The sequence below is a fragment of the Pinus tabuliformis genome, chromosome 1_2, assembly GCF_031772625.1.
Source record: "Pinus tabuliformis cultivar Carrire ecotype Pingquan chromosome 1_2, CPIR1, whole genome shotgun sequence".
NCBI lineage: Eukaryota > Viridiplantae > Streptophyta > Pinopsida > Pinales > Pinaceae > Pinus > Pinus tabuliformis.
In genome coordinates, this window is record NC_142298.1 from 487,458,548 (window position 1) to 487,602,726 (window position 144,179).

Consider the following 144,179-nt stretch of genomic DNA (forward strand, 5'->3'; position numbering starts at 1 on the left):
ATTTGGTGTCCCTCAAGCCATGTTTACTGATCATGGTTCTCATTTCCAAAACCACATGATGGCAGAGCTCACCGCTAGGTTGGGTTTGCGTCACGACAACTCAACCCCTTATTATCCACTGGCCAATCGCCAAGTTGAAGCAATGAAAAGAGTCCTTGTTACTATGCTTCAACACACCATTGGGATGCATATATCAAATTGGAATCTTATGTTATTTTTGACTCTTTGGGCTTACCGAATTGCGGCTAAGACTACCACTGGATTCACACCCTTTCAGCTGGTGTATGGTCTAGAGGCAACTCTTCCAATTGAGTGTGAAATTCCTTCATTGAAACTAGCCGTCGAATTACTCCCGGATACCTCACCTGAAGAGGAACATTTACTTTACCTTGAATGGCTCGATGAAACCCGCCGTTTTGCAGAGTTAGTAATTGAAGCCAAGAAAAAACAGGTCAAGGCTCAATATGATAAAATTGTTTCTCCTCGTGTTTTTGTTGAAGGTGACTTAGTCTTAATTTATGATCAAGCCAATGATAAATTGGGAGCTAAGAAATTCGAACCAATGTGGCATGGACCTTACATTGTCAAGTGAGTTATAGAGAAAGGCACCTACGAGTTAGTGGACTATGAAGGAAATTCTTTGGTTGAGCCCTGAAACGCGCTTTATCTGAAGAAGTATTATGTGTGATCATCTGTATAGATACGTATGTACATTAATGTGTGTTTTCATTAGTGTGCAATGTGATTTTGGTGAGTTAGTGAATTTTCAAGGTATATGTTTAGGTCAGATGACTAATAACATTGGAAAATATAATGCGGTCATCGAACTTTTGTTAGAAGCCATCACTCTTGGCACTAGGGAGTTAATCGTAAAACTTGATTCGCAACTCATTGTACTACAACCTAATGGACAATATTCAGTTAGAAACCCTCAAATTTTGAGAATGTATTTGCGTGTTCATTTATTGGAATAAGAATTTGATTTTACTACTTATCATCACATTCCAAGGCACATGAACACATTAATAGATGCATTGGATAACTATGTGTTAGATAGATAGTTGTGAAACTTGTAAACCATAGAACATCACACATCATATATGGTAACAGGAAAACATGTATATATATATATATATATAGCGAGTGTTTGCAAAAGAGTTTTCTACATCAAAATAACAAAACTTGTGTTCCAAGACACATGGATTTACAAGCCTACATAGTGCAGAAAATAAACTAGAAGTTGGCTATTCGCCCACATGGTGCTCATGATAGCATGAGACAACCCTAATCACTTGGCTCAACAATCGATGCAGTCTGGAAAATACTCCTACTATGTGCCTCTGATAGCGCAATGACACCTCATCGATTGAGGCATACTCTGGAATTCCCATGGTTAATCTTTCCAGGTTCCGCTCAACGTCGACAATGGGATCCACTCCTACATATGGGGGACCATCCTCGATTTGGCGTGACACTCACCTAGCTATTGGAGAAACCCCTGGAGGCCTCTCTGGTCCCATATCTGCACAACATTACAAATCGAATCTTAGTACACAAAAAAAATGATATAAACTTAAAAAACTTCAAAAAATAGTTTTTACCTGAATCAGTCCATTGTTCCCCTAGAGGAAGTGGAAGATCTGGATCTCCTCAGAAATCCATCCGTGCATAGGCCCAATCATCGACCATGATTATCTGTTGAATCAGCGATTCGAAGAATGTTGTAGGGAAAGACATCTGTTGACTACCCCCATTTCATGGCATCAACTCTCCCCATTTGAGAAAACGTGGATCTCTAGGTGCTGGTGGTTCCACTTCCAGCCACTGGTAATGAAATAATGGCACACGTTCAAGGATGAACGTCACCAGAATAGATATGAAACCAAATTGTTTCAGATTTCTCCTCTTGCACTTGGTTAATTGGCATTTCAAGCATGCCAATAAACCTTCACACTAGTTGAATACCGTGGGATTTATGCATTTGATCGCGTACTAGAAGTGAGACTTTGATGCCTCATGCAATGCTTGTGCCCCTGCTATTCAGGCCATAGTGTGAAGGATGGTTCACAATGGAAGATTGTCGATGGTTGTTATGTTGATCTTCCTGCTATTTCCCTTTTTTGCTCCCAAACAATGTCTCGCAGTGAGCATGTTCGTACTCTCTCCTCCAGATCGTGACCCAGATAGTTGTACCTGCTATCACTTTCTGACCAACCTAATAATGAAATAGATGTCAGCGACCTCTATTTCCAACTCTTGGTACCTAAACATAAATAGTTTGCGATCTACGTCCCAGCAACTAATCAAATGATGCAATAATTCGGGTTGTGCTCTAATCCCGGGAATCATGAACAATTTTAGCAGACCACATGCTCAAAGGGATTTGATACAGTCATCATCCTGCATTGCCTGGTGGTCCTCAGCTTCATGACCCCTCTCTTTCCACTCAATCACCATTTTGGACCGTTTTTTCTGCAAAACATCAATAAACCAACATTTTATGAGCATCCATGGAGAGAAAATTCGAGATTAACTATTTTTCATGGAGGATTTCACTTCAAATCTTTTACCTCGGAGCCAGCGCATCTGTTTCATATTTTTTTCGCATTGCGAGAGCGAGTGCCTAATTGGCCTTAGGGTGAGCAACGCAACCCCAATGGGTGAAACCCGCGTTGATCACCCACAATGTACATTTTCAAAAAATCCTCCTTACAACCTATCCTATGGATGAAAATGCTTAAAATAACTGCCAAAATGAAGAGGAAGGATAGATCTATTACCTGTAACAAGCAACTCAACAAATGGTGTCCTGGATTGCTCGTGCTCCTTGCCTGAAATTCGAGGTAAAATGAGGTAAAAATGCTCCCACAAGTGCAAATTGGTAAAATGGTAAAAATGATTTACTTTTTGCCTTATTTATAGTTTCTAAATAATATTTTTACCAAATTAGAGCATATTTCTCTCATTTTTTCCTCAAAATCTGTAATGTGTGTTTCCTTGTGCAACAACAGGTCATATCTTCTAGACGACGAAGGTTAACTTTAACTGATTCAAACAATTGTATTTTATCACTTTTTCCAACTCGTAAAAAATAAACGAAAAAGCGACCCCCTGGAATCATTTTTAAGCTCTTTTCTGACTCTCAAAAGATGAAAATATTGCTAAGTACTTGTATTTTCGAACTCGTTAAATTAAATGAATTGATGTTGTATCAATGTATGTTTACTCCTTTTTTAGGCTAGGATTGACTATTTACGAAAAAGGAACACCTTGATCGACTTGGTCAAGAGGTTCTCTCGAATATTGTTTTCTACCTTTTCGGGTTCAAGAGACAAATTACGAAAAGGGACCTTTGGAGTTTTCTTTTCCGTTTATTTTTTAAACTCTCTAAACATGAAAACGATGTTGAGTTCCCCCCTCTGTCGGACTCGTAAAACTTAAACGACACTGGACTTATCACCATGACGAGACCAAGTTCTTCCTTCCTAGGGCTCGTAAAACTTACTAGGATGGATTCATCCAAAGGTTAAACTTATATGGCAAGCATATGCTATCCCCTTCAAGCTTGAGATAAAAAATATATGGGGTACTTGCCAAAAATGGTGGGGGAAAAAGTGAAAGTGTCCATCTTTTGTATCATGTAAAAGCAACATGTTGCTCTTGAGCATGACACTCATCTTTTATTCGTGTTGGGTTTGGGATATCCTCACTTCGTCACTTGCCTTCCCGAGTTTGGGAAATCCAATTTTCCTCTCATTTGATCATGTCATTATGTCATCATGACTTCTGATCCTATGTTCTGTCCAATTTTGCCAAACTCCAGATTCATGTTGTCGATATGTTTAAGAGAAATCCTATCTGCAGTTCTTTACTGCCTATACACTATCTAGATTTTTGCCACAGTCCTGAATTGTACTTGTTCACTCTACTACATCCTTTGTTTCGTGTCAATGGTGTGGGATTCATTATGGCCCTCATTCGACAGATCACTTCATGTCGACTTCAGCTCATTATCCAGGAAGATGATTTAGAAACTACCTTCTAGTGCCTTAGAGCTTGCATGCCTCAATCGCAAGTTCTTCGCATTCGACACATGTTTACGTTATTGGCCTTCAATCGAATGACTTCACTGATGTTCGACTTCAGTTCCATTATTCACATTCGTGGATTGTGTTGATTGTACCTTGAGAGCCATTGTCATTATTGGTGGTTTCTCTCGTGCCTGTTACTGGTTTACATCATTGACTGGTAATTAGGTGGTTTTCTATCATGTTCGACTTCTCACATCTATTCACATGTTAGAATTCGTACATTGATTGGGTCGAGACGAAGTGCAAGACCCTGAATTTTGTTTGATAAAATCTAGGTTGCGTGGAGTTATTAGTCATTCATGATTGTATACCTATTTTTGCTAGACGGATGGCTACGACCATACTGTGGGTCCGTATTTATGATCCTTTCTGTTTAGATGGATGCGACCATACCAAGGATCCTTACACATGATCCCTCTTATTCAGATGGTTGTGTCCATACCACGGATTCATGTATCATTAGATGCCTATTAATGTATTGTTAGGCATGATCATCAGAGATTTCAGATATGTATATGTATATGCTTGATTTGCAGGTCTCCTGACGGTGTTGTTCTTGTCCTTGCACTAACTTGTAAAGCATCTCAACCATCACTCCCTATTCTGCCTTCATGCTTTAGGGGGCATCTGTTACACAGTATTTTGTCATGTCTCCTGTTCACTTCCCATGCCATATATCAGAGTGCCAAAACATTGACTACTGTGCAAAATATCCACCATGATATACAGACCAAAACCTCCCTGAAGAATCAAAGGAAAACTGCCCTAAAATCATTTTGGAGAAAATTGCCTTAAAACTTAATTTCTGGCATCAACGCATTTTGCTCCACTGCCTGCCCATGCTGATGGCAGGTTGCTCAGTGGTTTTCATATGAAAAGTCACGCTGACCTCCTTCTAACGGGTTTTCCCAAACTGGAGGAGAAGCTTCGTGATCTAGAGGCTTCTAGAACGACAAGATGGATGTTGTTCATTGTGGATGTGGTCGAATTCTACGAATATTACCCTTTGATCTTATCCCTATGAGTTTCCTCCTTGAGATGTGGGATTTCCTCTATCTTTGGTGAGGTCCTAAATCCTCTCCCTTCCTATAAATTCACCCCCTTCCATTCCCAAATGGTTGGTCATTGATTGCTGCATCCCTATGTTGAGATTATGCTTACATGCTTCTCATTTCTAGCTTGGAGAAGGAGTGTTTGAAGAGTATTTTCTTAGACTTGGACATCCACCCAAAGGAAGGCCTCAACATCAAGGCATAGGTTGTATGCTTCCCTTTTCAGTTTCTTAATATATACAACTGCTCGTTCACTTTCCATAAATGTTTGTGTTGATGCTTCATTTATCTTAATGCTCCTTGATCTGTTAAGTGGATTACATTTGAATTATGCTGGTTGCACTTTTATGCTTTGTTGTGTTCTTGGTCTCTTGTGTAGGTATTCAAACGCCATGAGAAACGAGGATTGAGCCTGAGGGAGCAAGCGATTAATATCTTCAACAAAGGAATACATCATAGCATTAGAACAAGGTAGGTCTCCTTCCTCTTCTTTAATTTCGATTGTAGTCTAGGAAAGTGTCTTGTAGATTGTCTTGTTTGTTGCTAGACCCACTCATTGGGCTAGAAGGATCGTCTCTATCTGTATAGAAGATTTTCCTTCACAACAATATGAAAAACCATCGACCTCGAATAAGTTATTTCTTATGAATCTATTTCATATGAAGATTTCATAAGGTGGGTTTGTTGTTGATCATTTAAATTAATTTAACACGGTTACTAGTCAATTAAGTTTTGTAGGGGTAAATTTTGATGATGAAGTTAGGGCTTTGTTATTTCTATGTTCATTGCCAAAAATTTGGAATGTCCTGGTTATGGCTATTAGTAACTCTATCTCTGGATCTAGTATTTTAAAGTTTGATGATGTTGTTGGTGCCATCCTTGGCGAGGAAATGTGACGAAAAAGCTCCAGTGAGACATCAACTAATTCTTTGACTGCAAAGACTAGGGGAAGAAAAATGTAAAGAGGAAGGAGCCCAAGAAATCGTACTAAGTCAAGAAAACGCATATCCAAATCCAAATAAGGGATACTATGTTGGAAATGTGGGAAGAAAGGACACCTGAAGAAAGACTGTAAATCTCGGAAGGTAAAAGAAGGAGATGGACAACAAGAGAACAATCATGAAGCTAATGTGACAACTGATGTGTTGCAAGATGTTTTTATTCTTTCATTAGAGAATATTATTTATGCATGAGTGGTAGATTCAAGGGCCTTATTCCATGCCATACCTGATAGGAAACATTTTCATGACTATATTCAAGGAGATTTTGGACAAGTTCGTCTAGGTGATGATAAACCCTGTAAAATTGTTGGAATGGGTAAGGTTTTTATAAAGCAACAGAATGGAAACTAATGGATATTGAAGGAGGTAAGGCATGTTCCAGATCTGAAGAAAAATATAATTTCAACAGGGCAGTTGGGAGGTGAAGGCTGTGTAACTACTTTTACAGACAAAACCTAGAAGGTCACTAAAGGATCCCTCGTAATAGCAAAAGGAGAAAATGTTGGTACATTGTATTTATACAATAGTATTTCTAATTATGTTAATGCTTTAACCTCCACAAGGGCAGATAAGACACTCTATCATCATAGGCTCGGGCACATGGGTGAGAAGGGGATGCAAATTCTTCACTCAAGAAATTTGTTGCCATGTTTGAAGCATGTTGATTTGGATTTATGTGAAAATTGTGTTTGTGGAAAACATAAAAGAGTCAGATATGTGAGAGTTGAGAAGGAAAATAAGAGTGAAAAATTAGAGCTTGTGCATACAGAGGTATGGGGACCTTCTTAGGTATCATCTCTCGATGGCTCTCGCTATTATGTTACTTTTATTGATGATGTAACTAGGAAAACCTGGATTTATTGTATTCGAAATAAATCTGATGTATTTGAAGCTTTAAAGAAATGGAGAGCTTTGGTTGAGAATGAGACAGGAAATAAGTTGAAGTTTCCGAGATAATAGAATGGAGGTGAATACTGCAGCAAAGAGTTTGATAAATATTGTTCAAAGCATGAAATTCACAGAAATAAAACAGTTCCATTAACACCACAAGGAAATGGTGTGTTAGAAAGGATGAACATGAAAATCATGGAGTGTGCAAGGTGAATGAGATTGCATGCAATATGTCTCTTATAATTTTGGGCAAATGTTGTAGATATTTTATTTATCTAACAAACAAAGGACCTTCAAGTTCCTCGGATGGTGGTATTCCATAGGAGGCATGGACATGTAAAAAGGTAAACTACTCATTTTTAAAGGAGAAGCCTTTGTCCACATCAATAAAGAAAATAGAACAAAGCTTGAGGCAAAATCAAAGAAATGTACCTTTATTAGATATGGTGTAAATTATTTTGGTTATCGCTTATATGATTATGAAAATCACAAGATCATTAGGAGCAGAGATGTCATATTCAATGAAAAGGTCTTATATAAGGATCAAATGAAAGGAAAGAAACAAGAAAAAGAAAAAAAAGAATACATAGTCCTTGATGAGATCACAGAAAAAGTAAAGGTGTATGAAAATCATAATGATCAACAACCACAACAAGAACAAGTACCTTAAACACCTGAAAGTGGTGATAGAAGATCTATGAGGATAAGTAGACCCCCTAAACGATACTCTCATTCATTATATTAAGTATTGACTGATTCTAGTGAAATAGGAAGATATGAAGAATAAATGCGGGTAGAAACTAGGAAGAAGTAGGAGCAAGCCATGGTATGCATAACCAGACTTGGGACTTAGTCAAGTTGCTTGCATGTAAAACAACATTGCAGAATAAATGGGTTTACAAGTTGAAGGAAGAAGATGGAGGTAAACAAAGGTATAAGGCTAGACTTGTGGTGAAGGAGTTTGAACAAAAGAAAGGTATAAACTTTGATGAAATTTTTTCTCTTGTTGTTAAAATGACTTTAATCAGAACTATTTTAAATCTAGTGGTAGTAGAATATTTGCATCTTGAGCAGTTATATGTAAAGACAACATTTCTCCATGGGGATTTGAAGGAAGAAATATATATGCAACAACCACAAGGGTATGAGTTCAAAGGGAATGAGACGTTAATGTGCAAATTGAAGAAGAGCTTGTATGGCTTAAAACAAACTCCAAGGTAGTGGTATCTAAAATTTGACAGGTTTATGTTTGAACAAGGTTATACTAGATGTCACTCTGACCATTGTGTTTATCTTAAAAAGAAAAATGATGGCAACTATATTATGTTGTTATTGTATGTAGATGACATGCTTGTGGCAGGGTCTAACATGCAAGAAATAAATGTGCTCAAACAAAAATTGGCAAATTCATTTGTAATGAAGGATTTGGGTGATGCAAAGAAAATCCTTGGTATGAGAATAACTAGAGACCGGAAAAATCACAAATCAACATTGTCTCAGAGTGAGTACATAGAAGAGGTGTTGGGAAGACTTAATATGCAAAATGCAAAATGGCTAGTACACCTTTGGCTAGCCATTTCAAACTAAGGATATTTGTCCCAAGACTTAGCAAGAGATGGATTATATGTGTAAATTTCCATATGCATCAGCAGTTAGGAGCTTAATGTATGCAATGGTTTGCAAAAGGCTTGATATTGCACATGCAGTGGGAGTTGTAAGCAGTTATATGAACAATCCAGAAAAAGAGCATTAGATGGCAGTAAAGTGGATTCTCAGGAATTTAAGAGGTACCACAAATCAAACATTATGCTTTGGTGGTTCAAACATTGCTCTACATGGATATGTTGATGCAGATATGGCAGGTGATAGAGATAATAGGAGGAGCACCACATGGTATATGTTTACTGTAGGTGGAACAATTGTCAGTTGGGTTTCAATAATTGCAAAACATCGTTGCACTTCCAACAACAGAAGCATAGTATGTTGCTGCTACAGAGGCTAGTAAAGAAATGATTTGCTTACAAAGGTTTATGGATGAATTGGGCAAGAAGCAGGAGTTGGGTAGGTTATACAGTGACATCCAAAGTGCCATTCATCTTTCAAAGAACTCAACATTTCATTCAAATACTAAACATATACAACTCAAGTACCATTTCATACAGTCAGTGTTGGGAGATGGACAATTGAAGCTGGAAAAGATACACACTAGCCATAATCCTATAGGTATGTTAACAAAAGTTGTAACCAGGGAAAAACTAAGATTCTGCTCAGTTTCAATTGGTCTTCAAGTATGATGGTGGAGATGATAAATAATCAGCTCCAAGTGGAGTCATTGTCCAACAAGTGAAGCAATGATCGAGTTTATATAATCAGTCTCCAAGTGGGAGATTGTTGGGTGTGTAGCCTAGTTATCTTCTTAATTGTTTAGAGGTTTTTTGTTTTAGCTGGATTGGATCCCTTTTCCTAACGGGGCGGAAACGCCACCTATTTAATGGCTATCATGGGGATCTATGGGAATTTTATGAGCCCTCGCTGGTGGGGGTTCAGGGGCAGCACCCTCGAAGCAAAAAATATATGAAAAATTGCCTTGTAAAATATTGTAATTTCGTAGTCAATCTGGGCTGTTCATTAGGTGGATGATCTGATGGTAGAAGTTATGTTAATTTAGGGTTTTTTGCCCTATAAGGCAACCCGTAGTTTATATGAGGGAATTGTATTGCAGTTGCCTATGATTTTCTGAGTGAGAAAGAGAGAGGAAACTTTGTGAGAGCGAATAGAAGATTACAACGGATCTGCTGTAGGTTGTATCTCTTCATTTTGTTGGATAATATAAAAAGAAGGACTGGTTGTTTCTCCATGGATAAAGTCCAAATTGGGTGAATCACATATATCTGTGTCTCTCTTGTTTTATGCGTTTTTGTATTTGTGTTCCCACAATTTTTTATGTATTACTCCGTTAGTTAATTTCTAACACTGAGATGATAGATTGATGGATTTGTGGTTGTGACCAGAGTAACTTTCATGTGGATATGCATGTAGTCTTGGAGTATTTCTAACTTACTTATGAGCTTGGATAGACCAAGTGCAATTTGATTTAGACATATGGTATGTGTCTCTTTGAGTAGACTTAATAGGTAGAGATAGAGTTCGATACACTTTATTTGCATGATCTAACATTAGAGTTGGGTGAATTTGGTTATAGAGTCACATGATTGATGAGGTTGATTATTCCATGATCTGGAGAGTAGGTCAGGGGAAGTTTGTGGATAGTACCTTGGATTGGAGAGCCTTCTTGAGGAGGAGGACTTAGACTTCGTTTAAAGGTCTTTGCAAGTTGCAGGGCATGAGATGCCTTTGTTCAAGATGGATGCGTGGATGGACATATGTTCTGGAAGCATAACACTTGGACTATGTGGAGGATTTCATGATGGAGCCAAGAAAATTACGATAGTATTGTGGATGAGTATGTGACAAATTACTAGCATAAATGACCGATGACAATGTGAGGATGTGCTTTCTCATGAGGTAGGTGCTACGGTTGGAATGATCACCTAATCAGTTCAAGTTAAGAGGGATATCAATGTGTATGGCTACAGATTTCACAGGTGGCTCATTACATGGAGATTTCAGTGGTTAGCAATATGAAATTGTAGCTTAGTACATTACAGACAAAGTTAGGAGGGATAATCCTTCCATAATGACTTTGGATAGTGTGGGTACTTATGACATATTATCATTGATCACTTGATGACAGGAGATTTTGAGAGTTCATTGTGTATATCCTACTTTGAGAGAGAAAGCATGGACAAAGACCTATTTGGATGTCAAGGTTTCTAGGGGACTCCTAGGAGGAGGTGGTGGGATGGACGTGAGATTGGAGACTTGGAGATGGGTTTCCACATTGATGCTTCAATTGGAGATTTATTGGTTTGAGTTTGCTAGTTGGATTGTTGTTAAGGATGCCAATTTTTCTTGGTGGGGGAGAATGTTAAGCCCCCATGTTGTGGATGCGTGCAACATCATCTTATGTCTTAGAGAGAGAATGCAAGACATCTTAAAGAGTGATCACATCTTGTGTGTGAGGTATGGTTACGATGATATTTGAAACATTTTGATGAGTTTGATGGGTGAGCATGGACATGGAATTTCCTCGATGATGGCATGGGATCTTGGCATATGTGTGTCCCACTAACCCCAAGCTATGGTTTTGATTACATCACTTGGTATATTCATCCGCTTGAAAGGAAGTGGCATAGTTGGACATAAGGTGGACCGAGATCACATTAGGGTGGACGTGGTCAAGCGTGTTGGAGGACCTAGGGTTATATTAAGAGACATGGGACAACTATGTGTAACATGAGTAGACATGTGGCAGACTTACTTTGGACTACCATCCCATAAAGTGTGTGCATGAGTCGGTTAGGGTGGTATATGAAGGGTTGTGACCCTACACCTACCCTACCACCCACATAACCTCATATAAATGCACACAAAAGGATGATAGAAAGGAGAATAAGGAAGGGGAAACTTGGGTCTAATCCATGGGAAGTAATGCAGGACAAAAGAAAGGGAAACCAAACTGCATGAAAGTGGAGGAGTTTTCTTACCCATGAGGAAGGGGGAAGGTTGAGCCGAGGTGAAAATGGTGGTTTTTAGTGCGAATTTCAAGTGCTACAGTGTGGGAAAGTCAAGTATGAAGTGTAACAGGGTTGTGATCCAAAGGCAAGAGTTGCAGGCCTGAGAAAGGTTGAGAAATGACCCTCGGGTGGTTTTGCGACCCAGTAGGGCGTGGCAATCGGGTGGTAAGGATTCAAGTCACCTGTTTAGGGTCATTTTGGACCTGATTTGCATGTTGGTTTGGGGAAAGGATTTCAAGTGGGTACCATAATCACCTCACGAGTCTTGCACGTGTTTTTATGTTGTATTATTGGGTTGGGTTGTGAACCTATGTCCCACCGTAAGGGTACACTTTTTTCGAGATAGTACTCGCAAGTTGGTCTTACCATTGCTGAGGAAATATACTGGTGTTGCATGCTTAGAGGTCACAAAGCACCTTGACTTGTGGGAACGCTTTGGGGGCATGATAGAGAGGGATCAAATCCCTTAAAGTGAAAACCTTTACAAAGATTGGATCTCTCGGTAACACTACTCTATATCCATTTTAACCTTGAATCTCTCAAGCATCGTGAAGCATTAAATCCTTGGAAGTGCAAAACTTTCCTTAAATTTTTGCACTTAATGAAAGGTTTACACTTGTAGAAATTTTGTCCCTCTTACCACTTATTAGCTCCAAAGTTATGTTTCACTTCCAAAGACTGAGTCCCTCTTACAACATCACTCTAAAGGCATCTTACCCCAAAATGCATGAAGCACCAAGAGGAATTGATCCTCTATAAGTGTAAGCTTTTCCTCAAATTTTTGTACTTTAGAAAATGTTTGTAATTCTAAATATTTGATCCCTCTTCGTATTTAGAAGACCCAAACTAGCTTTTCCTCAATTTTTTGCACTTGAAAAAATGTTTATAGTTCTAAATATTTGATCCCCTGTAGTGTTATTGCACTTGAAGATGTATTGCATATCATACTTATCAAGATGATCTTTTGAACGATCAATCTATGCGATTTTTCTATATTGTAAATCAACAAATGTATGTGATATGTCATTGTTCATTATCACTAATCAATTAGATATGTCTTGTGGTATACTTTATAATGAATGAAAGACTAATTTATTGTGTACTGGAAATTCTTCCTAAGATAAATCATCACCGTCGTAGAAAAGTTTCATAAGCAACGAAACTACATTTTGATTCACAATGACTGCAAACAACATTTCAAAGAAAAAATCTTTCTTTTTGAGTTGTTGAAGCTTAGATGTCAAATATAATTGCATGCTTCCAAATATTTATATATACATGGTTTCTGAATATTAATATAGGTATGGTTTCTACTATTATTTCCAAATTCCAAAATTTTTAATTTTCTTTCCGCATAATATTTCAGTGCATTTCGTTGTGAATATTATGTTTCCATGAACAAGGAGCACCACACATGCTCAAAATATTGCAAAACTTTTCATTATATTAAAGTACATAAATATATGTATTAAGAATTGCTTATTGTATCTCAATAATTCTTGCAAACAACATAAATGATATAAGGAGTTATGCCACAGAATTGATTCTTCAAACTGAGAGTACAAAATAGAATAATGGGCACGATGATGCTTGGAGATCAATTTAATTGAGTGTGTGCCTCATTTCTTACTTGTTAAAGATGATGAACCATTTGTGGATTTTAGAGAGTTATCTCAATCAATATTGCAATCCTTTTGCAAATGACTATTGTATATAAATGACATATTAATCCAACAACCTTTTCACACAAATGCTAACATAAGCTTTCTTAAAAGGAACACTCGACTCAATTGTTACAATCACAGAGCTTTTCACAACACTCATTAATACAACAATTCTATCTGTAATTTGATTTTTGCTCATCTTCGCAACAACTTACTGATAAAAATCATTTTTCCCAAGTGCAAGTGATATCTTTAACTGATAGATACCTCATAATTTCGGCGTTCTGAATTTATTTCATGCCATTTAAAAAAAACCCAAAGAAATCAAACTCCTCTGCTATGTACCTTGTGCCTTCAAGACTTACCATTGTTCTCGGACATTTATGTTAATGTAACTTCTTCTTAAATTTAATCTCATACTATATTCTTTAGAATATATATAGAAATTCCGATTGCATTTTATTGTCCATATATTTTATTGACTCTTCATGATGGCATTCTTTTTGCACCTCTTCTTGTAAAATTGCTAGCATTAATGTTATAATCAATTTATCATTTTCTAAATAACTATTAATGCAAATGCACTTCTCAATTCTGTGAGAGTGATTAACTTTTATATAATTATATATATATATATATATATATATATATATATTTATATTTATATTTATATTTATCTGATTTTTAGAGTTCAGATGTAAATGAAGTGCACAATGTACTTTCAATTTAATGAATATAATTAAATTTTATTATATAAATTCACTTTTTATTAATTTAAATTTAGCTCTTATAAGTATTTATACATGGATTGGTCTTGGTGATCAATTCGTACGAACTATTTAAATGCAGTTATCTTCCATATGAGGTCTGCCTTTTAGTTTCAATGGTGCTCATGTTTGGATAAGGCAAGAGTTCAAAACACAGAAAGCTGACTGTTGAGGAAAATAAATAGAATTACAGAAGAAAATGGCTATGGCTGCTGTTGCTTCTCTATCTATAATCCCCACAACTCACTTTAAGGAATTCGATGGCCTATGTAGTCATCTTCCTCTCCTTTCCACTTCTTCTTCTCGTATTCGTTTCATCTCCTGCACAGGTAAGTTGAACCAAGCAGTCACCGTGACCTCTTCTCCAATTACCTAAACTCACAATTTATATACATGTCCCGCAATGTGCAGAGAAACCGGTAATGCATACATTGAAGATTGAGGCCGCGAAAAAGACCAGTAGAGAAAACAGGATTGCTCGCCATGTTCGTATTAGGAAGAAGGTATGATGGGTTTTGCAACCAAACAAAACGAGTTAGGTTTATTCTCTTCTACCTTTAGTTATTAATTACTAGTGTTGTATATATATTTAAACTTTGAAGGTTGAAGGCACAACAGAGAGGCCTCGGTTAGCGGTTTTCCGGTCTAACAAACACCTTTATTGCCAAGTGATTGATGATACCAAGATGCATACGCTTGCTTCTGCATCCACTATGCAAAAGCCGCTTTCTGAAGAGCTGAACCTGACCTCTGGACCCACTATTGTAAGTCTCTTACTCCATGCTTGTTGATGCGCTTTAGTATCTCCTGATTATGTTGGAATGAGTATGACCTTTTATCTATCTATATATCTTTATGGATTTTTGAGGTTATTTTCGTCTAGTGAACCACATTGAGCTGATTTTATCAATATCTAATGAAGTCAAAGGATCTCTGTAATCAGCTAAAGCACTAATCCAATGAAGGCTCTTTTTGACAAAAGTTACAATGCTTGCCTAAACGACTCAAGTATTGTTATGTACCTAATATCTAGATGGGAGAGTATGGTCCTGTGGATGTTTACACCAAATTCTGTTTTCACAGAAATACAACAAATGTAGAATATATATACAGAGTTTACGTTTCATCCAAATATTCACAATGCCATTGCATGACACAACCAGATGTCCACAGGAAATGTATACAATACTTTTATCAAGTGACGGACTAGAAAAAAGATTGGCAAGGGGATACTCGCTACCCAGTTATAGGCATACTTCCTCGTATGCCACCCCATGTCAAGTGTTATGGAAAATGATGGCAACATGTGTGAGAATATCAACAATAGACTCCCTGAAAACCCAAACCAGACAATTACAAAAGCAGGCCAAAGGCCATTTCGATGCACTCACACAACCCTCAATGATTCAAGTTTCAACTAGTGCCCTTCAGGACCATTGTGTACAGTCCAACGCTCAGACCCCTGGACTGCCGAACTCACACTATTCTTCCTTTTATACCAAAACAGAGAGTATTTTGGCTCTCGATATACCATCGTTCCAGCATTTGAATTCAGAATAACAGAATTTTGTGGAAATGGGAGGCAGCATTCACACAGTATTCCTCACTCACCCCCCCACTCCACCTCCCACCCTCCCATTTACAATGGCAGCAATAAAATTCCAGTCACGTTTCTGTCAGTGGATCCAATGTGGGGATGACTTATGATATGGAGTAAAGGTGCTATGATTATGCCATTAATATTCCATTGCTGGTGCAACAAAAGTCTGCTCACTTTCTATGTCATCTTCTTTGGTTGCCCGAATATGTAGGGATCTGTTACAATCTCGATCACTTTTAGAGGGATTGCAGGTTTGGTATCCCCTTACTGTCCACAACACTTGTATTCCAAGACTGCATCCTCCATTATTGAATGGTCATACAGTCGTGCAGCTGTAATGCATGAAACAATAATCCCAAATGATCTTCAACCAGATGATTTTTGATTGAATCAGGAAGACATGCAGATGCCCCTGGATCAAACTCCCTTGGTTCTTTGAGTGGAACATCCTCGTTCACGGGTACCTGCAATCTTCCACAGATTCCTCTTCTTCGTCCGAACTTGGAATCAATCTCAAGTCTTTCTAACTCATCTTGGATCCTTTACACTGTTTCTTGTTACTGCAGCAATTTTGACAACCAGGTTGAGGGAATATTGCACTCTGATGACTTTTCAACCATTATCATTTTTAAGTTTTTTGTAATCTGCTGTACATTACTGTTGTCAGTCACCTTTCTTTGTTTATTTATTTGACCTGCATGCACATCGCCTGCTTGTTCTTGTTCTTCCACATCATACCCGCTCGAGTCTTCTTCACCTTCAATACCTGCTGGTACACTGGGCTTGATATCTTCAAACTTTTCGACGGTAATAATTTGTTTTAGGGGATCTCCCTTATCCTAATGATCGAAAGGCCCACCATCACTGATCCGGATCTACTGAATAAAAAGCACAGCTAGGGTATCAACAGAATTCAGCGGAAAACAAACAATACCAATCTCAATCACAAAAATGACACAAGGATTCTGCCCAATAATAGTTCTTCATTAAACTTTTGAACTCACTTGGGCTCCCTTCCTAGGAAAATGGCTCAACGGAGGAAATACATACAACACTGCATCTGATCCAGCTGAGCAACCCTCCTTGGCTGATTTGGATCTCCTTGCTGCCCCTTCCTCAGACCCAACACACTTAGTGAAATTAAAACATAATCACTATTACTTTTCCTAAGTTAACTTTAACTCAATAAGCCAGCATAATAATTATGTCTTTTTCGTAAGTCTAACTTAGGCTAAGCTAGGCAACTTCTGCATGTCTAGATACATAGGCCTATGTAGAAGTATTTGCCCGAGCTACAAACATCTACACTCCTTAGCGAGGGAGGTACTTTTGCCACATGCGATTGACTTTGATCCTGCATTTGCTTCCTTGGCTGTTCCCTCTGAATTGGAAGCCTTTCCCGCCCTCTGGTTTGGAAATGTCTTAGAAATCTGATTGCCTTGGCCTGGTTCCTAGAAGCCTCCTTCTCGTGAACATCTTGTAAGGTCATCTCATACTAAGATGCCTTCTTAACAGATTTGGGGGAATTTCGTACTAAGAGGCCTCCACCCCTAAAGTTGAAGGCTGACTCCCTTTGAGCTGTTCAACTTTCGGAGCTGCTTGCTCGTTCTCTGCCACTGCTTTTCTTTGTGCCTTTGCTCGAATAGGCTGGCCCTTTAGCCTATATGTGTTTCTCTCTCTCTAACTCCTAAGACATGTCCCTCATAAGAGCTAGATCTGCTGGGTTTGATCAGTACCTGCCCATCCTAGAAAGTAACACAGAACACCTTCTTCTCCATCTTGGAGACTGAGAGCAAACTCCACTTTAGTTTTGGCACCCACAACATGTCCTTCACTTCCATCCTGTGCCCCAACTCAAGTTGGAACATCATTGATGTTCCAACTCCTTTAACTACATGTTAGGCATCATCACAAAACTCTAGATGTAGTTTTGAGTCCTACTCAGGTTGTTGAACTGAACCCACGCTCCTGTCATATGCCTTGTGGTTTTGAAGTTTGTGGTAGCTTTGAAAGTTCTTTTGCATAGGGTTGGTTTCTTAGCATGTAAAAGATGATTTATTGGCGAGAGGCTCAACCAGACTATAGCGCAAAGGAGGAAGAATGCAAGGGGATTCAAGAGCGTTTCCAAGAGGTTGAATCACTAGAGACTATAGGGTTGAATTGTTGAAGCGAAAAGGAGGTTGATTTGTTGGAGAGGCCGATTTGTCGGGGCTATATTTCCTAAGGCGCAGAGGCTGTTTGAAGGGAAGGTGCAAGGTTGAGTTGCTAGTGAAGAGGTGGGCTGAATTCTCCACGCCGAATTTCTTCAGAGGCTAATTTCTAGTGGACTGAAATTCCTAGGGCCGAATTCTTCCAGTGGGGCTGAGTCGCAAGTTCTAGTGAATGCATATTTCCTTGTAATTTCTTTGTGGGTTGAAACCCTGATTTTCTTGAGAATAATTAATGAAGGAGAATTGTTGTGGGTGTTTATCTATTGTAATATGTGATTGATCTTTCTCGGATTTTATTAGCTGCATATAAATTTCAAGAAGTTTAAATACAAACAAATTTCTTAATTCTTTTTAATTTTGCAGCTGGGGTTTTGTGGTCGAGTTACCAGGTCGATTTGTGAGATGGCATCAATGGGTAGTTTGCAATATGAAGATAGGTTGGATGGGGCTGTTAACTTCAGTCCTTGGAAGGAGCGGATCACCATAGTTTTTAAAATGAATGGTTTGTGGAATTTTGTGAACATAGATATTTAAGTTCCTTCAGATCCAAATCAATCAGCTGAGCACAATCAAAGGGATGTGAAAACATTGGGTATAATTTTGGTTAGTGTGAGGGATCACATAATTCCTCACATATCAGGGAAGGATACAACATGTCAGATGTGGGTAGCCCTAACTGTTCTGTTATCACTCAGAGAAAACCTTGGTTGTGAGGGAAAAACTCTAAGGTAACCTCTAACCGCTTTGTGGTTGAAGCTGGCCCCTCAATACAGAGGGGGATCTCTCCTCAAACTCAACTACCCTAGGTCACAACAGTAGCAGGCCTGTTAAATGCTCTATGGCCAGATTAATATAAAATTTGTTGGTGTGGTTGGAATATGGGAAGAAACCATTAGGCAATGGAGTCAAATAATCTGAGTTAAGAATCTTTGGAGCACTTGGTTTGTATGGATTCTGTGTTCCAAAGGCATGTATTTTAGCAATATGCTAGACATTAATCATCTATAGCAAGAAAGGAAGAAGAGGAATACACTTAGAGCTTTAAAAACAAAGCATCATAATAAGGAATTTTGTATTTAACTCATCAGTTGAAAGGTGAATAGTTGAAAAATGATCTTTGGCACAAAACCCTTGTACTTCTGTCCATAAGTTCTTCTATTTATCAAATGCACATGGTTACAATAGGTTTTCTCTTCAAAGTCCAACCTTGTACATTACAGAAATGATAGTCTTTATATACTACTTACAAACTATTCAAGATCCAAAAATAATGGATCTCAAACCTCTTCATCTATTTATAGCTTACTAAATCAAATAGTCAAGGAGCTAAGATCTAACCCCAGATCGGATTGATGAGGTGGTTCTCCAATTGATTGGGCATTTTTTTCTAAAAATAGAAAAAATAATTCTGGCGAATTCCTGAAAAATAGGCTTCAAAGATCCATTCGAAACTCTCAAATCGTGATCGTTGTGCAAAATCTGAGAGAGGTTTTCGTTAATGAACCCATTCCCAACAAAAACCTCTTTGGGTTTTCAAAAATTCATCCTCAGTTGTTCGGAAACTGATTTTTAAAATAGTGCTTAAAACAGGAAAAAACTGAATTGCAAAATCTTGAAAAATAGGATTCAAAGATCCCTTCGAATCTCTCAAACCATTACACCTGTGTAAAAACTGAAAGAGGTTTTTTTAAATGAGTTTGTTACTGACAAAAACTTCTTTTGGTTTTTAAAATTTCGTTTCCAACTGTTCGGAATATGCGTCCAAAGTTACTGTGTTTTACAAGAAAAAACAGTGTAAAAAACCAAGTTTTGTTAAGTGAAAACAAAACATGTTTTGGCACCCTTTCCCTTTGACTGTTGAGTTTGTGTCATTATGTTTGAGATAGTAACTTTGGTGAATAACCTAATAGAATTGATTAACCCTAACACGACTCTAAACTCTGCACAATATAACTTCCACCGTCCAAAATCACTTGAGGTTAAATGGGATAGTAAATCAATCATTCATAAAAATGATTAATTACACCACTAGTTTACCATGATGATTACCTTACGACGACAAAAATAATCCAATGTGAAATGATGACACAACGTGTCACCATTTGTTTAGCCAACGCTCACTTGAGCGAATGCCCGCTCCTTTGCTGATGTGGAATATGTCAGTGCTTTGCTTTTGACTTAAAAAAATTGAATTTTACATTTGGCGCTGATACTCCAACTGTGAGCGTTTAATTGGACGTCTTCACAGATTTGCACTGCTACTTTGGTTGTCAGCGCATTTTTATTTTCAAATCTACAATAGCGTTGATATTTTATCTCTCAGTGCTTTAACACTGTTTTTTACAAATCAACGCTGACATTGAAACTGTCAGCGCTTCAAAATTATTTTTTACAAATTGGCTCTGACACTAAAATTGTTAGTGCTTTAATTTTTTTTTTTTTACAAATCCACGCTGACACTGAAACTGTCAGCACTTTAAAATTATTTACTAAAATTGTGATAACGTGTTAAAATTGGCAACTAGGGCCAAACTCCACATGGGTCATCTTATTTATGACCGCTGATAATTTTCTTGGGTTTTTTTCTTCAAGAGGTGTAGGATTGATCAAAATATCATTTGATTCTGACATGTACAAATGAAGTTATGAATTTATTTTGATTATGGTCAAATTGTCAAGGTCGGCCAACAAACTTTGATTGTTGACTAGCGTTGATTGCAACTAGGGTTTTGACCAGACTCTGACTAGGACGAATTTGACTGTTTTGAGGGCTATTTTATCTTGCTATTTGGAGGCCAAAGTTGACCGATTTGTTGAGGGTCAAATCTACCCTGTTGACCAGCGTTGACTTTTCTAGTTAGGGCTCTTATGCTGCTGTTATAAATTATCATATTTTTAAATTGTACTATCTCTCTCTGCTGAACTATTGAAGACTAAAAGAAGAGATCAAGGGTTTCCCCACATTGGGTTTTGTCCCTGGTTGGTGCCACATCTTGTGTCCTTTTGTCTTGCGTTGTCTTCTACTGTTTATGTTTATGTTCTATTTGCATTTTACTATCACGTTGATGTGATTGCTAATCTGAATATTGATACTGGGCTAATAAAGAAATTGAAGTAAAATTGCTCTAAAGCATAGAACATACCATTGCTGCCTAAAATTAACATGGTATCAGAGTTGAGGTGAAGACAAAGCCCAAGCAAGAGTGAAAGAGAAATCACCAAAGACAGTTGGACAAGGACAAAAGGTTCAATGGGTTCCTCATCCTACTTCCTGGCTGAAGACAAGCTCCATGATAAATCTGACTATCATGGATGGAAGATGTCTCTTGATTTGTCCTTGGAAGAAAACAAAGTGATGGACTATGTGCAAGGTAAAATCCTTGAACCTCCTTCAAATGCATTGGTTGCTGCGAAGACCAAGTACAATAGGGCTGAAGTCAAAGCAAAGAAGATTATCAGGGATTCCATTGACAAGCATCTGGTGGCCTACATCTCCAAATTGAAGACCTCCAAGGAGATCTAAGGTAGGTTGGTTGGCATGTTCAAGGTTAGTTATGCTAATCAAATTCTATTTCTCAAGAATAAGTTGAAGGATATTAAGAAGGGCAAGGGCAAGGATATTCAATCCTATTTCTTGAGGATTATTGACATCAAGAATGATCTACTCTTGATTGGAGAAGTCATTCCTGACAGGGAACTTACTCTCACCACCCTTGGAGGACTCCCACCTGAGTGGTATGTATTTAGAACCACTGTCCTTAACACTAATCGAATTCCAGGGTTTGAAGAATTGATGTCGAGATGCATTCAAGAAGAAACAAGAATGGTGGAGCAAGAAATGCCTTCTAATAGAAGCAACCCCACTGCATTCTCTGCTCATGCCAAAAGGAGAAATAATGCAGGGTCTAAAGGTCATTTCCATGGAAAGGCTAGATCTAAGGGAGGAAGGAAGGGTAGGTACTTTGTTTGCAATTAGTTTGGCCACTATGCAAGGGAGTGTCCAAATAGAAGGGACACATTGCATGATGATGATCACAATCATTCCAGGGGCAACTTCAACAACAACGATCAAAGGAATGGTAGGTCCAATGGAAAAGGAAAAGGAATGCGGGACATCAAGGAAATGGTCGACCCTCCAAGAAATCAAGGAAATCCAGGTATGAAGAATCAAATGTTGTTAACAATAAGCAAAAAGAGTACTATCTTATATCGACCCTCTCCACTGCCTCTCCTCTGGACACTTTGGGAAATTGGCTGATTGATAGTGGTGCCTCAAGGCACTTCACTAGATACAAGGAAGCCCTCTCTAATCTGATAGAAAAGGAGACAAACTTGGAGATCATCCTTGGAGACGATGCCACCTATCCCGTGAAGGGAGTAGGGAATGTTACCCTTCAATTGAATCAAGGCAACATTATTCATTTGCAAGAAGTACTACATGTACCTGATCTCAAGAAGAATCTAGTGTCCATTTTAGCCACGGAGGACAAAGGATTCAAGGTGGCATTCATCGATGGAAAGGTATGTGTTTGGAAAAGAAATTTTAAAGATGCTTTTACTCTTGGGTTCAGGGTTGACACTTTGTATCAAGTTGGAGGAAGTCCATTGGGAGCCATGTCTTGCGACACATCTCTACAATCTGAACTATGGCACTAGAGGTTTTCCCATATTCATTATATGGCCCTACTCGATGTGAGACAGATGGTGACAGGTATGCCCGAGTTCAAAGTAGAGCATGGAGGTGTATGTCCGGGATGTGCCGAAGGAAAACTTACAAGGGGACCATTCCCCTCAAGTAATAGCAAGACCACAAATATATTGCAATTGATCCACTCTGACATATCTGGTATGATGCCCATAAACTCTTTGGGAGGATACTTATATTATCTCACTTTTATGGATGATTATTCTCGCAAGACCTGGATCTACTTCTTGAAGAAGAAGGATGAAGTGTTCACTTGGTTCCGACACTTCAAAGCCTTGATCGAAAACCAATATGACAAGAAAATCAAGATATTGAGGACTGATAATGGGACTCGGTACGAATCCAATGAATTCCAAGATTATTGCAGAGAAGCTGGCATTAAGAGGGAGACTACAATGCCATACACTCATGAGCAAAATGGTGTGGCTGAAAGGATGAATCGCTTTGTTGTAGACGCAGTTCGTGCCATGCTTCATGATCAAGACCTTCCAAAGTTCTTATGGGCTGAAGCTGCAAATACCGCCGTGTATGTTCAAACTGATGCCCTCATCAAGCATTGGACTCCAAGACTCCTGAAGAAATGTTCATTGGTAAGAAACCCGATGTCTCTCATTTTAGAATTTTTGGAAGTCCTGTATATTTTCATGTGTCGAAAGAGAAAAGAAGCAAATTGGGTGCATCTGGGAAGAAAGGAATCTTTGTGGGCTATAGTGAAAATTCTAAGGGATATAGAATTTATGTGGCTGGTCAAAAGGAAGTTGAGATAATTCATGATGTCACCTTTGACGAAGATATGGCCCTCAGGAAGATCAACAACCTTCCTATCCTAAGGAAGGACAAAGAAGCTGACACCGGAAATTAGGGTGCAAAATAATACGAAACGATGCTTGATGTTGATGAACCTATGGATCTTATTGATCCTCCTCCTCATGAGCCCTCCTCCTCCAAAAGGAGACCCTCATGGCTTAGGGAGACTCTCGAAGATGCCGAGAGACACATTGCACCAAGGGGGACTTTCCGTGAAAGCAAGAAGCCGAACAGGTATCAAGGATATTTGACTGCCATGAGTACTATCTTTCAAAATGAGCCTTCATCATTTGAAGAAACCGTGAAGCATCAAGTATGGAAGGATGCTATGAATGAAGAATACAAGTCAATTATGAAGAATGATGTCTGGGATGTGGTCCCTAGACCCTAGGACAAATCGGTTGTCACCTCTAAGTGGCTCTACAAAATCAAGCATGGAGTTGATGGAAGTGCAAAAAAGTTCAAGGCTCGCTTTGTTGCTCAAGGCTTCTCTCAAAAGGAAGGTGTAGATTATGATGAGATATTTGCACCTGTTGCTCGATACACAACCATCTGCTCGATCATAGCCCTTGTTGTCTCGTAAGGATGGAACCTACATCAGATGGATGTCAAGACCGCTTTCTTGCATGGTTCAATCAAAGAGGAAGTCTATGTGGAACAACTCGAGGGGTTTGAGGTTCATGATCAGGAATCTCATGTATGCAGGTTGAAGAAAGCTCTCTATGGATTGAAGCAAGCACCTCAGGCTTGGTATGAGAGGATCGATATCTATCTGATGAAGTTGGGATTCACTAGAAGTGAAGCCGATCTGAACCTTTACTTTAAGGTTGAAAATGATAAACCTCTCATTCTGGTACTTTATGTGGACGACCTCTTTCTAACAGGTGCAGACCCTCTCATTCGCAAATGTAAGAGGGAGTTGGCTTTTGAATTTGAGATGAAGGACTTAGGACTGATGCACTATTTCCTAGGGTTGGAGGATTGACAAAAGCTAGGTGAAATTTTCCTCTCTCAAGGAAAATATGTTGTGAAGATATTGGAAAGATTTGGGATGGTGAACTGCAAGCCTGTGACTATTCCGATGGAACTTAACTTTAAGAAGTTATGTGGTAGTGCTGCTGGACCTGAATTGGGAAATGCTTCTGAGTATCGTCAACTCATAGGAGCATTGATGTTCTTGGTGAAATCCCGTTCGGACATATGTTTTGTAGTTAACACATTGAGCCAAAATATGGTTGAGCCTCATCATATACATTGGATTGGTGCCAAGAATCTTCTGAGATATCTTCGGGGCACAATCACTCATGGATTGAGATGCACTGTTGGAGATGTGAGGCTGCATGGTTATTCTGATGCTGATTGGGCTGGCAGTGTGGTGGATTGCAAGAACACTTCTGGATGCTATTTTTCTTTGGGTTCTGCTTCGATATCTTGGATGAGCAGGAAGTAGAAATTGGTTGCCTTGAGCACCGCTGAGGCCAAATACGTAACTGCTAGTATGGCCTCCTGTGAAGCTGTCTAATTGACGAAGCTCTTCAGTGCGCTGTTTGGATATGTGCTGGATACCACCGTGATCCTCTGCTACAACCAGAGTGGGATCCAATTATTAGAGAATCTCGTGTTTCATGATCGCTCCAAGCATATAGATATCAGGAACCACTTTATTCGGGATATGGTACAGCAAGGAGCAATAAGGCTCCATCACATTGGGATTGATGAGCAGGTCGTCGATATTTTGAAAAAACCCCTGGGGAAGGTCAAGTTCTTGGCCTTCTGAGAACGACTTGGAGTCGTGGAGAGACCCTCTTATGAGGGTCTTGTATGAGATGGACATTGAGCTCTGGGAGCTCCGGGGGGCTTGGGGTACTTCTTGGAGCGATGAGAAACCACATGGTGAGTGGTTCAGCCTTCCCCTACAATACCCCTTTGGCGACATGTAGGCAGGATGAATGGTTCATCCTTGTCCTGCTGAGACATCCTACCCATACAGTCTGGGACTCATGGGAAGTACCTCTCATCTGGCCAATGAGTAGGGAAATGAGGATAGGGACCATAATACTATCGATGGACGCATCGCGTACCACTGTACTCCCTATGCTAGGATGACCGATATTGATCTGGGATCAATTGGAACTGACTTTGGGTCAGTAAGAGTGGTATGAGACACTCTCTTTTGATTGGAACTGACTTCGAGTCAGTAAGAGTGGTATGACACACTCTCCTTTGATTGGGACTAACTTCGGGTCAGTAGAGAATGGTATGATACATTCTCGATCACTTCTTCTTCTTCATAGTTCAGCAGAGCAGTGCATTGATGGCAGAGATAGTACAGATTGGCAAATGGATTAGCAGATGGAGTTCTCCCTAGTTGAGAGGGAGTGTTAAAATTGGCAACTAGGGCCAAACTCCACATGGGTCATCTTATTTATGACAACTGATATTTTTCTTGGATTCGTCTCTCCGAGAGGTGTAGGATTGATCCAAAGATCATCCGATTCTGACATGTAAAAATGAAGTTGTGAATTTATTTTGATTATGGTCAAATTGTCAAGGTCGACCAACAAATTTATGTAGGTTTAGAAGCCCAACAGTCACGTCTATTCATCCTCAACGTTGCATATAAATAAAAGGTGACTTAGCCTCATTTGGACACACTCATCTTCACACTTCTCTCTCTCTCCCCTCATTGATTGGGTATGGATTTATGGGTCTCTCTCTCTCCACACGTCCGAAATTTCAGGAGGTCGAAATTTCAAGAGAGCGAAATTTTAGGAGGTCGAAATTTCAGGAGACCGAATTTCTGGATAGTTTGACCAAGCATTGATCAGCATGTGTTGACCTCCTTTGACTGCGTTTTTGTGAGGGCTATCTCTGTTTGGGCAGGCTGCATTTTTGGGCATAGAATCGAGGCTAAACGTTCACTGTTGACCAGCGTTGACTGTAGCTAGGGCTGACCACAGGTGGGCTGTTTGACCAGACTTTGACTGGGCTGAATTTGACTGTTTTGAGGGCTGTTTTATCTTGCTGTTTGGAGGCCGAAGTTGACCAATTTGCTGAGGGTCAAATCTGCCCTGTTGACCAATGTTGACTTTTTTGGTTAGGGCTCTTTAGCTGCTGTTATAAATTATCAGATTTGTAAATTGTACTATCTCTCTCTCTTGAACTATTGAAGACTAAAAGAAGATTTAATCAAGGGTTTCCCCACATTGGGGTTTGTCCCTGACTGGTGCCACATCTTGTGTTCTCTTGTCTTGGCTTGTCTTTTATTGTTTATGTTTATGTTCTATCTGCATTTTACTATCATGTTGATGTGATTGCTAATCTGAATATTGATACTGGGCTAATAAAGAAATTGAGTAAAATTGCTCTAAAGCATAGAACATACCATTGTTGCCTAAAATTAACATAACAGCTGGCTCCACCGGGATGTTGTCGATCATAGATGGCAGCAAGAACTCCATAGACAAAAAGCCTGATCCATTGGGCTATTTCCAACTTCTTACCTGAAACCGACAACCTTACTTGCAACTAATTAACTTTGTAACTGAAAACCACACACTGTTTACTGCAAACTGAAAACTGAAATTGAAAAACTCACTGCTGAAAACCAAACTGAAATTCATGCTTGCCCCAACAAGCTTATTGCATGTCATTTCCTATTCTAACATGCTGAAAGTCTCTGCCCAATCATGTGATGCGGAATTTCCAGTGCAGCCATGAAATGAGATGGCTACTCACTGGAATTCTGCTCACACTCTCGGTAAGCAGACAAAAAAATGTAAATGCTGGCAACTCAAAATGAAACTTGAAACCAAAACTTGTGCTGGCGAACAAAACAAACTCCACCTTTTTTGATAACTGTAATAGTGTGACAAAAGGATCTTTGAAAATATGAGAAATTACCCTGTCTTGATGAGCAGAAAAAAGGAAAAAATCGGTTTCCTCTCTAACTACCGGGTGTTCTCGTTCAATGTTTTCAGTCTTGAGATCCTTCTCAAATGAGATGGCAGCAATATGTTCATTTTGTTTATCATGCACCTCAGGAAAAAACATTGTGCGTTCTTGAACAGATTCAAAAAGGAAATCCACGTTATATAAATCAGAAACATCACAAGTTGACCCTTCATGTTATTGAATGAAAATATTATCTTGATCTTTGAAACTTTCTGAATCTATCATTTCAAAGGATGTAACATTGTGAATAGATTCAATGCCATCCGAAGGGTCTAAAACATTCTGCTCTTCTTCAGTATTTTCTTGTAACTCTAGGTAGCTATCCTCATAAATGGTTTCACTGATTAGATTTTTCACACATGCAATTTCAAAAGTTTGATTTTCACCAATTTCTTCAAGGGACAAAATCTCAGAAAATGAATGATCTGAAAAACAATTTGAATGATTATCCTCATACTTTTGATTGCATAAAGACTGACCAGGCTGCTGCATATCTTTATCAAGTTCAGGGGATTAAACATAAATGTCTACAAAAAGAGCTTGATCGGTTTCATTTTCAGTCAAGAGAGAAGCTATTGTTTGTTGAAAAGTTTTCGGAATATGACAACTAGCCTCTAAATTTTGTTCATGATGCTGAAAAGCGTTTTCATACAAAGCTTCAGGAATCTCTTCATCCATACACTCCTTGTCACCATAAACATTTTCCAAATGTTCAATGACATTTTCAAAATGTGCACAACAGTTTTCAACCATCAACAAAAGAGGATAACATTCTTTAAAATTCTCATAAAAAATTATGTAAAAATCGTCCAGTGAATATAGGCTACCAGGTGGTAACTTTTCATACCAGGATCTAGCATTTCCTTCCAAAGAGATCATGAACATTTTCATCAAACAATCTCCATGAAATTTAACCCCAAGCCTATGTATATGCATATGAAATTTCGCCAAATGAAGAGCAGCATCATCCCTGTCCTCATCTTTGAATCTTGGCAAATATGATTGCCAATCTATATGAGGTATATGATTTGGAAAGCCAAGAATATGAGCACGATTCATAGGAGCATACCTTGTAGATTGTGGATCCATCTCGAGATAGTGGAGTTGCCAAACAGTTCTTCAGACAACTGAGTCTTTAGTCAGTGGAGTCGTCATGAAAGTTTTGAGCTCTAGATTCAGTTGAGAATGGAGTCGCTAGGTGAAAATGTACAACTGCGTTGTGTTTGACCTCTGTCCACCATAAGGAGTCAAATCTAATCATTGTCGTTTTTCTGGGATATTTGCTTGATGCTTTCGCGTCCTCGACAATGGTGCCAAAATGTTATCACTCAGAGAAAACCCTGGATATGAGGGAAAAACGCTAAGGTAATCACTAACCGCTTTGGGATTGAAGCTGTCCCCTTAATCCGGAGGGGGATGTCTCCTCAAACTCAACTACCCTAGGTCACAACGGTAGCAGGTCTGTTAAACTCTCTATGGCCATATTAATATAAAATTTGCTTGTGTGGTTGGAATATGGGAAGAAACCATTGGGCAATGGAGTCAAATACCCTGAGTTAAGAATCTTTGGAGGTTGGTTTGTAAGGATTTTGTGTTCCAAAGGCATGTATTTTAGCAATATGCTAGACATTAATCATCTATAGCATGAAAGGAAGAAGAGGAATACACTTAGAGCTTTAAAAATAGAGCATCATAATGAGGAATTTTGTATTTAACTCATCAGTTGAAAGGTGAATATTTGAATATAAGATATAGAGCACTGTGACATGAATTCTACATCTACTTACTGATTCAGATGAGAAGCTTAAACACTCAATGAATAACAAAGAAAGAACACAACACTAAGAAACAAACCACAAATGCTGAAAAATGAATCTTTGGCACAAAACCCTTGTACTTCTGTCCAAAAGTTCTTCTATTAATCAAATGCACACGGTTACAATAGGTTTTCTCTTCAAAGTCCAACCCTGTACATTACAGAAATGATAGTCTTTATAGACTACTTACAAACTGTTCAAGATCCAAAAATAATGGATCTCAAACCTCTTCATCTATCTATAGCTTACTAAATCAAATAATCAAGGAGATAAGATTTGACCCCAAGTCAAATTGATGAGGTGGCTCTCCAACTGATTGGGTGTTCTTTTTTCTAAAAATAGAAAAAAATAATTGTGGCGAGTTCCTGAAAAATAGGCTTCAAAGATCCATTTGAAACTCTCAAACCGTGATAGCTATGCAAAATCTGAGATAGGTTTTTATTAATGGGCCCGTTCCCAACAAAAACATCTTCGGGTTTTCAAAAATTCATCCTCAGTTGTTCGGAAACTGATTTTTAAAACAATGACTAAAACAAGAAAAAATTGAATTACAAAATCCTGAAAAACAGGGTTCAAAGATCCCTTCGAATCTCTCAAACCATTACACCTATGTAAAAATTGAAAGAGAGCTTTTTTGAATGAGCCTGTTACTGACAAAAACCTCTTTTGGTTTTTAAAATTTCGTTTCCAACCGTTCGGAATATGCGTCCAAAGTTACTGTGTTTTACAGGAAAAAACAGTACAAAAAACAAAGTTTTGTCAAGTGAAAACAAAACATGTTTTGGCACCCTTTCCTTTGACTGTTGAGTTTGTGTCACTATGTTTGAGATATTAACCTTGGTGAATAACATAATAGAATGGATTAATCCTGCACGACTCTTAACTTTGCACAATATAACTTCCATCGTCCAAAAACATTGGAGATTAAATGTGATAGTAAATCAATCATTCATTAAAATGATTAATTACACCACTAGTTTACCATGATGATTACCTTTGGCGGCGGAAATAATCCAATGTGAAATCATGTCACAACATGTCACCATTTGTTTAGCCAACGCTTGCTTGATCAAATGCCCACTCCTTTGTTGACGTGAAATCTGTCAACGTTTTGCTTTTGACATTAAAAAATGAATTTTACATTTGGCGCTGATACTCCAACTGTAAGCGTTTAATTGGACTTCTTCACAGATTTGCACTACTACTTTGGTTGGCAGCACATTTTTATTTTCAAATCTACAATAATGCTGATATTTTATCTGTCAACGCTTTAACACTGGTTTTTACAAATCGGCGCTGACACTGAAACTGTCAGCGCTTTAAAATTATTTACTAAAATGTGGATAACAAGCTCTTTATTAGAGCACAAATGAAAATAGGAAGATGGTAATGTGGGAAAAATTAAACAGCATCGGGATGCACAAATATGAGATTGTAACATCTTACCTCACAAGGATCCAACATGCTTGTGATGAGCTTTCAGCTGTTGGGGAGGTTGTGAATAATTAAGAGATTGTGTAAGTATCTCTGAAAGGATGTGCCAAGCATTGGACCACCTTTGTGGATGGGATCGTAGCTAGGCAACATCTTCCTGATTGGAGCTAGTTGTTGGATGATTTCATCCAGAAGGAGATCTGAGAGAATTCATTAACCAAAGAACATTGAAGGAGTGGTGAGGAGAAAAAGGAGCTTGCTCTTGTTGCACAAGCAAAAAAGGGAAAAGGGAAGGCTAGGTAGAACCAGAGTGGAGGTGGACCCTCACAGGGTAAAAGGGAAAAGGACATGATCAAAGTCAAATGCTTTGCATGTCACAAGTTTGGATATTTTGCTAGTCAATGTCTAAACAGGAAGAAGGACAAGGGAAAGGCAGCCATGACAACCATTGCACAGATGGACGAATACGCTGAAAAGTTCAAGAAGAACTTTTCTTAGTGTCATGACTTTCTGGAACCATCACGAAAGGTGTTTGGTTTGTGGACAATGGAGCTTCTCGTCAGATGATAGGATCTCGAGAAATTTTCACCAACATGACCAAGGAGCCTAGAGATATATATGTAGAGCTTGGTGATAACACTAAGTATGCAATAGAGGGCATTAGCATTGAGTTTCAGAGGGACTCAGGAGGTATCTTGGAGGTAAATGAAATGTTTTTTGTACCAAGTTTGGAGAAAAATATCATATCAGTTTGGGCCATGGAGGAGAGAGGACTACAGGTCAACTTCATGGGAGGTAAAATCGTTGTTGGGATGAAAGGAGCTAATCCTAGCAAGAGGTGAATAATTGGGGGAAGGGAGAAGAATATCTATCTATTGAGAGGATAACCGATGAAGGCTCTCATGTATGAGAGTGATAGGCAGTGTGATATTTGGCACAGGAGGATGGGACACCTACACTAGAGGGCTCTTCGTATGTTACGGAGAATGGTCACAGGTTTTCCGGATATCAAAGTAGAGCAAGACGTAGTGTGCACTTGACAAGTAGGTCGAGGCTGCATTTCCTCACAGCGAGACCGGGTCCAAGGGTGTGTTGGACTTGGTGCATTCAAACATTTGTGGTCCTATGTTAGTGAATCAATCATAGGGTCCTTGCAGTTTGTGACATTCATTGATGATTTTTCTAAGAAGACTTGGATCTACTTCTCGAAGACCAAGGGTGAGGTCTTTAGTCGGTTTCAGGAATTCAAAGCTCTTGTGAACAACCAGACTGGGAAGAGGATTAAGGTGCTGAGATCAGATAATGGGGGCAAGTATACCTCCAATGATTTCTAGGATTTTGCAGGGTAGTAGGGATCAAGAAGGAGCTTATGATACCTTACAACCCTCAGTAGAATGGGGTTGGTGTGGGGAAAAATAGGACCATAATGGAGGCAGTGAAGGCAATGATTTATGGTAAGGAATTACCTATGTTTTTGTGGGTAGAGGCCTGCAATACAACTGGCTATCTGTAGAATAGGAGTCCTCAGAGAGTGTTGGAGGATATGACTCCTTATGAGATGTTCACAAGAGTGAAGCCAAAGGTAAGTCATTTGCGTATATTTGGTAGTACAGTTTATGTTCACACTCCTACAGAGAAAAAGACTAAGCTAGAGTCCTTGTTAGAAAGGGACATATTTGTGGGCTATAATGAGGTCTCAAAGGCCCACTAAATCTCTATTCCAGGACAAAGGAAAGTTATCGTCATTCAGGACGTTAGATTCGATTAGGGTAGGACCTTTAGGAGGTCTCATGAGAGAGAGCCAACAGGGGTAGAGGATCAAGAGCGAGAGGCTCCTAAGGATGAGCATGGACCAACTGCATGACACAACTTGTAGATCTGGAGGAGGAATGAAATGTTCGTTCGAGCTCTACTAGGAGGAGGCTGAGATGGGTTGAGCAGACCTCGAGGGATGTTGACGAGTGTTTGGAGGCTCCTAACAACGCTTTCAGACATATCAAACCACCAACAAGATTTTCCAGTTATTTGGCCTTGCCAATTCATTAGCGAGTTCGAGCCTTCTATCATTGAAGAGGCTGCAAATTTGCAGGTCTGGAAGGATGCCATGGTGGAGTATAGCTCCATCATGAGGAATGACGTGTGGGATATGGTGCCAAGGCCTGAGGGAAAAATCAATGGATCTACAAGATCAAACATGCAGGTGATGGCAGTGTCAAGAAGTACAAAGTGAGGTTTGTGGCGAGAGGGTTATCCTAACAAGAAGGAGTGGAGTATGAAGAGACATTCTCACTGTCACCGGATATACATCCATTAGAGCAGTCATGTCTATTGCTTCAGAGATGGAGTGGAGGATACATCAGATGGATGTGAAGACTGCAGTCCTCAATAGGGTGATTGAGGAGGTGTATACTGAGCAGCCTTAGGGCTTTGAGGTGCATCAGAGAGAGTCTCATGTGTGCAGATTGAAGAAGGCCCTTTATGGGTTGAAGCACGCTCCACGTGCATGGTATGCCAGGATCGATGGATATCTTGTTGGTTTGGGTTTCATCAAGAGTGAGGTGGACTCCAACTTGTACTATGTACTTGTTCCTTGAGCCACTCATCTTGGTCCTTTATGTTCACGATCTTTTCTTGACGAGATCAGAGTAGCTCATAGGGATGTGCAAGGTGGATCTTGCTTCAGAGTTTTAGATGAAGGACATCGACTTGATGCACTATTTTTTGGGATTAGAGTTGTGGCTGCAAGCATGAGAGATTTTCCTTAGGCAAGGAAAGTATGCAGTTGAGATATCGAGGAGATTTAGGATGGATGATTGTAGGCCTATGTCTACACCGATGATCACTAACTCGAAGAAGTTGAGTGCTTTTGAGGGTGAGTTGGTGGATCCCACACTATATAGGCTACTGATAGGTTCCTTGATGTGTCTGGTCAACACTAGGTTGGATATTTGTTTTGCTATGAACACACTTAGCCAATTCGTGGTGGGGCCAAGATAGCTTCATTGCGTGGCAACAAAGCATGTGCTGAGGTGTCTGTGAAGTACAATGGACTTTGGGCTTAGATATGTTGGAGTTGGTGGAGTGGAGTTGCAGGGGTGCATAGATTTTAATTATGCTGGGAGTACTGTGGATAGAAAATCCATGTTTGGATATTGTTTTAACTTGGGATCAACCATGATCTCATGGTACAACAAGAAGCAGTAATCAATGGCACTTAGTTCAACAAAGGTAGAGTACATGGTAGTGAGTATGACAAGTTGTGAGGCAGTATGGCTTCGCAAGATGCTTGCAGGATTATTTGTTCTTAAGATGGGGCCAACAATGATTTACTTTGATAATCAAAGTTGCATTAAACTCTCTTGAGAATACTATGTTTCATGATTGGTCCATGCATATCGAGATCAAATATCACTTCATTAGTGACAGAGCCCATAAAGGTGCTATGAGATTGCATTACGTTTCCACATAGGAGCAGGTTGTAGATATTCTCACTAAGCCTCTAGTGAAAGGGAGGTTTTTGAAGTACATAGACAAGCTGGGGCTAGTGGAGAATCTGTTCCTTGCTAGGAGGGAGTGTTGAAGCTTGTGGTAGCTTCAGAAGGTTTTCTACAAGGCTTGGTGTCTTAGCATGTAGAAGATGATTTATTTCCTCTTTAGGTGCTTACTTGGAGGAGTAAGTGATTTATGTCTTCTTTCCTAAGTCCAACTTAGGAAAAGTACAATAATTAAAGTCAATTAATTATTGTGGACTATTAAGTCAATTTGTAAGGATAAATAATTAAATTATTTAAGTGACTTAGAAATGATCTCAATCGTTGATCTCCTAGATCTTTTAGATGGGAGAGTAGGGTTAAGGATTTGGGCTAATGAAGATTATAAAATAAGCCTAGGGGAGAGTTGTAGACACACAAATGGAGAAAGCGATTTTCTCTAGAGCAAGAGAGGCTTAGCCAGACTATAGCACATAGGAGGAAGAGTGTAGGTGGATTCGAGAGCATTTCCAAGAGGCTAAATTGCTAGAGATTGTAGGCATGAATTGTTGAAGCGAAAAGGAGGTTGATTTGTTGGAGAGGCCGATTTTCCAAGGCTGAATTTCTTGAGGTGCAAAGGTTTTTCGAGGGGAAGGTGCAGGGCAGACTTGTTGGTGAAGAAGTAGGCTGAATTCTATAGGGCAAATTTCTTTAAAGACTAATTTCTAGTGGGTCAAATTCTTCCAGTGAAGCGGAGTTGCAGGTTCCTATCAATGCATATTTCCTTGTAATTTCTCTGTGGGTTGAAACCCTAATTTTCCTGAGAATAATTGATGAAGGAGAATTATTGTGGGTGTTTATCTATTGTAATATGTGAATGATCTCCCTCTGATTTTATTTCAGCTGCATATGAATTTCTAGAAGTTAAAATACTAGTGATTTTATTTTTCAACAATTCAGAATTTATTTTGATAAAAGAATTGTTATGAGAAAATAAATTTAGGCTAGTATTAGGAGATTTAACATGTGGCTCCGCTATTTAACAGTCATGCACCCACTAGTATTGTGCCTGAGGTAAGGTAGGAAACAAGTATGAATTCCATTTCGAACTTCCTGGCAAACTCCTCCTAAGCTTCTATTGGTTGTGTGCCCTTTCTACCTTTCTTGCTTTTTGGACATTGTGAATCATAGCGTTTTGTCTTATGTAGGTGAAACACTTGACCTTAGTCAAGTCATTCTTCTTCGGTTGTGAGGTTGAATCCTGACTCATGGTGCTCGAATCTTTGCTCCTCATTGCCCGACTAGTAAGAGCAATATTCTAATCAATCCCCACTCTGCTGTTGTCCTCCAAACAAGGCTTTCTCCTAGAGCTCCTTTTGGGTTGTTGCCTCAAAATCTAGTAGGTCTTGTGAGGGGAGCTCACAAGACAAGAGTTGGACCAAGTGACAACACTATGAGGTGTGGCCCACCATCACCACAACCATTACCTCCTACTCTTTAGTGGACTATCACCACAAGGAAGGCTTCCCTATATTAGGTCACCTAAAAGATATATTAAGTCCAAGGGGTAAAGGTGACAAAATAAGACAAGGATGGATGCTCTTCTTAGGAACAAGGCTTAGCTAGCGCAATAAGGCAATGCACATCCCCCAAGAGGCTTATTTAGGGCACAAAGTGACTAGGGTTTATTAATAATCAAGCTTAACAGGCTTACCTAGGGTCACAAGGCCAAGAAAAGGCTTGAAATAAATAGGTATGATTAATTTATGAAACAAGAAGCCTTTGAAAAGCCTCAAGTTAAAGCCTACGACAAAACTAGGGCTTTGCTAGGGCGATATTTACCTAGGGCAATGGATGTCATCCCTAAAATGGAGAAATTAGCCTCGGGAAAAGGTTGATTTGGAGGCAACTACTTCACAACCAAGTGTTGAATCCCTCCACTAGGCAATGCAGTCAACCCTAGGTGAAATTAAGTGCCCTAAACCTAGCTGGAAACTTTCTTTAAGAGGCCAAAATTCAAGTTTGGGGAGGAAAAATGAAATTTAAAGGAAGTTTGGTGTTATCAAAAATGTGAATAAGGCCAGTGCCTTGACCTTGGGTGATGGAGTTTAAGGGATACCTACTTAAGAAGAAAAACTAAACCCTAGCAAGGAGTAAGGGAATATGAAACCCTAGGTTTCAAACCCTAGCTATCATTTTTGTGAGGGAGTAAAGTCTATGAGGAGAGCTAGTTTAAAGATTCACTCATGGGATTGTCACACAAATTCTAAGATGAGTAATGTATACAATACCGTTTCCAAGGTTCCATAGAAAAATCTTCAATAATTACTAGCACATATAAATCCTAGACAATAACTATTCCATGCAATAGTCACAAGATAAATTTTAATATTCAAGATAGATGCATGATCAATCCTTTATTGCTCCAAAATGACATCTCCAATACCAAAGAATAGCTCCATAAGCAAAAATCCACAATAGATCACATCTCCACAAGATACAAGATAAATTTCAACTAGGTCGAAATCTCTAAGAGGGTTGAATTGTACCACAAGCGATGATCCAAGTGAAATGAGACTAACCTCTATTTATATGAGGTTTAACTCACCTAATTTAGCCTAATGAAGCCCCTAAAAACAAGTTTGACATTAAATGAACTTGGGTTACAAGCCAACCCACTAGCTAATGACAAAGTGGACCAAATTAGCTCACACGTGTGAGCCATAGCCTCTCTAAATATTGACGTCATGCCCAATTAGGGATCCAAATGCCATGTTAGGGTGTGCTGAGGTGCCAAAATGTGTGTAGATGCTTGGAAGATCCAAAATTTGAGGGATAGTCCTCAAATCCTCGTGTGGGGTCCCAAGTGTAGCTGGGGCACTATCAAGTTGTCTCCATGGGTCTCTAACTATCAAATAAGGCCTCATTCTCTCCAATGTTAGGGTTTCCTCTGGTTCAACAAGCCCTCCCTAGTCTCAATGAGAGACCATCCTCATCTGGGCTCTGAATCAACTCCTGCACATTAGGTTGTGTCAAGGCCAACCTGGGGCATACTGGGTCTAGTGGTGTCATCATGAAGAATCATCATATCTAGGTCAAAGTTGACCAACGTCCCGGGTCCTGGAGGTACTCGAGGATATGTATCATTTGGTCATGCTATGAGGAGGTTACAGTGTCTTAATGTTGCATTTGTAAGGCCATGTACTTCTTTGAAAGGTATGGGTACTTGTGGAGTGGGTGCCCTCAAGGCCTGGGGTGCTGTGGACCACCTGACAAGAACGACATGATCTCAAGTGAAAGCAACCATCCATTAGAGACTAAGAATGGATACATGCGTCTAAGTGGACCAAACTTCAATGTTAAGGGCATGTTAGTACTTCAAACAAGGATCACCTTTCGATATCTAACTAGATCAACTCTCGTAAAGGTGTTCCCTACCTTGGTAGAGGTGGCTAATGGCCAACCCTATTATGTGCTTCCAACACTCAAGGGGAGGTGAAAATTCCAAGGCCAACCCCTCAGTCAATAGGTGTGTTGGTGTGAATAATGTGGTAATGAAGGGGAGAAAGATTTATGGCCAAGTGCCATGGTCAAAGGGACCAAGTGATGGGGGTGTCCACATCCTGAGTGTATGGATGTAAAGGAGGGAGGAGCATTTGTGGAGGCATGAGTTACCCGCTCGGCCTGATTTTTCCACCCCTCTTGTGTGCCTTTTACTTATTCTTGATTATTTCTTCTATTATTGCATATAGATCAAGGGTTAGAGCTTGCTTTTTATGATATATCGGTTTTATTATCCCTTAAATGAGTCTGTTTATTGCTCATCGGGGCTGGGACATGCAATGTGAAAATTCCTAAACCGGAATCCCTACTGCAGCAACTGATGATATTTCTCCTACTTGTTAGATTTACATGAACAAGTTATTTGCAGTTTTCTACGACAAATATTGAAATACATACACTGCAACCTTCACTTAATTAATTTATATGCGGAAACAAGAGACTGAGCAAGAAAGAAAATACAACACAATAACACCGTTATTTTTGGACAAATGTCCCCAAAAAAACCCAATGCGGGAAAATCGGTGCAGTATCTCTGAGGGTTTTATTATTATGCAGTAGTAAAATTTGAATACATCTCTGGAAGCCTTCTTGGCAATCCAATTACAGAGAATAATCCTGACAGAGAGATTTGTGAGGTTAACTCACACTATCACTAGGACCCCTGACTGATCCAGCCCCAGAAAGATTGGCCCCGACTTTTCTGGCTGCCTTTGCATCGTCTTTGCGCAGTGTCTGCATCAACCCATCGTTAAGCTCACTGGGGACAACGCCAATCCTTTGGCTGGTCGATTTGCTGCCCAGATGATTCGATTTTTGCCTCCCGGTCTCACACCCTGGCTCTCGGCTTCTGAAACTCGAATTCCCTCTGCAAATTTCGGACTCCCTCTTGGCTTCTGCGCTGCCTCTGCGTGGCTTTGCGTCAGCCCCTCTGGCTCAGCGCTGCCACTGTTGGATCTCCCTCTGCCTTCTCTGCTGAGTATCCTTCGACCGGGAAAGATTTCCCTTCAGATACTATCCCTGCCCCTCACTGCAAAAGCTCACTTTGAATTTCTCTTCCGGCAGCTGCTCTACTTCAGAAATTCGATCTTCTGAACTCTCTCGGTGTAGTTTCCAAGTGCCCATCAAGCCTTCTCTTATAATCCTCTCGTTGATCAATCAACGACCCAGATTAGATTCTAATAAATGGCTAGCATCATATTGACTTGATCTCCGCCTTCTTCTAGAAGTTACATCCACAGTTTAGATTAATACCCATTAATTATTTTAATTTCCTAAGTTTAGACTTAGGGTCACATTAAAAATAATTAATTATTTTAATAAAATTGTCTCCAAGTGGAATTTCCCAAAATGATTTCTGGGTATTGGAGAATGCATGTGTTTAAGCCTCTCTGCAAATTTTGAGACTTAGAGCACATCTGATGCTACCAGAAACCAACACTCCCTCTTTGCGAGGAATGTGCTTTAGCAGTGCAACCTACTGAAGCATCACTCTGATTTCATAACATCGTCCTCTACGCTGTTAATGTATGTCCTATTGTCCATCAACTACTACGCAAATGCTGCATTTGTACTACTGCTGACCCTACCACTGTAAACACTGCATCCATACTGCAACTCCCTCTGAAATCCTACATCCGTGCTGTTGTTGGCATTGGCACTGCCAACTGCCACTGCATTGCAAACTGTTGCTGCTACTCCATCAACAACAGAAAAACATCCCAAATTACTGAACTAATGGTGTTCAGTATGATACTATGTGAATGCTGCAACCTGATTGCTGCTAGTCTATGCGTTGACCCTCTGAATCTATTGCGCTGTTGCTGACCTCTGCTTTGTGCCATCTGCACTGCTGCCAACTCTGCTCTGCACTGCTTAGTCTCTGGCGCAACTAGCCACTGCAACTGTCTCTCTGACACTCCTCGGCACCATTCGACACTAATCCATCCTGCTACCACAAAACTGGGCTCCCGTAGCAAGGTAATGATCCAAGAGGTGGGCTCCTCAAGGATCTTGCCCATCTGTAGCTCTTTCGAACTACAACTCCAAATCAGCCCACCTCCCTCGTGGAGGTATCTTGGTTGTCATGGCGAACTCCTCTTCCTCGATCTTCGTGGGCGCAGCCTTCGGATTGTGCTTCTCATCTTTGTCCTTCTTCTTGAGAGGACACTGAGTTGCGTAGTGACCCATCTCACCACACCTGAAGCACTTTATCTTCAAGATGTCCTTCTTACATCTCCGATGCGTCTACTGCGCCTTTGATGCGAGGGCTGCATTATCCTCCTCCTCCTTGGGATTTGATCCACTGCTGCTGCTTTCGTCAAGGTTGCACTTGACCAAATCTCTCCTCAGCTCCTCTTGTTTGAGAGCTGCCCACATCTCATCCCAATTCGACAAAGCCGCCCTACCCAGGATACTCTGGACAAAGACTTGCCACTCATCTGAGACAGAATTGAGGGCCAGTCTAACCAACTCTGAGTCTTGAGGTGTAGACCCCACAACAGATAACTCATCACGGGTCTCTTGAAGCTTCGTGAGGAATGGATCCACACGCTCCCCCTTCTGCATCTAAGCAGATCTAAACTTCTGCTCTAAGTACATCTTTTGCTGCTCGGAAGATCCCTAATATAACGTAGACAATGCGTCCCACATCTCCTTAGCAGTCCCTCTACTAGCGATGTGACAGACCACATGATCCTTCACTCCGTCGAGGATCATTCTTTTTGCCTTCGCCATCTCAGCTCGATACTTCTTCAACGGATCTGCATCTGCAGGCACAACCACCACGCTGTCGACATATGTCTTGAGGGCATGCTCATCTAGAAGGAATGACATCCTTGCCTTCCAGATGACATAGTTGGATGCTCCGTCCAACCTATCCTGATCCCTCAATACACTAGTTTCCATCTCTACCAAATAGAAAGTCGAATGACCTCCTCTCTCCTCTGTGTTGTTGCTGGGCTAGCCTACACACTCCCTGCTGGAGTTAGTAGATCTGCTGCCCCACCTTGTTGCTGCTCAGCTTGTGAGAATTCGAATTCCTTGGCTAGGAATTCTCTGAGGAAGAAATTCCCTCAACCGTGCTTCTTCTCTCTCTTCTGACAATTTTTTGCCCAACAAACTGCCTACAGAAAAAGCCACGTCCCACCAGCTCTTCCTCATGCTTAGGCTTCAACGTTGCTCCCCTTGCCCCGACAAACTTTCGAATTGGGAGTCCTTCCTCTCTGTCGACTCACTCAGAGAGAGACTACGTCAAAAATCAGCCCTCCGGCAGGACTTCGCAAACCCTCTAGGATTTCGAACTGCTGCCCCCCTACAACTTTTTCGATCTCCCTCTTTTTCTCAGCGTTGAGTTCTCTGGCACTGCTCTTCTTGTTCCACCTGCAGCTCTGATACCATGTGAAAATTCCTAAACTGGAATCGCTATTGCAACAACTGATGATATTTCTCCTCCTTGTTAGATTTACTCGAACAAGTTATTTGTAGTTTCCTACTACAAATATTGAAATACATACACTGCAACCTTCACTTAATTGATTTATATGCTGAAACAAGAGACTGAGGAAGAAAGAAAATGCAACATAATAACACTGTTATTTTTGGACAAATATCCCCGGAAAAACCCAATGTGGGAAAACCAGTGCAACAACTCTGAGGGATTTATTATTATGCAGTAGTAAAATCTGAATACATCTCTGGAAGCCTTCCCGACAATCCAGGTACAGAGAATAATCTTGACAGAGAGATTTGTGAGGTTACCTCACACTATCACTGGGAATCCTGACTGATCTAGCGCTAGAAAGATTGCCCCTGACTTTTTTGGCTGCCTCTGCACTCCCTTTGCGCAGTGTCTGCATCAAGCTCACTGGGGACAACATCAATCCTCTCGCTGGTCGATTTGCTGCCCAAATGATTCGATTTCTGCCGCATGGTCTCACACCTCGGCGCTCGGCTTTTGAAACTCGAATTCCTGTGCAAATTTCGGACTCCCTCTTGGCTTCTATGTGGCTTTGCGTCAGCCCCTTTGGCTCAGCGTTGCCACTGCTGGATCTCCCTCTACCTTCTCTGCTGAGTATCCTCCGACCGGGAAATATTTTCCTTCGGATACTATCCCTGCCCCTCATTGCAAAAGCTCACTTCGAATTTCTCTTTCGGCAGCTGCTCTGCTTCAGAAATTCGATCTTCTGAACTCTCTTGGTGTATTTTCCAAGTGCCCATCAAGCCTTCTCTTATAATCCTCTCATTGATCAATCAACGACCCATATTAGATTCTAATCAATGGCTAAGATCATATTGACTTGATCTCTGCTTTCTTCTAGAAGTTACACCCACAATTTAGATTAATACCCATTAATCCCATTAAAAATAATTAATTATTTTAATAACACTGTGTCCGGGTGGAATTTCCCAAAATGATTTATGGGTATTGGAGAATGCATGTTTTGAAGCCTCCCTGCAAATTTTGAGACTTAGAGCACATCCGATGCTACCATAAATCAACATGCAAGTGTTCATTTTTGATGTAATGGAGCATCATGTGCCTAGGAATCGGGTGATGGCCATATGAGGAAGGTAGAGCTCATGCTAGGCTTTTGTTTGTGTGTTAATATTTATGTCTCGACCATCTTTTGCATATTGGTTTTCTTCTTTCTCTTTCATTGCAGCCATGATATGCTCTTTCTTTTCTTTTACCTGCATCAATCTCCAGGGCAAAGTTTTACAACCCTACTCAAGGTATGTGTACATATGCATGTCAAATCCCAAAGAACTAATGGAAAATTGGACCTAAAAAATGGAGGTGATACATGCGACTTGTAATGTGTGGTTGAAAGTGTCAAGTATGGTATAGGGGGATATGAACACGCTATCTCAATCTTGGTCTTCCAAGTAGTGTCTCTCTTATAACCCTAGGGGGCCTGAAGGGAGGTCCCACTGGACTAGGGCTGAAAATTTACCCCCCTGGTAAGGTGAGAGAACAAAATTACAATTAAGATTGGGCAATCTTCCAAATTACCCACTTATCCATACTAAATGCCCAAAATGAACAAGTAGAAGCACCTGATTGCAAAATAATCAAAGTACCTTTTGCATAGCAACCCACCTTCAGCGAAGTGTAAATTCCATATGGTAAGAGGCACATGGCATATCATTGTCAAGTAGTGGCTATTAGGAGCTGCTGGTTCGCTGTCAAATGTAGGAGAAAAATTTTCTCCTATGGGGTTATCCATTTTGGTGGGTAAGAGAGCCGATGAGGCATAATTTTTTTTTGAGAAAGTTGTTGGAGGCTTGACAGAGCCTTTCTTGTGGAGTGCTCCATCTAGTTGGTATCTTGCACACTTGCTCATACGTCTTATGTACACTTGCTATTTTAGGATGGTGGTTACAGAACACTCTCCCATATCAAGAATATTTTGTTGCATTTGCGTGCAAGCATTTTCGAGGCTGAATTATTGAGTCATTATTTTACCATTTATGGAGCACTTGACATGGTCATCCACTCATTTAGATGAGGCACCCCACTTTCTTGTGTTATTTTAAGAGGACATTGCTTAATTATTCCATTATTTTATTATTGTTTGACTTGTCATAGAGTTGATTAGAAAATACTATATTTTATTGTAAGTGAGATGAATTTCCCTCCATATAAAGAGGAGCTTTTCCCCATTTCATTTGGAGTTTTGGAAATTGGAGATTTAGGAGTTAGAGAAGTGATGAAGTATTGGAGCATAGGAGTTGAAGCATGATGGAACTTCATGGTACTGCCAACATTGATGACTAGTGGAGACATGAGGAATAACTTTCAATTTTGGTGTAATGTCTAATGATTTCATCATTGTGAAATTATAAAGAAATTTTTCTTGTTTTCAAATTAATATAAAAGCACAAGTATTATTTAGGAGTAAATCAATGTGGGGAGGTTTCTCCCTCTTGATTTACTTCTTGTTTTATTTTTGTTTATTGTCGTTCTTCTAATAAACAAATTGTGGATTTCGAATAATAATTTAGAAATAATACAACTTTTTAATATTTTGTCAGTGAGTGGTACCTTCTAAGGCCCTCCAAGATTCATTTCATATAAATTTTCGCTAAGGGTAATAGTAACAAACATTAGTTCCTTTGTCTTGAATTCATATATTTTAAATGATGAATGTATCGAATAGATTACCACCATTAGGTGGTTGAAGGTGAAAACAACTCTTTTATCACTACTAGCCTTCATTAATGTAGTTGTGAGAGTGACAAATCGATTCCTTCATTTGTGCAGTACTTTATGACTCCATTAGCCCATGATTGATAAACATTGGTTTCCTTTCATATCTTTTCATCCCTTGTTCTTTTCCTTCATTTTCCTATCTAGCCCTTATCTAATTTCCTTTTTCATCCCATTTCACCTAAGACCCCCATTTCATAACATTAGCAACATTATTTAGAGACATCCCCCTTGAGTTGGAGGAGAGCCAACCTAAAGAGAGAAGTGTTGAGAAATCTAGGGCATTAGGAATTAGATGAATTCTCTTATAATGATAACTGCTTGTGAGTTCTTATTTAGGTTCTTGTACTTGATTATTATTATGTTTTCTTCTTCATCAAACAACTATCAAACCATAAAGAACAATGAGACAAAGGACACAAGATGTAGGCGACCAGCCAGGGCCAAAACCTCTCCAAGCTTGAGAGGAAAACCCAACGAATTCTTCTTCTTATATAATCTTCAATTGATGAATTCCAAGACCTAGACCCTTGACCAAAAACCCTTCCAAGACCAAGTCAATGCTACTTCTTTGAGTAGATCCTCTTTCCAGCAACTTTGACCTATCTTGTAACTGTCCCTTCGACTTGCCAAGAAATTGTAACTTCGACTTGCCCAGAAATTGCAACTTCGATTGCAACCAGAAGCTGCAACTGCAACTTCGATTTTGCCTAGAAACTGCAACTCCTCTTCTTCGCTTAGGTAAATTCTCTCTCCTAGAGAATTCAACTTCCAAAACAACTCTTCTTGGTGACCTAACTTCACTTCTGTAATTCAGCTTCACCGCAACAAAATGTGCCCTAATTCCTTCGCTCGTGTGGAGAGTAGCCCAAAACAAAACCTAAAACTTCGACTTCTTCTCGTTCCTTCGATCTCCTCTTATTCGTATTTCTTTTCGTCTCTATGATTGAACTTGTGTGAGTGAGAGTGTGCTCCCAAATGAGGCCGAGGTCTTCTTTATATAGGCTTCACATAGGGTTGAATTGCTTCCTTTATGCCGACTTAAACTTTGTGCCATGACGAGGTCTTGGACAGTCTTTTGACTTGATTATGACTCAATAAATTTTCCTTTACAATATGTAACATGCCCAAATGGGTCATTCATACACGACAATGACTCAATGACTTTTTAACAAATCTAGAAGCACTCAATGGGTGCTTGACCCATAAAATAAATTCTCTTGAGCATGAAACCCATGCCTCAAGACTTACAATAATAAATTTATTTTCTTTTCATTAAATACATAAAATGATAATTACACGTCATTATGAAGACCAAACCTAGTTACATATTTCAACACTCCCTCTTAACTAAGTAGTTATTCATAATCCTTACAAGGTACTTGGACATTCTTAATCTGAAGAATTCTCATAAGAAGAGTCAGATTGGTAATCCATCTATTTAGCATCATATCATCCAACATTGTCATATAGCAAGGCCTTGACTAACAATTCTATCTCTCCACAAGATCAGAGCACAATGCTGGTGAGACCAATGATTTATAGACACCTTCATCATTGTATCTCTTGGAACATACCCCACTCGAGTTCTTTCTGAGTATGCTCCCCTAGGACTATTCTTATCTTGGATTCCCAGTCCTTAAAGAATATTGGTCCTCTACGACTACTCTTATCTTGGATGCCCTAACACATCCTCAAAGAGTATCGAATGCCAGATGCTTACCCAATCCTCCATCCTGTCTTCCCAAGTGAAGACAAGAATGATGTGTCTATCTCTCCCTCTTAATTAGGGAGGATATACCTATTCCAATGAAGGAATGTACTCATTCCTACAGAAGGAATGTACCTAATCTCCCTCTTGCACTAGGAATTTGCTTGTTTCCAGGCTCCCTCTTAATTAGGGACCTACAACAGCTCTTTAGGTGGAGATCATTGGACAACCAACGGCTTGAAGAACTCCTCCTTACAATGTCATGAACTTCTTTTCTTTATTCAGGAGTCTTCATGTTTTTGGGACTTCTTTGTAGGGCACAAACCATCCATCACTTTCATTCATGAATCTTGTCAGCCATGTCATCCTTCCTTTCATTGGAAAGTGATCCATTAGTCCATATCTGGTCTTTTTTCATGCCATGCTGCCTTCTTCATGCCATGTCTCCTTAAGGATCTTTCATCTCGCTACATGGGCATCAGTTGTGAAAGACATCCATGGTTCTTGGCAGCCCTGCATAAGCTCATCCAGATATTATTCAAAAATAAGAAATGGACATTAAATCAAAATTACCTTTGTGATGGTCTTTCATCATGACATCTTTTTGTTTGCATCAGCATCCTGCATACATATTGACACATCTCCAAAAGATATATATACTGTCAAGGGTCTCTTTCTTTTTCAGAATTCATCTATGTCTTCATATATTTCATGGAGATATCATAGTCAAATCTTTCAGTCCTTGGATGTTGATTGCCTTTTCCATAGTTGCATATTTCATGATCTCTTCCTTTCTTTCTTCACACATTTTCTTCTAGGAAATTCCAATCAGAGTTCCTCTAAATTTGTCAACCACCTCATATTTCATATGAGGACATATTATGTTGATTTCATCTAGTCAATGTGTGACCCATGCCTTCCTGCATCCTTCCAAAGGAGGAGATCCTTTCTTTTGCTCTCGAAGTAGAACATTCATAATATCTGCAACCATGTGACATGACTTAATATATATATGTGCATACATATCTCATTTCTTTCTTTAGGTCACCTGGACTTCCTTCAACAACTTCCTTGATTGAAAGAACTTCAATCCCTTGACCTGCATCACTTCTTTTGACATCATACCATCATCCCCTGAATTCCATACAAGTTGGAATTCCTGGTGAGACACTTGCTTCTTCCAGTAGGTGAACCTTCCAATGAAGATTCCAACAAAGGATCTTGATCATCCTCATCTTGCAAATGATCCTTTTGAATGATGTATGATGAGCTCTATGGTAGATGACTTTCTTTTTCCCATGCTTCTAATGAGGTTACCAAGAGCTACATCTTTCTATAGGTGACAACCATAGACTTCTATTTCAACTATCTTTCATGCTTATTTATGATGATGTCACGAGATCTTGCATTCAATTGTATGCTTCTATGGTGCCATCTCCTAACATGATGCATCCTATCATGCTTCTAATGATTCCTAACATGATAGTTATACTCTATAATAGAAAACAAAAACTTGAGAAGAACTAGGTGAGGAAAACTTATCTCAATAATAGTAGAGATCTCTTGCTTCCTCGAATTTCTTCTTTTCAACTTCTTCCATTTCTTTAGTGATATGGGCTTCTTCCCTTCTAAAATGTTGTTGTCCTTCTCTCTTGTCGTTCCCATATCCTTGACATCCATAGCATTGGATATGAGACATATTGATCTTTTTATTTTTCCGAGGACCAACCTTGCCAAATATCCCTTTGCTTCTTGACATGACAACAAATGTTTGACCCTACTCATCCTGTATCGCTTTTTTCTTCAACTTGTTTTCTTCACTCTTGCATAGTGACCACAAATTACTGAATGGGATAACTTTCTCCTCTTCATAGGCCTTTGATACAAGGTTTCCGTGTTCATCAGTTAGAGTATTTAGAACAATGGTAATCATTTCTTTATCGAATATTATCTCTCCTAGATCTTGAAGTTGATTCCTTATCGGAGATGTTTTTGTGAGACATGTAGACATCCCTTCATCCTTTGATGTTTTCAATTTGCATAGATCAAATCTTAGTGATATGATTTTTCCTGTTGTGCTTTTAGAGAATAATTCTGCTAGCCTATCATATATCCCTTTTGATGTCTCCAATTCTGCTACATATGGGATGAGGGAATCCTTGATGGATTCTATAAGGATCCTTTGCCCTTAGATCCTTTTTCATATATTTAGATAGTGCTTTCCCTTCAGATGGTTTGGAGACTTTGCCATTGACACGATCAATAACTTCATTTACCTTGAGGACTAAGTCTATCCTCCTTTTCCATGCAAGGAAGTTCGATAACCCAACCAACTCGTTGATCTCCTTGCAAAATGAAGTCATTCTACTAAATATAATTATAGGAATAAAGATACTTACTTGTCAAGTGAAGATGAACCCGTCAACTTGATCCCTTTGTTGATGATGATTGATGACTTCTTGATGATGTCTTGATGCTTCTTGAATGATCTTCTTCAACGATAAGGATTTTCTTTTGAGATGAAATCCTTTGATTCAAAGAGAGGGAGATTGATGACAACGCTTTTTATTTAGCTACCCTTGGAAGATTAGTCTTCAAGATGCTTCAAATCCAAGTCCTTCCTTTCTTTAGTAGAGACAGGGTCTTTGAGATCTCCTTCTTTAAGGTGAAGATTGAGTGCGGATCTCAAGAATGCTCCTTTAGGGTTTTGACTATCTTCAAGATGATGATGTGATCCTTGTCCTTGAAATGCCTTAGAGATGAGGGAATCTCTTTGATTCTTTGAAGTCCTTGATACCTTTCCCAAACTTTGATCCTTGAGTGTCCTTTATTAAGCTGCCCTTCCTTGACTTGTTACCTTAGCTTTGATACCATGTTGAGAAATCTAGGGCATTAGGAATTAGATGATTTCTCTTATAATGATAACTGCTTGTGAGGACTTTTTACTTTTCTTAATTAGGTTCTTCTTGTACTTGATTATTATTATGTGTTCTTCTTCATCAAACAACTATCAAACCATAAACAACAATGAGACAAAGAACACAAGATGTAGGCGATCAGCCAAGGCCAAAACCTCTCCAGGCTTGAGAGGAAAACCCAGTGAATTCTTCATCTCTTATAATCTTCAATTGACGAATTCCAAGAGCTACACCCTTGACCAAGAACCCTTCTAAGACCAAGTCAATGCTCCTTCTTTGAGTAGATCCTCTTTCCAACAACTTTGACCTATCCTGCAATTGCACCTTCGACTTGCCCAAAAACTGCAACCAGAAACTACAACTGCAACTTCAATTTTGCCTAGAAACTGCAACTTCTCTTCTTTCCTTAGGTAGATTCTCTCTCCTAGAGAATTCGGCTTCCAGAACAACTCTTCTTGGTGACCTAACTTCACTTATGTAACTCGACTTCACTACAACAAAATGTGCCCTAATTCCTTTGCACGTGTGGAGAGAAGTAGCCCAAAACAAAACCTAAAACTTCGACTTCTTCTCCTTCCTTTGATCTTCTCTTCTTCGTACTTCTTTTCGTCTCTATGATCAAACTTGTGTGAGTGAGAGTGTGCCTCCCAAATGAGGTTGAGGTATTCTTTATATAGGCTTTACATAGGGTCGAATTGCTTCCTTTAGGCCGACTTGAACTTTGTGCCATGAGGAGGTCTTGGAGGGTCTTTTGACTTGATTATGACTCAATAAATTCTCTCTTACAATATGTAACATGCCCAAGTGGATCATTCATACATGGCAATGACTCAATGACTTTATAACATTAACAAACCTAGAAGTACTCAATGGATGCTTGACCTATAAAATAAATTCTCTTGAGCATGAAACCCATGCCTCAAGACTTACAATAACAAAATCATTTTCTTTTCATTAAATACATAAAATCATAATTACACATGTCATTATGAAGACTGAACCTAGCTACATATTTCAACAAGAAGAAGAACCATTGAAGTGACAATGGGTAGCCTTCCCAAGTTGCGTGAAACTGTCCCTTGATGCTTGGGACTTTACATCTTATGGAGGTGATAGATTTTGTGGTAGCACTTGGGATACCACCAAGGTATGACCATTGAAGAAGATAAGAAGAAGACTACATTCACCACCAAATGGGGATCCTTTGCTTACAATGTGATGCCTTTTAGTCTCAAGAATGCTCTCACTATGTTTTCATTAATAGTTATTTTACCCTTCAGGAATTACATTAATAAATTATTGAAGTTTACTCGGATGATTAGACTATACATGGGATAAAGAAAGATCACATAACCATGTTGCAGTTGATATTTGAATATTGTAGATAGTTACACTCTTCCTTAAACCTAGAAGGTGTGTATTTTGCCCACCTTTTGGTACGTTGTTGTGCCACATTGTATTCATAGTTGGAGCCCTAGTGGACCGTGCTAAGATTGTGGTGATACATGTGAAAATTCCCAACTGGAATCCTATTGCAGCAACTGATATTATTTCTCCTAATTATTAATTAATTAACAATTTATCTGCTACGACAAATATTGAAATAAATACACTGCAACCTTCACAAATAAAACTGCGGAAAAATAATGCACTGGAAACTGAGAAATACTAGCACACACATAAAAATAACACAATTATTTTTGGACAAAAGTCTGCGGAAAAACTCAACTTGGGAAAACTGGTGCAACAGCTGAGGGTTTTATTATTATGCAGCAGTAGAAATTCCGAGTACAACTGGATGTCGAAATCTAGCAATCCTACAGAGAAAAACACTGGCAAAAATCTAGTGATGAATTTTCCTCACCCCATAGGGAAACTCCCGGCACGACTTGCCTTCAGAAATTCAGCGCTTTGATCCTCTACATCATCCTCTGCGTTGCTTGCTGGACATCAAGCCTTTGACTTGTCTCTGATGAAGTCGTTCTGCCTTCTGTTGGATGGAAAGTTGCTTCTCCCGCACTCTGGGTCCTAGGACTCCTTTCTGGCCTCTGGAACTAAAGACATCTCTCCCTCTTAGCAAATCGATATTGCCTCTAGAGGCTGCTGCATTGCCCCAACATCAGTGTCTCTATGGCTCTTCTGCCTCTCTGCAAATGCACTCACTGGATCTGGAATGCGTCCTCTAGCCTCACTGTCTCTGCCCCTCACTCACTACTTCGATCTCTAGCTCTCTCTGGCAACGAACTATTGCTACTCTGGAAATCGATCTGCCAAGAAATCGAACTGATCAAGTGTCTCAAGTGATTTCTCCATCACCACATCGACCTCCTCTTATAATCCTCTGTTGGAGCACCAACGACCAAGATTAAAACTTAATCAATGGCTAGGATCATCTTTGGATCGATCTATGTGAGTTTCTAGATGATTCTCGCCTTGACTTAATTAATAATGATTAATTAACCATATTCTTGAAGTTTAGACTTAGGAAGTATCTAAAAAACGATTAATAATCTAGTTAAATAATTTCTAGGCGGAATTTCAGAAACGATTACTGGATTTTGGGGATCTCATGTATTCTAGCCTCTCCACAAAATTTCAAGGCTAGAACACATCCGATGCTACAAAAACTAACTCTCCCTCTTAGCGAGGAATGTGTTCTAGTGCTGCACTCCCTGCCACAACACTCTGCCTCTGCATCATCTCCTATCATGTTGCTAATGTCTGGCCATACTGCGCATCAACCATTGCGCAACTCTGATATATGTTGCATCTGTGTTGTTGCTAACACTGCCATACTGCTGCCAACACTACAACTCCCTCTCGTCTGTTGCTGCTGCAACTGCAACATCTGCAACTGCAAAACATCCAAAATACTAAATCAACTGTGTTCAGTATGATGCATTTGTCTCTTGAGTCTCTGACTGCTACTAGCATCTGCACTGTCACTGAGGAATCTGCGTTGCTGCCAACTCTGCACTGAGCCACCTACTTTGCTATTAACACTGCACTGCGCTCCTCAGCATCTCACTGTTACTAGTCTGCAACTGTCACTCTGGTATTGACTGCATCAACTGCCACTGATCCATCCTGCTACTGAATATTGTGGGCCCCCGTAGCCAAGTAATGATCCATGAGGTGGACTCCTCAAGGATCCTGCCCATCTGTAGCACTTTGGGGCTACAACACCAAATCTCCCCACCTCACTCCTGGAGGTATATCTGCAAACATCGCGAAGTCTTCCTCCAACCTGGAGGACAACCTGTCAATCTCTACTGAGGTTGCTTGTTGGTTCTGCTTCTCCTCCTTGTCCTTCTTCCTGAGAGGACACTGGGTACTGTAGTGACTGAGCTCACCACACCTGAAGCATTTGAACTTTGACAGGTTCTTCTTCTTCTTCCTCTACTCCCCCTCTCCCTGACTGGGAGCCATAGATGCGATGGCCACATTCTCCTCCTTAACCATCTTCGATCCCCAGTTGCTGCTGTGTTAAGTTATGGTATGTTCTATGCTTATAACAGTTTACTTCTTTTTCTTATTATATTCCATAGATTAGCAATCACATGTTCATAAAGTAAAGTGCAGATAGAACATTAAACGATCGACAGAAAACAAGCCAAGACAAGAGACACAAGATGTGGCGGCTAGCCAGGGACAAACCCCACAATGTGTGGGGAAACCCTTTGATCAAATCTTCTTTTATCTTCAATAATTCAACAGAGAGAAATAGTACAATAAATATGATTTATATCAGCAGTAGCAAACCCTAGATCAGCAGCATCAGCATTAGCGGCTTCATCATCAAACTAGGGCAGACGATATCTCACAAACCGACCGTCGGATCGGCTTGATTCCACCACCAAAAGTTGCGGCTTCCAGAGGAGGTTCAGATAAACCTACAACGCAGTTCAGACGAGGATATCTTCTAGTCCACGCAGGTCAAACTTCACTTCTGCAGTTGCAGCTTCAGTTTCATCAGCTTCCTTCAAACTAGGGCAGTTGATATCTTGCAAACCGTTCGTCGGATTGACTTGATTCCACCACCAAAATTTGCGGCTTTTAGAGGAGGTTCAGATGAACCTACAACGCAGTTCAGATGAGGAGATCTTCTAGTCCACGCAGATCAAACTTCACTTCTGCAGTTGCAGCTTTAGTTTCAGCAGCTTCCAGCTTCACATGTGTGAGGGAGAGACCTTTTTCTGCGCAGTAGAGAAGAGACTCTTTTTGCGTAGTAGAGAGAGAGAGAGATGTGATGAGTTGAGTCCAAATGAGGAAAATTCCTCCTGTATTTATAGACAACGTTGGTGTTTGAATAGATGCGACTGTTGGGCTTCTGAGCCTACATGAGTTGTAGGTCGGCATGATAATAATTCCATAATCAAAATAAATTCATATCTCCATGAATACTTATTGGAATCGGATGATATTTATATCAATCCTACACCTCTTGACAAGAGGAATCTAATAAAAATATTATTAGCCATGAATAAGATGACCCACATGAAGTTTGGCCTAGTTGCCAATTTTAACACTCCCTCTCAACTAGGGAGAACTTCATCTGCAATCTGTCTATCGGTCGTTACTATTCATCCATCAAATGCACTTCCCTGTACAACTTGACCCTTGCCCTGCTCTGCTCTATTTTCCCTGTTCTGCTTTGTTTTGTTCTGCCCTGTACTGATCTGTACGACTCTGCTCTGTTATGCGCTGCTCTCCTTTTGTCTGAATTATGAAGAAGAAATGATTGAGGATGTATCATACTAACTCAAAGTTAGTCTTAGAGTATGTACCACTGGTCCCAGACCAGTCTCAACCAACCTGAAGTCAGTGTCATAGTGAGTACAACTCCACTGGTCCCAAACTAGTATCATCCTCCATTGACTCAAAGTCAGTCTCAGAGTGCGTACCACTGGTCCCAGACTAGTCTCAACCGACCTGAAGTCAGCTTCATAGTAGGTACCACTCCTACCACTGGTCCTAGACCAGTATCGCAGTCTTAGAGAGTGTACCACTGGTCCTAGACCAGTCTCAACCGACCCGAAGTCAGCGTCATAGTATGTACCACTCTCACTGGTCCCAGACCAGTGCTGCACTGACACGAAGTCAGTCGCAGAGTATGTACCACTGGTCCTAGACCAGTCTCAACCAACCCGAAGTCAGTGTCATAGTATGGTACAACTCCTACCACTAGTCCCAGACCAGTATCATTGAACCCAGATCAATGGAGGTCATCCTAGCATAGGGAGTAAGGTAGATACAACGATGCGTCCATCGGTACTACTATGGTCCCTAACTTCATTTCCTTGCTCATTGATCAGATGAGAGGTACTTCCCATGAGTCCCAGACTGCATGGGTAGGATGCCTCGACAGGAGAACTAATCAATCCTATCCTCACAGGAGAACACATCAATCCTGCTACAATCGCCATGGAGAATACATCAATCCAGGCCTCACAGGAGAACACATCAATCCTGCTACAATCGCCATGGAGAACACATCAATCCAGGCCTCACAGGAGAACACATCAATCCTGCTACAATCGCCATGGAGAACACATCAATCCAGGTCTCACAGGAGAACACATCAATCCTGCTACAATCGCCATGGAGAGCACATCAATCCAGGCCTCACAGGAGAACACATCAATCCTGCTACAATCGCCATGGAGAGCACATCAATCCAGGCCTCACAGGAGAACTAATCATCCTGCTACACAAGAGAGCAAATCATCCTATTCCACAAGAGAGCGAATCATCTTGTCCCACAAGAGAGCGAATCATCTTGTTCCAGTGCGCACCACCAGGGGAGGGTGAGTCACCCTGTGGTCGTATGTTGCTCCAGTAAAAACCACAAGCCGTCAGAGCTCCCAGAGCTCAATGTATGCAACATGTAGGACCTTTGTACAAGGGTTTCTTGACGACTCCAAGTCGTTTGGGAAAATCACAGATTAGATCTTTCCTCGGGGCTTTGACAAGGTGTATCGACCTGTACATCATCTTAATGCGATGGAGCCTCCTTGCTCATCAACTTACCATATCCCAGATGATGTCTATCTGCTGGAGCAATCGACGAATATGGGATTCCTCAATAATCGAATCCCACCTCTGGTTGTTACAGAGAATCACAGTGGTATGTGTTCAAACAGCTCACTGAAGAGCTTCCCCAACCAGGCAGCTTCATATGAGATCATACTCGTAGATATGTATCTGGTCTCGGCGGTGCTTATGGCAACCGACTTCTGCTTCCTGCTCATCCATTATATTGAAGCAGAATCCAAAGAGAAACAACACTAAAAAGTGCTCCAGTGATCCTCCACACTACCTGCCCAATCAACATTCGAATAATCATGTAGTTTCATATTTCCGGAAATGTATCTCAATCCATGAGAGATTGTGTCCTGAGGACATCTCAGAAGATTCTTGGCACCAATCTAGTGAGGCTCAACAAAATATGAGCTTACAATGCTAACTGCAAAACATATGTTCGGATGGAGGTTCACCAAGAACATCAACGCGAATGAGTTTTTGAAACTCAGAGGCATTTCCCAAATCTGGTATGACATCACTACCATATAACTTCTAAGAGTTAAGATCCTCGAGGTAGTCACAGGCTTGCAGTCCATCATACCGAATCTTTCCAATATCTTCACCACATATTTTCCTTGAGATAGGAAAATTTCCCTTGGCTTTTGCCACACTTCAAGTCCTTGGTCCTTCATTTCAAATTCATAAGCCAACTCCCTCTTACATTTGTGAATGAGAGGGTATGCACCTGTTAGAAAGAGGTCATCCACATACAACATCAGTATGAGAGGCTTGTCATCGTCAACCTTAAAGTAAAGGTTAGGATCAGATTCACTCCTAGTGAATCCCAGCTTCATCAAGTAGCTATCGATCCTCTCATACCATGCTTGGGGCGCTTGCTTCAACCCACAGAGAGCCTTCTTCAACCTGCATACATGAGATTTTCAATCATAAATCTCAAATCCTTCGGGTTGCTCCACATAGACCTCTTCTTTGATCGAACCATGCAAGAACGCTATCTTGACATCCATCTGATGTAGTTTCCATCCTTGTGAAGCCACAAGGGCTATGATCAAGCGGATGGTCGTATATCTGGCAACAGGTGCAAATATCACATCATAGTCTATACCTTCCTTCTGGGAGAAACCACGAGCAACAAAACGAGCCTTATACTATTCCGTACTTCCATCTGCTACATGATTTATCTTGTAAAGCCATTTTGAAGTAACAATTGTCTTGTCCTGGGGTCTGGGAACTACTTCCCAGACATCATTCTTCATATAGACTCATATTCTTTGGTCATAGCATCCTTCCATACTTGATGCTTGACGGCATCTGAGAATGATGAAGGCTCATTTTGTATAATCGTGCTCATGATGGTCAGGTATCCCTGATACCTGCTAGGTTTCTTACTTTGATGGAAGGTTCCTCGGGGTGCAGCATGTCTTTCAGCATCATCAAGTATCCCCCTAAGCCATGAAGGCCTCTTTCTAGAAGAGGGAGGCTCAGGCGGATAAATAAGATCCATGGGTTCCTCCACATCAGGCATCATCTATCCATAGAGACAGCTTCCGTAATCGTACTATTCTTCCTTTTCGCCACACCATTCTGCTCAGGAGTATGTGGTGTAGTAGTCTCCCTCTTAATGCCAGCCTCAGATATGCTTGAGTGAACCAACTGTAATATATCGGAGGTCTTGCTTAGGCTCGAGGGGAATGGTCCCCTTTTTTTTGAGCTTTCCTTCGGCACATCCTGGACATACACCTTTCTCTACTCGGAATTCGGGCATCCCTGTCACCATTTGTCTTACACCAAGTAGAGCTTTATAATGAAGGTGGGCAAACCTTCGATGCCAAAGTTCGGACTAAAGAGATGTGTCATAAGACATGACACCTAGTGGACTTCCATCGACCTGATATAATGAATCAACACGAAACCCAAGAGTAAAGGCATCTTTAACATTATTTTTCCATATATGTACCTTGCCATCGCTGAAGGTTACCTTGTAGCCTTTGTCTTCCATTGTCAAGAAGGACACCAGGTTCTTTCGGAGGTCAGGTGCATTTAATACATCCTAGAATTTCTAGCCTTCTTGAATTCTTGTCCTCTTCCTTGATTCCCAGCTCTCTTCTTACCTTTGCTATTGAATTTGTCATTCCTTTGATTGCCATCAAAGGGATTTTGATCATCGTCCCGGTGTGAGTCCTTTTTATCAGGGCACTCCCTTGCATAGTGACCTGCTTTATCGCAGATATAACATCATCCTTTAGGTCCAACCTTTCCTTTTGATTTAGTCCCGGAATTATTTCTTTTCTTAGCATGAAAAAAAGCAGCAGGAGGACCTTTAGGCATGGGAATTTCTTGCTCTTCTACCCTTGTTTCTTCTTGAATGCATCTAGCCATTAATTCCTCGAAACCAGGAATTACATTATTGTTCAGAAGAGTAGTCCTGAACACGTACCATTCGTATGGTAATCCTCCAAGAGTTGTGAGTGCTATTTCTCTGTCAGTAATAGTCTCCCCAATAGATAGGAGATCATTCTTGATCTCGGTGATTCTTAAGAAGTATGCTTGCATACTCTCATCTTTACCCTCTTTGATTTCCCTCAACTTATTTCTAAGAAACAAAACTTGATTTGCATCATTAACTTTAAATAAACTCACCAGTCTATCGTAGATTTCCTTGGAGGTGTCTAGTTCAGATATGTAGGCCACCAAGTGCTTGTTGATAGAATCCCAGATGATCTTCTGTTTTGACTTCGCTGGTTTTTCATTTGTTCCAGGAAGCAACAGATGCATTTGATGGAGGCTCAACAATGCCTCTTACATGGTCCAACACTCATTGATCTTCTAGGGTTAGATCGATAGACATCTTCCATCCGTGATAGTCAGCTTTCTCACGGAGCTTGTCCTCAGCAGGAAAGAGTGATGAGGATCCCATAGTTCTTTTAGGATAGCCTTGCCAATCTTCTCTTTGGTGATTGCTCTTGCTCTTGCTCGAGCTTTGTCTTCACCTCAGCTCTGATACCATGTTAATTTTAGGTACGTTCTATGCTTATAATAGTTTACTTCTTTTTCTTATTATATTCCACAAATTAGTAATCACATGTACATAAAGTAAAGTGCAGATAGAACATTAAACGATCGGTAGAAAACAAGCCAAGACAAGAGACACAAGATTTGGCGGCTAGCCAGGAACGAACCCCACAATGTGTGGGGAAACCCTTTGATCAAATCTTCTTTTATCTTCAATAATTCAGCAGAGAGAAACAGTACAATAAATCTGATTTATATCAGCAGTAGCAAACCCTAGATCAGCAGCATCAACATTAGCGGCTTCATCATCAAACTAGGGCAGACGATATCTCACAAATCGACCGTCGGATCGACTTGATTCCACCACCAAAAGTTGCGGCTTCTAGAGGAGCTTCAGATGAACCTACGACGTAGTTCAGATGAGGAGATCTTCTAGTCCACGCAGGTCAAACTTTACTTTTGCAGTTGCAGCTTCAGTTTCAGCAGCGTCCTTCAAACTAGGGCAGTCGATATCTTGCAAACCGTCCGTCGGATTGACTTGATTCCACCACCAAAAGTTGTGGCTTTCAGAGGAGGTTCAGATGAACCTACAACGCAGTTCATATGAGGAGATCTTCTGGTCCACGCAGGTCAAACTTCACTTCTGCAGTTGCAGCTTCAGTTTCAGCAGCTTCCGGCTTCACATGTGTGAGAGAGAGACCATTTTCTGCGCAGTAGAGAAGAGACTCATTTCTATTTAGTAGAGAGAGAGATGTGATGAGATGAGTGAGTCCAAATGAGGAAAAGTCCTCCTATATTTATACACAACGTTGTTGTTTGAATAGATGCGACTGTTGGGCTTCTGAGCCTACATGAGTTGTAGGTCGGCTTGATAATAATTCCATAATCAAAATAAATTCATATCTCCATGAATACTTATCGGAATCGGATGATCTTTATATCAATCCTACACCTCTCGACGAGAGGAATCTTATGAACATATTATCAACCATGAATAAGATGACCCACATGAAGTTTGACCCTAGTTGCCAATTTTAACACCCATCCTGCACCAGGTGCCTAATAAAGTGGAACTTATTATTGATATGCTTTGTTCTAGCATGAAACATGGGATCTCTGGACATCTTGATACAAGTTTGGTTGTCACAATTAATTACAGTAAGACCTAGAGTCTTCTCGAACAAATCTTTCAGAAGCTTCCTTAACCAAACCACCTCCTTTCCTACTTCACATGCAGCCACATACTCTGCCTCAGCACTACTTAAAGCGACGGAATCTTGCTTCTTACTCATCCATGAGATCATAACAGCTCCCATAATAAAACATCCTCCGATAGTGCTCCTTCCATCGGTCTCACTGTCACCCATTCAGAGTTTGTGAAGCCAATTAGCTTGACTTCCTTACTATCATACTTTACACAATGATGTATAGTGCCACAAAGATACCTCAATATATGTTTGGCAGCTATCCAGTGATCATGACGAGGCTCCAACTGAAACTGACTAAAAATGTTTACTGTAAAACATATATCTGGCGTAGTATTTACCAGATACATTAGGGAACCCACCAATTGTCGATAGGAGGTAGGACCCACGAGACGAGAGTCAGAGTCCCTCAATTTCTTAAGATTGGTGATCATAGGAGTAGTCATTGGCTTGGAATCCATCATCCCGAATTTCTGCAATAACTTGATGATGTACTTTCCTTGCCCCAAATATATCTCCCCGGGTCTTTGCCATACTTCTAGACCCAGGTAATAGTGCATCAGTCCTAGATTCTTCATTTCAAATTCAGCTGCCAACATCTTCTTGCATTCTTGAATTCTTCACTCCACACCTATGATGAATAGATCATCCACATATAGTAGAATAATGATGAGCTCATCATTCACGACCTTGATGTAGAGATTTGAATCAACAAAACTCTTCACGAACCCAATTCTAAGTAGATATGCATCCATCCTTGCATACCATGCCCTAGGTGCTTGCTTCAAACCATATAGGGCTTCCTTAAGTTTGCAAACGTGAGAGTTCCTGCTATTAACTTCAAAGCCTTCGGGTTGTTTGATGTACACTTCCTCATCAATGGTCCCATTCAGAAATGCGGTCTTCACATCCATTTGATGGATATTCCAACCCACTGTAGCAGCCAATGAAACTAAAGATCTAATGGTAGTGTACCTTGTTGTGGGTGCAAATGTTTGTTCATAATCAATGCCTTCCTTTTGAGAGAAACCCCTTGCAACGAATTTTGCTTTGTACTTGTCTATACTTCCATTTTCAACATGTTTGATCTTATAGATCCATTTGCAGGTGACAACCGATTTGTCACTAGGTATAGGAACGATTTCCCAAACCCCATTCTTCATGATTGATTGATATTCTTCCTGCATCGCTTTCTTCCAAACCTCTTGATGAGCAACTTCCTTAAATGTCGATGGTTCAACTTCAATTAACTTCGTCATATATGCAACATAACCAGAATGTCTTTGGTCTCTTACTTTCCCTGAAGGTTCCTTTCGCAGCTTCATGTCCTTCAACAACTTCTAATGTAGCTTTTAACCAATTTGGCCTTTTTCCTGTGGGTGGGATAACCATTGATTGAATAGGCTCACTTGGTCCTTCTTCTTCTAGATTTGTAGTAGGGTCTTCATGATGAACTTCTTCTTCTTCAAATATGGGAACTTCTTCATCATCAGAGTCAATAGGAATATCCTTTGATTTCTTGTGTGCTTGATTTTCATCAAATATGACATCCTTTCTTACTTCAATATGTCTTCCTTCCTTGATGTAGATTCTATATGCTTTTGAGGAGAGACTATATCCAACGAATATTCCCCTGATACTTGTAGAGTCCAACTTCTTCCCGTGTCATTTGGAACTTGGATGTATGCTGGACTTCCAAAGATTCGGAGGTGATCCACACTCGGCTTCTTTCCTGTGAATACTTTTTCGGGTGTTGTATTATCAAGACTTTTATGAGGACTTCTATTTTGAATCTACACCACTGTCATTGTTGCTTCTCCCATAAGAATTTTGGTAGGTCTTGATCACATAGCATAGTTCAAATGCCTTCTTCAATTGACCTATTCTTCCTTTCGACCAATCCATTTTGTTTGGGATAATAGGGAACAATGAGCTCCCTCTTAATACCTGCTTCCTTACAATATGCAATCAATTCCTTAGAAGTGTATTCCCCACCATTGTCAGGCCTTAGAGTTTTTATCTTTCTTTCGGTTAGGGTTTCCACTTCGGACCTAAACTCCTTGAACTTATCAAAAACTTCATCTTTTGTTTTGAGGAGGTAGAGCTATGTTTTTCTAGAATGGTCATCAATGAATGTCACATAATAGAGATGACCTCCAAGAGATTTGTCAGACATGGGCCCACACACATCATAATGGATGAGGTATAATATTTCTTTAGACCTAGTTTCACTATCCAAAGATGGCTTTCTTGTATGTTTTCCTAAAGAGCATCCCTTGCACACACCTTCATGATCTAACTTCATATTGGGAATACCATGAACCAATTGACTAAGAGTAGGAATGGCCTTATAATGTAGATGACCATACCTCCTATGCCACAACTCAATGAGACTTATTTCCATATGCACCAAAGCTTGAGGAGGTGGTGTAATGACTCTATAAAGACTTCCTTCACGAACTCCAATAACCCTAGCTTTATCGATTCTAGAATCTTTTCCCCAAACCAATACTTTTCCATCAACAAAAGCAACTCTTTCCCCTTTATCTTTTAAATAAGCAATAGAAAGCAAATTCTTTTTCAAACCTGGAACATATAGAATGTTGTTGAGGTGCAGCGTCGATCCATTTTCTAGCTTCAATGATGTTGATCCCAGGCCTCTAACATCATAGCTTTTGTTGTCACCCAATTCCACTGCATGAGAAGATGGCTCCTTTGATAGTGTATGAAGTTGTTTACTTTCTCTTGTCATGTTTCTTGATGCTCCACTATCAATGATCCATGCATTGTCATCATTAAGAGAACCTGTAAGAGCAACCAAGAATCCTTGACTTTTGACCTTGTTGAATAAGTAGTAGACGACCTTCTTGATCCAGCTTCCAACAGTGTTGATACCCATTCTTATGTAGTTCATCAAAGAGGGAGAATCCATGCCAACAAAGTGATCTTCGACTTTTCCTGACGTTAGCTCTGAAACCATGTTGGAAAATCAATGCAAATAGATTAGGGTTTGATTCTCCTTGATAATTACTTGTGAATTGTGTTGGCTTCTTTTACTTCTTTATTATCTTATCTTTCATCAAGCAATTACCATGTCATGTGTGTATGAAGATCACAAATCAAGAGACACAAGATGTAGACATTATGCCAAGGAAAAACCCCCCTTGAGGGGAAAACCCAGTCAAAAATCATCTTCCTTTCAATAGTATTCTTTGAGACTCTTTACCCTAGACAAAGACCAAACCTTCTCTCCACACCAAGTCAACCTCCCAGATCTTCGACCTCTTTCCAACACCACTTCCTTCCCAACAACTTTTACTGAGCAGCAACTTTCGGCATCAGGCAGCAATAGAACTTGGAAGACTTCGATCTCCCAAACTAGGGCACGAAACAGAGAGAGAGAGGCACCAAAAGTTCGATTTTCTTCTTCTCCTTAAACTCCACCCAACTCGGACTTCCTTTTTCTTCCTTAGACCCACTTCACACTTCTCCAACTTCCTTAGAGATATCAAACTAGTTTGAGATGAGATGCTCCAAATGAATTTGACTTTCTTCTATTTATAGGCTTCAAGTGAGGTTGAATTAGTGTCCTTAGGCCAATTTGATCTCTTCTAGGCCGACTTGGTGTGGAGGATACATAAATTATATTTGACTCAATAGTAAACCTTTTTACATGATTCAAAAGTCCAAGAAGGGTCTCTTTGAATGTACAATGACTCTATAAACTCAATATTAATCCTGGGAGTCCACAATGGGGACTTTGACTAATATAATGATGATCTAAGCATGAAACCCATGCTTTAATACGTCATTGACACAATAATACAAATTTCTTTTTTTATTCTTTTGACAAGTACATTTCATGATGACTCAAGTACATTAATGAAGACTGAACCTAGTTACATTTTCCAAAACCAAACACCACTCCACATACATCAAGTGGAACTACATCCAATTCTAGTTCATCAATAAAATCAACACTAATAACAAATTTGATTTTGTACTATTTGGTTGCCGTTATTTTCACATCCTTATTTACCCATCCCAATGGATATGGGCACTTGGATGATCACGAACTTCCATTCCCAATTTGTTGATCGGCTCTGCTACAATGAGACTGTAATCCTTAGTTGAATAGAGCATTAATTTTCATCTTCTTGACTTGTATCTTTATATGCAAGAGCTTGGTTATCTCCTCTTCCTGTTGCTAAAGGTTACTTAGTTTCACCCCCTTCTGCATTGATGTGCAAACAATCTTCTCATCCACATCTGACCTGCTTTCCACCTTATTACTTGAATCTATGGCCATGGTATTTTTCTTCTTTCTGTCCTACTTCTGGTTCTTTGAGTTGGGTCTTGGATGTAGTTTCCAACGCTTCCCTTTCGTATGTCCATCAATGTTACAGTGGTTGCTAGGATATTTACACTAGTTTGTTGTGGCTATTTTCTTTTTTCCTTCTCCCATTTCCATTTCTTCTTCCCTTCCTTGGTAGCTTCTTGGTGTTCCTTCCACTTCGACCCACTTGATTTCCCTTTCTTCTAGCCTATGTTTTCCACGTATTATCCCTGTACACAAGCCTCATCCATCGTTTTGGGTTTGAACAACATCTCTTACTTCTATAGATGGCTATGTAGACCCCCTAGATACTTGAGGAGTATGTCTGAGTTCTTGGGAGAAATACCCAACATTATTACCATCTTGATGAATTTTGTGGTGTATTCCTGTACACTATACCCCTGTCTCTGCATGAAGTAGTGCCATCGAATCTATTGGTCCTCTACATACTTGATGGAGTAAAATTGGGACTTTATGAGAGCTTTGAAATCCTTCGGCTTTTCAGGTTGAGTTATGGATGTAGTTTCCAACACTTCTCTTTTGTATATCCATTTTTAGAGTGGTTGCAATGGTTGCTGGGATATTTGCACTGGTGTGATGTGGCTATTTTCTAGTGCATTCAAGACTAGTATAGTTTTTCAAAATTGATAATTATTTCCAATGATATATTCAGTTTTCTTTTTGCATTCCAATCATTAAGCAACTATACATGAAAAACTTCAACCATACAATTTCATCAACAAAGCAGAAGGGATCACATGAATAGTAAACAAGAGACAAGAGACACTAGAAATTAGGCTTCAAGCCAGGGAAAAAACAACAAGGGGAAAACCCAACCAATTCTTTCCTTATGAGAGAGAAATTATGTTCATCTATAGTACATCAGAGTGTTCCAACAAGAATCCAAAATTTTGACCTCAAAAATGTCCAAGTAAAAACCAATCATTGAAAAGAGAGAAAAGTCAATTTTGGTCAAAGATTACAATCAACCGAGAGGAGTCGAGCTTCGTCTTGTAGGAGCTGAACAAAGGGCCAAAATTTGGTCCTGAAGTTGCCTTAGAGAATTGGTGAACGAGCTAGTCAAGCCTTCAGTCAAAGCCTCAGGCAAAGCATGCGATCAATTCCAGTCAACGAACTAGAACAGGGACGAAACCTCAATCAAATAAAGTCAACATATCTTTGCAATCTTCAACCCTCCATGGTAGTCAAAACCTCAGTCAAACAAATGCGAAATAATTTAGGTCAATGAAAGTCAAACATAAGAATAAATGTTGGTCAAAGCAGATTAAAAATGCTCATTGACTCCTTCGCATGTGTGGATGTTCTGTCTCTATTTCAGATCAAATTGTGTGGAGATGAGATGGTCCAAATGAGGCTCAACGAAGTCATATTTATATGTGATTGAGGAGGTGCCTTTTTGCACATGTGAGGCCGACTTGATGATCATGAGGCCAACTTGGTCAAACTTATAAATATGTTTTTTCTCCATTGCTAGCCAATGAAAATGCCAACCATAGCTACCCAAATTTTCGACGCTCCCTCATAGCTAGGGAGGTATTTTTCATTCTCTCCCAGGATCAATCTCCTCAACCAATCCTGTAATGCCCCTTCCAAAATTATTTTGTCAAAGTTTTAATTTCCCACAATTTTGGATAATTTTTGGTGACCATGGAACCCATCCAATTATGATGAGATAAAGAGGCCGAATTATTTTGCAAGTGGAATGTGGGGGCCACCCACATAGAGGCCGAATTATTTTGTTAGTGGAATGTGGGGCCACCCACATGGCAAAATCGCACTTGGCTAAGTGTGGAATTCGAATAGCCTTGGAGGGGAAATCGAAAGGCAAGGAAGAGGGGCCCACATGGGAAGGAAAGGCCCACATAATTATAAATAGGAGTTCATCTATTCAAGGGGTCTTTTGTCTATTGAACTCACTTTGTTGCTCGTGTTGCTTAGCTGGGTTACTTGTTGTTTAGCATCGAGTTTTCCAAGCGGAGAACTCAACCTTTCTTTGGGGGACTTCGAGTGCCACCCTAGGAAGGCAAATCGTACCACCTTAGAGGAGATCTGGAGGTATTTCAAAGCTCATCTTTCAAACTTTGGCTCAGCTAGTGCGTGTTTCGGGAGGACGCAGGAAGGGAGCACGTAGGGGTTGTCTTCGGGACCTTCCGGGCAGCATTTACCGGGAGAATTTTGGCATTGGAGCTTCAGTAGGGGATCAACATTTTGGAGGAGTTTCAGAGTAGGGGATTGCTGCTAGTGGGAATCACGATTTGCAGCTACCTAGGCTTGCATAGAGGGCTCTCATTGGGCACACGTGGGAGCTTGAAGGACGAGTTGAAGAGTTGGAGATTGCCAAGAGAAATAAGGGAAACCTTGGAGGAGAGCATCTCAACCTTTGTGGTTGATTTGTGGGGCTTTTCCAGTGAGCTACAGGCAGGCCATATTTCCCAGCACTTGGTATTTGGGGGCCAAATTTCCTAGGCATGATGTGGTATTTGGGGGCTGAATTTTGGGGGGTCAAAACCAGGTCAAAAGCTTTCTGGGTTTTGGTTGAGGAGCTTGAGGTTAATTTTGCAGAATTTTTTGAGCACCAGAGATGGGGTTTCCAGCAGACATGGCAGATTTATGGGCAGTGCAGAGCATCACTGGAGCAGTTGTTGTTTAGCATTTGGGCTTGTTGTTTGATCACCTAGGCTTTGTCACGCTTGCCATTGAGGCAAACCCAGGTGCATTCCTTCCACACTATTGTACTCACTCCAATTGATTAATAAAATGGGTCAACTGGTTCTTACATCTTGAGTTTATATGGGTGTTTGTTGATTGTTTCAAATTTCTGGTGTTGAATTTGTTTTTGCTTTACATGTCACCGTTTTTCCTAGTTTGGAACATTACAGTGGTATCAGAGCCCAGATCTTTGCTCAGCTTTGGGATATTTTCCTGAGTGAGGAGGACAGGCAGAATATCACCTACAAGAGGCAGAGGTACCAGAGTCGGGAGAGGGAGTTAGAGATTACACCAGACATTGAGGAGCGTGGGAAGGCAGTGGTAGTAGAGGAAATGGTGGAGTCTAGGAGTAAGGAGGATATGGCCTTTGACAGCCTTTTGAAGGCCCTCAATGATTTAGTGAAGGGGCAAAAGGAGATGTTGGAAGAGATCAAACAACAGAATCGGGACTGGAGCATCCATCGGGATTTTCTATTTGGGGAGACTTCTGGGGCCTCCCAACAATATGACCACCCTTCACCGGCTACTCACCCACCAGCCTCAGGTGGGCCAACTAGGACTATGTTGCCATCTTTCTTGCCATCAGTACCTAGTGAGCAGGGTGGTTCAGATGACCAGATGCCCATGGGGGAGTATTTCAGGGAGTGGCAATCCATGGGGGAGGAATTCAAGGCAGCCCTATCTTTCAAAGACTATTGCCAGCTCAAGCAAAATGAGAAGGGCATAAATTATGGAGGCCACGACATGCAGAACTCTAAGTTGCAGCGTACTAATGGGAGAATGTACTTCCCTACATACGATGGCACTACCAAGTGCACAACGCGGGCCTGGGTGGAGAAGCTGGACACTTATTTCCAGCTCAACAGGATGACGGAGGTGGAAGCCATTAAAATGGCTGCGCTACACTTGGAGGGGGAGGCACACGATTGGTGGTTTCATGGCTTGTCTACTCTGGGGCATGCCAACATGACTTCTTATGAGGATTTCACTAGGAGAGTGGTGGAGCACTTTGATTAGAGGGATTTGGAGGCTCACTTCAAGGAGCTGACCCAACTCAGACAAATGGGTCATCTAGAGCAGTATATATCAGAGTTTCTGAGGGTCTCAGTCATGGTGCCGGATTTATCAGATGCTAGGAGGGTGTACACATTTATTGAGGGGTTACTCGAGCCACTACGTGGATTGGTGAAGTCACGTAGGCCCCCTATGCTACAAGAGGCCGTGACATGTGCTAGAGATTTGTAGGGGGCCATCCCCAAGACCCGAGCACCTATTCCTACACGCACTCCCTACCATCAGAAGGGAAGTGATACTAGACCACCACCACAGAGAGCAGCCCAGGGACGTGGGCAACTAGATGAGGAGACTAGGAGGGACCTCAGGAGGAGGAAACTGTGCTTTACTTGTCGGGAGCCATGGGCACCAGGCCATCGGTGCACAGCTGGCAAGGCCCATTATATTGAGGTCTTTTCAGATAGTGATCAGGAGGATGATGTGGAGTTGGAGTATGGTGGGGGAGACAGTGAGGGTCCGACAGAGAGGGGACCACCACCACCACCACCACATGGGGGAGCATCTTTCACACCATCTGGGGGAGTCCTTGCTTCCTTATGCGGGGTCCCCAAATTTCTGACGATGAGGATCGGAGGCATAGTGCAGGGGCAACGTGTCTCAGTCCTAGTAGACAGTGGGGCTACCCACAACTTCATTGATGCTCAAATGGTTTAAAGGAGGGGCATCACCGCAACAAAGTTTGAGGGGTTTTCTATTCTGGTGCCAGGGGACAGAACAATGCAGTGCACTCAGTATGTTCCTGCCTCGACAGTGACCATTGGGAACTACTTGATGACAGATCATTTCTACGTAGTGGACGTACCGGACACCAACGTAGTGATGGGTGCCCAATGGCTATACTCCCTTGGCCGAGTCACCACTGATTGAAGGAAGTTAGAGATGGAGTTCACTGGGCCAAATGGCAAGTCGGTGATCCTTAGGGGCATGCATTCGTATCCTCCTCAGACAATTTCGACACACCGGATGGAGGTAGACTTGAGGCATGGAGACATAGCCTGGGCTGTAGAGCTGAGGATTTCAGAGGTTGGGGGACGGGCCCAATCACCACACTCGGATATACAGGCACTATTAGATAGATACTAAGTTGTATTTGGGGACATTCCACCAGGGCAGCCACCAGACAAGGGATTCGAGCACACAATTGAGTTGGAGCCGGGTGTGCAGACAGTGATTACCACCCCTTATAGGCACCCCAAGGCCTATAAGGACGAGATTGAGTGGGCCATCAAGGAGTTGTTGACTCTAGGCCACATTAGGCCGAGTTCCAGTCCCTTCGCTTCTTCAGTGGTGCTGGTGGAGAAGAAGAACAGAACCTTGTGCATGTGCATTGACTACAGAGTGCTCAACAAAAAGACGTTGAAGAACCGATACCCCATAACACACATTTATGAGTTGATGGATGAGCTTAGAGGAGCCAAGTACTTCTCTAAGATAGATTTGCGCTCAGGGTACCATCAAATCAGAGTGAGGGATCAAGACATCCCTAAGACAACTTTCAAATGTCATTATGGACATTTCAAGTTTTTGGTCATGCCCTTTGGGTTGACTGACGCACCTGCCACATTCCAGTCATGTATAAACCATGTGTTTCGGGGGCTGTTGAGGAGATTTGTATTGGTGTTTTTTGATGACATTTTGATCTATAGCAAACTCGGGAGGAGCACCTACAACACGTGGAGGTGGTGCTGCGCATGTTGGAGGAGCAACAGTTTTATGCCAAACTATCCAAATGTGAGTTTGGCCTGACTGAGATGCTCTACTTGGGGCACATCATTGGCACAGATGGGGTGAAGGTGCATGAGGAGAAGATACGGGCTATCCGAGATTGGCCCGGGCCGAGAGATTTGACAACATTGAGGGGGTTCTTGGGCATCTGCACCTATTACCGGAAGTTCGTTAAGGGATTACCGGAAGTTCGTTAAGGGATTTTCACAGTTGGCAGCACCCGTCACGGACTTGACCAAGAAGGGATCTTTTGCATGGACAAATGGAGCCGAGTCAACTTTTGATTGCCTCAAGGAGGTGATGAGTAGTTGTCCAGTGTGGGCACTCCCAGATTTCACTCAGCCATTCATCGTGGAGTGTGATGCGTCAGGAGAGGGGATTGGGGCAGTATTATCCCAGAATGGACATCCCATTGCTTTCGAGAGCTGGAAGCTCCTACCCCATGAGAATTCGTATTCTATATATGACAAAGGGATGTTGGCCATCATGCATGCATTGGCCAAATTCCTACAGTACTTGGTGGGTAACCGATTCCGGGTGATGTTAGGATATTCTGACACATAGGAAATAGTTAAGTACAACTTGGTCTAGTGTAGAGTTAGGTATAGAGTTAGGTAAAGTGTGTTTCTTTACCGTTGTACATTTTGTAACTTACAATCCGACGGTCACGATATGTAGTGATCCGACGGTTCATTCTCTCCTCGGTATTACCGACACTTGATCCGTGGCTTGACACCCGATTGGTCCATGAATTCTATTTAAAGCGCATGGAGGGTCATTTGTAGGGTAATCCGTGCATGAGAGAAGCTTATGTAAATTTTCATTGTTTGATTAATAAATTGCCTGAAGTGGCCGCGTTGGCTCAGGCCGTGGACTGTTTCCCTCTTTGAGGGTTTTAACCACGTCAAAAATACTGGTGTATTGATCTGTGATCTGGTTGTGAGCGGTGTCCTTCTGGTGTTCTTTCTGAGGAACTTACCCTGTAAATTCCTACAAAGACATATCACAATATTTTTCGCCACTTCATGGGTCATGTTTGGTCAATTTAGTGTCCTAAATTTCTCTACATAAATTATCAATCCGGGTATCGTAAATTGATGAAGTGTAGTGCACTGTTTGTGCTAGATGACCCTTCTTACTTCGTTGTTTTTATGTTTTATGTTGTTTTGGGGGTTTTTGGTCCTTTAATCCCTAATGATGCACAATGTAACTATCAAAATCTTAAATCTAATTTCTGTAAAGACTGCTAAAAATCTAAAAATGAGAAACAAAAGAGTTTAAGGAAGACTTGAGAGCAAAGTTTAAGCAAGAAATGAAAACAAAGTTTCTATTCCTGTTTTATCATTATTCCCAAATCATGATCGTAAAAACTGAAAGTAAAATTGCAACTAGTGTCTAATCTATCATAGAAACAAAGCTAAATGAAAGACTTAATTACCCTGCCTCTCAATTTTGGGAGAAAATCTCTTTGTGATGACATTTGAGGATTTCCGCACTGCTTATTCTAAGAGAAAATAAACACAGGAATGCAGAAAAGACTCATTGCATGAATGAAGGATTCAACCACTTAGTTTAAGATGAGATATCAACTAGAAGGGCTCTTTAGAAACATTCATTAACACCATGAGTCAATAAGCTAGTAATAAAAATGGCAAAAACAGTAATGGCACTGATCAGTGTATTTGAAAATTTAAAGACTAGTGAAACAATAAATGAAACAAACTAAATTATACTACTGAATTTCAACTTCTAACTACTGATAAAAACTAGAAAGAAGTTAAACAAAAAGAAGCTATTCTGCACTAAAAGAAGCTATTCTGCATTAGTAAGCAAATGACAAAAATTGCATTATAAACAAGGTTAGTATGAAAATGATTATGAACACTGTGAGAGGAAATGATGAATTTATAGTTTAACTATAAAAGACAAAACAAAATGAAATAAAACCTCATTCAGCGCAGGGGCCCTCTGCAACTGATCAGGTTATGAGTGCTCAATCAATCTCCAAGAAACTCTTTCATATATCCATAAAACATGCGGTCTTCATATTAAAAACAAGAAAATGAGTTTTCAAAAATACAAAACAGTAAGTCTGAGCTTAATACATGAGGAAATTCGAACTCCTTCCGAGTTCTTTACACAGGTATTTATAAGAAAATCATGCAACTGTTTGTGGAGAAAAATAAGATACAGCCAAAAACACGTAGAAGACAAGTACACGGAATTTCTTCCTCGACTACTGGAGACATAAATCCAAGATGGTCGCTGTTGGATTTGGTTGCACAGATGGCTATTGAAGTCCGTAGGCTCAGGAAGTTGTTTCGGATAACGCTTCCCATCACTGTGAAACGTGTTGGTTATCCACGAAACAGAGTCCTGTTACTTTCAGTCTCTACGTTTGACTTCTCCATTGACCGTAGTCTTGTACCATCTTTCTTATCGACTTGGGCTAGGTGAATAGGACACGGTCCATGTCATGATGATGTCTAAGCTGCCCATGTAGTTAGTTTCTCCTTCTGACACCTGGAACCTGTTAAAGCATGGAGGTAGCTGTAGAACAACCGATTAGCCGCAGAATAGGCTATGTTTCGTAGCTAAAAGACAAAAATTTATTCAAATCGCAAGACATAAAAGTATAACATGTAAATCACTAAATGTCATCCTTAAGGCAATATATACTGGTCATTGATGATAAGAATGCATTTTCTTTATGGAAAAACAAAGAAAAGGGATGAGAAAAGTTGCTAGGGAAATAGTAGTTTTGAGGCTCAACATACCCCCACTGCAAAACTGTTGCATGTCCCCATGCAATAAAAAATGTGAACTTCTCCCTCCTACTGCATTTGTTTTGACACTTCCGTCAACACATCCAACTTCCCCTTCTTACTTCTCTTTGCACTGATTGCCATCCTTGGCTTCCTCATAAGAGGTCTGTACTTGAGGTTAATAAGTATTCTGCTCAGCTTCTTATTTTTCCTTTTAAGCTTCCTGTTTTTCTTGTACCATAATCCCAAGTGTAGCCGTCAAATTGTTCAATAAAATGTAACCATCTGGCCTTCTATAGCATTCCTTTAAGTTGTGGATAGCTCTCCATATATTTTACTCCTACGGGCTTCTGACAATAAGCCCCATATCCTCTATTTTCGGTTACCCTTCAAAATTACTCACTGTCTAAGAAATGGAATGACTGCGTATATGGAAATAGGAAGACTGTGTGAATGGAAATAGGAAGACTGTGTGTATGGAATGACTGCGTGATTATGAGAGAAAAACTTAAGAGTTTGCATGCAATAAATAGACAGTAAGGGTTTAGAGAGTCGTAGGTGGGTAGGTCACCTCGTCATCTTGACCGTTAATAGGTGTAGTTGTAGAGGACTGTTTGAGTACAAGTTATGAAGTTTGGAGCGGAGATTGATTATAAGAGAATCATTGGAACCATTTGTCATTAAAGACGGAAGATATGGCGGAGACATCGTGGCGGTCAAATCAAATGATGGTTGGTTAAGGAGACATGTGATCATACATATTATACAAGCTTATGTTTTCAAATTGCTTTTTGAAATAAATTTTGCATTTACCTTTGGAACCTTTACCTTTTGCTTGCTAATATTTTGATGTTGATCCACAGGTACTTTAGGCATGATTGGTCTTCAAAATTGATTTTTCTTCAATTCCCTGCATACATGATTTTATTATGAACTGTACACTTGTGCCTGAACTGATAAACAAATTGTTGTTGCAGAACAAAATCAACTGCAGAACGTGAGACAGAAAGGAAAATATGGCTTATGAATGAATGAAATGGAAATGGATGTGTAAGTGAAAATAAAATGAGATGTAAGACAAGATGATAAATGAAAATGGAGATGGAAGAAATACTGAAAAAGGAAAAATTTATTGGTGAAACATGGCAATGGAATGAAGTGAAACTGTAAAAATAAAACAGAGTGAAGTGAGATGAGATAATGAATTTTACAGAATACAGAGTGACTGTGGCTTTTTGTCACCACTTATTACAGAAAGGAAATGGAAAATATAGGGTGTCAGAAACCTCTGATTTTCACCCTGTATTTTCTGTATAAGCATGCCAATCAATGATTGGTTTTCAACCTTATACAATTTATTTATTTATTTTTTTAGATAGAAAAAATAAAGACTAAGTTGGTGAAGAAGAAGGATTCTTCTTCACTAACTTCATTTCAGAATTGTTCTGGAAGATCTTGATGAACTCCTCCTTTGAAATTGGTTTTTGATATATTTTTAATCTATGACCATTCACAAGAAGAGGAGTTTGACTTTCATCTATTGTTCTGATCCTCATTGCTCCATTACTAAAGACTTTTTCAATCTCATATGGTGCAAGCCAATGAGTTTGAAATTTTCCTTGAAAATCCTTAAACTTTGAATCAAATAACAGCGCCCAATCTCCCTCTTGAAACCTCTTGTCCTTGATATATTTATCATGCCATTTAGCCCTCTGTTGTTGGACTAGACCAGTCCTTTGAACTGCCTCTTGTCTGATTTCATCAAGTTCATTTAATTGCTCCAGTCTATGCTTTTGAGCTTCTGATAAATCCAACCCCAATTGGACTGCCATCTTGAAAGTTCTGATTTGGAACTCTATAGGGAACAAGACTTGTTTCCTATAAACAAGTTCATAGGGAGTGTCCCGTTGTGTTCCTCCACGTAGTTCTATAGGCCCATAAGGCTTCAGGAAGCCTTTCTGCCCAATCTCTTCTATGTAGATGCATATTTTTGGTGAGAATTCCTTCAATCACTTTATTTGTAGACTCCACTTGACCATTTGCTTGTGGATGATAGGGAGTAGATTTCCTATGCTTGATCTTGTATTCCCCCACAAGCCTTTCCACCATGTTGGATGTGAATTGAGATCCCTGATCTGTTACAATTTCTTTTGGAACACCAAAACGAGTGAAGATATCCTCAAAAAGAGAATTAACTACAGATTTTTCGTTAGCAAAAGGTAATGCTTTGGCTTCTACCCATTTGGTGACATAATCAATGCATACCAATATATACTTTTCTGCTTAGATGGAGGATTAATTGGTCCAATAAAGTCTAAAGCCCACTTTTCAAAAGGTTTGATAAGTACCTGAGTTTTTAATGACATTTCATTTGAGGGAGCAAGCTTCCCTACCCTTTGGCGGCTGTCACATCTTCTGACATATTCTTTAGCATCTTTGAAGATGGATCTAAGGGTGGAAAGAAAGGCAGATGACTTGTTCGGCCATTATGTGAAGGAGTGTCCGAATGGTAGGGACACATCACTTGATGATGATAACAATCATTCCAGGGACATCTTCAGTGATCAGAGGAATGATAGGTAATGCAGGTCATCAAGGAAATGGTCGACTCTTCAGAGAAAATGTTTCTAACAAGATAAAGTTATCTCGTATTGGCCCTCTCCTCCAGATTATGTGGGCTTCAAGGCACTTCATCGGATAGAAGGATGCTCTTTCGAATTTGGTAAGACATGGAAACGGTCGTGGGATTATACTTGGAGTCGATGCCACCTATCCCGGAAAGGGTGTAGGAAATGTTACCCCTCAATTGAATGAGGGTAACTTGATTCATTTACAGAATCTCTTTTATGTACTTGATCGCAAGAAGAACCTGGTGTCCATTTCGGCAATGGAAGTCAAAGGTTTCAGGGTGGCATTCATCGATGGAAATGTACATATTTGAAAATAGAATTTTCAAAGATGTTCTTTTGAGTTCAGGGTTGGCGTTTGTATCAAGTTGTAGGATGGTCCATTGGGGACCATATCAGTTGTCACGTCTCATCTATAGCACCGAAGATCTACTTATTATGGGGCGCTACCCGATGTGAGTCAAATGGTCACAGGGATGCCTGAATTCAAAAGGAGCATGGAGGTACATGTCTAAGATGTACCGAAGGAAAATCTTACAAGGGTACCATTCCCCTCATATAGCAGGTCCACAGGTTTGGAACAGGGAATCTCATGTATGCAGGAGGAAGAAAGCCCTTTATGGCTTGAAGCAAAACACCCCGAGCATAGTATGAGAGGATTGATAGCTGTTTGATGAAGCTGAGATTCACTAGGAGTGAAGCCGATCCAAACCTTTGCTTGAAGGTTGTGGATGATAGACCTCTCATACAGACACTTTCTAAGGACGACCTCTTTCTGACAGGTGCAAACCCTCTCATTTGCAGAAGTAAGAGGGAGTTGGAATCAAGATTTGTAATGGTAAACTGCAAGCCCGTGACTACCTCGAGGATCTTAACTTTTAGAAGTTACACGGTGATGATGCCGGACCAGATTTGGGAAATGCCTCTGAGTTTCATAAACTCATTTGCATTGACGTTCTTGGTGAACTTCCGTCTGGATATATGTTTTGCAGTTAGCATGGTGAGGTCATATTTGGTTGAGCCTCACTGGATTGGTGCCAAGAATCTTCTGAGATATCTTCGGGGCACAATCTCTCATGGATTGAGATACACTACCAGAAATATGAAGCTGCATGATTATTCGAATGCTGAGTGGGCAGGCAGTGTGGAGGATCACTAGAGCATTTCACAGTGCTGGTTCTCTTTAGATTCTGCTTCGATATCATGGATGAGCAGGAAGCAGAAGATGGTTGCTTTGAGCACCGCTAAGACCGAATACATAGCTATGAGTATGACGTCGTGTGAAGCTGCTTGGTTGTGGAAGCTCTTCAGTGTGCTGTTTGTACACATGATGAATACCACTATGATTCTCTGTGACAACCAATGGGGGATTCGATTGTTGAGGAATCCCGTATTTGATGATTGCTCCAGCAGATAGACATCAAATACTACCTTATCTGGGATATGGTAAGTCGATGAGCGAGAAGGCTCCAAGATATCGGTACAGATGAGTAGGTTGTTGACATTTTTGACGAAGCCCGTCAAATTCTTGACTTTCCGAGAACGACTTTATGAGGGTCATGTATGATGCACACATTGAGCTCTGGGAGCTCCAGGGGGGCGCAGGGTACTTCTTGGAGCGACATACGACCACAGGGCGACTCACCCTCCCCTGGTGGTGCGCTATGTACAGGGTGATAGGTTCAACCTTCCCCTGTGATACCCCATGGCGACTGTGGAATAGGATGATTAGTTCTCCTGTGGGTCGGGATGATTAGTTCTCCCATGGTAGATGTGAAATAGGATGATTAGTTCTCCTTTGGGCCGAGATGATTAGTTCTCCCGTGGCGATTGTGGGACAGGATGATTCGTTCTCCTGTGGACAGGATGATTAGTTCTCCTATCGAGGCATCCTACCCATGCAGTCTAGGACTCATGGGAAGTACCTCTCATCTGATCAATTAGTAGGGAAATGGGGTTAGGGACCATTAGTAGTACTATCGATGGACGCATCGTTGTATCTACCGTACTCCCTATGCTAGGAAGACCTCTATTGATCTGGGATCAGTATGAGTGGTTTGAGACACTCTCTTGTGATATTGATTGGGATCAATAAAACTGACTTTGGGTGAGTAGAGAATGGTGTGAGGCATTGTCGATCAATTCTTCTTCTTCATGGTTTAGCAGAGCAGAGTAGTGTAGGGCACTGATGGCAGAGATAGTATAGTCGGACATATGGATTAGCGGATGGAGTTCTCCCTAGTTGAGAGGGAGTGTTAAAATTGGCAACTAGGGCCAAACTCCATGTGGGTCGTCTTATTTATGGCAGTTGATATTTTTCTTGGATCCCTCTCATCGAAAGGTGTAGGATTGATCTAAAGATCATCCGATTCCGATAAGTATTCATGGAGTTATGAATTATTTGTGTTATAAGACAATTCGTCAAGGTCGACCAGCAACAAAATAAACCCCTCATGTGCTCAACGTTTAGTATAAAAGGAGATGACATGATAGTCATTTAGACACACCCTTCACTCTTGATTTCTCTCCACTTGTTTTGGGTTTTAGTGGCAAGAGAAATCTAAGAGGATGAAGCCCTAATCGCAGGTCAAGAAGGATGCCCTAGCCGCTGTTATAATGATGCCCTAGCCATACGCTGTCCAAAGAAAGGTCTAAAACGCAGACATGAAGATGATAATGATGCCCTAGCTATACGCTGTCCAGAGGAAGTCTAAAACGCAGACATGAAGATGATAATGATGCCCTAGCTATACGTTGTCCAGAGGAAGCCTAAAACACAATCATGAAGGAGATCTGGCCGCAATAAAGAGGCTCCTATGCAAAGCCTAAAGGGGCTCCTATATGCTGCCCAAACCTGCCCTTATACGCTGCCTAAAGGATGCCCTAACCGCAGCAAAGAAGGGAGATCTACCACTGTTTAGAAGAGCTTCTATACGCAGCAAGATCCATTGTCATGTGGAGCCCTTAAAGAGCCCTAACTGCGGGTTTAGTAGACTTAGCCGCAGCAAAGAGAAATTCCCTAACCGCAACAAGGAGAGACAGCGTGGGCATTCCTAAAGCGGAGGCTGAGTTGATGAGGTACAACAGACTGTTCTAGGGCATGTTTAAGGGTCGTTTCTAATGCGTTGAAGGGCTGGTTGATGAGTAGAGAAGGCCGCAGGGCTGGAGGTTAAACCGCAACTGTTTAAGGACTATTTTGTGTAGAATAAACCCTTGTGAAGGCTGTCGTAAACCGATAGGATTGTTGTGTGGTAGGCTGCAGGCCATACCACCACAGCCAAGGGTAGCATAGGCAGATTTGAGGGCTATCTTGTGCCCTCCACCTTCAACGAAGTGGGGAACACCTACACAAGGAGGAATGCAGATTTTAGGGTTGTTTTGTTAACTATTGAAGGACTATTACAACAGTGTTTGGTGCCCTAACCAGTGATCATGGTCACAACAACTAAAAGGTGAAGAACAACAGTATGAAGGACAACAGCAAGACACATAGTGCTACAATATCAATTGGGACAGCAGCAAGACACATAGTGTTGCAATATCAATTGGGACAGTAGCAACACACAGTGCTGCAATATCAATTGGGACAGCAGCAACACATAGTGCTGCAATAGCAATTGGGGCAGCAACAAGACACAGTGTGCGGCGATGTCAATTGGGACAACAACAAGACATAGTGTTGCAATAGCAATTGAGACAACAGTATGGTAAGCAAGATGCAGCAAGCACATGGTGGCAAAACAAGGTGCAGCAATGTTACTTGATGGCACATGATGCAGTATAGTGATGGGTACTGTCATGATTGATGAAGCATGATGAGATGGAGCATTGTGATGATGGGTGCAGCATGGTGCAGCACGGTGAGGTGTAGCATGATGACGAGATGCAACACGATGATAGCTGAAAGAGTCACCTTGGAGAATCAGTTGAAGCAACATGTCTTCAACTAATCTCATGTATCATCTTCTTAGAGATGATCTATGCTCTTATCTAGATAAGTCAAAGTGTTGACTTTTGTTGTAAATGTACTATCTCTCTCTCTACTGAACTATTGAAGATCATATAAGAAGAATTGACGAAGGGTTTCCCCACATTGGGGTTTGTCCCTAGCTAGCGCCACATCGTGTGTCCTCGTCTTGTCTTGTCTTCAGCGATTTATGTTTATGTTCTATCTGCAGTTTACTTTAATGCTGATGTGATTGCTAATCTGGAAAAGATATTGAGCTAACTGTGAAAATTAAAATAAATTTCTCTAAGCATAGAACATACCAAAACTTAACATGGTCAACATTGGTCCTGAAGTCTGACATTTTGGTTTGTAATTTTCTTCCTAGAAAAACGTCCTCCTTGCCACACGTGTGAGAGAGAGAGCAGTTGCCCCAAGCTGTACGAATCAATCTAATGAAGAGAGAGAATAAATGTGCGAGTGAATGATGTCCAAATGAGGTGTGAGGTCTCTTCTATTTATACACTTCGTTGTGGGTGAAGAGACACATCTATTGGGCTTCTTGAGCCTACATTAAGCTGAGGCCAACCTAAACAATTTGCAAATGTGAGGGAATAAATTCAAAATCACACTTCTGCTTGTTCGAATGAGATGATCTTTATATCAATTTTGGACCTCTCGAAAAGAGGAATCCAATGCAATCATCATCTCCATCAAATGAGTTGTCCCAAAGTGGAATTTGGCCCTAGTTGCCAATTTTAACAGTCCGTCTCAACTAGGGAGAATTCCACATGCCAATCCATCTGTCATCATCATGCCATCCTGTTGTCATTTGTCATCTCTGCTCTGCTGAACCATGAAGTAATAATGAAGAAGAAGTGACCAAGAGTGAATCACGAGACCTTGTCACTCTACACTGACAAAAGTCAGTGCAGAGGTAGAACCTCAAATGATCTCAGATCAAGTTGTTGAACACCATGTATTTTAGTCATAGGTAGTACAATAGTACACGATGCGTCCATCGGTAGTGCTATGGTCCCTATCCACTTTTCCCAACTCATTGGCCAGATGAGAGGTACTTCCCATGAGTCCCAGACTCCATGGGTAGGATGTATGTTGGGGCATCGACATGAGAAGGTGAACCACTCATCCTGCTCATATGCCATAGGAGAAGGTGAACCACTCATCCTATACATATGTCAATTGTAGGGAAAGGTGAACCACTCACCATACATACATGTGTTCGTAATCGTAGGGGAAAGTGAACCACTCACCCTACACACATGTCAACCATCATGGGGTATCACAGGGGAAGGTGAACCACTCACCCTGTACATAGCGCACCACTAGGGGAAGGTGAACCACTCATCCTATGGTCGTTCATAGCTCCAAGAAGTACCCCAAGCCCCCAAGAGCTCCCAAAGCTCAATGTCCAACTCATGCGGGACCTTCATAGGAGGGTCTTTCCACGACTCCAACTCTCTCACGGAAGGCTAAGAATTTGAACTTCCCTAAGGGCTTTGTGAGAATGTCTGCGACCTACTCATCCGTCTTGACCTTATTGCTCCTCGTTGTACCATATCCCGGATAAAGTGGTACTTGATATCAATGTGCTTAGAGCGGTCGTGGAACACGAGATTCTCTGAAAGTCAAATCCCACTCTGGTTGTTGTAGAAGATCACAGTGGTATCCAGCACGTGCTCAAATAGCGCATTGAAGAGCTTGCTCAATCAAACAGCTTCACAACAGGCCATACTAGCAGCAATGTGTTCGGCCTCGGTGGTGCTCAAAGCAACTGATTTTTGCTTCTTTCTCATCTAAGTTATTGAAGCAGAGCCTAAAGAGAAGCAACACCTAGATGTGCTCTTACGATCTACCACACTGCCAACCTAGTCAGCATCAGTATATCCATGTAGTCTCAGATTCTTGGCAGTGTATCTCAAATCATAGTTGATTGTGCCATGGAGATATCTCAAGAGATTCTTGGCAGCAATCTAATGTAGGTGATGAGGCTCGACCACAAATTGACTCAATGTATTCACAGCGGAGCATATGTCCAGAGGGGAGTTTACCAAGAACATTAGGGCCCCCACAAGTTATTGATACTCGAAAGCTCTGTTTTGAAAAATGGCTGGCTCGAAACCGACTCGGCCGAGTTGGTCCGAGTCATGCCCTCACAGGGTCGACTCGGCCTTCAAACTGGTTCGGTCGGCCGGGTTATTACTGAGCTGACTGAGTTGTCTAACAACTCGGCCAACTTGGTGACAGCGGCTCGCAAAGGGACTAAACAACGATTTTTTTTTTTAAACTTGCTTTTTGGGGACCCCAAACCAATTTGTAATTTGCCTATAGGTTATTTGGTGTCCATTCCCCTCTTTTAAACCCTATAAAACCCACCCAACCCCTCTCATTTCCTCACAACCATCTCATTGCATTTGAGTGAGAATTTGAGTGAGAGTTTGTGAGGAGTTGTGGAGTTTGTTTTTGGAGCAACAGTGAGGAGTCTTGGGCAAGCATTGTATTAGGAGTGAGGAGCTTCCTAGGTAGCCATTTGGAGCAGCATTGAGGAGTTGGTTTGTTGGAGCAACCTTGAGGAGGCAGTTTGTGCTTAGAGGAATTTTTTTTCATTTGTAAAAATCTGTTTTTTCTCAGTGCAAATCTGGAAATTGAAAAGAGTGTTTTTTGTGAAAGAAATGAACATTGAGGCAATGCTATATTTTTTGTTTTCATTTTCAGATTTTTTGCTTTCATTTCCAAGTCAAAAAAAGACACCTAGAGTGAAAGATCCTGCTTTGGCATATGTTGAAATGTTTGATAGTCAAATGCATTGCAAATTTTGCCATAGAAAAATTAAGGAAGGTCCTGGGGGCATTAATACGCTGAAACGACACTTGGCGGGGATTAGAGGCCAAATTACACCATGTGAATCAGATGAAATTGGGGAGATTAGGAAGGAATTGTTAGCCAACTTTGAGAAGTTTAAAGAAGAAAAGGCTAGGCAAAAAGAGTTAGAGGTTGAAATTGGGAGGAAGAGGAGTATACAAAAAATGTTGGCTACCAACCCCCATTTTGATTTTGAGGGTTCTTTCTCTATCCCTTGTACTGATGCATCCAACCTCTTTCGATATGTTCCTCCCTCTTTGGAGTCTATTCAGGAAAAGGGTAAGGGTAAAATGAAAAAGAAGGGTGATATGAATATCAAAAGTTATTTCACTGTCACACCCTCCTCTCCATCAAATGCACATGGTCCTCAAGCTAGTAGAACTTTGCAGCCCACTTTAGATGACCATTGGAAGAAATAATTGAGGGAGACTGCTTGTGATTACATATGTAGATGGTGGTATGATGTTGATATCCCCTTCAATGCTTCCTGTTCACCATATTATGAGCCTATGTTTGATGCCATGCTGCTGGAAAAGGGTTCAAAGGCCCTACTATGCATGAGATAAGGGCATATAGTTTGCAGAAAAAAATTGCCTCCATTAATGAGTATTTGAAAGATTTCAAGGACTCATGGGCAAGAACAGGATGTACCATCATGTCAGATGGATGGACTGTTCAAAGGAACCGTACCATCATAAACTTTCTTATCTTCTGCCCATAGGGAACCATGTTTCTAAAATCAGTGGATGCATCTGATAAGGTAAAAAATGGACAATTGTTGTTTTAGCTATTGGATGAGGTTGTTGAGGAGGTGGGGGTGGCTAATGTTGTTCAAGTCATCACAGATAATGCCTATAACTATGTTCTTGCTGGTGCACTGTTAGAGGAAAAACACAAAACCATCTTTTGGACCCCATGTGTTGCACATTGCATAGACCTCATGCTTGAGGATATTGGCAAATTAGATTGGGTCAAAAACACTATAGATCATGCCAAAAGCATAACAAAATTTATGTACAATCATTCATGGATTTTGAGCCTTATGAGGAGACACATAGGGGGCAGGGATATTATTAGGCCTGCCATCACTAGATTTCCTACTCATTTTTTGACATTGCAATCTATGCTTTCACAACATAGAAACTTGCAAAATATATTTTCCAGTGAAGAATGGAATCAAAGCCAGTGGTCTCACAAACAAGAAGGCAAAGAATTGAAAAAGAAAGATAATGAAGAAATATTTTGGAGAAAGGCAGTAGAGATTGTGAAGCTTGCTGAGCCACTGGTTAAGGTGTTGCGGTTGGTGGATGGGGAAAGATTGGCTATGGGCTTCATTTATGAGGCTATGGATCAAGCAAAGGAGCAAATAAAGAGGGAATACGAGGATAAAGTGGCTAAGTATGGGCCCATTTGGGCAATCATTGATGAAAGATGGAACAATCAACTCCATCGCCCTATACATGCAGCTGGGTATTTTTTGAACCCACAGTATCATTATAAAGCTAAGGCGACATGAGCTTTGAAGGGGGAGGTTAGAGATGGATTGATTGACTGCATTGATCACATGATCCCATTGGAGTGTGATCAACTGGAGATACACCGACAGGTCACAACCTTCAGCAATGCCTCAGGTACCTTTGGGAAGAACCTAGCAAAGATTGCAAGGGAAGCAGATGAGCCAGGTAAACAAAAATTTCAATTTTCAAATTCTTAATACTTATTTTGTTAAATCGTTTATAATTTGAAAGTTGGATATAATTTGTAATTTTGTTGAGATAACTCATTACACTCCTATGTTTTTTGTAGCACAATGGTGGGAGGCTTTTGGTAGCCATTGTCCTGAATTGCAGAAGTTGCAATTCGTATTTTGAGTCAAACTTGCAGTGCTACTGGGTGTGAGCACAATTGGTTTGTCTTTGAAAGGATTCACACGAAGAAGAGTGGTGCAGGTTGAAAACCCGCACATAACCACAGTATGCATAAAAATGAGTGAACACAACTATCCCAGGTATTTAACTCTGCAATGGAGTCAAATCTTCAACCATACATGGTTAAGGCCCTTTTAGCCATAGTTCCTTTAAATCGGAACTCAATCACCCCGCCAAACCTCCTATCGGGACTTATATCAATTCTCACAACCTTCATATGAGACCTTATTAAAGCCTTTCCATTCCTCCTTCTTATCAGCACTGCTAAACCCTTCGCAACCTTCAAACCACACTTTAACCTCTCATATATAAACTTTCCCTTTAATACATCGTTTACATACATTTAATGTATAAAACCTTCTATTGGGCTATTTTCACTTTATAAACCATTACAAAGGAAAATCCCACAAAACAAGCCTTCCCGCCTTTTGTACAGCCTTTGCACAGACCCCCGAGGCTACTTGCATCGCAATCGGCCATCGCTCCATTCATGGGTCATATATACATACCCCATCAACCCTCCGACTCCGATCTCCGTGACTATTGGAATTGTTAACACTATGTTTCAATTAAATGACTCGGCCTCGCTTTTTATGAAATACAAAGGAAAATCCATTAACCCCGCTCCGAACCATATAAGTTCGGACTTCAAATGTTTATAAGCAGTGTTAACAATGATTGTCAGGTCCGCTCCTTCCAAGTCTTCCACTGCGCAACTCTGATCCACCCGATCGCCGATCTCTGATTAGTGATCACGTCGATCTCCGATCGCCGATCGACGCTTATCGGCGTTGGCGTATCAGAGTTCCTCTAGTCAGACTTACACTTGAACACCAATCCGATATCTCTTATGGCACTGATATGGGTATAAATCCTCACCTATAAATGCGTCAAATACGGAACTCGATTCTAACTAAGTTTTGCACTCATTTTCAGTGTAAACTGGATTTTGACTTGCAAGACTTAATCTTTATAAATAATTCCGCCGATGCGAGATTTCGCCTTTCTCCTCACGACATCATCTGAACCGTTGATCCATGTGATCAAACGGCTCCTGTGCGTTCCTCTGCACTTCTCTATTCTTCCTTTTCCACTTAGTTTTTGCGCTAGTCTTCAGTTCTTCTGTGGTTCGCTCCTCTTCAAAGGTTTCGCCTTCTTGTTGTTTCCGCTGCGTGAATCCTCTCGAGCTTTACTCCTCTGTAAATCTCACTTCGCTTCCACCTCAGAGCTTCACTCTTCTCCTCAATTTGATTCAAGGATCCTTTTACGATTCCTCTGAATCAACTCCGTTCCTCTGCGTCCTTCAGAATTCTGCCTGCAACCTGTTGCAAAGCCTACGAATTCACAAGTAATTCATACATGAAATACTTCTTCAACATACTGACACAGTCAGGAAATAACATCTCCATATATTAATATAAATAGTGAATTACATATCTGAGACTCTAAGTCTCGCACAGGCCAGTGTTTCAATATTGCGGCCTCCCCTCCGACTCTACCCGTAGGCTTACATATATGCCAGGAGTTATGTTGAACTATCCTGGTTCGACTCCTCTATCTACTGAACCGAATCCTAAATCCTCTCGGTCATCTATGTCCACTTCTAGGTTCAATTAATTCCTAAAGGCTCTCCTTAGTTCCTTGAATTATGCAACTGTTTAAGAGTCCTATTTGACTTCTGACTCTTGCCATTTATTCATCACTCAGTCCTCATTTATTTGAGAGCTTTTACAACTTCCTCCATTATCTAATTAAATCACACTTAAAGGCCTAAATATTGCATTAGCTTGAGACTTAGGAAACTACTTCTCTAAAGCTACATGACCCCCTATGTCTACTTAATTACAATGGTTTTTCTCTTGGGTGAATGCTCTTACATCAAAGAGAAACCGTTTGGATCAAAAACAGTTAAATGATCTAGTCTATGTCCAATACAACCTCCGGCTCAGACGCAACCAATTGCTGAACAAAAGACTTGATTTAGATCCTATTGTCTTGGAAGACATTGATCCAACATCAGATTGGGTAGTGGAGAGTAATCCAACAGAGTTTGATTCTGATGAGGATCTGATTTGGATTTACAGGTGGAGGCATCACTCGAACATAATGTTTAGTTGAATGTAGATCCCGATCAACTTGTACCAGCCTCAGGGCCAGCCCCAAGTCCTCCAATTGCAGGCGCTTCCCCTGCTCAGCCATGACAGAAGCGCATATCTCGTCTATCTCAGCTTGCAACTACTACACAGCCTGCTAGTGCTACCACTTCTACATTTACAATTGGAAATGATGATGAGGAGGAGTCATGGTTGGCATGTCTGACTATGATCCAAAGGTTCAGCCAGATGATCTTGGCTCCTCTAGCAGTAGCCAGTAGTACTAGTCAGAATTTACTTCTGTTGTAGAGGCCATTTCTAGCCTCCTTGGTTATGTGTTTTTGTTTTGATCTCTATATCATCATCATGTATGTATTGGATAGTGCACTGGGTGCCATTTTGATATAATGGACATATTCATGAGCCTACTTTGATCATATGTTGTCTTCAATCTATATTCTAATGCTGTGTGTTTCGAAACATGAATGAAAATATTTAAAATTATGTTTTTTTATAAAAATAAATAAATATTTAATGTATTTTTTACAACAATCGAGTCATTGAAATCAAGCCGGCCGAGTCGATATCGAGTCGGAGTCGACCCTCGTCCAAGTCGGAGTTTTAAAACATTGCTCAGAAGGATATGCCAATATAGGCCCAACAACACTTCCACATAGCTTCTTGAAGTTGAGTTTTATCGGAGTAGACATAGACTTGCATTCCACCATCCCACATCTCTCAAGTAGCTTCACGATGTATTTTCCTTGATCTCACCAGGGGTTTGCTAGACCTCCAAGCCTAGGAAGTAGTGCATCAAACCAAGGTCCTTCATCTCGAATTTGGAAGCATGTCCCTATTGCATCGATAAATGAGAGGGTTTGCACTTGTCAGAAAAAAAATCATCCACATAAAGGACCAGAATGAGAGGCCTATCCTTTTCAACCTTGAAGTATAGGTTCAGGTCAACTTCACTCCTTGTAAAACCCAGCTTCATAAGATAGCTATCAATCCTCTCATACCAAGCCCTAGGGGCTTGCTTCAACCCATAAAGGGATTTCTTTAACCTGCATACATGTGTCTTTTGGTCTTGAACTTCTAACCCCTCAGGTTGCTCTACATAGACTTCCTCCTTAAGCGAGTCATGCAAGAAAGCAATTTTGACATCCATTTGGTGTAGGCTCCATCCTTGAGAGGCAGCAAGAGCAATGATGGATCAGATAGTGGTGTATCGGGCAACTGGTGCAAATATCTCATCATAGTTCACTCCTTCCTTTTGAGAGAAGCCTCGAGCAATGAACTTGGCCTTGAACTGTTTAGCACTCCCATTAGCTCCATGTTTGATTTTGTAAAACCATTTTGAAGTGACCGTTGACTTGTCCTTGGGTCTAGGAATCACATCCCACACATCATTCTTCATGACCAATTCATATTCCTCATTCATCGCATCCTTCCAAACTTGGTGCTTCACAACTTCTTCGAACGTACATGGCTCGGATTGAACAATGGTACTCATAGCAACTAAGTACCCTTGGTACTTGTTCGGCTTCTTGCTTTCACGAAATGTCCCCCTTGGTGCAACATGTCTTTCAATATCTTCAAGAGTATCTTTGAGCCACAAAATTCTTTTCCTTGAGGTAGAGGGCTCACCAGGAGGTGGATCAATGTGATCCGTCGGGCATCAGATCATCTGTTGGAGATTCATCATTCTTTCCTATATCATCATCATTGTCCTTCCTAGGGATAGGAAGATCTCCGACTTTCCCAAGGGAAGAATCTTCATTGCATGACTTATTTCCACTTCTCTTTGATCGGGCACATAGATTCTATATGCCTTCGAAGTTTCACTGTAGCCCACAAAAGATCCTTTCTTCCCAGATGCATCTAGCTTGTGTCTTTTCTCTTTTGGCACATAAAAATATACAGGACAACCAAAGATTCTAAAATGAGAAACATCAGGTTTCTTACTGGTGAAAACTTCGTCGGGTGTCTTGAAGTCTAATTCTTGATGCGGGCACCTATTTTGAACATATATAGCGGTGTTGGCAGCTTCTCCCCATAAGAACTTCGGTAGGCCTTGATCATGAAGCATAGCATGGATAGCTTCTATTATTGTTTGATTCTTCCTTTCGGCAACTCCATTTTGCTCAGGAGTATATGCAATAGTGGTCTTCTTCTTAATGCCATCTTCTCTACAATAGTCATTGAATTCATTTGACTCATTTGGTTCCATTATCGGTCCTCAATATTTTGATCTTCTTCCCTGTTTGATTTTCGACCAAGGCTTTGAAAGAGCGAAACCATTTGAACACTTCATCCTTCTTCTTTAAGAAATAGATCCGTGTTTTTTGAGAGAAGTTATCCACAAAAATTGCATAGTACAAGTATCCTCTTAAAGATGTTATGGGAAACATACAGAATGGACCAATTGAAGAATATCGGTAGTTTGACTTTCACTTGAAGGGAATGGTCCCTTTGTATGTTTTCTGGCTGCACAACCCTGACAAACTCCTTCATGATCTATGTTGAATTGGGGCATACCTGTGACCATCTTCCTTACATCAGGTAAGGCTTTGTAATGAAGGTGAGTAAACCTTCGATGCCATAATTAAGATTGAAGAGAAGTATCGCAAGACATAGCTCCCAAAGGGCTTCCTCCAACTTGATAGAGACCTTCAACCCTAAATCCAAGTGTAAATGCATCTTCCGGGTTCCTTTGCCAAACACGTACCTTCCCATCAATGAATTTCACCTTGAAGCCTTTATCTTCCATCGTAGAAATAGATACCAGGGTCTTTTTCAAATCAGGTACATATAATATGTCTTGTAGATGAAGGGTTTGACCTTGATTCAAGTGAAGAGTGACAGTCCCAATCCCTTTTACCGAATAGGTGGCATTGTCCCCAAGTATGATCTCCAAATTTGTCTTCTTTTCAACAAAGATTGAGAGGGCCTCCTTGTACCTAGTGAAGTGCCTTGAGGCACCACTATCAATCAACCAATGATCCAATGTATTTGAAGGAGAGGCAGTGGTGAGGGTAGAAATAAGATAACATTCTTTTTGCTTATCTACAACATTAGTTTCCTCATACTTGGAGTTTCTTGATCTTTTGGGAGGACGACCATTTCCATATAGAGCGGCGGGAGCATTCCTCTTTCTTTTGTTTTGTTGAACTTGTTGATTCTTTGATTGCCATTGCCTTTGTAATTGTTGTGATTGTTGTTGTTGTTATCATCCCTTGGAGTATCCTTTTTGTGAGGACACTCTCTAGCAAAGTGGCCAAACCTATTGCAATTGAAGCATCTTCCTTTTCTTCCTTTTTTGAATCCCAACTTAAATCCTTGACCTTGTCTTCTTGGACCAACATTGTTCTTCCTTTTAGCATGAGCGAAGAAAGCGGTAGGATTATTTCCGTTTGAGGGCTTATCTCTTTCCATCATCCTTATTTCTTCTTGAGTGCATCTAGCCAATAATTCATCAAAACCTGGAATCCTGTCATTGTTGAGGATGGTGATGTTAAACACATCCCATTCTCTTGTAAGGCCTCCAAGTGCAATAAGAGTGAGCTCCTTGTCGCCAACAACTTCTCCAATAGATAAGAGATCATTTTTTATTTCGGTAATCCTCATGAAGTAGGATTGAATGGATTCTCCTCTCTCCATCTTGATGTATTTTAACTTGTTCTTGAGAAAGAACTACAAGACTTGATGTGCATTGTTTACTTTGAACATCCCAACCAGCTTGTCATACATCTCCTTAGATGTTTCCACGTCTGAAATATAGGCAACCAAAGGCTTGTGAATGGAATCAACAATAATTTTCTTAGCTTTGACCTCACCTTTCTTGTACTTTGTCTTTGCAGCAGCGGGTGCATGTGAAGGAGGCTCCACCATTCTTCCTTTGACATAGTCGATAACATCATTTTATACAGAGTCAAATCCAGAGACATCTTCCATGCATGATAGTAGGATTTGTCCTTAAGCTTGTCCACGGATTTGAAGTATGATGTAGTCGTCATTGAGGCTAGCTCCAAATTCTTGTCTAACAACTTCCCTTAGCTTTTCTCACTCTTGTTTGGGCCATGTCTTCACCTAAGCTTTGATACCATGTTCATTTTAGATAACAATGGTATGTTTTATGCTTAGCACAATTTACTTCAATGTTCCTTAGTAGCCCAATAACAATATCTAGTAGCAATCACATTAACCATTTAACTCATTGACAATAAATGCATATAGAACATAAAAGAAAATGCACAAGACAAGCCAAGACAAGAGGACACCAGATTTGGCGGATGCCTGGGAAAAACCCTAATGTGGGGAAAACCCTTTGATCAAATCTTCTTATTATTATTCAATAGTTCAACAGAGAGAGAGAATACAAAAGTCAAATAGACTTGCCTAATACAAAGTCAAATGAGCCCTGTCAAATTCTGCAGTCAAACCTTAGCCCTAACCAGAAAGTCAATGCTGGTCAAAACAACAGTCAAATACCTCCTTTGAAGTTTGGTCAAAGGTAGTCAAACTCAGCCTCCAACAATGGTCAAATTCAACCCAAAACAGTCCCAAGAACTCTAGTCAAATTTGGTCAACCAGTGGTTAGCTCTGCAGTCAAATAGTCTGTGGTCAACACAGGTCAAACAACTCCAAACTTCTCGATTTTTGTGCCAGTCAATGTGGCCTGAATAAAGCAAAATTCTTCCGTCAAAACCGCAATCAAATTTAGTCAAAACAACCTCGGTCAGCGCTGGTCTTGAAGTCTGAAATTTCAATGTAATTTTCTGCCTAGAAAAACGTCCTTGCCACACGTGTGAGAGAGAGAGAGAAGCTGCCCCTAGCTGTACAAACCAATCTGATGAAGAGAGAGAAGAAGTGTGTTAGTGAATGATGTCCAAATGAGGTGTGAGGTCTCTTCTATTTATACACTTCGTTGTGGGTGAAGAGACACATCTATTGGGCTTCTTGAGCCTACATTAAGTTGAGGCCGACCTGAACAATTTTCACATGTCAGGGGATAAATTCAAAATCACGCTTCTGCTTTTCAAATGAAATGATCTTTATATCAATCTTGGAACTCTCGAAAAGAGGAATCCAATGCACTCATCATCTCCATCAAATGCGTTGTCCCAAGGTAGAATTTGCTCCCGGTTGCCAATTTTAACAATATTGGAGTGGAGTCCCTTCCACTCATCTTTAGTGGCACTCCAAGTCAAAGCCCACCAATTTGTGACTCATCAAGCTAACTCAGATTCTGTCTTTTAATAAATGCGTTTTTCCTTGAGGAACTCGTGGTCCCCTCCAAGAGAATTCAATTTCTTTGGAGCACATGTCTTTTCCTTAAATCAAGGAGTCCACATCACTTTTGAACTATACTTTACCTCCTCAATGAATTTCGACCTCATTTCCATATTATTTGGCGTGTGTGGATATTTATTTTCTCCAGTTTATTTAATTATTGGCTCAATTTATTGCCACATTTTCCCCTAGACTTAGGAAAAGAGGGTTTTGAGGGTCCATAACTTATTTTTCACCCCTCAAAGTGTGTCTTAGAAGAAATTTGAGGGTGAGAGGTGTAATTTTGAGCACACATACCCCGTACAAATTCTTTAGACATCACTTAACACATTTTACAATCAGAATTTATTAAAATTTCTGTCCTGCGGGAAATTTAAAAAATGACCCCTAGACCTAAACAAATTTTGTGAAACTTTACGAGTGATCTAGTATGGTAATATGCAATGACTCTAGACACTAGGACTCACCCAATGTCTTGTCATCAAGCTGCGCTCTGGCTTTGGGGTAATAGCTTGGAAGAAAAAACTCAATTATTAAGTGCTAAAAAGAACCAATAATTAACCAAATAAAGACTTTCCAAAATAAACTCACTTGATGACAATTTTCCAAGTTACCTAGGCCTGTTACATGACTCGATTCATCATACTAGCATCACTTTACAACATCCCCGCAGGGCTTGCGGAATCGGAGTACAATAGAGAAGAAGAATGAGAAGAAGAAAATAGAGTTTAAAAACACTAATGATATATGAACTTTAATGGTGTATGAACTCTCTGACATATCCTTGGGCATGGAGTCATTAAATCTTCAAGTACATTTCAGTGGTCAACACTATCCATGGAGGTGTTTCGTGCAACATAGGTTCTTGCATTAGAAGTATGCCTTGTAGGGTTGTTATTTTGTTGATGCTTTCTTCTTGTAATGTTCTCGAGAAATTAGTTGTCCAAAGGACGGAGTAGCCTATTGATCCCCATAGGCTGTAGTCCTCCATAAAGGGGGAAAACCCCAAAATTCCCATTGTTGGGCAAGTTCTGGGGCAGCTGGGCGAAGAAACTCAAAATTGGAGCTTGGAGTAAAGTTTACTCAATCATTTTAGAAGAAGAGACCCCTCTAGGAAGTCTATAAATATGAGGGGGATGAATTCATTTTGAAGCATCATGGTGGACCATCTTATTTGTTTTTTGAGCGTTTGCTCTAAGGGTTTTAAGATCCCTTCTCTGCTACTAATTTCGGTGGTGAAAGATTCCACCCTATTTAGTTCTATTTTTCCCATTTTTTGCTTTGTTCTGACTCAGGAGTATCACTTGGAGGGCAACGAAATTCTTTATTGATTCTAGCACAAGAGCAGTTCTTGGAAGAACAATGAAATTGCCTGTTGGCATTAATCCTTGTTCTGAGCACAAGAGTATCAGTTGAAAGACAACGAGGATCTCTGTTTGTTCCTTAATGTTTATTCTGGGCTAACGTCAATCTTTAGCAACTTTTCTGTGGCTGAATTTGCAAACGGATAACTTCTCTGTGTGTGAGCAGGAGTACGAACTCTTATGTCACCATCTGAGCAGATTAATATGTTTTTTTGAAGGTGCCTGAATACAAATCTAATTCTTGCAGTTGTCTGAGGCAATCGTCTCCCTGAGAAATTCTGCATACAAGTTCCTGGAGTTATTCTGACCAGATCGAGATCACGTGGAGCCCAATTTTTGTGATGATACTACGAGTCATCTTATTATTTGGTGTCTAGAGTAATTCTATGACAGATCATGCCCATTCTGAAGTGATCGCGACAAACTAAGGCCACTGTGATAATACAACGAAGGGTTGTACAGATCCACAATCATTCTGTGCTAAGGTAAACATTTTGTGGAAATCCAATAACGAATTTGCTTCCTGTGGTGTTTCAATTATGATCTCAATATTCTAAAGAAAGTGAGATTTGATGGTCCGAGTTCTGTGGGCTCTGGTGGCTGATCGAGTAATCACTGGGCAAAACTAGGGTTTTCTGAGGAAGTGCAGAAATTGCACAGTGCAGGAAGGAGTCCTGGGAAGTATGTAGTGCTGAAACAAATGTTGTCTTGTAAAAGTTTCTGGTAATTTGTTGGTAGGGGTTCGTGACAGGAAAGTTCAAATTTGAATACTGTCCACAATGTCAGTGGTTGAATCTAGTTGAATCTGGACTGGAATATTGAATCATTAAGTTATTGTGGTTAGTTGAATTATGAACAATAGTCTTATTGATGTATGGATAGTGGTTTGCTATAAAATTGCATTGTGCTTGTCTGGGTTATTTAAATATTTTACTGTAGAAAATCCTAGTAAATCCTAGGCCAAAAATACCCTAACTCCATTACACTTGTTCATCTTTAAATTGAAGGCCTTGTCTAGTTACTAATGGTGGCATCAAGCTTGAGTTGATTTGATCTTTGTGACAGCGTTGCAAGTCACTTATTGCTACGCATTATGTATATAGAGAGTTTGTTAACCAGATTTCACTTGGAACATATATTCTCTGACTCCTAGCAGTTCCTTCTTAACTAGTTGAGCTAACTCACTTTGATGCTAAGTTGCCGGAAACAGCGACTTGAAAACCAAAAATGTCGTTTTCCGTTTTGGATATGTATCCACAGCCGAAACGGTGTAAAAATGCCGGAAAAACGTATTTGATACCGTTTTTTTGGGATACTTTCCGTTTTTTACAGCTGTTTTTCAGGTGTTTTTACAAAAAAAACCTCCCGTTTAAAAAAAATAATACGTTTGGCTGAAATCGTGATACGTTTTGGCATAAATAAAAAACGTTTTTGTAAATGCATGCCTTGCCCGCCGAGAATGGTAACGCTGGATTGCATTTTTTTAACACATTACTTTTAAGTTTTAAAGTGTTACAACTTACGGTTTACCCTAACCTAAAAGACAAGTCACAAGTGCCACCGCGGAACAATAGCCGATTGTCATCGCCGTCGAGAAGTTGACTGTCCAAACTCCAGTGTCATCGCCGCCGAGAGATATCGCTGCACAGTGCAGTGTTCTGAACTTCTGTCCGAGGCTTCGAGCCATTGACGTCGTCGAAGCATCACTGTAGTGTTTCGCTGCCATTGAAGCATCGCTGCAGTGTTTTAACTTTTGTGATTGTCCAGACTCCGAGCCGCTTGAGCCATCGATACTCGAGAGTGAAGTCTGGTAACTTGGTAAGTATTAAATGTTTTACTGTAATCATGGGTTCAAAGTTTCAAACATACTGTCTAGTGTGGAACCTTTCCTCATCTTGTTGTTTGGCTTTACAAATCAAAAGGGACATGTTTCATTTTTTTAATAAAGTTCTCGCTAATATCTCATTGGGGAAATTGACACTTGTACCAAAAAGGAGCATATCTATTATCAACTTACCTCACAAAACTTCTTTCCAAGACCAAGTAGCTTTATTTGATAAAAAGAAAACTAGTTCTAACTGATAAAGCACTACTAATTTTCATATATAAAGCTACAAAAACTAACTTATTTTTACCTAATGAAATGCATACTTCTATTCATATATACAATGCTCACAGATACTAGCACTCTGAAGATGTGAATGCATATAAAGACACTTTTGACTATAAAGAATAGACAAAGTCCGAAGATGTAGAAAGAAGTTACCAATGACTAAAAGAACAATTAAAACAGGCTGCTTTACAAGTTGGTCAAATATTCACTATATAGACTATTAGCTAATGCTTTTTCTTGTATTTAAGAAAGGCATGTTAAATTATTTTCATAGGATAATGGTCTTGGTATCAGCTATTGTTTCAATCTCCTATATTAATCTTCTGCTGCTCCAATTCTATAGACAGCATGCCATGGTACAGCCCGGAGTCGCATCAATAACTCTTCAACACCACCACTAAATAATTTTTCAGTTGACTACATGCCAAACCAGTTTTACTATTTTCAAGTAAAACTATCAAACCAATCTCCTTCAGTAGATTTTCATAGCAAAAAGACCTTCTTAAGTTCTTTTGTTAATTTTAGGTATGTTCTATGCTTAAAGCAATTTATTTCAATTTTCACAGTTAGCTCAATATCTTTTCCAAATTAGCAATCACATCAGCATTAAAGTAAACTGCAGATAGAACATAAACATAAATCGCAGAAGACAAGAGGACACAAGATGTGGCGCTAGCTAGGGACAAACCCCAATGTGGGGAAACCCTTGTTCAATTCTTCTTATATGTTCTTCAATAGTTCAGCAAAGAGAGAGAGAGAGAGAGAGAGAGAGAGAGATAGTACATTTACAACAAAAGTCAACACTTTGACTTATCTAGATAAGAGCATAGATCATCTCTAAGAAGATGATACATGAGATCAGTTGAAGACAAGCTGCTTCAACTGATTCTCCATCGTGCTGCATCTCATCATCATGCTGCACCCATTCACTGAGCTGCTCTTGTCACAGAAATGCAACCAGTCATGGTTGTACCCATCACAGTGCACTATGCTGCACCACTCATAGTTGTACCCATACATGTTGTTGTACACTCTGCCTCTACTATGCTGCAATCATTACAGTTGTACCTATACATGTTGTTGTACATACTGCCTCCACTATGCAACATTTGTACCTATACATGTTGTTGTACATACTGCTTCCACTGCAACAGTTGTACATATACATGCTGCTGTACATACTGCTTCTGTCCCATAATATGTCCAGCATATCATACCCAAACATGGCCTTGTTGTCACCTATAGCAACAGCAGCTAGGTGACCTTTCAGGACAGCAACCAACTGTAGTATTGATCCTAAACTAGGATCTAACACCCTTGCAAAATGCTTGTTGAACTGATGTTTGCTTCTGCGTTTGTGACAGCCCTGGTTAGGGCACGTGCTGCAGCCCTAAACCCTTATGACAGTCCATAAACCAACCTTCAAAGGTTTGTAGCATTCCTAGTGAAGCCTCCTCTTTGTCCACGCTGCCTTCTGAGGGGCTAGTCCACCTTAACAGCCCTCTACGCAGCTCTTTCTGTGTGCTAAGGCCTGCGGCCTAGCATTGTCATGAGACAGTCCCTATGCATGCCCAAACACACCTTCTTCTTTAGCGTTTTGTCCCTCTAGCTCTTCGGTCTTCTCTACCCAGCAACTCAGCCCTTGAACAACAACTCGGACTTGTCTTGATAGCCCTCAAAAAGTCCTAGGACAGTCCGCAAATCAACCCAGCAAACTGTCCTCTTCTTGATCCTCTCTTGCTGCGGCTAGGGCATCTTCATACCACCCTTAGGTAGGGCAATGTAGGGCTTCCTCTAGCTGCGGATTAGGGCCTTCCCTTTGCTGCAGATTAGGGCTCCCTTTAGCTATGGATTAGGGCCTCTTAGATCTGCAGCCAGATCTCCTACAAGTCTGCGGCTAAGGCTCTCCTAGATGACACTTCTTTGGGTTGCGTAGAAGGCATCTCCTCTAGACTTTCTCTTCCACCAAAAACCCAAAACAAGTGGAGAGTGAGATCACAAGAGATGAGTGTTAAATGACTTGAAGTCCTCCTTTATTTATACTAAAACATTGAGCACAAGTGGGGTTTATTTGGTTGTTGGTCAACCTTGACGAGTTGTCCCATAACACTAATAAATTCATATCTCCATGAATACTTATCAGAATCGGATGATCTTTAGATCAATCTTACACCTCTCGATGAGAGGGATCCAAGAAAAATATCAGCTGCCATAAATAAGATGACCCACATGGAGTTTGGCCCTAGTTGCCAATTTTAACATCTTTCTAGTCACAACTTTGATAAGAGTCCGGCAGAATGTTCCGGCCACCATTTGAACTTTGATGTATGAATCTACCATATTTCTCTGTTTTGGGCCTTGGCCCTTGGGCCTTCTTGGATCTTCCTTTATTTCTAAATTTTAACTTTTTAAGTTTGTAAATTGTAACTTGTTTTTTTGAAATACATATATGATATTTGTCAATTTTCTTTTTTAGTTTCATTTACATCATCATCATCATCATTCATGGCAACCTCAAGTTCAGCCATTCATGAGGCAGAGGAAATTGAATCAACCCCTAAAGTTGATCCAAAGTCACCACTTTGGAAATATGTATCTTCTGTTGGGAAGATCCAAGGAGGTAGATCATTGGCATGGGTTTGCAGTGAGTGTAAAAAGGAGTATAAGGGATCATACACACGGGTTAAAACACATTTTCTTGCTTTAAGAAACAATGGGGTCCGAATATGCAATGGCCCACCTAAAGAGAATGGGACAGATGGAAATGGTTTTAGCAAGGTAAAAATTGCAAAATATCAGAGAGAACAAGACGAGGCAGATACTAAAGGAAATGAGGCAAATCCTGCCTCCCATTTAAAACACCCAACAAGGTTGGTAGCATCTTCATCAAAGCCTCCATTTCATTCTCATGGAATTGTTGGTTCAAAGCGGTCAAATTTGGGACTGCTTGAAAAGAGTTTTAATAATGATGCTTGAGAGATAGCAGATGCAGTTGTAGCCCAATGCATTTATGCAAATGGTCTTCCCTTTAACCTTGTGCGATCTCCTTACTGGGCAAAGATGGTAAAAACATTGAATGAAGTCCCAAGAGGGTACAAGAGCCTTGGATATGAGAAGGTACGCACCACATTGTTGAGTGCTCAAAAGTTAGATTTGGAGCCAAAATTAGGCCCCATTTGTGATTCATGGCTCATTTCAGGGGTGTCTATCATTTTTGATGGATGGAAAGAACAAAGAAATAGGCCTTTGATCAATGTGATTGCTCAGAGCCCACATGGGGCAATGTTTTTGGAGGCAGTGGATTGTGAGGGGCAGATGAAAGATTCTCAATTCATTGCTAACATCTTGATTGAAGCAATTGAATTGGTGGGGCCTGAAAATGTTGTCCAGGTAATAACTCACAATGCAACAGTGTGTAGAGCAGCAGGCCTAATTATTGAAGGCAAATATCAACACATCTTTTGGACCCCTTGTGTTGTACATTCATTGAACCTCATGTTGAGCAAGATGGGGAAGCAAATTGAGTGGATTCGAGTTATTTTTGAAGAGGCAAAAGAAATTCAAGCCTTTGTCACAAACCACGACATGTCCCAAGGCATCTACAGGGAATTTGCTAAGTTGGAGCTCCTTAAGGTACCTATACTTTAAAAGTTTAAACTTTAAAGTTTATTAATATTTCATAAATTCTAATTTCTGACTCTAAATTCAAATATCTAAATTGGATTCTCAAATGTCATGATTCGTGAATCATAATAGTTATTCAATCAAATTATGATTTTTAATTTGTTGAAATTTGAAACATTGGAAATTTGGCACTTGCAGGTTGCTGAGACTCTATTTGCTTCTCACATCATAGTTTTAACATGGCTTATGCAGGTGAAAGATGCATTTCAATCAATGGTATGCAGTTCTCTTTGGAATCAATGGAGGCAATCCGAATCTGATAGAGCACAAGCAATGAAATGATTGGTTGTTGATGATGAATGGTGGGATAGGGTGGAGTACCTCTTGGCATTTTAGCCAATTGTGGATTTGCTTTGTATGTTTGACACAGATATGCCTAATTTGGGAGAGGTGTATGAGGGCATTGATTCCATGATAGAGAAGATAAGGTTGGTTATAAATGCCAAGGAGAATGACCCAAATGAATTCTTTTACAGAGAAGTAAAAGATATATTGACCAAAAGGTGGAACAAGATGACCACCCCATTGCACCTTTTAGCCTATGTAGTGAATCCAAAATATTATGCTGCAGAGTTGCTACGTGATCCAAAAAGAAGCGCACCAAACAAAGACCCAGAAGTCGCAGAAAGATTTAAAAAATGATTTTAGAAAGCTTTTTGTAGATCCCGAAATTGGGCTTCGAATTCGTGTACAGTTTTCTCATTTTGTGGGATCAAAGGGTTGGGGTTGTGATATTGAGTGTATGCGGGACAAGACCAGATTAAGTCCAATTGAGTGGTGGAACTTCTATGGTGGGGCACTTCCACATATCCAAAAATTGGCCATCAAGATCTTGTCATAGGTTGCTAGTTCCTCTTCAGCAGAAAGGAACTAGAGTACATACGGCTTCATCCATTCAGTGAGGCGAAACAGATTGGGCTCTAAGAAGGCTAAGGAACTAGTGTATGTTCATTCAAACCTTTGCCTTCTGTCACACAAGAGAGATGAATACAAATTTGGGCCCACCAAATTATGGGACGTGGAACCAGAGTTGCCTGACTTGGATATGACATTGAATGCCATGTCTCATATGAATTTGTTTGATGCGGAGTCACCAATAGGTGGATCTTCAAGTGGACATGGCAGCAATGTTCTCAGTCCCACTTCTAGAGAGGATGTGGAACCTTATAGTGGCATGAATGAAGACATATTTGATGATATGTAAATGTAATTTATGATGGTGTTTTAACTTTTAAACTTTTGAACAACCATATGAATTATGAATAATGATAGTAGACTGCCAGTCATAGTTCATTTTGTACTTTGTACTATGTAGTAATTAGTATGCATTATTAATTTTGGTAATGATGGTGTCCGTGTAACTTGTCATGTTGATAACTTGATGTTTGAAATTTGAAACAAAAACTTGATGATATGTTGAAACTTGAAACTTGAATCATGAATGTTATAATAATCGTTAATGATGATGACAATGTTGAATGTTTATAAATTATGGCATATGCTGAATTGATGATGATGAATCATGATAGATCATACTAACACCACTGATCTGTGATTCTGTGGTCACAATTTTGGTATTTTGACTCTACAACTGATGCATCAGTCATTTGAAATGGGGCTGCAAGGTTGTATAGCCTTATTTCTCATCCACTGTCACCCATTTGTTCACTGTCTTATGCCACACATTTATTACAGACCTTAATCATCAAAAGAAGCCATAGTAACAACCCTAAACATACTCTAAATTAGTCACATAACACTCACTTTATAATTGTGAAGCATTTGGCTATCATTTTATACAAGTTTTGGTGACTAATCTTTACTGTTAGTAGTCTGATACAAAAATTGCAGAGGTCTGATGTAGGCTACAGCAGTCTAGCTTCTTGTTCACAGTGGCATCTCTTTTAATGTGTTTAAACTTTAGCATCAAACTATATATTTTCTTCTCTTCCTTGCATTTAGTGTTGAATTATGAGCAATCTCGTGGGCTGACCTCATCATATTTTTGATTGACATATGAGCTCTAGAAGGTCTGATATAAAATTGCAGCAGTCTGATATAATTAGTGCTTTGAAGTTTGCTCTTGGCATAAAATTTGCTTGACTAATCTTGTGGGATGACTGATAAGTAGTTACAGTGCGCTTATCTTGTCTTTTTTGAAGTCTGATATATGATTATATCATGATTCATATATCATATAAGTTTACAGAAGTCTGATTTTCATTTCACTCTATCATCATAGATGATAATTGATTATGTATTTACTCTTTTTAGTCTTTAAAGTTTATATCTAATCTAGATTCTGAAATATGAATGGTAATATGAAATTTTTATTTTTAAAATATATATATATATATATATATATATATATATATATATATATATATATATATATATATATGTGCCGTTTCCTGCCATATTGTATCCAGATTTTTTGAAAATTTGCCGTATCCGTATCCGTTCTTGTATCCGTTTCCATGCAACTTAGCTTTGATGTTTAGGTATCTTAGTCCGAGTCCTGAAACTCATAGCCTGCATCATCCGTCTTTGCATTTTTCTCTGTAAGGTTGACAATTGGTGTTCATGTGCACACACACCATAATCCCTGTTGTCAGTTGCAAACTCAAGTAATAAGTGGGGTATCTATTTCTCAATTACAGTTGGACCTAAGCTTATGATGGTTTTATCTAATTGATTATTTCGAGTGGGCATTTCTCTCTCTCTCTCTCTCTCAACTTTTGTATTTAAAATTTTTCCTGTTTTTGTAATTTATGGATTATACTTGCTACTTCTTTTAATCCAGGAAGTTGCAAGGAAAGTAGGCGAGACAATTGCCAAAGCATGTCTTGAAAAAGGCATTAATAAGGTGGCCTTTGATCGAGGGGGTTTCATGTACCACGGGCGCATTAAAGCTCTTGCAGATTCAGCACGTGAACAAGGTTTAGACTTCTGAGTTTGAAATGGACTTTACTTTTGCAAACCTCACAAGTGGCAGCAATGGCTCCTTCAAGTTTGGGAGATCCTAACCTTCTACAAGATTGTATCTGAGTCATTTTTGAGGTTTTTTTTTTTCCATTAAGAAATGCTTTCTAGCACCTAGTAGGGTTTAAGGTTTTGTCTATTTGTAACTTTGGGAAAGGTGCAACATTCTATGTTATTAAGTCCTTGATACTAACGCTTCTAGAGCAGAATTTCAGAAATTAAGTCCCGTGTGAGCTTTGCAGTTGTTACTGAAAAGACAGTGCATTTATGTAGAGTGATTTTATGACCTTTTCTGCTTTTCTTTAATCTCATCCTCAATTCTCTTAATTTTTCTTTTTGGTTGGTATTGCCCTCTCCTTGTAGTCCCTTTTCATAGTTCCGACTCTGAACATGAAATGCACAATATGCACGATGGTAACAGTTTCAGTCTTCGTCATATTTAATTTGGTTAGTCATACTAGGCCATTACAACAACCATGAAAAAGAATGGCATCCTATGTTCAAATGCATAGATTCCCTCTTCCATGATTTTAAAATCCTAAACAACCCATTCTCTGTGCATGTATGGGCAAATTATGTTTGCCACTTGTAAGGAAAGTTTACCTGTCACTCCAGAGTAAATCACGGCTTTATTTGTGGTTTTGTGAGATTGAGAATATCAGTATCAGAAATTTATACAGGTAAACTAGTGTCCATCTTCTTACTGATGGATTTGACAAATATTTGTTTATCATTGTGCTTTTTATCCCATTTTGAAAAACCATGTTCACACAAAATATCTGTGTTTCCCATTTTTGGGTTTCTGAATTTGACTCATGTACAGACCACTCACATTGAAAAAGAAAGTTGTAACATAATTGCTAATTCCAACCTTTTGTTTCTGTTGGTTGGTTGGATCTACGAAACTCCTGAACTGCAGTCCAGCAGGAAAAGTCTCTTTGAGCGATGAGGGAAAGGCACTGTAATCCCTTGTCTATGTGACGTTTGGAACCCCGAGCTTAAGCATTAAATTAAAACATGGTCTTGCCATTGTAGTTTTGATGATTTATTAACAACATTAATTGACCTTGACCTTGACCGTGTCCCCAGGATATAAGGATGCCTGTTTGGAAGCCTATAATGTTGTTAATAAATCACCAAAACTGCAATAACAATACCATAATAATTACCTTGCCCATGCCCATGGGATCTCAGAATATTGCACAAATCTGCAATCAGACAAAAAGATACCCCATTGGAAGCATATAATGTTATTAATAAATCGCCAAACTACAATGACAAGACCATATTTAATTTAATGCTCAACTAGTACATGATAATTATACTATAACGCTGCTACACTCTTGAGCCTGGCAATGAGCTTTTTCAAATTTAAGGAAATAATTTGGATTTTCATGAATTTTAAGTGGGATAGATGTTAAATGGAAACTTTGTTCTCTTTTTTGTATTAAATGCTTGCTTCTAAGTTGCATAAATGTGTAAACATCTGGAAGTTTCTGAAACGCCTGAAAATGTGACCCCTTCAAAATGGAAATGTGGGGGAAACCCATATTTATAACTTTTCTACATATGTTTTTTTTAAACTAGAATGAGAACATTTGTATCAATGAAAATCTGCTTTGTGATTGCAGCAGTTACATCAAAGGAGGAACTATTTCCATTTGTTAATTCACAATCCTATCCATCTTTGGAATGCCCACTATGTCAAAATTTTTGAGTGCCTTTATGTCAAAACTATTATTCCTATATGTATATACTATATAGGCACCAAAAGAACATACAAAATTTGAAAGCATTTACAGACCAACATGCTAATTCTCGGGAGGAGGGGTGACATCACCGGGTCCAAATCCCCTCTTTTGAGGGGACACTGTTACATTTAGATCAGGCGAGTCTTGAGCTACATTGCTAATGACATTGCTTGAAAAAGTGGATTTGGAGGTCTGCTTGTCGAGTGAAGTTTGTAGGCCTTCAATTTGTTAACGAAGACTAGAGAGTTCATCCTCAATTCTGTGCATCAAAGTTTGATGTTCAACCAACAACTCCATAGCAGTGGCCATACTAGATGAGGCACAAGGCAAAGAAAGTATTCTTGTGTTAAGGGTTTCTAGATAGTGGATAGCTAGAGGAGGCAAGTCACGTATGTGCATTTCAATATCCAAATTTTATTTAATTGAACAACTACATAGGTTTATGGCTAAGCCATTTGTGGCCATAAACCAAATTATTCTTCTTGAATGTTTTGGCCTTGGTACAATTCCAACCCTTCCACAAGGTGACAGGGGATTGCAGACCTGACTTGATAAAGAGGGATTAAGGATGAGTTTATTATGATTGGTAAGCCTGAGCCAAAATTATTAGAACTAAAATTGTAATTGAGACTAGATCAAAATCAGTAAAAAAAACAATAATGAAGAACTATTCAATCTGTCATGGGACTGTGCAGGTGGGTTTAGGTTCATCGAACATTGGTCTGGATTGGACTCAGTTGAAAAGGTGTTGAACTACTCGGTTGTGAATTGATTTAGGACCCTTCACTTGATAATTGCTTCAAATTGGTTGAACTTGATCCAATCTAAGTGGTTTTGATAACCTTGGTTTGAACTTTGAATGACTCTTTTTAGCACAAGGCAAGTGACCTAGTCTTCAATTTGTGAGTAAAAATGCTTTTGTTTGTGTTAATGCCTCTTGAAAAATTGAAATATGTTTATCCTTAGCTTTTCTAGTTCAAGAATAGCTTGATAGCCTTCTAGGCTCTTCACATGCTTTGATATGGATAGGGATCAAAGGCCCTTTGATAGGGATAATGATAGGTTTTGCCTTTGAGCAAAAGGATAGGGATCACTATAAGGAGTATTCATCGAAAGACAAACCAAAATTGAACCTTTCGCCTCTCTATTTCAAGAATGGCTTGATAGTCTTCTAGGCCCTTCATATGCTTTGAGTGACAAAGGCCTTTTTTATGTCAACCATGGTTGAGATGATAACATGAGTTTGTAGTTTTAAGTCATACCATGAATTCATGCCCATAGGACAATTTTACAAAGAACCTTCGAGGCCTCATTTCTCTAGCCACTAATAATTCAATTTTTGCACAAGGCCTAAGCTTGGGTATGCATTTTGATAATCCCCATGGTCCCTAATCATTGGAATGCAATAAAGTTCTGATTTTTTTTGTAAAAGCTCTTACTACCCTCCATTTTTACTCGTAGCCACAAATTGTTTTCTCCACTGATTGAGCGGAATTGGCAAGAGGAAGAATATATATGAATTGTAGTAAGGATTTTAGTAGAGATTTGGTATCTAGGGCTAATGGCTTGGTGAATCATTTTCAATTTTCTTTTGAACTCTTTGGATGACCATCTTGTATAATTATTCGAGGGACCTTTGAAAGTTGATTAGGATGCCCAGAAACTTAAATATTTGACTTGAATGTATTTGAATCCCTTACTGATCTGTCATTCAAATAGAAATGTTGGCTTTGTCTAAAACATTTGGTTTTGGTCCACTAAATTATAGTTCTAGAGGCTAAGCCAAATATTTGAAGACAATTTATCATGTAGGTTATTGATTTCTATTCCCCTACAAGATCTTGAGAAAAAAATCATCAACAAAGTCCCCATTGACTGGTTGCCCAATTCACTATTCAGGAGACTGATACCTTTAGTTAATCCTTGGCCCTTGTGAGAGATGAAATAACACAAGGCCCCAACTTCCATCTCACTTAGACTATAGGAGCTGATAAGTATCCTTGTTGGAAAAGTTGAAAGAGTGCAACTTGTTCAAATTTACTACTGTTCATTGAGAGACATTCTTTCCTTTCAGAAAATAGTTTCCATGACACTAGGGAAGTTGGGGCCAACGTTGAGATCCTCGAGCATAGCCAGGATGAAATGCCCCTCAACCCTGTTATATGCTTTTTGAAAGTTAATTTTGATGAATAAAGCGTTGAGGCTTGAGAATCTGAATCACTTGAATCTTTCCCATATGGCTATAATATTGCCCAGAATAAATCATTCCCCAATGAAGGCTATTTTTTCTAGATGTATGATCGTAGTAAAATGTGCTTGACATGCATGGCTAGGCCTTGGCTAGAATCTTGTAAGAGACATTGAGGTGGGTGATCAATCTCCAACTTGTGATAAGGTCCCTAGACTTGGGGATGAACCAAATGACACCTTTGTTTACATTGTTCCCTTAATGATTGTTATATAGGCATTTTTCTACACTTGAAGCAAGTTTGGCATGATAATGTCCTAGGATGCCTTATAAAATTCACACAAAATTATCCAATCTAGATGTGTGTGACTGCTAAAAATGTTGCAAGTGAGCAGTTTTTAGGTGATAGTAGATGGTTTATGCTCTGCCATATTTGGCAAGGTAGTTTTCAAAATATTTCAGATCAATGACTACTCAAACATCCTTTTTTGGTTTCAGGAACCCTGTGAGCTATATCCATACAAGGTCTACATGACTACCTTTGTTCCTCAATAAGGCCTAGAGATTGAAATTCCATGTTGTAGTAAGAGACAAATTGTTGTTGATATCCTCCTATTTGTTGGGCCTTCCATTTGGAATACTGATTGTAGATATCTTCTTTGTAATCAATTTTGATGTTGAACACTTTCAAAACTGAATAAAGAGATGAGAATTGTTGGTGAGGAGGAAGAAAGGAAAATACAAGAGGTATAAGTCTTTTAAGATAGCAGAGATTGAATAATATTATTAGTAAAGAAGTAGCTAAGAAATCAGGTCAAAAGAAACACAATATAATACTCAACGATAGGAAGAAAAAGGTAAAAGAGAGTATTATTAAACATACGAAAAATAATCATAAAGACAAGAAGATTAAAAAGTTTTAACTAAAATAAAATTAAAATTGAATTGATGAAGGTGAGAACGAGTAAACAAGAAAATGTAACTAAAAATAATATTCTAATTAACAAAGTTTGACATTGATAATGAATGAAAACGTGAATGGAATAAATAAACCAAAAGCGTTAATCAACAAGTAAATGAGAAACACGTGGGAAAGTACAAGGGTGATAAAACATAAAGAAGTACCTAAATAACTTGAAAAAAATATATAATGAAAATAATTAGGAAGAAGGGGTGAAATAATAAGAAGATAGGTAAATACTGAAAAGAGGGAGAAAGGATAGAATTGTAAAGAAAAGGGAAATAGATTAAACAAAAGATAGGAGAAGACAGAATGGTTATGGAGAAATAAGAATGAGGAAAAGGATGAAGCAAAGAGATTGAAAAAATAATAAATCTATTGAAGGGATAAGGAAAGTGGGAGAGGGAGGAGTGAGGAACAAAGGCAAGGGAACAAAGTATGTGAGATCTTTATGGGCAGAAATGTGATAGATGGTGGGCTGCTAAGGTTGAATGAGCTTGAAGCCATCTTTGCGATTCAGGTTATTGGGATTTCTTTTGTTCTTATAGTTTGTTAGTGTGATGGTTAATTTTGGCTAAATGTGTTGGTTAAGCCTAGTTTTATTTGCATTACCAGTATGGTAATGTCTTTTAGACCATGGTAAACAAATTGTTCACTCACTATAATTGTAAAAGTCCTAAGTAACTTCAACACCAAATGGCAAAACCTTATCAAAACATCAATCTTTGAATCCTACAATCTACAAACATATACTGCAGAAAAATAAAAACATTGAGTACACATATCTCAACTCTCAATCACATCTATCTTCTATGGAATATGGAAAGAAGAAAATACATCATAACAACTGAAAACCAAAAAATCGCTAACCAACACAGTGGCGTGCTGTGTGTTTTCTTTATAGAATAGGAAGGCAAAGGAAGATACAATATATCTGGTCACATGCATGAAGTGCTCAAGGTAACTCAAACAAACCCTAACCCCCATCCAATCACCTAGTGTGCCCAGCTGCATGGATCCATGTGACAGTTAAGTATACCTCAACTGGATGATGAACTGGAACATGCAAGCGTGGATCCATGTGACAGTTAAGTATACCTCAGTTGGATGATGAACTGGAACATGCAAGCATGGATCCCTTTCCTTATGAACTGCACCCTTGCTCAACGTAACTCAAACAAACCCTAACCCTCATCCAATCACCTAGTGTGCCCAGCTGCATGGATCTGTGACAGTTAAGTATACCTCAGTTGGATGATGAACTGGAACATGCAAGCATGGATCCCTTTCCTTATGAACTGCACCCTTGCTCAACGTAACTCAAACAAACCCTAACCCTCATCCAATCACCTAGTGTGCCCAGCTGCATGGATCTGTGTGACAGTTAAGTATACCTCAACTGGATGATGAACTGGAACATGCAAGCATGGATCCCTTTCCTTACGAACTGCACCCTCTACCCAAACTGGAGTTTTACCCATGCAGGTATTTGTGCCCTACCTAAGAATAGACATCTGAAAATTCATTAACAGTGAACAATGCACAAGAATAGGAGAAAAATTGTAGACCAAGTACTCAAGATTTTTCATTAATATCAGACTGTTTGGTAATTACAGTCAAACCTGAGATTCAATCTCAGGGGCTCCAACCACGTTTCATTGAAGTTTTTACACTTTTGAATTCTGCCTCCTTGAAAAATGCTCCCTAGGCCTGAGCATGCATGTACATGTGATGCAGGAGCATCATCTCCGAAAAACACATTGTATTTTACCTAAGCTAGGGGGTTTCATGTTTTGAAGAAATATTAAAATTTCATGTAAATATTAATATTATTTTGAGTGATTAATTAATTATTTGTGAGAAATTGTAAATGTGAGAGAAATTAGTTTCTTTAGAATTAATGAGGGAGCCTAAGTTGGAATTAGTTTCTAAGTCTTAGGGATAAGAATCTATCTTTTAGGGATGTTGAGAGATTTAGGGATTTGTTGAGGAATTGAAGGGATAGAGCATTTAATTAGATCATTTTTAAAATTGTATAAATTCAGCAAGCCTCAAAGGAAAAGGGGACAAGTAGAATAGAGTTTGAGAGGTGAATTAGAGTGTGGAATAGGGAAAGAGGTTATAAGCCTCCAGTATTTGTAAAGGGCCATGAGTGTTGGATATCATGCCAAAGATAAATTTGTAAGTAGCCTCATTTTGTTTATATGAAAATATTGTTTAGTATTATATATATTTTGATTGATGAATTGAGAAACTGTACATTCGAATTCTGAAGTGGGATTTTGAGGTAAATTATGTATGTAATTGTGAAAATTGATAGGGCAGTTTGTGAAGAATAACACACAAAAAGTTGTGTACGGTTTCTGGTTGAATGTATATGCTTGGATTGAAGAATCGACTATGGGAGAACAAATGAAGTGTGGGTGCAATGAACAGATCGATTTATGTTTCTAAGTTGTAAGGACTGATATTAATCTAACAATTGTTACTGTGTTCTGTCAAATGAATGGTTATATTATGTCGATCTGTAGTTTGTAGCCAGCGCCATAAATGGAAATAGCACAATGGCTTTCCCTGAAGTTACAAGTCGTGGTAATGGGGAAGGGCGCTGTTGGTTGAATAATTAAAACATATTTAATGTTGAATTTTGCAGTAGTAATTGATTAGAGATGGATTGATTGATGCTGTGGAAAAAAAAATCGATGTATATAGGAATCGATTTGAACATTTGGGTGTTTGCTGTGTTGAAATTATGAATGAATCGCAGGATCAACCTCTGTTTGCCGGAGTGATAGAATTAAAAGCAATGGGTTTATTGTTAAATGGCCTTGTCCAGCACGAATTGGAGATTACGTTCTCTGCGTAGAAGTTTGAATTCTATTGGTACTGTGTGACTGGTATGGATGGAAGGGCGCAGATTCTAAGTAAATGTTGAATCGAAATTAAATGAATTGAATGTAGTTAAAAACTAATATCGATTGGAAATGACAATTGTTGAAAAATGCAGAGGGATGATCAGCGCAAGGAGGGCTGAATCACAAGTGGTCTTTTGTATCAACCTTTGAGAATTCGATTTCCAGCATGGGCAATTGATTGGCGCAGCTCAATTACAAACTAAGAAATTTGTTTAAATATCGTTGCAGAGTAATAGTGTTGGGTGCAGCATATTTGAGAAGCTACAACGTGGAGTTAAATTCAAGGTATGAACCAGCATCGTTTACCAGATTAAATGAATGCGTTGAAGATGTATGAGACTGTGTTAATTGAAGACTGATGCAGAAGTTATTGACATTAATGTTATGAGGGCGTTGTAGCTGACAACGAATAGATCGATTAAAAAGGTGGAACAACATAGCGCTATAATTGTATGGATGGTGTTATGTTAAATGGTCGATGTGTGAAGATGCAGGTCTGCATTTGAATACAATGATTCGATTCAAAGGCGAATTGTAATGGGAGCAGAGGTACTTTAATGGGGTTTAAATGTTGAAAGAAATGTATAGTGATAACAATGCTGCCTATTCGCAGGTCTAAACAGTCTATGATGAATCAGAAGGAGATAAAAAAAACAATTGTGGTATAAATGAAGAATTCACAACGTTGGGGAAAGTGTTGACTGGAAATCAATTTGAATGCGGATAAAAATAAAGGGTGCAGGTATATTTCTACCAAGGCAAAAATTTGATTTCAGATGTTGAATTAAAAGACCGCGTATTGATTTGTCATATATGCATTGTTTTACAAAACGGCCGAATCGACTCCGACTCGGCCGAGTCGAACCGAGTCAAAGGCCTGGGGAGTGACTCGGCCAGCTACCCGGTTCGGTTGACCGAGTCACATATGACTCGGCTGAGTCATCCAATGACTCGGCCGAGTCATATGTGACTCGGTCAACCCGGCCGGGTAGCTGGCCGAGTCACTCCCCAAATCACAATATAAGTGTTATTACTGAAGGTGAAGATTTGCTGAAGGTGTATAGTGTTATTACTGTTGCCAAAGTTTCACGGTCATAGTCACATATCAAAGTAAAGGTTGTCTCGTTGTCAATACTAATAGGTCACTGTCTCACAATATAGAAGTCACTGGTGTCAAATTTCAATAGGGTGACTGCTAGTGCTAATGCTGTCACATACCAAGGGCATTGTGATGTCATGTAGATCAATGGTATTGTCTAAAGGTAATGTCAACATGAACATCCAGTCATACATCCATGCAATGCATCTATATCATGTCAACTTTATTATATACTACCATACTATTGATAGTGTCATTGTCACTGTACTCAGAACTTACTCCTGTAGAGTTGTAGTGACTGTGAAACCAGGGTATTGATAGTGACTACGGTAGAGTCAATATTTAGACCTAAACCTTCACATGTGATGGATCAAAAGTTACAGAAGAGAAGGCTGCATCTTCTGTCTATCACAGTATGGACAATAATGTTTATGAAAATACTCATATCAACAATACAAACCCTTTCAGAAATTCTGATCAAGGATCCAAAGATCAATGCACATGTATGTGCTCCACCACCATACTGTTACCAAGACTTCTTCAATCACCTTAATGCTGCAAACAATAGGACTGGTTAATTGTGTAACTTTTACATGCTGCTGTAGGATGAAGAGTCACCAACAAAACTGTTAATGCAAACATTGTCATAACCTCAACAGAACTCATACTTAGCATGTGCAATGAACATGGAGATTCAAGCATTTTATGTGACTGCTCAAGCTTATAGTTCCAGGTACTAGGTAGCTTCAATGGAGCCACAGATACTTCATAATACATATGTGGTCTAGAAGAAAGGGCCAAGCACCTTCAATAAATTCCAAAACTGTCTTCACCCACTGTGTGTTTGGAAACATGAATGAAAATCTTTAAAATTATGTTTAAAATATTTAAAATTATGTTTTTTAATAAAAAAATAAATATTTAATGTATTTTTTACAACGACCGAGTCATTGAAATCGAGCCGGCCGAGTCATTACCGAGTCGGAGTCGATCCTCGGCCGAGTCGGAGTCGGAGTCGGAGTCGTAAAACATTGCATATATGGTGGCCATATTGTTGTTATTCGGTTTTTTTGAATTCTGGTCGAAATTGGCAAAGTAAGGGAGCATTTTTTTGAGAGTTATTGAGATAGCTCATATTGCTTATGGAAGCATTGAATGCTTGATTTGGTTGATGATAAGTTTTTTTGTGTGATGATTGTATTTTTCTGATTTTGAACCATATGTGAAGAAGGAGTTTCGAAATGAGTGAATTTGCCAATGATTGAGAATTTAAATTTGGGAAGATGCTGAGTATGCATTCTTTTATGCATGGTTACTTGAAGATCCTGGGTATTGCAGGCCTTGCCTGCGTCAATTTTGGTATCAGAGCCGGAATGCTCTGTTGAAATATTTATTTTCTGAATGATGACAAGAAGGTTTTGTTGAATTGAAATGTATTTTTGTTGAAAGACTGAAAGGACGATCAGATTTCTAAATCTGATATGCAAACTACACAAGTGAACAGGATTGCAGGGAGGAAAAGATCATGCAAGATCTTAAAGGTGAGATGATTTTTCTGATTTGAAATTTATGAATTGAAGTTTATGGTTGCAGAGAAGATGGCAGTGAACCTGGTATTCAGCTAAAGGCTGAATAAGGAGGACAATTGCAGTGTCCTGAAGAAGAAGGTGAGTTGAAGAGATAGCCTAGAGAGTGAGCAGAGGAGAGTGCTCAAAGAGGTTCCAGAAGCAGTGAACCAGTACTTACCAAAAGACTGAGTGAGGAGGGCTTGGTGAGGTAAGTGGCAGCAGAAGAGATTGCTGTCGTAAAGGCTAGTACAACTCATGGTGAGTGAACAACTCATGGAGAAAGTGATCATGGAGGATCAAAGAAGAGGTTCAGAGGAATGCCACAGAGATGAGATGACTGATGAAGTCAGAGAAAGAGAGATTGCAATAATGAAAGTGCAATTGCAGGTACTAGAGGAATGGTTGCAAGAGCAGGAAGATCAGAATAGGAAATGGCTCTTTCCACTGAAGGGAAAGAGAGTGGTTTGGCAACAATTGCAGAGGAGGTTGAGGCAAATTGTGATTGCCTTGTTGAAAAAGGAACTTAGAGTTCTTGAGCCAGAGATGGAATTGGAGGAAGCAGTCAAGACTGAAAAGTCTTGTGATTTAAAAACTAATGAGTTGTGTATGTTTGCAGGTACAGTACAGGGAGATGAACAAGCTTTAGAGTTTGTTCAAGAAAAGTTGAATCTGAAGGTTGTTCAGATCGATGCTGAGATAGCAAAATCTCAGAAAGGAATGAAGACAGAGGAAGCAGAAAATGATAAGTACTCTGAAAAAGAAAGCAGTGATGCTTTTGCTGTTACAGTACAAGAGAAAACTCTTGTGGATGCTGAAGAAGAGAAGCAGTCTGAAGCGCAGATAAGGGAAGTAACAGCTGATACTGTTGAACATTTTATGCAAACTGAAAGTTTATGTATGAATGCAGGTGATGATGATATGCTTCAGCAATGCTACAAAGAAATTGCATTGTTGGAATACTTGTTGATAAATTCAGAGTATGACAAGGAGATTGCAGCAGATGAAAGAATTCAGTACAGTGAACGAGTGCAGAAAGATATCATGGAAGCAGATGATGTGAGAGAAAGACTGGTTGACAGTCTTGAGAATTCTTCAGAGAATTCTTTGGGTAAAAAGAATCAGCATACTGATGTGCTGATAGTGGAGGAGAATTCAGAACAGCATACTGAAGTGCTGGCAAAGGAGGACAAGGCACTGATGCCTTATGATTTTTGTTCTAACAAGTGTTTTGTGAATGCAGGTATTGTTGCAGAACATTTGACTCAGTTGAGTAGTCAAATGAAGGAAGAAGAAGTTTTCTGTTCCAGAAGACAAGAGGGCATGGATGATCGGGTGGCAGTCAGAACAGAAACAAGCATAGAAGCAAGAAGTTAGCAAGTGACAGTACAGATAGAGAAAATAAAAATTGAGCAAGCCGTCTTAGCTCAGCAGACAGCTAGAAATCAGCAGCCGGGAGATTTATTGGACCGAGAGATTGAAAGTATTAGAAAACTGATGAGGAAAGAATCCCAGAGAAAGACGACAATAAGAAAGGAAAGGAAAGACAACCAGAGAAAGACTGTAGCAGATTTGGAAGGCAGAGCAAGTGGAGCTCTACAACAAAAAATATGGAAACCTGGAGGACAACAGCAGATAGCAACAACAGTAAAGCAATTGACAAGCAAGGAAAATAAAATTTGGGATCCAGGAGGAAATAATTATCCAGACTTATGACCAGGTGGTCATGAATTTTCTTACATGGGGAGTCTGATGCAGGAGCATCATCTCCGAAAAACACATTGTATTTTACCTAAGCCTAGGGGGTTTCATGTTTTGAAGAAATATTAAAATTTCATGTAAATATTAATATTATTTTGAGTGATTAATTAATTATTTGTGAGAAATTGTAAATGTGAGAAATTAGTTTCTTTAGAATTAATGAGGGAGCCTAAGTTGGAATTAGTTTCTAAGTCTTAGGGATAAGAATCTATCTTTTAGGGATGTTAAGTGATTTAGGGATTTGTTGAGGAATTGAAGGGATAGAGCATTTAATTAGATCATTTTTAAAATTGTATAAATTCAGCAAGCCTCAAAGGAAAAGGGGACAAGTAGAATAGAGTTTGAGAGGTGAATTAGAGTGTGGAATAGGGAAAGAGGTTATAAGCCTCCAGTATTTGTAAAGGGCCATGAGTGTTGGATATCAGGCCAAAGATAAATTTGTAAGTAGCCTCATTTTGTTTATATGAAAATATTGTTCAGTATTATATATATTTTGATTGATGAATTGAGAAACTGTACATTCGAATTCTGAAGTGGGATTTTGAGGTAAATTATGTATGTAATTGTGAAAATTGATAGGGCAGTTTGTGAAGAATAACACACAAAAAGTTGTGTATGGTTTTTGGTTGAATGTATATGCTTGGATTGAAGAATCGACTATGGGAGAACGAATGAAGTGTGGGTGCAATGAACAGATCGATTTATGATTCTAAGTTGTAAGGGCTGATATTAATCTAACAATTGTTACTGTGTTCTGTCAAATGAATGGTTATATTATATCGATCTGTAGTTTGTAGCCAGCGCCGTAAATGGAAATAGCACAATGGCTTTCCCTGAAGTTACAAGTCGTGGTAATGGGGAAGGGCGCTGTTGGTTGAATAATTAAAACATATTTAATGTTGAATTTTGCAGTAGTAATTGATTAGAGATGGATTGATTGATGCTGTGGAAAAAAAAATCGATGTATATAGGAATCGATTTGAACATTTGGGTGTTTGCTGTGTTGAAATTATGAATGAATCGCAGGATCAACCTCTGTTTGCTGGAGTGATAGAATTAAAAGCAATGGGTTTATTGTTAAATGGCCTTGTCCAGCACGAATTGGAGATTACGTTCTCTGCGTAGAAGTTTGAATTCTATTGGTACTGTGTGACTGGTATGGATGGAAGGGCGTAGATTCTAAGTAAATGTTGAATCGAAATTAAATGAATTGAATGTAGTTAAAAACTAATATCGATTGGAAATTACAATTGTTGAAAAATGCAGAGGGATGATCAGCGCAAGGAGGGCTGAATCACAAGCGGTCTTTTGTATCAACCTTTGAGAATTCGATTTCCAGCATGGGCAATTGATTGGCACAGTTCAATTAAAAACTAAGAAATTTGTTTAAATATCGTTGCAGAGTAATAGTGTTGGGTGCAGCATATTTGAGAAGCTACAGCGTGGAGTTAAATTCAAGGTATGAACCAGCATCGTTTACCAGATTAAATGAATGCGTTGAAGATGTATGAGACTGTGTTAATTGAAGACTGATGCAGAAGTTATTGACATTAATGTTATGAGGGCGTTGTAGCTGACAGCGAATAGATCGATTTAAAAGGTGGAACAACATAGCGCTATAATTGTATGGATGGTGTTATGTTAAATGGTCGATGTGTGAAGATGCAGGTCTGCATTTGAATACAGTGATTCGATTCAAAGGCGAATTGTAATGGGAGCAGAGGTACTTTAATGGGGTTTAAATGTTGAAAGAAATGTATAGTGATAACAATGCTGCCTGTTCGCAGGTCTAAACAGTCTATGATGAATCAGAAGGAGATAAAAAAAACAATTGTGGTATAAATGAAGAATTCACAGCGTTGGGGAAAGTGTTGACTGGAAATCAATTTGAATGCGGATAAAAATAAAGGGTGCAGGTATATTTCTACCAAGGCAAAAATTTGATTTCAGATGTTGAATTAAAAGACCACGTATTGATTTGTCATATATGGTGGCCATATTGTTGTTATTCGGTTTTTTTGAATTCTGGTCGAAATTGGCAAAGTAAGGGAGCATTTTTTTGAGAGTTATTGAGATAGCTCATATTGCTTATGGAAGCATTGAATGCTTGATTTGGTTGATGATAAGTTTTTTTGTGTGATGATTGTATTTTTCTGATTTTGAACCATATGTGAAGGAGTTTCGAAATGAGTGAATTTGCCAATGATTGAGAATTTAAATTTGGGAAGATGCTGAGTATGCATTCTTTTATGCATGGTTACTTGAAGATCCTGGGTATTGCAGGCCTTGCCTGCGTTAACATGCTGTCCACAATAGGATAGAATTTATAGAAGTGAGGTGTAACTCCTTCAATATGCCCCACGCTGTCCACAATAGGATAGAAATGAGGTGTAACTCTTTCAATGTGCCCCGCATCAGAAAATGCATATTATCCATAATTGAAGGTGTCACCATTACCATGGCTGCTTGCCGTCATCATTATCTTATAATAACCTCTGCAAGTTGTTGTTTTCCATTGAATGAATTAAGAATACACACTCTTTCAAATGCATGTGTCTTTTCCATCAGATTGCCCTGAGATTCACTGTTCACTCGCTGCTTGAGGAATCTGATCTGAGGTGTCATCATTACCATGGTTGCTTGCCCTCATCAATCTCCCATAATAACCTCTACAAGTTGTTGTTTTCCATTGAATGAATTAAGTATGCGCGCTCTTTCAAAAGCATGGGTCTCTTCCATCAGATTGCCCTGAGATTCCCTGTTCGCTCACTGCAGGTGGGATATGATCCTGCATTGGTGTACACTTCCACATTCCTAGCTCTTGAAAATTTGCAAAAGGAGGTTTGAAAGAAGTGTTTATACTCTTGACCAAAATAGCAGACTCTCCGATCCCTAGCTGATGCAAACTTTAGCTGAATTGAGATCCCATGCAATTCATGCAAAATATAGTTTCCTAGTTTCCTTGCAAGCTTTGTTTAAGGAATGAAAAACTGATTTAGAAGAAGAAATCATCTGTGCATCTGTATGCTAAATTTTAATTTATTTTTCTGCTATTTACTGTTTTACAGCTAGTGTGTAATGGTAGCTGTGTTCAGAATTTATATTTCTCTGTTAATTAAATTCTGCAATTGATTTATTTGATTGAAGAACACAAGGACAGCGTCACTGAGGGGCGGAAAATTTATAATAACTTGTGATTATTAGGGATGGTGCATTGTTGTCATGGCTTGGGAGGTTTGCATCTGTCAAACAACTCTCAATTCAAATAGCCCTTGCAACCATGGCAACAAAGAGTCATTAGAATCAGTTTTGCAACCATGGTACTTTAAGATAGATTAACTGGATTTTTTGAAGCACCTACCACTTGAAGGGATGTGAGGAGGCATCTGGTGGACTTATAGGGGTCCTAAAAGAATCCTTTGGTATGCAGGAGAAGTAACCCATACCTCGTTCAGATTTTACATTTTAGGTTTATTTTGCTTGAGCAATTTCTTTTTGTTAGCTCCACTGGTGGAGCCTTAATAATAAATATTAAGGATGTGGGTCCAAAGTTTGAACTGTAGTCACTGCTGTGATGATTCTGGTTCTGTTTCTTGGAGAATTAATGCTATTCTCAACCAAAAATAATTATAGTCACTATTACTGAGTTTGGTGACTTTTTCTCTTCTTGGACATTCTGAAAATTTTGACAGTTTTTGCTTTCCTTCTGTCTTTATGTGACTATCATATTTTTTGAATGGTCTGATATTAAATTAGCTAATATTATGTGTTATTTTAAATTTTTAAGGATAGCTCAGTGGAAAACACTCCAATTTCGATCTTTTTGAAGTTTTGGAATCGTAATTTACTAATTTTGGTTATATTATTTTGTCGATCTCGTTTTAATTGAGTTTCGTATTGCATCACCTATCAACTATACCTTTACGAGAAACAGCCTTTGGTTTTGCTTTGAAGTGTAGGGTGATATTTTTTTGGGTTATTTTTTTCCTGGGTTGTGAAGTTGATCTGGATAGGTACTTATATTCCCTACATTCAGGTATGTTATGCTGTCAATGCCTGCGTAATGGTGGTGTGTTCAAAGTTCAAACATTCTGACTTGATGGGAAATAACTTGAAATTACTGGTTTACAAAGACCATTCAGAGCTCTCAAGTCCCAACCAGACAGAGTTAATGGTTCACAAAGACTATTCAGAGCTCTCAAGTCCTAAGTCCTAACCATAGAGAAGGCTGGGTTCTCAATTGCTTTACACATCTAAGTATTGCATGAAACTGCTGCATGGTTAGATATGAGTGGAATAGGGTTTTCCATCAACTAATAGGGTTCATCGTTTCTCATGTTTGGAATCTGTGTTGGTAAACAAGGCAGGTGGCATGAATGGGGGCATAAAAATTCACTGTACAGGAAAATACGGTGCCATTACTGTGCTTCAAATGTGGGCCTGCAAAAGTGGTAGAGCAAATGCTTGCATCAGGGAGCAGAGAGTTTGAGTATTGAGTAAATAGTGTTGCTCAATTTTGAATTCTTGCATGTATATGGTGTAGATGTAGCTATATTTTGACTTATCTTGTATTCTTTTGTTTCCATGACAATTGATGCATTAAGCAAGATATGTATTTGTATTTAAGGTTCGTCAAATGGTTGGGGAGGTCACCTGACATTTTGCTGAGTTTTGGTCGGTCTTATGTTCTCGCTGTTGATGTTTTTTGGAGGTGCATGTTAGTTTTAATCAGTATACTATCTTTTATTGTGTGTCATATCAATATCCATATTTTTCTTCTTTTGTTTGAGAATAACTACTTTCACAGATCTGTCATTCACCTTAACCCCGGTCTATTAAGCAAGGTTTAAATCTCATACTAGTTTGTTTTTAATTTTTGACATCATGGTAATTAATGATTGGCATTCAAGTGTTTTTTCTTTTTTTCTTATGTTCTTTTTTACATTAGGCGTCAAGTCCCTTCTTTTCATTTAGTTTATTAGTGTTACCTACAGAGATGACACATCTCTTGCATTCGGGGCGTGGAGTGCAATACGAATTAGTATTTATTAAGCTTGACTTTCTTTTTATTGTGAAGTATGAATATAAAGTAGGATGAACAGAAAGTTTAGAACACAACCATATTATGTTATATGTGAAACTGCATAGTAAATTGTAGAAAAATTGTGGTTGTGGTGGTGTTGATGTGAATGGGCATCATAACTGAGAGTAAATGGAAAGCTACATTTTATGTTATTCAAAAGGTTTCTATTATGATAATATCGTTCCTTGTAAACATTATTATTTTACTTATTTTGTTTCGTCTCTCTTCTGTTTATTTTCCTAAGATCTTCAGTGTGAAATGTTTGGAGTATACCAGGTAACTGCTGTAGCAACGTGCAATATTTTTCAATCCCATTACCCTACTTAAAAAGTGACCATGTTTTGAGTGGATATTTCAACGGGTTTAGTGAAATTTGAATACTTGATACATATATCTTTCAATATTGGAGATTAGTTGTAAAACTCTCACGGTGAGACCTAAGTGGAGGGTACTGTATGTCGTTACTCTTTCTTTATATTTGTTGTCCGAGCTGGCTTCATTTTTTAATTCATTTCTATACCTTGAAGGATAGTGTACTCAGTGGTTGCTTTTTGTATCCTTGTTATGGTTCTCCAAGCCTTTTTTCATTTGCTTTCTTGTGCTTTTGCAAAATCTGGACCCTTTTATCCTTTTTCTCAACGCCCATCTTTAGATTCCATTTTATTTTTTATTTTTTACTTTTTTACCCTTTCCATGAAAAATACTTTTCATCATGTATATTTGAGGTGTTCGAAATTACATATATTTTGGATTATATGGAAATCCTTCTTACCTTTGACATTGTGTTAGCAAGCTTATTTTTTGGTGCATGTTATTGATGGCAATAGCTTGAGATGGAGTTTTTACAGTTATTTGCTTTCTCAATATAATTTGTGGTGTGAAAAAATTGGTTCCTCATACATATGTAAAGCTTATTTTTTGATGCATGTCATTGATGGCAACAGCTTGAGATGGAGGAGGGGGATGAAATTGATGCCGTGCTTCAGTTTTGAATGACTTTTTGACAAGGGTCAATAATTGAACCAAGCAATGGTCATTTACGAGTTTCAGTATATCTATATTTTCATTTATGTTTGGCCATAACGATCATGTTTTTCAACTACGCAAAAGGTTAATTAGCAGCTCTAGGCAATGATGATGAAATATGCTTTACCAGACTGTGGGATGCTTTGATATGGTATTGGCAGAGTTAAATCTGGGTTATAACTAGTTATACTTGAAAATATGACTGGCATTCTGATGTTCATGAATTTTTGTAAACTTTTTTTTTTTTCTCTATATTTGACAGGCCATGCGATAATGTTTTCTAATTATTTGAAAGGTAAATTAGCAGTTCTGGTCATCCTTGCCCCTTGCATATATAATGTTTTTCTTTTGCAACGAGATATACAGGCAATACTTGTACAGATAGTTTCATTTCTATGACATATTGTTATAAATTTCTATGCAAAGCTTTACATGAAGGTTTCCAGATTTTTGTTACAGACAAATGTGCATGTGATATAGGTGAAGGTCTTTAAATAGTTGGTCTCTTTAAATGGGCATTTTCTGATCCAAGGTTGACATTTTTTAAGTTGCCCATTAGCTGTAATCTTGCGAATACATAATAGAAATACTACACTGTTTTAGTTTTGGAGTATATTTTTTCTGTGAATTTAACGGATATTCTGCAACCTAAGTTGGTAACACCTGCAATTATGTGATTCTTCTAGAATGTTTGGTTTATGAAAAGGACTTTTGGCACAATATTTTACAATTTTCCTTTTTTAAATACGCTTAATATTATTTTGATAATACGCTTATTATTATCTCTCTGCAGCACGCATACTCTTCTCCAATATATGGAAATAATACACTAATATAGCTGGCTACAATACTTTAGAATGACCCCTTCAACTTCTCTGATATTTGGAAATAAATAGAGTTGGCTACAATACTTTAGAATGACCCCTTTAACTTCTCCGATATATGGAAATAAATAGAGCTGGGTACAATACTTTAGAACAATGTTGATAATATCGCTGAAATATCGGCGATATTCGTAAATATCGCGATATTTTTGGCGAGTCAAAATATCACCCCGAAAATATCGCGATATTTTCTGCTCCCGAAAATATCGCAATATTTCTGAAATATCGCTGATATTTCGGCAAAATATCACGCGACGATCCAAAATATTGCCCAACGATAGTAAAAAATTTCCGCGCGGGTTATAAAAGTCCGATTTTGGTTTTTTTTCAATCATTTTCATTTTTGATTGCTGGAGAAGGAAGGGGAGAGCTATGTGCTCGCTGCCAACGAGGGTTTCAGCGTTCCATAGCTATTATCGCCACCAACAACGAAGATTTCATTGATCTAAGCTTCAAGAACAGTGAGACAATTTCATTTCTTCCATTAACAGGTATGTTCAAATAAATCCCTATTTAAATGAATTTTTTGTTAGTTTTAGGATTGTTCTTGCTTGCCTATTTGCCTACAATCATTTTGCTTGACTTTTTTTTTCCATTTGAAAAGATTTTCATGCCCATGAGCAAATGCAAGGGTTTTAAGTTTTTAAGTTTTCTCCATATTTGGAGAGCAAACTCCATTTTTGTTGAGTTCATAGCTGCAGAGGCTATTTATTAATTTTATTATATATTAGGGGTTCATCTCTATAAAATTTCTTCACCTTAGAAATTAGTTTCTTATTGTGCAATTTGAAGTTGTGAACAGTGAAGTAGGTTTACCGTTTGCCTATTTCTAAAAGTAAATTCTATGTATGAATTTATGAAATTTCAAATGAATTTATGAATTTTCAATTCACATTGCAAAATTGCAAATAATGTAGCAAAAACACTATTTTGTAAAATGATGTGGTTATTAGTATTACTTATTAAGTTACTAATTCCAATTTGTTTTTGGTGCCCTAGGTTTGAGCTAGCCCACTACAAAATACAAATATGCCAAAAGCCTTGGACCCATTTTGGGAGTATGGGAACCCTGATGGTGGGGCAAATCGTGCATATCTTACATGCAAATTGTGTGGGATCAGGATAACAGGTGGGGTTACACGACTAAAATACCATCTTGCTAGACTCAGTGGACATGATGTTGGGGTTTGTACAGTTTCTAGTCCGGAGCTTATACAAAAAGCTCTTGAGGCAATTGATGGAAAGGACAGAAAGAAGGAAGAGGCAGAAAGAAACAAAGCTGAACGTGCAGGTAGATCTTTCGGGATATCTTCTCCTGATTTTGATGTTGAGGGTAGTGGCCCTAGTGGGAGGGGCTTCACAGCTGGCACACCATCACCTACTATTGCGAGTGCGACTGTGAGGTCATCATCCATCAGAAAAAACCAAAGGATTACAAAAAGACACAACTATACTCTAGACAGAAGAAAGTCAAGTATTACCATTGTAACCAGAAAGGACATATTTCCCTAGATTGTCCAGACTTACAAAAAGACAGAAAGAAAGATAAATCAGAGAAAGGTAAGAAGAAAATCTTCTACAGAAATGAATCTGGAAAGATAAATTATTTGAATTTTCCTGAAAGTTGTGAGGAAATCACTAGTGAAGAAGAATTAGATTATGTAAATAGATCTAATTCTGACTCTAACACTTCTGATACTGAGGATGAATATTGTAATGATCCCCACTATGTAGAATGTTTAAAAGATAATTGTGATTGCAGTGATCCAGATGTCTGCCAGTTTCATTCTCTAAATATGATGAAACAGCCCGAGACAGAAGAACAAACAAGAAATTTGTTCGCACAAATGATGGCAGCCACAGATCCCCAGTTGAAAGAAATGTATAAAGAATTGCTGGTAAATCAGTTAAGTTCAAAACCAGCAAAGCAGAATAATCCTAACAGAGGATATGTGCCACCAACATCTCTTTTCTCAGTAGAAGCCTTGACAAGACAATTCAGGCAAGAAGATTTTGGTGAAGATCTACCACAAACCTTGCCTAGCATCCATAGAGCAATAAAGGAATTGAGAAAGACAGTGAAGGAGAATCAAAGGCTTTGTATTGAAAGTCATCAGGACTGTCAACTCAGAAGAATGAAAGCTGAAAATGAACAAGGATCTAGTTCAAAACAACCTGTTCTCTTAGCCCAAACACATAATTATACTTATCATCAGAAACTGTTTAAAGGAGTAGAAATTCATGAGCATGATTCTGATGAAGAAACAGATCGAACTGGTCTAGGATGCAATCAAATCACTGGAGATGTGATGTGTTGCATTAAGCTCAAAGTTAGAATTGGTACCGGATTTGAATACTGGAAATTCCTCATGGATACTGGTTCCAGGCTTAATATTGTAAATAATTCAGTTGTAGAATCTCATCTCTTAAGACCTACAAGTTGTCCAAAAGTCACAACGGCCAGCGGAGATATCAAGACCACTTCAAAAGTTTCAGTGGATATCTTTCTTACAGAATCCATTGGAATCAAAGTTGTTTGTCCAATTGTCACAGGTATGGATTGTGCTATGTACTTGGGAGCACCTTTCTTTCAAAATTTCCAGAAACATGGTGCAAAGTTTGACCAACAAACAAAGAGGTTCGGCTATTTTCTGGAATTGGAAGGTAAGGAATTATTTTTCCCTTTCATAAATTCAAGCTCACCCAAGAAAATAAAACGAATTGAAAGATTGGAGGATTTGTTGGCAAAGATGGAAAAGAAGAAAGAAATCCTAAGGATAGATGAAAATATGGAACAAGGAAAATTTGATAAAGAAATAATGGATCTCAAAAATAAGTTTCTCGAATGTTGTTAAGAGGATCCTAATGCTTTCTGGCATGTAAATAAGCATGAAGTTGAGCTACCATTAAAAAAGGATTTTAATGGAAAACTCAGAAGATCAAAGGCCATTCCAATGAATCAAGAGCAGTTAACTCTCTGCAAAAAAGAGATCAAAGAACTCTTACAGAAAGGTTTGATCAGGAAAAGTAAGAGTCCAATAGCTTGCTTTGCATTCTATGTTAACAAGCACGCTGAAGTAGCCAGAGGAAATCCCAGACTAGTAGTAAATTATAAACCTCTGAATAATCTACTTGACTATGATGTCTGTCCTCTTCTAAAACCATCTACCATCTTAGCACAGATCTCTAAGTCGAAGATTTTTTCTAAATTTCACTTAAAATCAAGATTTTGGCAGGTAGGGATCAAAGAATCAGACAAATGGAAGACTGCTTTTTCAGTACCAGAAGGCCATTTTGAATGGAACATAATGCCTTTTGGATTGATAAATGCCCCTTCGGCCTTTCAACGCATCATGGATGAAACATTTGAAGGTATGGGAGATTTTCTTAAAAAGTATATTGATGATATTTTAATTCATTCAGAAGATATTCCTGCTCATATCAAGCATTTGAAGATGTTCTTCCAGAGAGTAAAAGAAAAAGGAATAGTTCTTTCTGAATCAAAGATGAAATTATTTAAGACAATGATAGACTTTCTGGGATACAATATACAGTTTGGCTCCTACCAAGTAATCCAGAGGAGTTTGGATTTTATTGATAATTTTCCCGATGAAATTTTAGATAAAACACACCTGCAGAGGTTTCTAGGAAGCCTTAATTATGTACCTAAATTTCTTCAGCGTTGTGCCCAAGAAAGAAGACTTTTGAACCAGAGGTTACAAAATAACCGATCCCATGGAATGAAGAATGCACTAAAGCTGTCTGGAGAATCAAAGAAAGGATTTGCAGAATCCAGCCTTTAAGTCCAATACAAGAAAGCTGGAAAAAGGTAATCATGACAGATGCTAGTAATATTGGATGGGGAGCTGTTCTTTGCCAAGAAAATCCAGAGAAAAAGAAAGAACCTCTAGAAATCTGCCAATATGCCTCTGGATTATGGTCTACAACTCAGACAAACTGGGCAAGCCTCAAGAAAGAACTCAGAGCAGTCTGTCTGGGAATTGAAAAATTCAAAGATTTTGTTATCTATACAAAGTTTTTAGTAAAAACTGATTGTCAGGCATTAAAATTCGCCATCCAAAAATGTGATTTTGAAGATGCTGCAATGGTAAGATGGATGATGACACTCAGTCAATATAATTTTGAAATTGAATTCATTCCTGGCCACAAGAATTCTTTTGCTGATATGCTATCCAGGGAATTCTTAGAAAAGAATTCTATTCATTCTTTAGCCTGCAATTTCATAAGAAGAGTCGAAGATTGTGTTGAAATAGAAACCCCTTATGGATGGGTCAGGTATCCCAATATCAGTCGTACCATGCTATTTGATCATGATGATGAATGGTACCCAGTAAAAGAGATAAGGTGGAGAGAAGGTATTCCCAATCTCTGGACTTGGGATGATCAAGAAGTTGAAAATGATTTGGCCATTCAAGAACTTGATTATTTGGCTCATATTGGAAACATCGCTTATGAAATTTACTATGAAGATGATAACAGAATTGGAAATTGCAGACTCACAATTAAACAATTCAACAATCCTCTTAGAAGGACTGAATTTGATCCAGAAAGACAAAAGTCTGCTTTCTTCCAAATGATGAATTTAGAAAATATCTCATCCAATTTCTTCTATCATCTCCAATTTGATTTCAGCTATGAAGACTGGCCAACAGAAAGAATGAATCAAGAAGATCCTCTCCCAGATTGGTTTATAGATTGGTGGAAAATCTATGGTCTCAGTGCTATCCTCACCATGCCCTATCAGTTCACACGGTTGAAGATTGATGGTTTTTCTGTACTCGGCTCACTCCATACTAGAGTTTTGTATAAAAGTCTTAAAGATGTCATGGAAATAGAAGATATCACTTTCCTAAATGCAATAAGGAGATGTGGTCATACTCACTGGTTCGTAAGCCAAAGGATTTGTGCGAGACAGCTTGCCTCAAGCACTGATGGGACCAGAATGGAATACAATGACTTTCATCATCAATCAGATCCAGACGATAATCCTTTTGAAGAAATTAATTTTCTTCAACTGCCAGAAAATCATGAAGATCAGATTTGGGAATCTGAAAAGAAGTTACGGTCCAATTCTTTTCCACAAGTCTCATAGATAATTTCCGACATAGTTACTATACCCACCCACAAGTGTCATTTTTTGTACTGTAAAGTTTTTCTAACCGACGATGGTGTTAGACGTTTCTTTCATGGGTTATTCATAAAAGAATCTCCATTTTGTACACACCAGCTCATGTTTGAGAATCTCTGCGCGGATGTCCTTCCAAGGTTACCTGAAAGCAATGATTCCTGACATTTTAATTTCTTTATGTCACATAATAATTGTAAGGATTTTGATACCCTTGCACGGGACTATCAAATCCTTCTTTTTCGGATGATTTCCTTGCATGGATAATCGATATGAAGGAATCTTACTTTTGAAGTCATGGATTTCACGAGAAGGATTTTTTCTCAAGGAATTGGCTATATAAAGAAGAGGAATGCCCATATGAAGGCATTCGGGTCAAGTCTAGAGTAAGGGTTTGAGAAGCCTGCGTCTTTATGTGCGAGCATAGGGAAGAACCTAAAGTGGCCTGATCTTTTAGGATGAGTGTTTGTGTCTGTGACGATCTTTAGACTGAGTCTGCTTTGTGTGCCAGGTATCCTACAGATTTCTCTTGCTATGCAAGCATATTTATCTGTTAAATGCCATAGCAGTCAATCTCAGTAAGGATCATGTTGTCATTCTAAATCTTGTAATTTCTCGGGAGAGAGATGACTTTTTGAGTGTTCTTGTAATTACCAGTTTTATATCATTCGCGGCTCCTCCTGGAAATAAGTTCTAATCTCCTAGTCTTCAAACGGCATAGACGCCATCCTCGGCTTTAACAGGCAACAAACATTATCGAAACTCAAGCAAACTCAGATGTTCCCAATAGTATGCTCAAACGAAATGCAACTTGGCTCTGGTTACGATCACAATACTGATAAATCTGGCACACAACATTCTGAAGATTTATATCTATTACTCTGAAGTTGCATAAGTTAATTGTCTTCTGCTATACTTAATTCTTCACGTTGTTATGGATTCTTTATCTGTATCTAGTTCTTGTCATGAATTTGGGGATAAATCCTTTGAAGAAATTCTAAAAGAACAAGAAGAAGCGAATATAGAGAAAAGAAACTCATATGTTACAGAGTCTATAGTTCTTGATAAGTCCGTTAATCTATTTTCAGAACCTATTGCATCTGATTCTTGGACTCTTCCAAAAAATAGATCCAAAAAATGTTTACAAAAACTTAGGATTACTGGACTCCATCCAGTTCTGGAGATATAAGGTCAAAGAAGAAGTTTTGCAAACAACCTCAAATAACAATATCCTCCATTCTCTGAATATCATAAATCAATCCGAGTTTGATGCTGCCAGAAAAGCAGGCTATAATTTTGCCCATTTTGGTCATGTCCAAATAGGTATCCAACCTCTACATTGAAAAGGCCAGGATGTTGCCTTTTTCTCGTGTTTTTGATTGAAGATGGAGAACTTTTCCTAAAGCCCTTATTGGTGGATGCCAAGGGACCCTTGCCTATGGCCCAGCCTCATGGTCATGCTTTCCTGATTCCTCCATAGCCTTAACAGATCCTATTGCTATAAATGCTTTGATGTTAGGCTTACAAACACATGGTTATGATGATTTTGTTGATGATAGTAAAAACATAGCCATATGGTGGTCCTCAGTAGTCAAATTCTATAAAAAGACTACTCCTTATATGAATTAAATCCGTCTCTTCACAATTTGAATTCACCACTTTAATCACCCATGATTATGGCATGAATCTTATTGCACCCCAGATGATTCCCCTATATGAATTGAAACCTCCTTCTCAATGGGTTACTAAATGGGAATCCATCAGAAAACCAACTCGACCACCTCCTATATTTTCCTCCACAATATTTACCTCCATAGATGGTAATGTCCATACTATCTTTCCAGAGTCACGAGCTGAGCGTGGTGGACCTTCTGTAAATATTTCAACATCTGTAAATACTAGTCCCACATTTTCAGTTGATCCTATATTTCTCCATCCTATAAAAAAATTAGTTCTGAGTGAAATTGGTTCCTCCAGTAACTCCCTAGCTGCTGTCTGTGACCATCCACACTGTTCTAAAACTTTTTGTCAATTTTATTCACTTCCACCAAATCCACATGGCAATATTGAAGATGACAGAAGGAGAATAAACATGATTACTTTTATACCAGATAAAAGTAAATCTGAAGAAGAATATACTAAGACAAATTTCTTCAACATTCATGAAGAAATAATTATTCAGTCAACATAGAAAAACAACCGTCAGGGTTTAGGTTTCATGGATGGATCAGAAATTCCATCATACAGAAAAAATCCCAAAAATAAAATTCCAAGGCATGTGGAAATTCCTTCAGATAATGAAATTTCCGCCTTTCTGAAAATCTATAAAGGAATTAGTCCATATGATCCTGACAATCAATGGAAAAAGAAAATGTTTAATTGGGACATTTTCACACATAAATCTGAAAGCAGATATGTTGAAGAACTCAGACTGCTGCCTAAAGAAGAAAGGAAAAATTTCAACATTCAGAAAAATGAGGAATGGAAAAAATGGATGAAATCCAACAATCAATGGATTTCCTTTTATGAGTGGTATTATCCTTCCTCTAATCAGATAGAGGAATCCTTGAGGAAAAGTTTCTTAAATCAGGCTAGGCAGAAGAGAATTCTAAATGTTGATAATTTTGTAGCAGAAAAGATGGAATCCAATCCTGTTACTATTCCATCTCCCCTTGTGACTCCAGAATTTTCTCCAAAAATACAAAGCATGTTATCCAAACCCAACTTGCCCAGAGATTTGCAGGCCATAAGGGTGAAAGGAGAAAAATTGATAAAAGATATCTGTAGCTGCTTGTAGGTAAACATGATTAGATCTGGTTCCCCTGCAAAACATAAATGGGAACTTTTTGATGGACAGATCTATAAAACTGACAATGATTTACCACCTTGGAAAAATTTAGTCATCAGAAAAAATGATGGGAAAATCTTCGAACTTTTCCCAATCCAGATAGAGGACTCAGTGAAAGACTCTGTCCTTGCCACAAACTGGACTAATCTTGCTCTTTCCAGTTTGGAAAAATATCTGAGAAACCAGCATAAATCCATAGAAGAAACGAATAACATTCTGAAAGACTTAATGAATAGAATGTTGCAAAAGCAGGATTATGCTTTGGTTTGTTTGAATGATAATGTCAAGACTTTAGCAAAAAATGATAAACATATAGCTGAAAGTTTGGATAAACTCAGAATATCCACAGAAAAGAAGATAGTTGATGCAGCTATAGTTGATGGGAAAGAAATTGTTAGAGTAAATTCTAGTCTTGATGTTATAGAGAAGCAAGTTTTGAATGTTTCCGATTCTATTGAATTATTGAAGAAGAAGCCTTCATCAGACTCTTACAAATCCACTACCTTGTTCAGTGAACCTTCATCACAGATGCCCTACACTATCTCTGGTTCAATATCAAATCTTATAAAACATCCTGTAGAAATAGAGTTTCCCAAACCAGGAACCTCTTATCCATACAGACTTTTTGCTGCCCCAAGTTATTTTGGACATCTAAAATCAAATCCCATAACATCCTCACATTCTAGTACATCAACCAGTTCCTCTCTGACAGAATGGATCAAATGAAGAAAGCAGAGGAGGAAAATATAAAATAAGAAGAATGGATCACAAAATGGATCACCATGCCCTATCAGTTCACACGGTTGAAGATTGATGGTTTTTCTGTACCCGACTCACTCCATACTAGAGTTTTGTATAAAAGTCTTAAAGATGTCATGGAAATATAAGATATCACTTTGCTAAATGCAATAAGGAGATGTGGTCATACTCATTGGTTCATAAGCGAAAGGATTTGTGCGAGACAGCTTGCCTCAAGCACTAATGGGACCAGAATGGAATACAATGACTTTCATCATCAATCAGATCCAGACGATAATCCTTTTGAAGAAATTAATTTTCTTCAACTGCTAGAAAATCATGAAGATCAGATTTGGGAATCTAAAAAAGAAGTTACAATCCAATTCTTTTCCACAAGTCTCATAGATCATTTCCAACATAGTTACTATACCCACCCACAAGTGTCATTTTTTGTACTATAAAGTCTTTCTAACTGAAAATGGTGTTAGACGTTTCTTTCATGGGTTTTTCGTAAAAGAATCTCCATTTTGTACACACTAGCACATGTCTAAGAATCTCTGCGCGGATGTCCTTCCAAGGTTACCCGAAAGCAATGATTCCTGACATTTTAGTTTATTTATGTCACATAATAATTGTAAGGATTTTGATACCCTTGCACGGGACTATCAAATCCTCCTTTTTCGGACAATTTCCTTGCACGGATAATCGATATGAAGGAATCTTACTTTTGAAGTCATGGATTTCACGAGAAGGATTTTTTCTCAAGGAATTGGCTATATAAAGAAGAGGAATGCCTAGATGAAGGCATTCGGGTCAAGTCTAGAGTAAGGATCTGAGAAGCCCGTGTCTCTATGTGCGAGCATAGGGAAGAACCTAAAGTGGCCGGATATTTTAGGATGAGTGTTTGTGTTTGTGACGATCTTTAGACCGAGTCTGCTTTGTGTGCCAGGTAGCCTACAAATTTCTCTTGCTATGTAAGGATATTTATCTGTTAAATGCCACAACAATCAATCTCAGTAAGGATCATATTTTCATTCTAAATCTTGTAATTTCTCGGGAGAGAGATGAATCTTTGAGTGTTCTTGTAATTACTAGTTTTATATTAGTAATAAAATTTAGCATTCTCCTGTATATAAATGTGATGCACACATGTATTAGGATTTATGCCTCGCATATTAGTATATTCCCATGCAAATGCAGTGGTATATTTTTGCAACATTTGCATTCACTGTAATTGTTGAGGCTTTTCTAGATTAAAATTAATATTTAAAGTTTTTTTTGGAGCAACCTCTACATAAATACATCCAGTTTTGTAATAGAATTAAGTAATAGCATGGAACCCCATAATAAAAGATTTTCCATAGTACATTTTTCCTGAATATTTTTTGTTGAAAATATAAGCATAACAAACCTGTCCCACAAGATCTTGAGGAAAGTCATAATTATTAATGAAGTTTGGAATTTTACTTTTGTCAATATCTTGTTTGAAAGTCATGGCTTGTGATATTATTAATATAGGTTGAACTATTTCATCATCATTTCTAGCATCAATCCATTCAATATCTTTTGGTTTAATGATTTTTCTTGGAGGAGGATATAATGCAATTTTCTTTGTTGAATTCTCATTAGAAATAGTCATATCCCCATATCTACAACTAATAAATGCACTGGCCATGGTTAACCATGGATTTCCTAAAATTAATAGATGACCTCCCAAGTTGGTTCTATGTGCTAAAATCATGAAACCATCTGGGTAATTCCATGAGTCTAATGAAACAAGAAAATATTGTAATATACCTTCTAGTTTAATAGTAGATCTCTTTGCCAATTGTAAGACAATTGGTGTATAACGGAGATTGTTCAATTGTAGTTCATCAATTATTCCTTTTTTCATTACATTTATTGTTGCTCCTAAATCTATGAGTGTGTTTGGAATTGTAACATTATTGATGTGAATTCCTACAATGGGACTTATTATATCAAGAGAATTGTTTATAGAAGTCTTTTCCATCATTATACTTGCTAATCTACCAATAGGATACACTTTTTGTGGTTCTTTTCTCTTTCTTTCAGGTTTCTTTAGACACGTTTCCATTACTTTTTTAGCATATATAGGAATACATTTGATTTCTTGAAGTAAATTTATACAAATGCAAACATTTATGAACTCATATTGCTTATCAAAATAAGATGGTATTAATTGTTGTTCTACATCTAATTGTTTCTCCACATGTAATATTTCTGGAAAAGGAGGATCTTTAGATGTAGAACATTGATTTACGAAAGGGATAAAAGAAGTTTGTTTTACTGATGCATCACCTATTATTGTATTGGCAATTTCTTCCTCATTTTTATCTTCAATGATAACACACGATTCTTTATTAAGTACCCTTCCCGATCTAAAATGAATTTCATTTAGATCTACAGGGATAATCATTATATAAGTAGTAAAATTTTGTAACTCAATGTTGTACATGTGCTGAGCTACTTTATTATTTGGATTTGGAATGGGTTATGTGGGTAGTTGGTTAGGTCTAGAAGGAGTTTGTGTGGAAGGAAACTGTAATTGTTGTGGTTGTGGATTTTGTGTTTCCAGAGGAGGTTGATGATAAGATTGTTGAGGTTGAGAAGGATATTGGAGATAATATGGTGCATATTGAGGTTTTTTGGGAATCATATTGATGTAGATATTGAGGAAAATTTGGCATTCCTCCATAATAATTCCCTCATCATCCTTGTTGCCAAGGTTGGTTTTGGTTTTGTGGTGGCCATGGTTTCTAGGCTAAAGGGTTATTCCAACTCTATTGTGGATATTGTTGTTATAGATTAAATTTTTGAGTAGGATCTTGAGTAATGTTTGGTTGTCACGATTGCTACGGTATTCTTTGTGTGACATAGAAAAACTATAAGGATGATAAATCCTTTGTTGCATGGTTTTATGCACATATGAAATCGATTTTAATGTTATCTAAAGGACATTCATACAAATGATGTTTTTTTCTACATCTTGGACAAAAGATTAATAAGGCCAGTTTTATTGTTTTTGCCTTATTATGGGGTTTTAATGTATTTAATTGCACACTAAGACTGCAAAGAATATCTAAGTTAAAAATTTCAAGTGAGTTACCCAATTCAACTCTACATACTCCACCGATTGCTGATTTAGTTACCTTAGAGATGCTTCGATTCCTAGGTTCTTTACCATATTCAGATCTTCCTCTTGATATATGTTTGCATAATTCACAAATATATACAAAACCTAGTTGAGATATATCTCCTTTTCCCATTCAATTCAAAAGATCTATCCACTATTTTCTAATGCTTCTATGTAAAAGAATTTTTAAAGTATCAAGACTTAAACATGTTGTATCAAGACTTAAACTATGTTGTTTTTCTCTATTCATGTTATAAGAAAATCTTTCTACATAATCCTCAAGAGATTCATATTATTTTTGACTCATTTAAAAAATTCTCTTTAAGATCATGACCTATGTAGTAGTCTTTATATTTTTTGAGAAAAAGTTAACGCATTTCATCCCAAGTTCTAACAGAGTTTGTACCCAATCCCATGAACCATCATAAAACACCATCTTTAAGAGTAGCACAAAATAACTTTAATTTTTGAGTGTCTAATGAGTAATCATAGCTTCAACACAATACCTCAATTTCAAAGAGAAAAGTTTCAAGATCTTATGTTCTTAACCCATGGAAATTTGGTAGCACAAAGGGTGAAATATTTTTTGCATTCACATTAGCTATTCTAGTGCCAGTTCTAGCTCCCGTTTCTCCTGTACCTTATTCCCTATTGTCAGCCATTGCTGATTATGATGTACGAGAATATGATGGTTCTTCAATTAGATTTTCTATAACTAGTTTCTCTTGGATTAGATACTCTTCAAATGAACTTTCCTCTATTATAGTTTCTTCAATTGGTATCTCCCACTGATGTTTATTGAGTACCTCTCCTATTGGATGTGAGTAGACAATAAATGCTTGTGTTGAATATTATTCTTGTTCTTGAGGCCTTTCAGTTTTCTTTGGATACCTTCTTCCACTTGCAAATGTTAGGATGTGTGATGTGGATGATGGTGTGGCTCTTACTATACCTTGCGTTGAACTAGTTGGGGTGGTAGGTGGGCGAAATGTTGAAGTGATTCTACCTCTAACAAATATGCCTCCATAATCTCTTTCCCTATTCATGCATCCTACTTTTCTTTCTTTACTTATATAACTAATTTTATGCAATTAGAAACCAAATTCTATGTACACTTCCATGACAATGACACCAAAAAAATTGGTCAAATTTTATTTCTTTGAGAATTCCATTACATTTAAATCATCAATTCAAGATAGCAAACTTGTGAAGTGTAATGCACAATACATGTAGAGTTAGGTTTATAACTTTATCTATTGAATTTCAACATGAAAGTCCTGTCTAAACTATGAAGAGAAATTTCAATTTAATTCATCACAATCATGGTTCTAAACATTTTTAAATTCTCACCATGAAAAGGTTTACCATGAGACAACCAAAAATTCAATTGATCATATAAATTATAGTTTGATTATGCCATTGAAGATGAACGAATATTTATTCAATTGGATGATTCATATGAGTAGCCTACACTGCATTGAAACACCACATCAAACTGCGAGCAATGGAAATTAAACACTTAATTAAGTTGACTGCAATTAACAAGAACTGAAAATATTAACTAGGCAATGAAAATTAAACACTCATTGCACTTAACAAAAATAGAAATATTAACGAAGCATACAAACTAACAGTATCTAAAACAAAACTGAAAATAAAAAGAGAAGTGCTTCCCTCACACAAGGGACCCTTATTGGCTCAATTGTGCATTGCTAAGGACGTCATATACACCTTGGAACTACTACAACACTACATTTTAAGATCATTTATAAACCACAAGCAATGCTCACACAAGAAATAACTAATCCAACAACAAAGTTTGTATTACAAATATCAAAATGTTTCCCATAACAAGATTGTTTCCTACCATTCAAAAAATGAAAATTTATACAACTTGAAATAGAGATCAATTTTGAGATCTTTAATGTGAGCTTTTAGAAAATTAACCATAATTCAGATCTTGTGGATCCATGAAATACAATTTTCAATCGTGTATGAGAAATTCATGGTTACACGCATGAATTTACCATACGAAATATTGATATATTTTAACTTGATTCTCGTGGATTTAATCCACACCTTGCACTGAGAACTTCACTCCAAATCGTGCGCTTTGCAATTGCTTTGACTTACTCTTCAACTGCTTGACTGTACCTTTGAATTCACTCGTTTGTTGATGTGGAAAATGCCAAGTTAAGTTTGATAGGTGGAGGAGCTCTACATCACCATTTTCCATGTCCTCCAACTTATGCTTTCATTGTATCATGCTTGCAACTATGTAAACCTGCGACTCAACTACAAAATCAGAAACTAGATACAAAATGGTTATGTTTTTGTAGCTAGAATAATTAAACCATTTTCTTAAAAGAATATACTAAACTAAAGAAAAATGGACACTTTTACCTTGAATTTCTTTCATTTGTAACCCTTTGTAGCTCAAGACATGATTTTATACCAAAATGATAACACTAGAGTGTGAGATGAAGAATATGACATGATTCTAGACATATGATAGGAAAAATAAATGGTGAAAAGATGATATAAATAGTTCATTCTTGTGACCCAACAAAAGAAATATAACCCATGGAAATTACAAACACAAATGATCCCAAATCATGAAAAAAAGCATCAACCATAGCTAGACTCACAGTTAAAAAAAAACTTCCACTAGTACAAATGGGGCCAAAACCTAATAGCCATTCGCTGAATATGCGACTTATTAACATCGGTTATCCGACATATTGGAGTTGAGAAACTCGTCACTAGCATTGTGTCGAATAGTCGATGCTTTAGTAAACGTCGGATATTCGATGATACATACGTCAATTATCTGACACAAAAAATGGCCAAAATCATCATTGAAAATATTACGCTTTGAAGTCGGTTTTATGATGTTTGTTGCAAAATCTATAGGGAAATAGTTAGGATGATTTCTCTTTTCTTGATAACTGCTTGTGATGTATTTTTATTTTTTCTTACTTATTAGATTCTTTACTTATTATTATGTTTGTGTATCATCAAAAAATCACCAAAAAAGAAGAAAAATAGTACACAAGAACACAAAATGTAGGCTGCAAGCCAGGGCAGAAAGCTCTCCACTTGAAAGGAAAACTTGCAAATCTCTTCTCTTCTTATAGATTATTCAATTGATTAATTCCAAGACATCTAAACCAAAACAAATACGCTCCAAGACCAAGTCCAACCCTTCTAAATGATGTGCTCCCTTTGTCCAAGTCAAACCCAATTAAATCTCTTATAGTAACACAATTTCGACCCCCAACTTTATAATTTCAGCCTCTATTATAGCTCCGGAATTTTCGGGCCTCTTAGTAGCAACCATTGCCACACATGTGCGATTATTATAGCCTCCAAAGGCTTCTTCAAACCTTTTCTTGGATTTCTCCTTCTTCTGGTGCTTGAGGATGACCTTCACTGACCTTCTTTCTCTTCTTGCTTCAAGATCAAACCAACAACATAAAAACCCTAGTCTAGCAGCAAAAACCTTAGGCTTCCTGCGCACATGTGAGAGAGAAATAGCCCAGAAATAAGCCTTCTTCATCCTCTCCCTTCTTCACTGCCTTCTTTCTCTTCTTCTTCACTTGGATGAGAGAGTGAATGAATCTCATCTAAGGAGGTCGAGTTCCCTCCTTTATATAGGCTTCTAAAGGTGGGTGCAGCTCCTCAAAATAGGCCGAATTCCCAGCTGCTAGGTCGAATTGGTCTTGAAGGGTATTTTGATACTTTTAATTAAAAAAATATTTTTCTTTACAAGTTACAATGTGCTTGATGGGGTCTTCAACTTATGACAATGACTCTTTTGAATTCTTGACCTCGAAAAAATCCTAGAAGCACTCAATGGGTGCTTGATATGTAAAATAAAATACCTTGAGCATGAAAATCATGCTCCAAAAATAATAATATAATTTTTCTTTCATTTTACAATATACAAGAATCAAAATTACTTTTCATATTTATGAAGACCGAACCTAGTTACATATTTTTCAACACTCCCTGTTAACTAGGGAGATATTCATAAATGGTACATGGACATTCTCAATCTGAAGAGATCTCATAAGAAGAGTCAAATTGGTAACCCATATGTTTAACATCATAACAACCAAAATTGTCATATAGAAATGCCTTGAATAAAAACTCTCTCTCCATAAGATCAAAGCACAATGCTAATGAGACCAATGATTTGTATACACAATCATCATTGTCTCTCAAGGCACATACCCCACCTGACTAGTTCACAGTGTATGTTATTCCTTGGACTATTCTTATCTTGGATAGTTAGTCCTCAAATAATATTGGTCCTCGACTACTCTTACCTTGGATGCCCTACCTCATCCTCAAAGAGTATTAGATTCCAAATGCCTACCCAATCCTCCATTTTTTCTTCTCAAGTTAAGACAAGAATGATGTGCCTGCCTCTCCCTCTCAACCAGGGAGGATATATCAACCAAAGCAAGATTTTTTCTCAAATACACAAGCTTCTTATTAGGAAGATATTTTGTCAATATGTCAGCTACCTGCTTATCGATGGAGATATATTGTAGCTGCAACACACCATCTTGTACTAGCTTCCAAATGCAATGATACTTCTTATTTATATGCCTTGTCTTTCCATTAAACAATGGCTCTTTTGAAAATTTTATACAACTGGTATTATCACAATGTATCACTGTAGGGTCCATTGGTCCTTCGAATAAGTCGGACAACAACTTCCTCAACAAGAAAACTTCTTTGCTCACTTCACAGGCTACAATATATTCAACTTCAACATTACTCAACACAACCATATCTTGATTTTCGCTCATCCATGATATCATGGAGGATCCTAAAACTAAAACATCCTCCTGTAGTGGTCCTTCCATCTTGTTCACTTCCTCCCCAATCACAATCTATATATCCAATCAAGTGGACATCATTCCTCCTATCATATTTCAGACAGTAGTGGATTGTTCCTTGCAGATATTTCACTACAAAACATATGTCTAGTTGAGTATTCACCAAGTACATAAGTGAGCCAATCAGTTGTCTATACCTGGTTGGATCCACTGGCTAGATTCAAAACTCCTTAGTCTTCTCAATTTTGTGATAATCAGGGTTTTCATTGGTTTGCAATCCATCATGTCAAACCTTTTCAACATATCGATCACATACTTCCCTTGACTGTCCCTGTTAGAATTCTAGTCCCAAATAATAGTGCATCAACCCAAGATCCTTCATATCGAATTTTGCTGCTAGCTGTTTCTTGCATTCTTCAATTTAACCTTCCACACCTGTCAAGAGAAGATCATACACATATAGAAGAATGATTACAGGTTCACCCTTTACAAAACTGAAGTAAAGGTTCAAATCATTTTTTTTTTAGGAAGGCCAATCTTTGAAGGTATGCATCCATCCTTGCATACCATGCCATTGGTGCCTGCTTAAGGCCATATAATGCCTTTTTCAACCTACAAACATATGCCTCTCTGTCTTTGAATTCAAATCCCAAGGATATATCTATGTAGATTTCCTCATCAATTATGCCATTCAGGAATGTAGCCTTAACATCCATTTGATGTATATTCCATCCCATCGATGCTGCCAAATAGACCAATGATCAAATAGTTATCTACCTTGCTGTTGGAGCAAATGTATCTTCATAATCAATGCCTTCTTGTTGAGAGAAGCCCTAGCCACAAATCTTGCCTTATACTTGTCAATACTTCAATCTTCTGCATGTTTAATCTTGTACAACCACTTGGAAGTTACCACAGACTTGCCTTCAGGCCTAGGTATGATCTCGCATACCCCATTCTTCATTATCGAATGGTATTCTTCGTTCATAGCATCTTTCCATTATTATGATTGACAACTTCCTCAAAAGTGGATGGTTCTTCTTCTATTAACTTTTTCATATATGCTGCGTACCCTAAATATCTTTTGGGATTCTTGCTTTCTCTAAATGTGCCTTTAGCTGCTCCATGAACCTTTGCATCTAATAGGGTGGATTTCAACCAATTATGTCTCTCTCTAGTCTTGGGTATTAAGACAAGTTGTATAGGTTCACTGGGACCTTCATCTTCATGATTTGATTCTTCTTCCTCCCTAACAACTTCCTCTTCAAATATAGGAAGTTCTTCATCATCAGAGTCCATAGGGAGATCTTTTGATTTATTAATGCAATACTTTCGTCAAATATCACATCTCAACTGACTTCTATTCAGTGTCCCTCTTTTATGTAGATCCTATAGGCCTTTGAAGAATTACTGTAGCTAAAAAATGTTCCCTTCATGCCTTATGGATCCAACTTCTTTCTCTTGTCCTTCGGTATATTAATATAAACATGACAACCAAAAATTCGGAGATGATCTATGCTTGGTTTCTTTTCGGTGAATAATTCTTCATGAGTCAAGTTTTCCAGTGACCTGTGGGGACTTCAATTTTTTATAGACACATTTGTCTTTGTTGCTTCACCCCACAAGAATTTTGGAAAATCTTGATCATGTAGCATTGATTTCACACTTTATTCAATGGACTGATTCTTTTATTATGCAGCTCCATTTTTCTCGAGATTATATGGGACTATCATCTCCCTCTTATTCCTAGACTCCTTATAGAAGGCTATAATTTCTTTGGAAGTATATTCTCCCCCTTTGTATTGATTCTCCTTTCTGTAAGGTTCTCTATTTCAACTTTTAATTCTTGAAATATGGTAAAGACTTCATCCTTGGACTTCATTAAGTAAACCAAAGTTTTCCTTTAATGGTCATCTATGAACGTCACATACTATAGAGGACCTCCAAGTGACTTTGGAGTCAGAGGACCACAAACATCAGAATGAACAAAATCCAATATTTCTTTTGACCTTGAAGCACTACTTCCAAATGGTCTCTTGGTGTTCTTACCCAATGCACATCCCTTGCAAACTCCTTCATGATCCTATTTCAGTTCGGGGATGCCATTTACTATGGCATTTAGGGTTGGTAAGATTTTGTAGTGGAGATGACCAAACCTTCTATGCCAAAGTTCACATGGGCTACCTTCAATGTGAACCAAATCTTGAGCGAGGGGAGTTATCAATCTATAGAGTCTTCCTTCACAAATCCCAATCATTCTAACATCTTCTATGCTTGAGTTTTTACCCCATACTACGACCTTTCCATCAATGAATGAAACTTGATCACCCTTGTCTTCTAAGCATGAAATGGAAAGTAAATTCTTCTGGAAAAATGGAACAAATAAGATATTGTTGAGATGAATGTTTCCTCCATTTTCCACCTCAATCGAAGTTGATCCAAATCCTCTTACATGGTAGCTTTTATTATCGCCAAGTTCTATGGAGTAAGAGGACTTCCCTTTTGATAATGTCTTCAATTTATTATTTTGACCAGTCATATGCCTTGATGCTCCACTTTCAATCACCCAAATATTCTCATATTGAAATGTGCCAGTGAGTGTTGAGAATAATCCTTCATCCTTTCTAGATGTCTTGGTCACTTCCTTCTTAGAATAAAATAGGATATCCCATACTTCTTTGATTCCCTTCTTGAGTTGACTTTCCACCTTCGTACACTTATTTAGGAACTTCTTTAGTGTAGTATAGATCTTCATTATGGCCTTATCCAACCTTAGCTCTGATACCATGTTGAGAAATCTATAGGGCAATACTTAGGATGATTTCTCTTTTCTTGATAATTGCATGTGATGTCTTTTTACTTTTTTTTTTTTATTAGCTTCTTCACTTATTATTATGTTTGTGTATCATAAAATAACTACCGAAACAAGAAGAACTTAGTACCAAGAACACATAATGTAGGATACAAGCCAGGGCCAAACCTCTCCACTTGAGAGGAAAACCCACAAATCTCTTCTCTTCTTATAGATTCTTCAATTGACGAATTCCAAGACCTCTAGACCAAGACCAATACCCTCCAATACCAAGTCCAACACTTCTAGATGATGTGATCCCTTTGTATAATTCAAACCCAGTTAAATTTCTTCGAGTAACACAACCTCAACCCCCAAATTCAGAATTTCAGCATCTACTACAAGTCTGAAATTTTTAGCCCTCCTAGCAGCAACTGCTGTCACACGTGTGATCTTATTCTAGCCTCCCAAGGATTATTTAGACCTTTTCTTGGCTTTCTCCCTTTTCTGGTGCTTAAGGATGGCCTAAAGTGGCCTTCATTGACCTTATTTCTCTTCTTGCTTCAAGATCGAACTAGCGACAGAAAAACCTTGGTCCAACAATAGAAACCCTATCCTTCCTTCTCACCTGTGAGAGAGAAATAGCCTAGAAACAAGTCTTATTCATCCTCTCACTTCTTCACTTATTTCTTTATCTTCTTATTCACTTGTATGAGAGAGTGAATGAATCTCATCTAAGGAGGTCGAGTTCCCTCCTTTATATAGGCTTCTAAAGGTGGACCTGGCTCCTCAAAATAGGTTGACTTCTAAATTCCCAAGTCGACTTGGCCTTTAAGGGTATTTTGACGCTTTTAATGACAAAAATAATTTTCTTTACAAGTTACAATGTGCCCGATGGGGTATTCAACTTATGACAATGACTCTTTTGACTTCTTGAACTAGGAAAAATCCTAGAATCACTCAGTGGGTGCTTGACTCTAAAATAAAAGACCTTGAGCATGAAACCCATGCTTCAAAAATAATAATAATAATTTTTCCTTGATTTTACAATATACAAGAAAAAAAGTACTTTTCATATTTATGAAGACCGAACCTAGTTACACATTTTTCAACAACGTTGACACATGTCAGATATTTGATGCATAAAACGTTGGTAGAGATGTGCAAATGCGTTGATTATCCGATGGGAAACGCGTTTCATTCCGTCACCCAGACGCAAGAAACTGCGACAGTATTCCGTCGGATATTCAACAATTTTTAATTTACACCAACGAGAAGGACTAACGTTGTGGCGCTATAAAATCGATGAGAGTTTGATAGCATTTGCGTTGTTTCATCGGTATGGAGTGTCATATGTCTGATGGTGATGGAAAATGGAATCCACCCATGGTATTCATCCACCCATAGTATTCATTCGCCCATAAAATTTACCCATGGTATTGTAAATGGCATCCACCCATGGTATTTTCCCATGGTATTGTAAGTGGCATCGACCCTTGGTATTCATCCTCCCATGGTATTTATTCACTCATGGAATTTACCCATGGTATTGTAAGTGACATCCACCCATGGTATTCATTCACCCATGGTATTTACCCACCCATGGAATTTACTTGTGGTATTGTGACCAAAAAAGGCTATAAGTAACAAGTCACATTTTGTAAAAGGATAGACTGTCCACCATAATGTAGCCTTTACAATTATAATCTATTTTAATAAAACAAGTTTATTTTTTTATTTGTTATTGTGTGTTCTCCTCTTTTCTTCTGACATTTCAATTTTTCAGATCTTGGGGGCCTCCCCCCAAGATCCAGATCAGTGGTATCAGATTCAGGTTACGATTCCATGGGAATGAGGTTTTGATGCATATTTTAGTTTCAAATTTTTGCAGCAATATTCAACAAACTTCAGGCACAGGCTATGACCTCCACAGATCACTTTTTTGGGCAAAGCGAGAAGTTTTTTTTTTGTACGAATTTTCTTTGGCGGTGAGTTTATAGATTAGTTCTGAAATTTTTAGTGAAAAATTTACAAAAATAAATAACAGATTTAGATTCTTTGCGAAAAAATACCCAAATTCAAAAAAAAATTGGCCAAATCAGAGTCTAGATGAGGGAGATATCGTTGATTTAAAATCAGCTTTTGCAAAAATTGTTCTAACAACAATTCGTGCATGGAGACTCTCCTATCATTTTTGGAGTTTTTATGGAGAATTTGAGAAAAAATATTGTAGGTCTGAACTCCTCTCGAGAAATCACCCTATTTCAAAAAAAAAATTGGCCAAATCGGAGTTCAGATGAGGGAGATATCGCTGATTTAAAATCAGATATTTTTTTCACAACTTTTGTGACGACGGGGCAGTTGCAGCGCAAATCTAAGTTTCCAAAGTGTCCATGTAGGGATTCCAATCACGTGGAAAGGTTCAGAATGGTCATTCTATTTCCAAAATAGGTTATAATAAATATTATGAGTTATATTGACCGATTTCTGTCCATTTTAAATCTGGAGCAACATTGAGAGCGGGTTCCCTTTGGAGACGTGCCCTCCCACCATGCTTTAGTAGGCATCTGCTTCACATTTATCAGTTTCAACATAACAACATCTGGCTTGGTTTATTTGGAGATGTGACTTCACACCCCAGACTATGTAGGCACTTGGTACTTCATCAACAATCAACATCACGATTATGAGTCAACCACACAAAATTCTCGTCATCGAAGTCCATTTGCTAGGCTGCACACTGTTAGTATCACAGTTGGTCACAAGAATTATAGGGTATTTCTATCCTCAAATCTTCGTGTGTCATGGTTATGGATCATCCACAAACCCACACTTCATCAAAGTCCATTTGCTAGGCTGCACACTGTTAGTATCACAATTGGTAACAAGCATTACAAGGTATCTCTATCCTATGATCTTCAAATGTCATGGTTATGGATCATCCACAAACCCACACTTTATTGAAGTCCATTTTCTAGGCCGCACACTGTTAGTATCATAGTTGGTCAAAAGCATTACAAGGTATCTCTTTCCTGGGATCTTTGTTCATCATGGTTATGTGTTAACCACACAAAACCCTTCTCTTCAGTGACTCTTCATATGCAACAAAGGCTTCTCAGGAGGGAACTTCATGTAATGGGGACCACTGCTTCTTAAGGAGGGAGGAATGATCCGAATGTAAAATGGCATCCACCCATGGTATTCATCCACCCATAATATTCATTCACCCATCGAATTTACCCATGGGATTGTAAGTAGCGTCCACCCATGGTATTCATCCACCCATGGTATTTATCCACCCATGGAATTTACCCATGATATTGTAAGTGGCATCCACCCATGGTATTCATTCACCCATGGTATTGTAAGTGGCATCGACCCTTGGTATTCATCCTCCCATGGTATTTATCCACTCATGGAATTTACCCATGGTATTGTAAGTGACATCCACCCATGGTATTCATTCACCCATGGTATTTACACACCCATGGAATTTACCTGTGGTATTGTGACCAAAAAAGGCTATAAGTAACAAGTCACATTTTGTAAAAGGACAAATTGTCCACCACAATGTAGCCTTTACAATTATTATCTGTTTTAATAAAAAAAGTTTATTTGTGGTTTTGTTATTGAGTGCTCTACTATTTTCTTCTGACATTTCAATTTTTTAGACCTTGGGGGTCTCCCCCCAAGATCTGGATCAGTGAAGCATTAGATATTTGACGAATATCATTTTTGTCCCGTGGGAGTGTCATATTGTATTTGTAACTAATCTATATATTGGTTGCATTTTCTAATCTATATTAGTTTAACAAAATTATAACATATATTAGTTGTCCATTCACAACTATTTGTGATTATGATGACAATTTAAGTACATATGAGTGTAATGTCCATGATGGGATGTATGGATTTTCCTCCCCACATTGCACATCTATGATTATAACCTTGAATGGGCTAGCACTAGTTTGTCATAATCATATCAAAATGACCCTGTAGATGATAAGTTACCATGTCTATCATCATCGCTTCACACTGTCTCATAGATGACCTCGTTTACATATTATATGCATGAATTTCTAGCATACCATCCCCTCTACCTAGCTTATGATTGATTGTGAGAACAAATGAATAAAGGATAATATATAAGTAGGGGATCTTTTCAACAAATATCTGTAAATTTTCCTTTATTCGCTTATCAAAATAAATCATAATATAGGTAGAGGGGATGGCCTTCGATAAATTCATGCATATAATCTGTAGACATGGTCATCTATGAGATAGTGTCAAGTGATGATTACAAAAATTGTTAATTTTCATCTGCTGAGTCATTTTGAGATGATGAGATATATCAATGCTAGCCCATTTAAGGTTATAATCACAAATTGTTGTGATTAGGCATTGAAGCAGGAGTAGGGAGCTCCTAAATTAGGAGTGTGGTAGTGTATGTTGGTGGGATAGGGATAAAAAGAAGTATATGGTTGACTTATCATGGGTACATATTGCGTAAAGGCTTATTTTAACACAAGAATCTGATTATAGGCTCTTGGTGTTCCTAACAAAGTTAATTGACTTATACCAAAAAATTATCAAATATATGATATTCTACACCCTCCTTGTATTTGAGGTTAGTGAACATGGGTTATCAATTCTAGGTTGGATAGCACATCCTTGGTGTATAGACTAACCCTACATGTATCTCTATCTATATGGACCAAAGTGATGATCTACCGATCTATTTGTGCTAGCCAAGATGGATCAACCTATGAATTTGTGATGATTGTATTGTGCTATAAATCTATCAATGAACCATCACATTGATTTGTAACCAAAGCCACGGAAGGATATAAATCTCAAGAAAGTGTCAAAGATTAAAGAGAAATGAAGTTATTATTTAACCTAACTCTTTGCGCTAAATTTCTCAACATGGTAGCAGATCTAGGTTTTGAAGTGAGGGTAGAAAAGAAGGTCAACTTGGCACCATCTCATCTCAAGAAGAGTGAATTCCCTAGTCTGAATTTGTGAAGGCAAGAAGAACATAAATATGGGCATAATTATTAGCCCTAATTGTAGGGATAAGGTCAATAGTATACACAGAAAGAAGCAAGGGGTTT

At 38.9% G+C, this 144,179-nt stretch overlaps 1 protein-coding gene across 2 annotated transcripts; it reads left to right on the forward strand.

The window, feature by feature from the left end:
• The first annotated feature begins 14,154 nt into the window (after window positions 1–14,154).
• LOC149206468 (uncharacterized) lies at window positions 14,155–118,970 on the forward strand. 2 transcript variants are annotated; one of them, XM_089395440.1, is made up of 4 exons: window positions 14,155–14,432; window positions 14,515–14,606; window positions 14,706–14,867; window positions 118,573–118,970. In XM_089395440.1, the coding sequence occupies exons 1-4, from the start codon at window positions 14,303–14,305 to the stop codon at window positions 118,618–118,620; spliced, it is 432 nt and encodes a 143-aa protein (XP_089251566.1). In that variant the 5' UTR covers window positions 14,155–14,302; the 3' UTR covers window positions 118,621–118,970. The 2 variants fall into 2 exon arrangements, with proteins under 2 accessions (XP_089251566.1, XP_089251565.1); XM_089395439.1 differs by lacking the exon at window positions 118,573–118,970 and adding an exon at window positions 100,127–100,632 and having other exon boundaries at window positions 14,158–14,432.
• Window positions 118,971–144,179: the final 25,209 nt, after the last annotated feature.

Bases quoted from the DNA above. Each gene is read 5' to 3' on its own strand.
- LOC149206468 (XM_089395439.1), top strand. From the start codon at position 14,303: ATGGCTATGGCTGCTGTTGCTTCTCTATCTATAATCCCCACAACTCAC. The intron at 14,433-14,514 runs GTAAGTTGAACC...CGCAATGTGCAG, and splicing joins TCGTTTCATCTCCTGCACAG to AGAAACCGGTAATGCATACA. The intron at 14,607-14,705 runs GTATGATGGGTT...TAAACTTTGAAG, and splicing joins ATGTTCGTATTAGGAAGAAG to GTTGAAGGCACAACAGAGAG.